Source organism: Gymnodraco acuticeps, unplaced genomic scaffold, assembly GCF_902827175.1.
Source record: "Gymnodraco acuticeps unplaced genomic scaffold, fGymAcu1.1, whole genome shotgun sequence".
Classification (NCBI taxonomy): domain Eukaryota; kingdom Metazoa; phylum Chordata; class Actinopteri; order Perciformes; family Bathydraconidae; genus Gymnodraco; species Gymnodraco acuticeps.
Window position 1 is genome coordinate 1,092,706 of NW_022990682.1, and position 140,302 is coordinate 1,233,007.

Sequence of the window (140,302 nt, forward strand, 5' to 3'; positions counted from 1 at the left end):
TAGTTTTTTTTAATATGATTTGTGTTAACTAAAGATGTTCTTTTTTTTAAGTTGTATGGCTTGTGAACTAATGTGTAATTACTTTATTAACTATAAGGAAGTCTCTTTTATGAAGAGGGTATTCATATTCATTAAAAAATATCTTATTTAGGTTTTAATATGATTGGTGATAACTAAGGATGTTCTCTTAAGTTGTATGGCTTGTGAACTAATGTGTAATTACTTTATTAACTATAAGGAAGTCTCTTTTATGAAGAGGGTATTCATATTAATTTAAAAAGATCTTATTTAGGTTTTAATATGATTGGTGATAACTAAGGATGTTCTCTTAAGTTGTATGGCTAGTGAACTAATGTGTAATTACTTTATTAACTATAAGGAAGTCTCTTTTATAAAGAGGGTATTCATATTAATTTAAAAATATCTTATTTAGGTTTTAATATGATTGGTGATAACTAAGGATGTTCTCTTAAGTTGTATGGCTTGTGAACTAATGTTTAATTACTTTATTAACTACATGGGAGTCTCTTTGAAGAGGGTAATACTAATTTAAAAGATCTTAATTCCCCCTTGATCATGTCTTTGTTATTGTTTAATTACGTTATTAACTATAAGGAAGATTATCTCACAAAGGAACTGTAAGATACACGTTTATGTATGCAAAAAGTTAAAACTAGAAAAAATGAAATACTTTGTCTAAATAGATGTTATTTAAGAATGTGACTCTAAAAGGCAAATTTGTGATTTTAACACTTTTTACTGACACTAGGCAGATTTAGCTTTTTTATCTCGTTGTCTTTCTCAGATTTTCTTTAAGACTGTGACTCTTAAAGGCACTTTGGGATTTTAAGACAATCCAGTTTTCTGGAAATAACTTAAATGATTTTAGTTTTTTCTCCTACAAAGATACTTATAGTTACACTTTATTGGATGCAAAACTTTATAACTTGGTAAAATATTCATTGATTTGTAATGAATTGAGTTTCTTAAAGAATCAAACACTAAATGGAGAGTTTTGTGATTTTAACACTGTTTCGATGAAACAATGTGTCATGTCTAGGAAACTAATAGTGAAAGTGTATTCTTTATGTTAGTTTTGTCATGTCCCTTTGCCCTGTGCTTTATGTTTATTCCCTTAATTAATCATCCCTCTCATTTCAGGCCTCCACGCTCCCCGCCCCCTTCTGTCTCCTGCGTCCTTGATTGTTTTCCCCGCCCTGATTGTTTCCACCTGTGTCCCCTTTACCTGTGTATATATTGTGGTAGCTTCCTCCTGTTCATTGTCTGTTCGTTGTCTTACTATGACCCACGTTTCTGATTACCTCACGGACTTCCCACGGATCTACCTCATTGATCACTTGCTAGTTTTCCTCGAAAGAGTATATTTGTTTTCCTTGTTTTGATTACTGTGCAAAATTCCAGTAAAGTCTTTATTTTTTGAGAACACTATCTGTGTCGTGCAATTTAGTTCATGCCTCAGAGTCTCTCCTTGACAGTACGAACTGACCAAAAAAATGAACTCAGCCGACTCAGACCAGCTAAAGAACGCCATCCGCTCTCAGGGCCAACGTCTTGGGCAACAAGAAGAGCAGATGGCCGCCATACAGCACGGAGTGCAGCACCTATCCAACAGCCACGGGGAACTACAATCATCGGTGACAACCCAGGTGAATCTGCTGGCAGCTGAGAGGTCCAGCGTGTGCTCACTCACCTGCAGGCTGCTTCTCCTCCCACGACTCCCCCGGTTCCGGCGGCGACCGGTTCCGATCCCAACCGGTCTACTGAGCCGCACAGTACTTCCATGCGTCTGGCTCCACCCGAAAAATACTCCGGAGACTCGGAGGGCTGCCGGATGTTCATTGTGCAGTGTGAGTTACACTATCACCACCAACCGGCTGCTTTTCCCACGGACAATTCCAAAGTGGCTTTCATGATCTCCCATCTCTCCGGCCGAGCAGCAGCGTGGGCTACGGCAGAGTGGTCCCGAGGCTCCCCCATCTGCGGGTCTCTGGAAAACTTCATAGACACTATGAGAAAGATCTTCAATCAAACCACGCCGGGCAGGGAAGCAGCTCGGGCTCTGATTAAGCTGAAACAACATCAGCGGAGTGTGGCTGACTACGCCATCGAGTTCCGGACTATGGCAGCCGATAGCGGCTGGAACTCCGCTGCATTGTTTGATGCTTTCGTCAGCGGTCTCTCGGATTCCCTACAAGACCAGCTGGCTCCTCTCGATCTGCCCGCTAACTTGGACTCTGTCATATCCATGGCAATACGGATAGACAATCGTTTGACGGAGAGGAGAAGGAATAAATCCAAGGATGCGGTTGATCCGCCTCCCCAGAGGAGACGCTCGCCGCTGGATACTACTTCTTCTTGGAGGCCCCGTCACCCCTCACCGGCGTTCCGGACAACAGCGCCTCCTGGCTCCGTGGAGGAGCCAATGCAGTTGGGCCGCGCCAAGCTTTCGATGGCAGAACGTCAGCGTCGATTAAGGGAGGGTCTGTGCTTCTACTGCGGGCAGCGCGGACATCCACAAGCGGCTTGTCCGGTAAAAGAGGAGGCTCACCAATAAAGAGGAGTACGTTGGTGAGCCGGATCTCTTCTTCTGACTTTCCTCCTCGCACCCTGACCCGCATCCAAGTAAAAATCAGAGACAATGTGGTTACTCATGGTGCACTCATTGACTCAGGGGCAGACGAAAGTCTGATGGATTGGGGTTTAGTTAAAAAATTGGACATAAAAACTAAACCTCTACCCCAGCCTCTTGAAGCGAGTGCTCTCGATGGGCGGCTGTTGTTTAAAGTGACTCACCAAACAGAGCCTTTAGAAATAAGATGTGATGATAACCATCACGAGACAATGTCATTTCACTTGTTTAATTCAGCCCAACATCCACTCATTTTGGGGTTTCCCTGGTTGAAACTTCATAACCCTCACATTGATTGGCAATCTGGGAGGGTGGAGGGGTGGGGAAAGAATTGCAGAGATCACTGTGTTAAGCAGGTAGCGGAGATTGACAGAAGAGGTAACACTGGGAGGGTTAGGCAGGGAACTATCCCAGAAATATATTTTCCTGATGTTCTTTCAGTCCCTTCCTGCTACCACGATTTAAGTGAAGTATTCAGTAAATCCAAGGCTCTGACTCTTCCGCCTCACCGCCCCTATGACTGTGCTATCGACCTGATTGCTGGGTCTACAATTCCTAAGGGTCGACTATATGCTATTTCAGGACCTGAGAAAGAGGCCATGAAGGACTATATTGATGCCTCCCTCAAAACAGGCCTTATTCGCCCTTCCTCATCACCAGCAGGAGCGGGGGTTTTTTTTGTTGGGAAAAAGGATGGGTCTCTTAGGCCCTGTATTGACTACTCGCATCTCAATGACATTACGGTTAAAAACCGGTACCCCCTTCCTCTCATCTCGTCAGCCTTCGAGCAGCTTCAGGGAGCCAAGGTTTTCACCAAGTTAGACCTGCATAATGCTTATCATTTAGTCAGGATCAGGGAGGGTGATGAATGGAAGACGGGTTTCAACACCCCTTCAGGCCACTATGAATACCGTGTAATGCCATTTGGATTATCAAACGCTCCTGCTGTGTTCCAGGCTATGATCAACGACGTGTTGAGGGAGTTTCTGAACCGTTTCGTTTTTGTATATCTGGACGACATTCTGATCTACTCCCCTGACCTTGACACCCATAAACAACATGTCCGCCAGGTTCTACAAGAGCTGCTCAAGAATAGGTTGTTTGTCAAAGCAGAAAAATGCGAATTCCATGCAGAGACAGTCACTTTCTTGGGCTTCATCATTTCGCCAGGTCAGGTTAGGATGGACCCAGAGAAGGTTAGCGCAGTAGCTTGTTGGCCTACCCCTGACTCTCGTAAGAAAGTGCAGCAGTTTTTAGGCTTTGCAAATTTTTACAGACGTTTTGTGCGGAGGTTCAGTGCTATTGCAGCCCCTCTTCATGTCCTCACGTCCCCTCAAGTGCCTTTTTTGTGGTCTCCTCAGGCTGAGGAGGCTTTTTCTCGGCTTAAAGGAATGTTCACCTCTGCTCCCATACTCACCTTGCCGGACACCACTCGTCAGTTTGTGGTAGAAGTGGATGCCTCCAACGAAGGGGTGGGAGCGGTCCTCTCCCAGCGACTACAGAAGGACAACAAACTTCACCCCTGCGCTTTCCTGTCCAGGAAGCTCTCCCCAGCAGAGATAAATTACGACGTGGGAAACCGTGAGTTGCTGGCCGTGAAGCTGGCACTGGAAGAGTGGAGGCATTGGTTGGAGGGAGCCGAGCATCCTTTCGTGGTTTGGACCGATCACAAAAACTTGGAATATATAAGAAAGGCCAAAAGACTGAACTCCCGCCAGGCTAGGTGGACCTTGTTTTTCAACCGTTTTGACTTTGTTCTTTCCTTCAGGCCGGGGTCTCAGAATGTCAAGCCTGACGCTCTGTCCCGTCTGTTTGACCCTGTGCCTGCAGTCAAGGAGCCGGAACCCATCATCCCATTAAACCGGGTGGTAAGAGCGCTGACTTGGTCAGTAGAGAAGGAGGTAATACGAGCCAATGCTGGAGCTCCTGCACCAAGGGGTTGCCCGCCTAACCGGTTTTTCGTTCAGGAGGCCGAGCGACCACAGGTGATCCACTGGGCTCACACTTCGCTGCTCACCTATCACCCTGGAGTCAAGAGAACTATGTTCATCATAAAACAACGTTTCTGGTGGACATCCATGGAGAAGGAGGTGAAGGAGTATGTGGAGGCGTGCCCTGTCTGCGCTCGAAACAAGACCTCTTCCAGGGCGCGAATAGGACTATTACAACCACTCCCTATTCCCAACAGACCCTGGTCAGAGATCTCCATGGACTTCGTCACTGGCCTGCCCCTCTCTAGAGGTAAAACCACAGTTCTTACGGTAGTGGACCGTTTTTCTAAAATGACACATTTCATTGCTTTGCCCAAGATGCCCTCAGCGAAGGAAACGGCTGAGGTCATGTGTGTTTCGGCTTCATGGTTTCCCAAAGGATATTGTCTCCGACCGGGGCCCCCAGTTTGTGTCACGCTTCTGGAAGGAGTTCTGCCGCCTCATCGGTGCCACGGTCAGTCTCTCGTCAGGATACCATCCGGAGTCTAACGGCCAGACAGAGCGCCTAAATCAAGAACTGGAGACCTGTTTGCGCTGCTTGGTGTCCCAGAATCCATCCTCCTGGAGCGAGCACCTCACCTGGGTTGAGTATGCGCACAACATCCTCCCTACTTCTGCCACGGGCCTGTCCCCATTTCACTGTGTTTATGGCTACCAGCCGCCACTGTTCCCAGCCACGGAGAGGGAGGTCACGGTCCCGTCTGCCCACGCGCTGATCAGGCGTTGTCGGCGCGTGTGGGCTGCGGCTAGGAAGATCCTCTGCAGGAATTCACAACTGGTGAAAAGAGCAGCAGACCGAAAACGCCGACCAGCTCCTGTATACCAGCCAGGCCAAAAAGTCTGGCTTTCTACACGAGACCTTCCCCTCCACGTACTCTCCCGTAAATTGGCTCCCCGGTTTGTGGGTCCTTTTCCCGTCACCAAGGTCATCAACCCGGTTTCAGTGAGACTACGGCTTCCCAGGTCCATGAAGGTACATCCCACCTTCCATGTAGGGAAACTAAACCCTTGAAGGAGAGCGCTATGGTTCCCACCGCCAAACCCCCCCCCCCCCCCCGGATGATTGATGGAGGTCCGGTTTACACCGTCAAGAAGATATTGGCTAGTCGGAAAAGGGGTAGAGGGCGACAGCTACTGGTTGACTGGAAGGGTTATGGTCCTGAGGAGCGGATATGGATTCCTTCCCGCTTCGTCATAGATAAAAGCCTCATTGAGGATTTTGACCGCCTCAACTCAGAGGAGCCTGGGCCGTCAGGAGCCGTCCCTAAAAGGGGGGGTACTGTCATGTCTAGGAAACTAATAGTGAAAGTGTATTCTTTATGTTAGTTTTGTCATGTCCCTTTGCCCTGTGCTTTATGTTTATTCCCTTAATTAATCATCCCTCTCATTTCAGGCCTCCACGCTCCCCGCCCCCTTCTGTCTCCTGCGTCCTTGATTGTTTTCCCCGCCCTGATTGTTTCCACCTGTGTCCCCTTTACCTGTGTATATATTGTGGTAGCTTCCTCCTGTTCATTGTCAGTTCGTTGTCTTACTATGACCCACGTTCCTGATTACCTCACGGACTTCCCACGGATCTACCTCATTGATCACTTGCTAGTTTTCCTCGAAAGAGTATATTTGTTTTCCTTGTTTTGATTACTGTGCAAAATTCCAGTAAAGTCTTTATTTTTTGAGAACACTATCTGTGTTGTGCAATTTAGTTCATGCCTCAGAGTCTCTCCTTGACACAATGCAGTTTTGATAACTTGACTTGACTAACATTACTTTTTTAAATATATGTTTTTTAGATGACTTTACTGATTTTTGTTTTTTCTGCAACCAAGATACTTTCAGATACAGTTTGTTGTCTGAAAACTTTACAACAGGTAGAATGTCAGTCACTGTGTAACACTTCTATTTTCTTAAAGACTGTGACTCTAAAAGGCAAGTTTGTGATTTCAACACTTTTTTTACTGACACTAGGCAGATTTAGGCTTTTTTCTCTTGCCAAGATACTTTTAGACACACTTTGAGGTATGCAAAACCTTAAAACTAGAAAATGAAGTACATTGTCTGATTAGATTTTTTCTTAAAGACTGTTTCTCTAAAAGGCAAGTTTGTGATTTTAACACTTTTTACGGACACTATGCAGATTTGTGTGTAATTCCTGTTACATATTCTTAAATTTGACCTCTTGCTGCTTGGTTGAAAATGATAGATGAAAAATACATTTTTAAAAAGAGTTAAACAGCGAGGGACATTATACTGGTGAAAAAAACTCTCAATTCTACAGATGACCCCCCACTCAACGCAATAAGTCCCACCCCACTCAGCAAATCATTTAAAACGAAGGACCCCACTAAGACGACCGTTGAAAACTAGCCATGGATCTGGGAAAAACCAAGTCTGATGTAGCCTATACTTATTATCACCAGGATAACGGATATGGGCTTAATGACTGGATGTTACAAAGTAGGGGAGAGGATGTTCCCGAAGAAGAGCTTTCCTCTATATCATATCCATGTAAGGTCTTTAGGACAAAAGAGGACTATGATAACATGACATATGAAGAATATCTTTCTTTAAAAGATGGTATTATAGATAACCTTTATACAATATATCTCATACCACTCGCCAAGATCGCAAACGACAATTAACAGAAAAGAAAAGCAAAAGTAAAGAAAACCGAAGAAAAAGCCAAATGAAAAGGAGAAGAAAAATGAAAAGCAAACGCAGAATGCGAATGAAAAGAAAAGGGACAATAGGACGGAAAACGAAAAAGACAAAAATAAGTTAGGTGAAAAGAAAAAGGAACAAAGTGAAGAAATTTCAACTAACTCTAGAGGGTGGTGTTGTAGAGCCATTACCGGATCATAATAATCTTATAGATCATCTACCGCTAACCGACTGCTGCGAATGTGTTGAGCAAATACCAAAAGCAATGGCAGAGCTTTGCTTCAATATAATGAGAAAAAGCACGATACTATGGAATTGCCCAAATTGGCGACAGTGCCAGAACATGTATTAAAAGACTGTTGGAGGATCTCTATTCTAGTATCGGTTGTCATTACATTATAGGATATGCCAAAACGTGTGATGAGATAGATAAAGCTTTTGAAAACAATTATATGGTACCTGTCCTTACAGCTAAACAAATCATATGCCAGGTATTCAACAGACCACAAGAAGCACAAGAAGCCCCAGAAAGGATTACATTCAGAGCTAATAATGGTGAAACCGAAGAAGAAGCAAAGCAGATTATAATCGTTGCGGGTGAAAGGATAGAGAATTTGCAAGTGATGTTAATGCACTTATCTGATATAAAAATGCATTTGTTTACTTCCAAGAGACCCCTAAACATCTACTTGGGCAGTGTGAATTGAACGATAAACCGATCACTGTAAATGAAACGCGGAGAGAAGCAGCAGTGCAAATCGTTAAGTCTATTATCTTGTATGCACTACGACATTAACTTGGTAAAATTATGTTTTTCTGAAAATGTGTTGAATGTTGTGTTTTCAATTAAACAACCATAACAAATGAAAAAGTGTTTATTTTTGCTTTCATATATACAGGAACAGCAGACTGTAAACAGTTAAGGTGGCACGACTGATTCCATTCTATGATTCTCCCTCCAGCCCAATCAATATGCGGATTGTGGGTGCGAAGCCATGGGTAACCAAGAACCAAAGGGGTTGCAGGGGCGGAAATAACCTTCAGTTGAATTTCTTCTCTGTGATTTCCAGAAATCAACAGGGTTACGGGTTGTGTCTGCTGTGTAACCCTAGAAATGCTTTTACCATTTAAGGCATAAGCAGCTGCTTGGCTAGTTCAAAGTCCACAAAACTATCCTCAGCACCAGAGTCAATGAGGGCAGAGAGGGGCAAGGTCTGAGAGTTAGCACAAAATCTGGCAGGAATCAGAAAACGGCTCAAAGTTGGGGCTACAATAAGTGTAGGTTGCGGAATCGTCAGGACCCCCAATTTCACTGACGAGCCCCTGCGTTTGGGCGGACAGGACAACCAGAAAGGATATGATAGCTTTACCACAATACAGGCACTCTCCAGACCTCAAACGTCGAAGGCGCTCCTCAGGGGATAATCTGGCGCGTCCCAACTGCATTGCTTCCTCCTTAGCAAAGGTGGGCACGCGAGGTGGTGAAGTGTAGCCAGATGGTCTGGACAGGGAGGGGGCAAACTTGGGTGAGATGTTTGGCTTACTTGGAAAAGCAAAGGGTGAACGCTGCGCTCGCTCCGCCGGCACTCCCACAGCCGGCTGTCAAGATGAGACACCAAGGAGATTAAGTATTGGAGATCAGCAGGCTCATCTCTTGCTGCCAGCTCATCCTTCAGTTTATCCTTCAATCCCCTAACAAACACAGCCCTTAAAGCCGCCTCGTCCCATCGGGCTTCTGCCGCCAGCGTGCGAAACTCGATAGAGTAATCTGCAACGGTTCGAGTCCCTTGTTGTAAATTTAGCAGACGACTATCAGCTGAGCCAGAGTGGTCGGGGTGATCAAAAACAGAGGAAAAATGATCAGAAAAAACTCCAAAGGAAAGAGTGTCGTAATCCACAGAAGAACTCAATGCTTCGGCCCAGGTTAAAGCTCTTCCATGAAGCAAACTCAACACATAGTTAATCTTAGTCACCTCAGAAGAAAAAGACAAGGGGCGCTGGCGAAATACCTTGCTGCATTGAAACAGAAATCCTCTGCATTTCTCCACCTCCCCATGGAGAGGCTCAGGGTCGGCAATGGGAAAATCCCGGCATGGAGTGGAATCCAGAGGTGGATTGGAGAGGGCAGGAAATGCAGCAGAAGACATCAGGGTTGAGATTTGAGCAGCAAGGTTCGAGACGTGTAGTGCCATGGACTGATTGCTGTCAACTAAGGCTCGGATCATCTGCTCATGTTGGCCCAGAAGATTTCCCTGATGAGAAAGGGCGTGCTGAACAGCGGCGGGATCTGATCCAGTGTCAGCGGAGTTCATTTGGACCAGTTCATACTGTTACGCTCTCCACAAACTTACAGGATTGAACTCACAATGCTGAACACCAGGAAGAGGAGACAGAGTTTATGAGGTAAAAAAGGTTTATTAACCAAAAAACCCTTCAGGAGACAAAAAGAGGGATTAGATGTCCACTTAATCCTGGGCCAGGGTTTATCACCAGTGGAGGTGCGGAGATCGGTTTGCATTTATAAAGAATGCACAAATGTGTTTAATCGTTAATGTCAGATATGTACTAAGTAAATACATTTGTTCCTGCTCAAGATTAGATTCAACTTTATTGTTATTGCACATATTACAGGTAGCCTACTGAGACAAAGAAATGCAGTTTAGCTTCTAATAGGGCTGCACGATATTGAAAAAAACTGACATTGCGGTTTTTTGTTCCCCTGCGATATATATTGCGTTTTTTTTAACCTGTTAAGCCCCAAGGTCCCGGCGGGTACTTTACTTATTTTTTTCACGACACTGTGTCTCAGGGGATCTTAATATTTAAGAACCTATTAATGTGTTATACCAGATTAACGGAAATAATCTCAGCTAATTGACGATACAAACCATTTTTACCAAAACAAAACACAAGTCTCATAAGAAGCATCTAAATGACCCCTGAGGGAAAAATGCTAACGGACTTTGGCACAGAACTCAAGATAAAAGTACCCTTATTACTTATCGTAGCTGCACATACAAGATATCCGATTAAAGCTGAGGTTCCACAGATTATTTAGGTATATAGTATCATCACTGAGTCATCCGAACTCGCGACAGGGGAAGCAAACACAGACATCACAACACGTACCTTTTACGGAGCTTCTAGGGAGATCGTCTCACCGTAGCTGTCAATCTGATCAAAAGACTTGTTCAATGCCATTAAAACGAGAAAAAACGCGGCTGAATCGGTTAATCCATAGGTTTTTAACGTCTCTGTATAAAAAATTTATTTCATTTATAATCCATAATTCCATTTTTATGTAAAAATCGCAGAGCAAAAGTTAGCTGCTAATGGTAGCCACCAGAGTGGCTGCTGCTTCCGGTCTTGGCTATGCAGCAGTCTAATCAACGCACTCTCACTCCCTAAGCGTCCAGGAGCGACGTTTGGTCAGTGTCCGTGGCGTCCAGTTGTGACGCTCCTAGGCTCCTTCAGCGTCATAAAGGGACGCAAATAGCTTTCAACTGATTGCAATGTATTCCCATCTGCGGCGGGATTTGACGCTCATGGAAGCACGGCATTCGTTTGTGTCGGCTGCCCTTAAAGGCAATGTGAGCGTCCATTCCCATTGGATAACGGAGAATTGTACACCCGGAAGTAAGTATTCCTCTTACTGTCGATTGATTTTACAGTGATATCTGCACTACTCATCGACTAAAAAACACCAGATTATCCTTGTTAATTATACAACATTGATTGGTTTAAATTGTGTGCAATGCTTTTGTATTTTTCCCCTTCGATTCGGAGAAACAAATGTTTTTTCTGAGTAAAGGATGGCAGAAGACAGACCCAGAATCCCCAGCTATCGTTTGGACTACACCATGTGCTCTGTTTGACAAACCCCGTGATAGTCCTCAAGCTCTGTGATTGGAGAGTGTGCTCCGAGGGTTACGCCGATTCTCGAACAGCACTTGAAATGGGATGGAACCATGCACGGCAGACTGTCCAAAACTGGATTTGAACGGGTCCACCGCGTCCCCCCCCCCCCCCCCACCCCATCCCCAGAACTACACATGCTGGCTATTCTGTTTCGCAACATGTTCTCTATCTATGGCACGTCTCTACTGGGAGTTGTAGTTTTAAAAGACGTTTTCGTATTTCCCATAATAAGAAGTTGCCAGTATTAAACTGTGTACATCCCTGGAGGTTTAGGGGATAGGAAACACTCAAATTTAAAACATATAATTAATAAATGGGTGAAAATTGCTTGTGCCCATAATGGGCAGCATTAATATATATACACACATGCCAGCTAAGGTCAGAAGAGCTTTATTTAACAGCTGGTCTTATGTTTGTGACCCCTGTTGTTAATTGATAACATTACATTACATTAATTGATAAGCCTGAAACATGCACTTGTCAAGGTTCAGAGGCAAATTTTGCAAATATGGCAGTAGCCATCGATCAGCTTAAAATAAGATATACTTTATTGATCCCAAGTTGGAACATTTGCGTTACATCAGCATGTGTAACAGTTGTAAATATGCAGTGGTGTTTATTTGTAAATAAATTTGTGTTTTATATTTAACAATTCTGTGTTCTTTATTTATTGATTGTTCAATACCTGACAAGGCCAGAGATGAAATATCTACATACATCTTATAAGAGTATAATACATTATGTATAATATCAGTTAAAATAAGTGCTTCAACATAGTTAACATTGCTGGAGGTATGCACAAATATTGATAGATGTCTTGTAATGCACTATTGAGGAACCTGCGACCCAAGTTTTTCATTCAATGCAGAACTACACCATAGTTGTGTAGACCTATATGATACGATGATATACAGTCTTTAATTAACTATTAGTAGAGAATAACGAGTAATGAATATACTTTATAGGGATCCTATTAATATCTAATAATAAAAATAATGAAATTCAATAACATGCTTTAACCACTAGGTGTCCCTTTATATCAGCTGTGCACCTTTATGGTGTAAATACAGCCTATCTACCAATTGGATCAAATATAAAAGTCAGCCGAATTAGTGTTGATACTGCAAGGAGACGTATTGTGTGAAAAGAAATGTAAGATGTTGTTTAATGGCTGATATATTTATGATCCACGTCACGTTTTCAGTTCCTCATGTTTGTCTATAAGTCTTCTCATCAGGGCTCTATAAATACAGAACTACGGCAGATATGTAATATTTAATGCAGCCGAACCGTGTATTACAATGCCGTTATGTGATGACTTTCAAAGAGAAAAGCAAGCACACTCGGAATAAAGTATTATTTTATTTTAAAAAAAGTTTTCGGTCTGTTTCCGGTATTTGTTAATGACGATGTGCTGTGAGATGTGAGACTGAAATTGCACAGGGGAAAATAACGTAGGCTATCTTTAGATGCGGATTTTGTTAAACTAATATGTTTGCGCTGTGGACCAACACTATACATTGACGGGGAAGGGGGTAGCAATAAAGATAACACCATTAAACAGTTACACAACATAACAGAAATAATATCGATAGCAGCGTCCCTAGCAACCACCTTGGTAACAATGAAAACGTCGCGATTTCCTGAAGTAATCTTCGTAATAACTAGCAAACTAAAGATCATGGACATCCACTGCACACATAATCTGAAATAACAACTCATATTTCTCGCATCAAATGACATCAAAACGCATTTTAATGGCCAAACTAAATTTAAAATTGGCATTTTCCACCGAGAATAAAACGAAGTTCGGCCATGTTTTCTTTTTCTGCAGGGAGAAATTTGAAGATCACGTGACATAGCCATTAGAATGAATAGTGAAAAAAACGGGGTTTGTCAAACAGAGCACATGGTGTAGTCCAAACGATAGCTGGGGATTCTGGGTAGTGTAGTGTCTTCTGCCATCCTTTACTCCGAAAAAATATTTGTTTCTCCGAATCGAAGGGGAAAAATACAAAAGCATTGCACACAATTTAAACCAATCAATGTTGTGTAATTATCAAGGATAATCTGGTGTTTTTTAGTCAATGAGTAGTGCAGATATCACTGTAAAATCAATCGACAGTAAGAGGAATACTTACTTCCGGGTGTACAATTCTCCGTTATCCAATGGGAATGGACGCTCACATTGCCTTTAAGGGCAGCCGACACAAACGAATGCCGTGCTTCCATGAGCGTCAAATCCCGCCGCACATACATTGCAATCAGTTGAAAGCTATTTGCGTCCCTTTATGACGCTGAAGGAGCCTAGGAGCGTCACAACTGGACGCCACGGACACTGACCAAACGTCGCTCCTGGACGCTTAGGGAGTGAGAGTGTGTTGGTCTAATACACACATTACCAAATAAGGAGTGAGAGTGACACGTAGCCAAAACCGGAAGCTGCATACACTCTGGTGGCTACCATTAGCAGCTAACTTTTGTGCTCCGATTTTTACATAAAAATGGAATTATGGATTATAAACAATTGCTTCAAAGCCACAGATACATTATTAACCTATGGATCAACCGATTCAGCCGCGTTTTTTCTCGTTTTAATGCCATTGAACATGTCTTTTGATCAGATTGACAGCTACGGTGAGACAATCTCCCGTAAAAGCTCCGTAAAAGGTACGTGTTGTGATGTCTGTGTTTGCTTCCCCTGTCGCGAGATCGGATTGCTTAGATACTATACTTAAATAATCTGTGGAGTCTCAGCTTTAATCGGATATATTGTATGTGCAGTTTCGATAAGTAATAAGGGTATCTTTTTCAACAAAAAAAAATGAATACAACCGCACGTCCCTGCGGTGTGAATATCGCGCATGCGCATATCGCGGTTATCGCCATGACCAGGGCCGTATCTACCATTGAGGTCACCGAGGTCCGGACCTCGGTTATATTTTCCGAACAGTGTATATAACAAAACTTGTGAAATAACGGCATTAAACGGGGTTCTTTGTAGTACTTCCATTTACTGACGAAGGGGGCGCTGTTGCGTAATTACGCAGCCCCGATCAAAGCAAACAGAAGAAGACCACATGTATCAACAAACCACAGCAGCCCGGGCTTGTATCGTTGCAGCGGAGGAGATGAGGTATCTGAGTTCAGCGAGCTGCTTGTGTTTCTGTTCCTCACAGGACATCATATGAACAGCAGATCCTGTGTGAACGCTCTACGTTAGTCAGTGGACGTCTGACAAGATGCACACTAACTTATATTGCTAGGCTATAGGTTAGGCTAGCTAGGCTAGGCTATAGCCTATAGGCTATAGGCTATACTTTGGTTTAAATTGCGTGAACAAAACAGACTTAAATTTAAAAAATAATGCAAACAAACAAGTTAAATGAACTAAATTGCTGAATCGCTTTTAATTCACTGGCAGGAGCGACAAGTGAGGAGGAGCAAACATTTAACAACGAGGGAGAGATTGAACAAAGAGAAAGAGTGGAGGACAGAGAGAGTAATGGAAGAGAGGGTGCAGGTTGTGGAAAGGAGAGAGACATGGACATGGAGACTGAGGGAAATAGCACAGGAGACACAAGGGGACAAGAGAGACCAAATACCAGTACTAGTATGGTAGACCAGGCCGGAAGAGAGGTGGCAAGAATAGATGAGAGAGAGATGAGGAGTGAGAGAGCTGATAACGGTCAAAGAGAGACAATTCTACATGAATTTGATCCAGCCAAGTATAAAAATAAAGCACTAACTGATGAAGAAAAGTACTGCCTTCTCAAAAATAAGTGGTTCAAACATGAACATAATTACCCCAAAACAAAGTTCGGTGAAAAGCAATTACGCTATTACATGAAGTGGGAGGAGAAATATCCTTGGCTAAGATATCCTGTTTCAGAAGATTCCACCTATTGTTCCATTTGTATGTCGTTTAGTAAAAAACAAACAAACACAATCTTCATAAATGACGGATTTCGAGACTGGAAAAATGCCATTGGAGAGAAGCGGGGCATCATTTCTAACCACAGTTGTAGTCCAGCACACCTACATGCCTCGGAGCTGGCTGAGAATTTTCTGTCAGTAGCCCAAGGGCAACAGAAAAGCATTAATTCTGTTCTGAGTGATGCATATGCAGAGAAGGTTGGAAGGAATCGCAAAGCTCTACTTTCCATTATTGATGTTGTCATTAATCTGTCAAAGAGGAACATAGCACTGCGTGGTAACTGGACAGGAGAAAGTGAAGATGGCAACTTTAATCATTTCCTCACCTGGAAGTCTGCATTTGATCCCACACTGAAACATCACCTTGAGACAGCAGCCAAAAATGCCAAATACATTTGTCCAGCGATTCAGAATGAATTAATTGCATGTTGTGAATCTGAGATTCGGGAGGACATTGTCAAAGAAATTAAAAAAGCCAGGTTTTTCACAGTCCTTGCAGATGAATCAATGGATGTGAGCGGGATAGAACAGCTGTCTATCTGCATTGGCTACATTAACCATGTTAATGGAGCCGAAATATGTGAGGAGTTCTTGGGTTTCTGTCCTCTTGCCAAACAAGATGCTGCTTCAATTACAGAAGCAATTCTCTCTCAGTTGGAGAAGTGGGGTCTCGAGATTGACTATCTCAGAGGACAGGGTTATGATGGCGCCAGCGCAATGAGTGGGCATGTGAGTGGAGTACAGCAACGCATGAAAGAGCTTCAACCCCGGGCCCTTTTCACACATTGTCGAAGCCATGCACTCAATCTTGTGGTAGTCCATGGATGTTCTGACAACCCCCTTGTTAGAAACACCATGGCTACCATTGAGAATATAGCAGTGTTTTTCTCAGCATCTGCTGTCAGAAAACACATGTTACAAGAAGAACCAACAGGAAGCATGGAAACACACGCAAGTGTCAAAAGGAAAACAGGAGGTATACCACTCATGTCGGACACACGCTGGGGCTCCAGAGGGAAGACGGTGGGTGCTTTCCTGGATCACTTCAAATCAGCCCACTCTGCACTCACAGATTTGGAATCAAGAACATCATCAAACGCAAACAAGGCTAACAACCTACGACACAGTATGGAGTCCTTTGACACAATTGTCACGGCTGTCACAACTCACAAAATTCTAGGCTACATCCAGCCGTTGACTAAAGGGTTACAGTTACCTAATATTGACCTTATAACCGCATACACAGAGGCCAGAGAGGTGGCTCAGGTAATTTCTACTCTAAGGAATGAGGAAGGATTCTGTGATATTTATGCACAGTCAATAGAACTGGCCAGCACCATAGATGTGGTTCCATCAAAAAAGCGAGTTACCAATAGGCAGCAAAACAGAGCGAACACACCCTCACAGTCAATCGAAGAACACTACAGACTCAATCTGTTCTATCCTTTTATTGACCATGTGACAAGCCAACTGAACACCAGGTTTGTGGAAAACTCTGAGCCAGCCATGCTTGCTACATACCTGATTCCTTCAGCTTTGTCCAGACTCACAAAAGACAAGCAAGAAATGATGGTGTCATGGTACAGAGAAGACCTACCTCAGCCAGACTCCATTGACCAGGAGATTCACAGATGGAAGGTAAAGAACCAACCTCCAACACTCCTGGTATTGACGGCAAAAGACACATTGAATATTATAAATGTTCAATACTACCCCAACATCCACTGTATCCTCTCCATCTACCTCACACTTCCAGTGACCACCTGTTCATGTGAGAGGTCATTCTCTGCCTTGAGGCGGCTGAAGACCTGGCTGCGATCCAGCATTGGTAATGACAGGCTATCAGGACTTGCAATGATGCATGTGCATAGGAACAGAGCACTGGATCCTGAAAAAGTCCTCAAACGCTGGGATGCCTCTGGACACAGGCGTATAGTTTTGGCATTTGATAGAAAATGAGATGACATGATAATGGTTAAAAATGTGGCACTTCAAGAAGACTTAATTAAACCCAAAACATTGTCCTCTCTTCAAATGATGCCACTGCCCTCACCATGAGAAAATGAACGCGCAAAACACAAAAACATAAAATATTGATGTAAATAGTTTCTTAAATAATTTTGTTTACTTGAACAATTGAATTAAACATTGGAAAATGAATGTTGACAATGTTTTGTGATCATTTTAGCCTCTTCTGCATGTCCAGATCATTAATAGTAACAATCAACTGATTCTTATGCATTACACTTTCAAAAATAATTTATATTGCAGCCCACTGACTTGGTTTGAAATCAATATATTATCCAATTTTGGACCCCCCACAGGACTTAAAAAGCACCTAACTAGATCATGAAAATCCCAAAAATCTCGGGGGAATAACCCCCCCGAACACCCCCAGAAGGTTTGGACCTCGGTATTTAGGAAATCCTGGATACGGGTGTGGCCATGACATGGTATATCGTTCAGCCCTAGCTTCTAACCAGGGGTGCAAAAAGCAGTAAAGTGAAGAGTAATGTACACAATCTACAGAATAAAATATAGAATGAATTGAATGATGAATAAACAGTGAGGAGGGGTATGAATCATGGTATGAATACACTAGATAATACACAGCAGCCTATGAGCAGTATGAACAGTGTGTATGAATATGCTAAGATATATAAAGTATGAAAACGGTAAGCAGTGCAAGTATAAAATATATTGTAGTGCCGAGAGATAGGGAGTCGGAGGCGGTGCAATGAAGGTGCAAAAGGGTACTTTATTTAAGAGCTGTTGTCCGGTTGCAGTCCGGGAAGAAGAGAGTGAAGAGAGGAGGGCACACAACATAGAAAACACATAACATGTCCGTGTGGGAACAATACCCCCAACTGTAGTTCCATGTATGAATTATGTACCCAGTGTATAAATAGGTGGTCACCACAATATAGATATTAATTTCATGATAAACATTGTGGAACAATGATGAAAAATGTGAATGGAAGTGGCGACGTAAAACTGACACAAAACAACAACAAACTTTTGCCGAGCCAATTGGAGAGTTTCATCAGCAGCACGGGGTAAAAACCACCAATGAGTGCTCAGCTCGAGATACCAGCGAGTCGTTTCCCATCAAGCATTTAGCTTCCGCAGCCCGTGGAGAGAAACTGCGCCGCCTCGCCGCGCCTCGCCTCGCTCTCAAGTCTGCGGGCATCTTTGTCCCGCGAGATTTCAACGTCTCACGTAGGCGAGCCTCCAGAGCAAGTCGGACAAAATGACTAACCATCATGCAACGCACTAGCAAGACGTTGATCGCAATTGCGCAGGTCTGCGCAGGTCTCCCTTGTCTCAAACAAGCCTAATAACAAACACAAAACAAAGGGGAGAAGAAGGAGGGAGAACTGCAAATCCTCACACTTTACTTACTAATTTACTCACGGTAAAAAAATGCACTACCTATTCCATTGGCATGAAGGTGGAATCTACACTGCACAAACATATAAATGCAACACTTTTGTTTTTGCTCCTATTTTTCATGAGATGAACTCAAAGATCTAAAACATTTTCTATATACACAAAATAACCATTTCTCTCAAATATTGTTCACAAATCTGAACAAATCTGTGATAGTGAGCACTTCTCCTTTGCCGAGATAATCCATCCCTCCTCACAGGTGTGGCATATCAAGATGCTGATTAGACAGCATGATTATTGCACAGGTGTGCCTTAGGCTGGCCACAATAAAAGGCCACTCTGAAACGTGCAGAGTGGATGGGCCCAGGCCCACCCACAGGCTGCTCCAGAGCCACTATTTCAAGCATGCTACGTCATCGAGTGCGGCCGAAGGACTGTTCCAATGTCCAGTATACTTGGAATTCTACCGAGCCTGGCATACTTCGTAGCGAGAAATGTTGAGGCTGCATATGTGTAGACTCCGCGGTCTTAAATCCCCACAATGCTTTGCGCACGGACCAATTTCCCCAAATCTGTGGCAGAAAATGTAAGGCGGGGCCTCTCATATGACGCACACTTGCTCGCCTGTTCCACTCTTCGTTTTCCGAATACCAGGAAGTATTCTTGCCTCGCTTCTGAAGCAAATGACTCGGAAGACATGTGCTACCAAGCAAGTGTACTCGACATTGAGAAACACCCACTGTCTGTGACCAATTCATGTTATGTCCCTGGTCTAGAGGAACCTAGACATACCATGAAATGCACACTCGATACTCAGTCAGTGACATCGAAAATCTAATGTTTTAATTTCATCCGATGTGAGATAAATGGCATCATAATAAACAAAAACTTCTGAACAAAAAGAACCCTAAACTAACCTAACCAAATCCAAACAAAAGACAAGCTTCTTAGCTATCACCTACCATCAAAACATGAGAAAGCGGGGACCCATATTAAAATAAAATGGGCTTTTCACTCCTACTACAGCTGGCTTCTTTTAGCTCAACAATTCAAAAATGTTCACAGATTACTTATTACAGTAATTTCCTTAAATCTAATTTAAACTAATGGTGCCAAATAGGCCTTTACCAAAACGTCCTCCCATCATTTCAGCGCATTTGTTTACATTGAATCCCATGGCAGTGAAAAGGCGAGTAAAGCGGGGGAATGTATTCCAGAGACCATTGATACCTATACATTGATACCTATACATTTACAAACCTATAACAGACTACAGAGCAACATTTTTACAGATAAAACTAACAATAAAATATGATAAAGATAGGTAATGACAATCATAATAATGATCTCTCAAACACTTGAAATATTGTAGAATTATTTATTTATTTTGATTAAATGTGGTCAGTTTAAACTACTTAGTGATAGTTAATACAATTCAAAGGAGGTATTACATGCAGAAAGTCTGACACAAACTTGACAAGTCACTCTTCAACAAAGCAACACTGGAACACATTTCTAGAATATGAAGACATTTTTGAATATAAAGAAAAATCATTAAAAGTTAAGAGATAATCAATCCAGAGAATATGCTGATCAAATTTGCTTGGAACTTGGGCTATGTTGTGATTTTTAAAAGGGTATTTGCAATTTGCAATGGTATTTTTTCAAAAAGATATAATTATATTCTGTCGACTTACTGGCATAAAGCAAACAGGCTCATAAAGGATCCCTCTGTATCTCGATTATTAAAGAGGCCCAATACGTTTTTATTCTGATTTAAAACTTAAAAAACACTTAACTTGAATATGCTATATAAATCACATGCATACAAATATAACAGGTAGTAGCTTCTTTCCAGTATATACTTAAAAACTGAATATTAATGTATTCCCTTTCTCTCCGCTAATATTAAGCAAAATGTAGCAGACAGCTAAGGGTCTCACATTATGATCATTATAAAGCCACACTATTTTCCATCAGCGCTGGATCCATGTATGTGTATGGGATATCCAGACCAATGTTTCTGTCTATGATGTCTGCACTTAACACTTCAAGCTCTTCTTGAAAATCCTTTATCAGCTGACAGGGAATCTCCTCACTGAAATGCTCCTCTGGGAACTGGCCGAGAGGGACCTGATGAGATCAATGATACATTCAAAAATAAAAGTTCAAAAGTATTTCAAAACAGATAATTGACAATATAGTGTGCAGTTGTTGTAATCACAAGTTTTTTCAGGGCTCAAAGAGGGTATTCAGAAAACCAAACAGATCATGAATTTTAGCCATGCCTCATACCCCTCTATTCCAGCCCTGTTACAAAAGTGCTGATTCTGGGTCTGTAGCTTCAAATGTAACCCGCTCCTTTGGAGCGTGGCCAGCAGTGAGCTGTGTGAAGAAAAGAGTGTCTACTCAGCAGAAACTCAGCTCAATGCTGCCGTGATTAAACGCCATTTAATGTTCCAAACCACATCAAGGATTATTTCTGAAACAGTATGGAGCTCAAATGCTTTTTCTCTTGCGGGTTTACCACAAGGTGAGTACCTTTTACATCCGGCTTCTTCACACATATTCTCTCCAGTACAGCGTTAGCTCTGAGTGTTAGCGATGCTTGCTAATGTAAACACTGACCATATTACTTCCAAAACACGTCGCTCATTGTTTCTGATACAGCAACATTTCTAATAGGGGACGATAGGGCCTTGGGCGGAACGTTGCCAGAAGTTCAATGTAAAGCCGGCCCACATTTTACTAATGTCGTCATGACCGAACCAAATCTGGATCAGCTCCGTTGTACCCCCGTTTTTAGAGATGTGGGTAAGGAGGAAAAGAGAGAGGGTTGTATTTTCGGACACTTCATGAGTCTCCTTACAAACAGGGGACACATTTGTTTATAAAAGTAATCAAAAAGTTCATTTTGCATAATAGGTGACCTTTAATGATGTTTTTATTATGTGTGTACTTGAATTTGAGTAACAACTTTTTTATTGAAATATTGGGTACTTACAAAGTCAAACGGAGGCTTGCTGAGTAGCCACAAGGCGGCCATTCCCTGAGCTGATGTACCGATGTCAGGCAGTGTGTTCAGCATCGTGGCCTCGCTTGTTGTCCCCTTTGTGGTTGGTGGGGCAAGTTGCAGGGAGAAGGGACTGTTGGGCATCCAGCCACCATAGTCAAACTGTGATGAAATGAATAATTGATTAATACTTTTTGAAGCCAGGCCATGTCATTATTTTGATAACAGTCCACTACTTTGACACACTAATGTTCAACAATTGAATGTATTGTCATAAATGTGGATACAAACAGAGAGATGAATGGACCCAAGATGATTCATACTAATGACATTGGAGATCATCTGACTTTTTCTTAAACACCACCATAAGGTTTAACGTTCTTAGTTTCAAGAGAAATACCTCAATAACTTTCTGCTACATTGCCAATACATTTTTCTTTAGACATTCAAGTTGAGCTCAGGATAAACAGTGATGAATGTGGTAGCGCAAACATCAGATTATCGTTTTTATTTCTCCAGTAGTTTAGTTTCAGGCTATATAACTGAAAAACTAAGCACTTCCTAAACCTCAGCTATACTTTGCAATAAACCAAAGTGTTCATGTTTTTATGTGATAAACACAAATTGTGATGTGTGTAAATATCATCCTTGTCTCAACCACACCAAGGTGGCGATTTTTTGGCATGCTAGCGATTTCTACAATAGCAACTTTAAATGAACATCCAAAGTATTAAAAGATCTCACCTGGCCATCGTTCACAGCTGAGTGCTGTGCTGAGCAAGTGAAGACCACCATCGTGACAAACTTCACCAACTCAGTCACAGAGCTTAAGCACTGTGGAATTCCTGAAAATTAAAGGCAATAGGCGTTACTGAAAGAAGTCAAAATGGGTACATGTTACTTTCCTAAATAATGGAAATGTATCCCTATTGAATGTTTCTGTAAAACCTACCTGTGATTTCTTGGGAAAGGAATCCATGTTCCAAAATGTCAGAAAACCACTTCTGTAGTTCTAAGTCGTGCTGGACCTGCTCATCACTCTTGTAGTAGAAGCTGAGCACTCCCTCCACAAACCTGTAATACAGAATCTTAAGTTTTTATAAACTACAACACTTATCTTAATAATGGTTACACCACTTTACAATGCAACCCTTTCTGAGGCATTTAGTTATTGCTCTTTCTACAAGTTTACATCAATACTTTGAAATCATTCTGGTTCATATCACAAAGCAAATGAAAAGGGCAAAACAGTTTCATCCCGGAGATGCTCCCTTCTGTGGAAACATAGGAAATAAGCATGAAATAAATTGACACATAAGAGAGAATATGCAATAAACTTTGTTAACAAGAGGTTTGGGGGTTTGTTGAGGTTTGATTATTGTTTTGCTTATTCAAATGTAAACAATTGTTTCTGCTAACTTTTTGAGTTATTTTCAATGTGTGAAAGAAGCTTGTTTATTGTGCTTATTGCCACATAGATCTTCCAAACATTATTTGGTAAACATTTGCCTAAACTTGGCTCAGTAACTTGTGTGTTTTCTTTAATATGTAAAACTCATCTCTGCTTGTTCACGTGGGAACTGGAATGACTTGCTGGCATTAGTTACTTGTGACAGGGGAATTAATTAAACTAAACCAGGAACCTCACATTCTATCTAGATGTAGATTTATGTTTTTCTCAAAAAATGTTGTTGCTCATCTAAAGTACAATCACTTGGCAAAACATTTTAAAAATAGTTAGATTGTTAAACAAATTACACTGTTTTGTATTATCACATTGCCAGTGCCAGAGGTACCTCTGAATGATATCCCAAAGCTTGAGTCCGTCATCCATGTAGTAGTAGTTTGGCACATCCTCCATCCCACGCTCAGCAATGTCGTCCGGCATGCAGAGAGACTTGTAGGTGATTGAGGACATGGATCTCTGCAGGATTGTGAACAGAGCCTCACCGCCAGAAGCGGCATACTATAGAGAACAGTCAAATATGTGATGAATAAAGTTAGAGGCAAACACTATACATGACATGAAAACAGAGTAGGTAATGGTTTTCTGATCATATTGGTCCTTTCGTACCTTGTTAAAAAATCCACTTTCAGATATTAGAAGATTTCGAGCCATTAAGTTGATCTGCAGAGTGTAGCGAGTGTGAGGTACGAGGAGCTGAGGTAAAGAGGGAACTCTGTAAGCAACATTATTTCATTCAAACCATGTGAGCCATGTTGATTACACTGTACATGTATCAGTGTTAAACAAAACTGGAAGAAGATACAAAAATCAGCAGATTAAAAAAGTGTATATATATATTAGTGCTGTCAAAATTATCGCGTTCACGGCGGTAATTAATTTTTTGAATTAATTGCGTTAAAATATTTAACGCATTTAACGCGTGCAGAATTGCCCGCCCCATACGTGCCACCAGTGGCAGCGCCAGGGTATGAATGGGGTAGGCTACACCCATACCAAGAAATGGCTTAGCCCCACCATGAAAAATGATGTTAAAGTAAGCAAAATAAAGTCTGCCAACTCGCGCGGAGTAAATTGCACAGACAGCAGTTAGTAAGATTGATTTCAGTAGCCACAGTTTTGAAAACTTTTGTCACGTAGTGATCGTCTTCTCAATAGAACATCTTTGATAACGGCGTGGTGTTGTTGCAGGAAGTCCCGACGGAGAATAATTTTGCTGTAGTACAGGGGTGCACATAACTGGTACGCAGGTTATGTGCGTAATCTGAAATGCGTACCGTCACTTGTGTCACAAAGCGCATTTGCGTACCGACGTACTTGTGAAGCTTTTCCAGAAGGTGGTTAGATCACCGGACGACATAGTCGGTCTCCGTGTGCACAGACAGGCTGATGTTAACGTCGGTCTGTACAACGGAATTGTGCCAAAACTACGCCAACCGGCTGCGGAGGGAGACTCCCCCCCCTTCACTGGAGAACTGCGCTAAAACAGCTGATCACAACGTTCACACTCTGTGGTCACGAAGTACTCCACTAGCCGCCGCCGCCCCCCCCCTCTGTCGACTTTCCTGAAGTACTCCCCCGTTGATAGAAATCAACACGTAATGAATTAAGACCCCACGGTTTGATGATTGATAGGTGTGTGGGTTGTCTTTCATTTTGACATGCAGAACAATGTTATAATAAACATAGATACTGTATGTTAAATGGATATATCCGCCTTCTTTCATTTATCTTTCCATTCCCACAACAATATACATAAATAAATGGCATATTTTGGACATAGTTCGAATGGTGATTAATCATGATTAATTAATTTTTAAGCTGTGATTAATCTGATTAAAAATGTGAATCGTTTGACAGCCCTAATATATATATATGTATTTTTTTTAAAAACTAAAGTAATTTCAGTATTCTCACTTACCTTGTAGAGTGGATGCACCATGGGCACGTTGAGCAGCAGTGACACAGCATAAACCTCAGCCAGCAGATGAGTGCGCAGCAGGTGAACATTTAGTTGATGCTCGCTGGAATCTGCACTTCTCACAAACATCTTGGCCATCAGCCAGTCGTACTCAGAGTCAGTAGGAAGGAAGATGGGGTTGTCCTCTGCTGGAGTCTGCTTCAGCTGTACGGGGAGAAATAGGGATGAAGTTCTTTCAATCGATTTGATCCAGTGACAGTTTTGGTCAATAATGCTTAACAATTTGCTTATTTACCATAGGTTTTATACACACAGTCAACTTCAGAACAGTGGCCGTACTTTCTTCAGCCTTACACCAATAGTTGAATGTGTAATTTATCATGTTTTCGACAAAGAAAATTGGAAGCAGGCAACAAATTATTGCAAAAAAGTCCTTTAAGATAGTTTTTTCTGTGATTTACAACTTTCCTCTATGTTTGCACACAGCGGTGTAATTTTACTTAAATGTCACCTATTATGCTATATTTGAACAATATATATTATATGGCAATATCTATACAAAACATGTATATGAAGTTTTTTGCTCAAAATACCAAACAGATCATCCATTGTAGCCATTTCTCATACCCCTCTATTTCAGCCATGTTACATAATTGATGATTCTGTGTCCAGCCCTTTAAATGTAAACAAGCTGCTGCTGGCCACGCCCCTTTGGAGCTGCTGGCCACACCCCTTTGGTGCTGTTGTCACGCCCCTTTGGAGCGTCCGTCCGCATGCAAGCAGTGAGCTCTGTGAAGAGAAGTCCGTCTACCAGCAGAAACTCAGCTAAACGCTGCCGTGATTAAACGTCACGTTCCAAATCAAGCAATATTTCTGAAACACTATGGAGCTGAAACACTCTCTCTTAAGGCCCTGACACACCAAACTGACCGTCTTCTGCGTCTTGGCCAAAAAGTCGCACTGGAACACACCGCAAAGACTTCAGCCGACGGCCAAGTAGCACGTACGAACTGCGCATGCGTGAGTGGCAATAACTCTCCTTACCAGCAGGCGGCGGTAGTGTGTATTCGTCATACAAAAGAGGCAACAACCTGAAGACAGACTGCGTGATAACCGAGAGAAGAAGAACAGACTGCGTGATATATACAAACAACAAATAGCGTGTGCGTTCCAGTTTCACTCTCGTCTCACACTCTTAATCATTTGTTTGCGTACCTCACTTCCGTTTCTCTTCTCATGCACTGATTCGCTAAGCTGAACAGCTAATCAGAGTGATTTATTTTGCAGACAGCCTCCGCTCCCGATTGAACATGTTGAATCGGGAGCGGAGGCTGTCGGCACAGCCGAAAAGACACGACGGTGTGGGACACACCAATCTGAGTAGCGCAACAGGACACACATCGACGGCCAGACATCTATCGATGGCCGTAATCGGCTTGGTGTGTCAGGGCCTTTAGGTTTACCACAAGGACAGTCCCTTTTATATCCGGCTTATTTAAACTTACTCTCTCCAGTACAGCGTTAGCTCTGAGTGTTAGCGATGTTTGCTAACGTAATGAAAGACCATATTACTTCCAAAACACAATGCACAATGTGTTTTGGAAGTAAGGTCCTGGCTAGCATTCTTTCTTTTTATTTATGCGTATTTTACTAATCACTCTCCTATTAAACTGTACTTTTAGTTTTTTACTGTCCTATAGTAGCTACACATTGGAATGATTTCTTACCTTATTTTGTACAATTATTTGAAATATATAAATGTGTGCCTTGAAAATATTTGTTTACATAGATGACTAAACCCTTTGAGACCCACTGAGATAACTTAGACTAAAGTTAACTATCTGAACAATCCTTTACCTCACTGAGCTACAAGGTGACACATATTTATGTATAAAAGACATAAAAAGTGCATTTTGCCTCATAGGTGACCGTTAAGCTATATAGCTTACTTCTCTGTACATATGACATCTATTGCATTGAATGTTAGTCCGTCCTTACATCTTAGATGTTAGCTTTATTTGAGCGTGTATCTTACCTGAATAGCAATCGGCATCAGCTTATCAGGTGTTTTCTGGAGCAGGACAAGGGGAGCCATCAGGTACTGCTGCTTCCCATGGACAATGTTTGCTTTCAGTCCATCAAAACGTTTGTAGTCTAACAGGAATATGTTGCCATTCTGTTTTGAGTGAAGATGAGATGTATGTACAGAGTGAAGAACTTCCAACACTACCAAATTTAAAACAAACATGGCTCTAAACTCAATTATGGTCAAAAGAATCACCTTCATTTCATCTGCCAAACTACTCTGACCATCAGGGAAGAGCATCTCATCAGTGACAGGAAAGTTTTCGGGCAGAGCTGTACAACGTCGGATCAAAATGGGGTTGATACCATTTAGGTACTGGTAGCCAAAAAAGGCATCCTCCTTCCAATGTTCCTCTACATATTCTGAAAAAAACAAATACATTTGAAGTTGATTGTTTTTCAGACTTTGGGCTAGAAACTGGGATATTGCGTGTTCAACTGTATATAAAGTTAGGGTTAGGGTTAAACAACAATTAAACATTTTGTGTTGTTTTAAAGTGAGTTATCAGTCTTACTGGTATGTATTTAAATACTGAATAAATAGTTTTCTTATAAGTAAAGATAAAACTCGTTTTTTTAGATTTAGTATTCAGTAGAATCGTATTATATATATATATATATATATATATAAAGGTATATCATTGTACTTGATATCTTAGTGTCCTTGTTGCTGAACACACGATTGACATCATTAATATCAGTCCAGTTGTCCTTGGAGTCAGCGATTCCCTTTAATTTCAACTCAGTCAGCCTAGAAAAAAAGCAACAAGTGACTTTATTATAATGCCCTAAAATGATTTGAGGCAAGTACATATTTTGTAGATTGTTGGATAACAGGACTTGAAGAACTCACGCAGCTTTTCCTGTGAAATCAAACAGTTTGGTCTTGGTGCAGGAGAAGCGGACCTCAGAAGGCAGAGAATCAACATCTTTTGCCTTCATGATGCTGGGTATTCCCTCTTTATACACATCCCAGCTGGGAGTAATAGAGAAGAGAGGTGAGGAGATGAGGACATTCTAGATACTAGTGTATCAGTTTTAGCTTGGAGTATGCAAACACATGACAAGTATTCAATATAGCAACATATTTAGGTCTACTGTATTACATTGTATAAAGCTTGGCAAGTGTCATATATTTGTAATATGTTTGGATGGATTTCAGTTTCGGGATGCATGAAGTTAAAATGTGCATAAGCTCAGAGCGCTCACCAATAGTCTTTCTCTCGCTGATTCAGCTCCTGCTCCCGACTGTCCCTGCCAATAGGAGTGCTGTCGTCAAAGGCTCTCAGAGCTTAAAGAAAGACAGGTTTAAAAAAAGTGATATTCACAGTTGGCATGGATTTACCCTGACTTCCTTATACAGTAGTCCAGCTTGCAGAACTTGTATTCTGTGGTCTGACATTTTTTTACAGGATGTCAGAAAAGCTAATTTCCAAATACCTGTTCCTTCTCTGAAGCTTTGCTCAACGCTGTCTGTGATCCAGCGGTAGATGGGAAAGTTGTACGTTTTGCCATCAGGAGATTCCACTTCAACCTTGGCAGGGAACCAATCGACTTCAGCGAACACTATGGGTTTCTTTTTGACGAGCTTTATCTGAATCAGCTTTCCAATAGAGACAGGCCAGGCCACCTGTAGAGAAGACAGACATTATTTGAAAGCAATTATACATTACATAATTTACATTACATTTAGGTAAATTACTATTCAATCTATTAATTTAATCTCTGAGTTACAATAGTTGTATTCAATCATGTGGTTACAAACACAAAATTGCAAGAGTCAAGCAATAAGTTAACCTAATCAAAGTACAAGATAATAATGTTTTGTGCTAGCTAAGTTCACTCAAGCTTAACCTACTGTAATTGTTATGTTATATCCCTATATCATTTAAAAAGTTGAGTAAGAGTGTTATATTTTTAGAGAGATATTTCTGACTTACTTGTGTACTGGTGAAAGAAATTGGCGCGTTGAGTTTATTGGGTTCACTTTCCCCATCTATGCCCACCAGCTTAATGAAGACGTCATTTGTAGTTACGGCATTGATAGGTGAACCATTGAATACAGTCACTTTATAATTCACCATTTTCCCTCTGGAAAAGAAGAAGAATCCTGTTGATGAGAGAATTATAATAATCATTCCCAGCAATGGTTGCGTTATCTATAAAAAGATTAACCTGAGTTATTTTGTTATCAGAAGGAGAAAGGCAGTGGCACATTTTATTAAAACAACAAATATGAAATGTGTGTCTTACATTACAGAAGCATTGTTCTTACCTGTTCTTGAGACCTGAGTTCCTTTGACGAACTGACCGTTGGATTTTTTCACCACTGTTCCTCCTCTTTTAATACATCCACATATGTGGGTGTGTCCATTAAGTTACATAATAAAACATTATTTCTCATGACTGGTTCACCCACATAACCAGCTTCTCCAGAATTAAAGAGCATTAGGTCAACTACACATACTAGAAATGAACAAATAAATAATTAGTTTTTCCATATTTATATGATAGTTTTATTACAAACAAATGTAATATTAAAGTAGCACATTTGTACAGAAAACTCAATGGCAGCGAAAAAGGTACCAATTACAAGATTGTATTGTTTCCAACAGAAACAGAATGCATTAGATACACGTATAAAATATGTGGTGGTTGTAACAGTTTTTGTTGACATTTTCAAAAATGTATTTAAATGATTATATCCATACTGTATTACTGAGGTTATAGTTAAGGGTGGTGTTTTAAAGTGCACCTATCATGCTATTTGTAGGCATATATTATGGGTCTCAGATATATAAAAATATTAGCGCGTTAATAACGCGTTAACGCCACTAATTATTTTAACGTTCGATTAACGCATGTGTATTTGTTCTCGGCCCGCCCCGTAGTTTCAGAGCCCAAAGGCTTTGATTGATTGATTGATTGATTGAAAAGTTTATTAACAGCTTGTATATTGGGTACAGTACAGTACAGCTCAAAACATACAATTGTTAAGGGGATGCAGACCAGAGAAAGACTTTCGTCTTGTTTACATCAGGGTCCCCCATTTCCAATTCATCATGTCATTTAAGACATATAAGACATATTTGACATACAGATGGCTTATTTACAATTTACATACAGGTGGGTTTTTTTTACATACAGATTGCTTGTTTACAATTTTCATTTTAGATTTCGTTCTAATACATCCTAACCGGACATTTAAGACATACCAGGTCTACAGATATACAGTTAGTAACAGAGTCTAAAATGCGAGTATATACATAGATGGGGGGGGGGGGAAGCTGTCCATTGAACGACAGGTTGAGATTTGTACCATTACCGGGGCCAGTTTTGCAATGCTTTCCCCCGAAGGTGCTCTTTAAGAGAGGTTTTGAAGGTAAGTATAGTTTTACTTTCCTTTACAGTTGTGGGAAGAGCGTTCCACCTTGATGTGGCATAATTGCGAAATGTGTATTCCCCCTTTTTTGTGCCAAATCTGGGTTTCACATGATTTGTGGAGCTCCCTCTGGTGTTATGATCATGGTATTCCTTGACCTTTGGGAAGAATTTTGACATGTACATGGGTACCATAGAGGTGTAGTGGATCTTGTAGACCAGGCCCATTGCAAGTAGCTGTACTCTGTCGTCTACTCTAAGCCATCCTAGGTTGTCAAAGTGGGCAGAGGTGAGGTGGGTTCTAGATGAAAGGTCAAGCAGTAGTCTGACCAGTTTATTTTGCGATGTTTGAAGTTGTATTTTTAGCGCCTTGGAGGTGCTATGGTACCATGATGTGCAAGCATAGTCATAGTACCCTTGAATGAGTGCTCCTGCCAGAGTTTTCAGGGTGTTTTTGTTTACCAGAGAGGAGATCCGGTATAGGAATCTAGTTCTTTAATTGACTTTTTTTATTACATTGGATGCCATTTTGTCACAGGAGAGGTTTGCCTCTAATAGATCCTAGGTATGTAATTTCCTTCTTACAGTACTTGTGACAATAATGTCGCCCACTGCAACTGAGAAGTCGTCAGATTTGCTGAGATTATGTTTCGAACCGAAGAGAATGGACTCTGTTTTACCCAGGTGTAATGATAATTTATTATCGGCGAGCCAGGTGCAGATTCTGCCGAGCTCGGAGCTGAGGGTTTTTTCAACCTGCAACCTGTTCCTGTCAGAGACCAGCAGGGCTGAGTCGTCCGCGAACAGGAACAAGTTGCAGTCACATGCTGATGACATGTCATTTACATAAATTAGGAACAGTAATGGACCTAATATGCTTCCTTGTGGAACACCACAGCTCACTGGGAGGGGGGGGGGACAGAGTACCGTTTACCTCCACCATCTGTTCTCTCCCCTCCAGGTAGGATTGCATCCAGCTCACCGATAGTTTATCAAAACCAATTGCTTTTAGCTGCTTTTAGCTTGTCAATCAGAATGGGGTGATTGACAGTGTCGAAAGCCTTTTGTAGGTCCAGCATCACCATGCCGCCGTACTTGCCCTCGTCCACCTCTTGTTTGATGTGGTCGCTCAAATAAAGAAGGCATGTGTCAGTGGAGTGGGATATTCTAAAGCCAGATTGAAATTCATAGATTAGTTTCTTTTCCGCTAGGTACTTTTCGACCTGTTCATATACTATTTTTTCCATGACTTTCGAGATGGAGGTAAGTATAGAAACAGGGCGGTAGTTGCCTGGGTCCAATTTGCTGCCCTTTTTGTGCAGGGGGGTTACTCTTGCAATTTTGAAGTCTTTGGGTACTTTTCCCTGTTTTATGGAGATGGCGGTTGCTGTGTCTCTGAGGAATTTGGAGGGGATATTGTCGTGGCCAGTGGCCTTGTTAGGTTGGAGGGCGCTCAGTTTAATGAGTACCTCTGCTGTTGTTACCCTTGCTAGACTGAAATCATCTTTGCGTACCCCTAGGTTTTTGTAGTAGGTCATGATGTGATCTACTCCAAAAAGCCCTGAGTGGGAGGGTAATTTATTTACAAGAGTTGTGGCTATGTTTGTGAAAAAAATGTTCAAGTACTTGGCCACATCCAGTTTGTCTGTGATGAGCCTGTTATCTGTCTTTATGTTTAAGTTAGAAAATCTCGTTTTGAGTTTTTTACTGCAGCCAAGCTGGTTATTGAGTAATTTCCAAAGTTCACAGGGTTTATTTTTGTTTTCCTCAGTTTTGACATTGATGAAATTCTTTTTGGCAGTTTTGATCATGGAGCTTACGTCATTTCTTAGTCTGTTTCTTTCAATTTTGAGTTCAGTCACGTGGGCCTGGAGTTCACTGCTCGTGCTTTTGGAAAGCATTGACTGACTTTTATGAAACTCAGAGCATTTTTTGTCTCTGGTTTTCATGGCGGTCAGTATGCCGGAGTGCATCCATGGCTCAGCGCGATTTTTTACCCTGGTTGTTCTTAGGGGGGCCAAATCATTGAGTATTGCAGAGAATTTGTTTTTGAAACCAAGCCATGTTTCTTCAACTTGTGTACCACTGAGCTCATCTGACCAGTCCAGGCTCTCCAGTTCTAGGTTAAAGGCCTCGCTAGAGTAGTTTTTGAGGTCTCTAGATATGACTGTTTTGTGACAGCCGGCCCTTTGTTTTATCTTTTTGCGGGTACAGAATATCATATAATGATCACTTAACCCGCATGCTATAACCCCTTTACTGGAGATCCTGGACTTGTCAGAGGTCAGAATGAGATCAATGGTAGTTTGTGTTGTTTCACATACCCGGGTGGGTTGGGTGATTAGCTGGCTGAAGCCGTGCAGAGGGGTGGTTGGGGTGGTGGTGGTGGGGGGAGGGAGGCTCCGTTGTAGCTTTAGCCGTTGATATGCTAGCAGGGTGGCTAACAACATGGCGGATATTTGTTCCCTCGGATCTCGGTTCTCTTCCTCTCGTCACTGCCTCATGCGTGTCTGTCTGCCGAGGCGTCCCCGGGGGAATCTCGAAGTCTCCGTTTATTCCTTGGTCTCCGCTGTCTCCACGGTCTCTGTTGTCGTCGCGTAGTTGTTGTTGCAGCGGAAGAGATGCTAGTTCTGATGCTAATTGAGATGCTAGCTGCTCGAGCCTGCAGGACTGGCTTCTTGTCTGCACCGGGCCCGGATTCAGATGGATGTCTCCCGCTAACAATAAGACCAAGACGATCATACTTCTTCGGTCTAGTTTGCCTGACGGGGGTAAGTACTTTCGCGTCGGGTTTGCAGTTAATAATGCATGAATGCTCGCACTTCCAAAAGCGAGGTGTTTCCTTTCCCAGCCGTTGAGAAGAAGCTTGACGTTGTTGTTGTTGCTGTTAGTTGGATGGTGGGAGATTCTAGCGAGAGATATGGATACAAAAAAGGTGTTTTAAACAGCAAGCACACAGCTGATGCTAACAGCCCCGCTCCTGCCGCTCGCTTGCGGCAGACCATGCTTGAAAGTTTGCCGGGGAGACGCCTGGACAACAACAGCGATAGCTAAATGGGTGGCTACAGCTTAACATTGTGGAGGACGAGGGGCTGCGTTAGATAATTCGGATCACATCCAACGTTTCGACTGCACATCACAGTGCATTATTTTGACCCACAGTGGGAACTTCAGCCTCATGCTTTGACTGAAGATGAAGACAGAGGAGCAGCATTTCGCCGACAACTGTAAACAGGCTTGTCTGTTTGAACAACTGGCTCAGTGCAAAGAAGTAGACAGGGTTGGGAGAGAGTGAAGAGAGAGAGAGGTTCCAGGTTGTGTTGAAAATATTCAGGAGAATATTTGTCATTGTTCCAATGATAATAAACAAACATTTGCATAAAGCATATTTGTCCATTCATATGTTGATAAGAGTATTAACAACTTGAAAAATATTCCTCTAAGCTACATTTAGAACAGATACAAAATGTGCGATTAATTGCGATTAACTATGGACATCATGCGATTAATCACGATTAAATATTTGAATCGACTGACAGCCCTAAAAAATTTATAAAAACATGTCTATGATGTGTTTTGCTCAAAATACAAACAGATCATGTATTTTAGACATCCCAGTCATATCCCTCTATTCCAGCCCGGTTAGAGTAAAGCGGATTTTGGGTCCTTAGCTTGAAAAAAAAGAAAAAAGAAGGCGGAGTTAATTCCTGATAAAAATTCTACCGGAGATAAAGTTAAATTGTGCTGTGATAAAACACCATCCTGTTCTAAACCACATCAAGGATTATTTCTGAAACAGTATGGAGCTCAAATGCTATTTCTCTTGCGGGTTTATCAAGGTGAGTTCCTTTTTTTATTTCCTGCTATTTAAACACATGCTCTCTCCAGTAGAGGTTAGCTCTGAGTGTTAGTGAGGCTTGCTAATACCATATTACGTCCAAAACACGTCAGGCATTGTTTCTTATAGCAACTTTCTGTGGGTCCACCATCCGAAATTACGTCACATCGGCAGCAAATCTGTATCCTCTTGTTGTACCCGCATTTTTAAAAGATTATGGGTATGGAGGAAAAGAGAAAGGGTTTTATTTTCGGATGCTGCGTGAGTTCCCCGACGCACCGGGGGACACATATTTATGTATAAAAGACACATATTTATGTATAAAAGACATACAAAAGTGCATTTTGCATGATAGGTCCCCTTTAAGGTTAAATTGGGACATGGCCCTTGAGGGCTGAGCCCTGGCACATAGACCACTACATGCTGTTCATCAAACTTGCACATCTTCAACAAATGATATATTCAAAAAAACGTGTTCAAAATGTGTCCTCCGCCCTTAATTAAAGGAGGCTGCTGCAAATCAAATCAAGCGGTTTCTAAACTAACAGCCAGCTAGTGTTAGAGATGTGTTGACACTTTGAGCCAACGGCATGTCTTATTAACCCATTTTAGTTGGTTATCTTGAATTGTTTTAAGAAAAAAGTGATAGTATTGTATTTTTAAAAAGTCAGAATGTAGAATGTCAAAAAACTAAAAAAGTCTTACACTGTGCTATGTAAAATAATATATTGTAGTGCCGTGAAAAGAGAGTCGGAGGCGGTGTATTAAGAATGGAGTTCCAATCTTTATTATCCATTACTTTCAGAGAGGTTAACACATGCACTGCTCTGCCTGATGAGCTAGCAGGAATGGCAGCTAAAGCTACAGGTGTTCCCCACTAAAGGGTCCGTGTGGCAACACAATAAGCAAGGTGAATTATGTCCAATAACGTGTCACCACACAAGCCCCCCCAGAATTCACACATAAACAAAATCAGCATGGCGGGGAGGAACGACACGCCGACCCCCACGACTCCTGAGCACGGGAGTCGGAAAAGTGACTCCCGCCTGTGCGGCCCCCGGAAGGGGAGGGACCGGAACAACAGGTCTTAAATCCGTGACAGGGGACGAGGCCGGGGGGTGGCCCCGTCGCGGAGGTCGAGCCAGCACCACAGGCTGGTCCAAGTCCAGGTGAGCAGCCTTCACCCGGTCCACCGAGACGTGCTCGGCCTTGCCACCCAGGTCGACCACCAGGTGCTTGTCCCCGTGCTCCAAGACCCGGAAAGGCCCATCATAAGGGGGCTGCAGGGGGCCTCTGTGCGCATCGTGCCGGATGAACACGTGCTCCGCCGAGCGGAGCTCTGCGGGAACCTGGGACACCTGAGTACCGTGCTGAGTAGTAGGGATCGGAACAAAGGCCTCAGCGGCGTCACGCAGGAAAGCCCGCTGGGCCGACGCCGACCAGGGAGCCGATGCATTTGGGAGGAAATCCCCCGGAACTCTCAGCGGCTGACCGTAGACCATCTCCGCTGTAGAACACTGCAGATCTTCCTTAGGTGCGGTCCTCAGGCCCAGCATCACCCAGGGCAGCTTGTCGACCCAGTTACCGTCCGTAAGGCCGGCCTTGAGGGCCGCCTTCATGGAGCGATGAAAGCGCTCGCAGAGACCGTTAGCCTGAGGGTGGTAAGCGGTAGTCCTGTGCAGCTTAACCCCCAAACCGCCTGCCACAGCGTTCCAGAGCTCGGACGTGAACTGAGAGCCCCTGTCTGAGGAAATGTCTGACGGGGTGCCAAAACGACACACCCACGTTGCACTGAAGGCCCGGGCAACGTCTGCGGCTGATGTCGAAACGAGCGGAACCGCCTCCGGCCAACGGGTCGTCCTGTCCACCATGGTGAGGAGGTAGGAAAACCCCTGAGAGGAAGGCAACGGACCAACCAGGTCAATGTTGACGTGATCAAACCTCCTCTCAGGCACCAGGAAACGCTCCAACGGGGCCTTCGTGTGGCGGTGCACCTTAGCGCGTTGACAAGCCACGCACTCCCTGGCCCAAGTCCTCACGTCCCTTTTCAGTCCTTGCCAAACGAACTTCGCCGCTACCAAACGGACCGAAGGTTTAACGCCGGGGTGTGACAGGCCGTGCACAGCCTCGAACACAGGACGCCTCCAGCTGGCAGGGACGACAGGCCGCGCCAGGCCCGTAGAGACGTCACACAGGAGAAAGTCACCATCCCCAGAAACTCACGGAGCGACCGGGCTGTGAGCGGGCGAGGAAACGCCGCAACAGCCTCCACCTTCGCTGGCAGAGGTGTCGCACCGCCCTTGGTGACGCGGTGCCCCAGGAAATCGATGTCCGACACCCCGAACTGGCACTTTGCAGGATTGATGATTAATCCGTGTTCGTTGAGCCGTGTGAAAAGGGCTCGGAGGTGGGACAGGTGCTCCTGCACTGAAGCGCTGGCGACGAGTATGTCGTCGAGGTAAACAAACACAAACGGCAGGTCCCGCAGCACCGAATCCATCAGGCGCTGGAACGTCTGAGCGGCATTCTTGAGTCCAAAAGGCATCCGCAGGAACTCAAAAAGTCCAAAAGGCGTTATCACTGCTGTCTTGGGAATGTCCAGGGGGTGCATGGGCACCTGGTGGTATCCACGCACCAGGTCCACCTTGGAAAACACCCCCGTACCGTCCAGATGCGCCGAAAAGTCCTGAATGTGCGGCACCGGATAGCGGTCAGGCGTAGTGGCGTCGTTGAGTCGGCGGTAATCCCCGCACGGGCGGAACCCGCCGTTCGATTTGGGAACGACGTGCAGGGGGGAAGCCCAAGGACTGTCGGAGCGGCGGACAATGCCCAGGCGCTCCATGGTTGCGAACTCCGCCCTCGCTACAGCCAGCTTAGAAGGGTTCAACCGCCGGGCCCTGGCGTAGACAGGAGGCCCTCCGGTAGTGACGTGGTGTTCCACGCCATGCTTAGTGGTAAGCGCAGAGAAGGTGGGTAGCGACAGGTCTGGAAACTCGGCCAACAGTCTGAGAAACGTGTCTGCACCTGACAGCGAGCCTGACAGCCCGTCGTACGCTGCGCTGCCAAGTGTGCACACGAGGGAAGAAAACGTTAAGGCATCAACCAAACGCCTATTCTTAACGTCCACTAAGAGTCCATGAGCACACAAAAAATCCGCTCCGAGGAGGGGAAAAGAAATGTCCGCTGTCACAAAATCCCAGCTGAAACGCTGTCCTCCGATGCACAAACACATAGGCCTCACGCCGTACGTGCGAATGGGACTGCCGTTAGCCATCGTCAATCGCGGTCCGTGCCCCCCACGGGCGACGTCTTCACTCGACGCTGGAACTACGCTCCGTTGAGCGCCCGTGTCACACAGAAACAGGCTCCCCGAAACGCTGTCGCTGACGAAGAGGAGCCTGCACGTGCCGCCGACGCTCAGAGCCACTACTGAGCGCCGGCCCCTCCGTTTCCCGGGGGTTTGTAGCTGCACGGAGCGATGCATCTCTTCGCCCTTGTCCCGAAACGTGCGTGGTAAAGGCACTCTCCGGCGTCTCCACGCCGGCTAGCCACAGCCGTGTCCGGCCTCCGCCACGCTTTCTTGACTGCCGGTGGGCCGCTGAGCGTCGCGGCTAACGTCTCTGCCCCGGGCTGTTGCGTAGCCAGGAAAAAACGATCCGCTTCCTCAGCCAAAGCACGGGGCTCCGTGACAGGCGTGTTGGCCAGCGCCGTCTGTACCCGGGGAGGCAAGTGACGCAGGAAAATCTCCGTGAATAAAATACGGGGATCTTCCCCCCCTAGCAGATTTAGCATTTTCTCCATTAGCTGGGATGGCTTGCTGTCTCCTAGGCCTTGAATGTCAAGTATCTGGCGGGCCCTCTCCTTAGCAGATAAGCTAAATGTCTTAAGGAGAAGGGCCTTAATCGCCTCATATTTGCCATGATGTGGGGGGGCTGCGATGAATCCCACCAACCTGGACGACGTGGAGCTCCCCAGCGCTGCTACCACATGGTAGTATTTTAGGTCCCCGTCACGGACCTGTCGGCAGGCGAAATGTGCCTCCACGTGTGCGAACCATGCCTCCGCGGTGTGCTCCCAGAATTCCGGCAGCTTTATGAAAACATCGCGCTCAGCCATGTTCGTTAATTTTCCGGAAACTTTCTCGGAAAAGTCAGGGTCACCAGTGTGGTGCCGTGAAAAGAGAGTCGGAGGCGGTGTATTAAGAATGGAGTTCCAATCTTTATTATCCATTACTTTCAGAGAGGTTAACACATGCACTGCTCTGCCTGATGAGCTAGCAGGAATGGCAGCTAAAGCTACAGGTGTTCCCCACTAAAGGGTCCGTGTGGCAACACAATAAGCAAGGTGAATTATGTCCAATAACGTGTCACCACAATATAGAGAAAAGTAATAGCACAGTATGCAGTATTAAGGAGGGTTTTGTCACTTGTACATTTAGAATTAAGGATCTTGTAGTTATTACATTCATATAACATTTCAAAAAAACGCAAACTGTACGTCATGACACTGTTTTAACAGGTGATATAGAAAAAGTCATGCATGTGTAACATATCAAAACTGGCCTGTCCAACATGACTGTACTAAATGTACTGTAATCCCCAAATGTCCTCAGCTGTCGGGTTTCACTCTGTTGCAATCTCTCGTATTAATTTTTCAGGGAGTCTACATGTAAATCACTTGCCTCTTTTTGTACCGTTACTGGATCATTTCCTATTTATTTACAAGTGCATTGTTTGTGCTGTTGCTTTAATTTCTCTGGAGGAAATTATACTTGATTTATTAATGTGAGAAAAATGCCAACATAATAAACAAAACTTCTAAACGAAAAGAACCCTAAAGTAACCATAGCCAAAAACCAAACAAAAGATAGCTCCTTAGCTAAGCTCCTGCTATCAAAACACGAGATAACAGGGGCTCATATTAAAACAAAATGGGCTTTTCACTCCTATTACTGCTGGCTTCTTTTAGCTTCACAATTCAAACATTTTCACATATTATTTATTACAGTCATTTCCTTAAATCTATTTTTGAACTAATGGTGCCAAATAGGCCTTCAGGGTATCACATCTTCTTGACAGGGATCTCTAAAACAGTGGGGAGTCTTGTTGGGAGTAGGAAAGATGTGAGAGGGGAGAGAGCATTTCACCCAAACATCCTCCCATAATTTCAGCACATATGTTTACAATGAATCCCCTGGCAGTGAAACGACGAGTAAAGCGGGGGAATGTATTGAACTGACTGCAGACCATGGGACATCAGTTAGAAGCCACAAAACACCTGATCCAAATTGTGACTGCATTCGTACAGTTTAGGGGTGGCTTCGTCTGTACTTTACATGTCGGAAAGTTGTCGGAGTTAATGCTTGTTATTAAGAATGTATGTTATAATCAAAACCCTAGGCAAAAATCAGCTTGTTCTGCATTTCTTTATTGCATTTCTTTACTAACTAGTCATTTAAACGTGTGATTAAAAGTGATTAAACATGATAAATCACAGATAATTATTGTGATAAATGCAATTCTTTTTTTATTTGATTGACAGCACACTATAGTTAAAACATTTAAAACTGAAAATGTGCCTCTTCCCTTTCTCTCTTTCGTTATTATTAAGCTCAATCTGGTCAGCAGATGATGAGTAGCTCACACCTTCTGACATTCAAATGGCCACGCTGTTTTCTATCACCGCTGGATCCATGTATGTGTATGGGATCTTCAGCTTCCTGTTTCTGACACTGATGCCTGTAGTCAACCCTTCAAGCTCTCCTTGAAAATCCTTTATCAGCTCCCTAGGATTCTCCTCACTGAAATGCTCCTCTGGGTACTGGCCGAGAGGGACCTGATGAGATCAATGATACAATCAAAAATAAAAGTTGAAATAGGTTTTAAAACAGACAATTGATAATAGAATGTAAATTAGAGATCAGGGTTTTAGTGGCCCAAATAAGATATTCTTGCTTGAATCAAACTACCATACACCACTTTAACTATTAATACATGTTTAAGGAAGTCTTGGGCACTTACGAAGTCAGATGAAGGCTTGCTGAGCAGCCATACGGTGGCCATTCCCTGAACGGTTGTGTTGATGTTAGGCAGTGTGTTCAGCATTGTGGCCTCGCTTGTTGTCCCCTTTGTGGTTGGTGGAGGAAGTTGCAGGGAGGTGGGAGTGTTGGGCATCCAGCCATCATAGTCATACTGTGATACAATAATGATTGTCAGACAACTGTTTTTTTCAAGCTACACCATGGGAGTCTTTTGATCAGTCAGTCAAATACTTTGGTCCCCACTGCCAAGCGTCTTTGAGTTTCATGAAAAGCGCTATAAATGTCCCATGTATTATTATTATTATTATTATTATTATTATTATTTTCCAACTATTGAAAGTATTACTATTAAATGTGGATACTACATTTGCACAGAGATTGATGATTCCCAGTGGAAGATAAATGTGTAAAAACATACTTTAGGGTAAACTGTGATACTGCTGGTAATCCTTTGACCTTTCATCCAGCACAAACATCAGAAACAAAGTTTTGATTTGTTCATAAGTTTAGCTTATAACTTATTATGTGGAACACTTATTACATACCCCTCAGCCTCAGCTGTACTTTGTGGTTGTTAACACATGTTTTCATGTTAACATGGTAAACATGCAAAATCCACTTGTTCATGTATTTTCTACATAAACATGTGGAAAGAGATTCTGAAAGTTTCAGGAAAAAAGATTTGCTCACTTTTTGTCCTGATCCATTTATATAAAAACCTGTCTGAAAATGAGCTGATCAGATTTTGGCCACTTTATGATGATTTTGGCTTGTGTAACCATTAGCCAATAACCAACCAAGGTAACCCCCCGCCCCCCCACCTTATCACCTGAATCTCCTCCTAGAGCACCATTGTGTTCTTTGTAACCAAATATCTCTCAGAGGGGCGTGGGGAGGGGCTCCTTATTTTCATCCAAAGTAACAGACAGAGAATCAGCACTTTTGAAACAGGGCTGAAACAGAGGGGATTATGGGATGCTACAATGATCTTTTTGGTATTTCAAGCCAAAAACTTCAGAGACATGTTTTGTATATCTAAGACCTATAATATATTAGTGAAAAACAGTGTAATAGGGGACCTTTAAAACCTGTTAAGCCCGAGAGACCCCGGTACCGGGGCACTGCCGCAACATCTTGCAGGAAACAGTATCTGAGGGCATGTTCATTTAATAAACTATGAATGTTTTATATCCATGTAACGGGAAGAAACTCATCTAACTGATCATTTACATTTTTTTTTCTAAAAAACCCCCACAATGCTTACGCTGAGCCTCTGAATTAGCAACGAGCGAAAAATGCTAACAGATGACTGCACCGACATTCACTCACAAAACCTTATTATTTATCTTTGCTGCACATCCAACCCCTCGTTTCGCATCGTGAGGTGACACAAAATCGAAGGGTACTCTCATTATCACTCAATTATACGAATTACGAACTCGGAGATAATAACAAAAACAGACATCAAAACATATGGCGCTAGGTAGCTAAAAACGCTAACATGGCTCACCTGTGTCATAGTCTGGTCAAAAGTGGTCTTCAATGGCATTAAAATGATAAAAACGCTGCTGAAGTTAATCCATAGGTTAATCCAATGTGTCTGTGTCCCTTTGAAATGATTTCTGATAATCCATAAACTAAGGTGACCAGATTTTCAAAATTAAAACCGGGGACATTTTGAGTTTTGCGGTCAATATATCATTAACATATCCAATTTTCTTCACTGTTAAAGAAAAAAGGGGGACAATTCTGGTTAAATGTAATTTGAACATTTGAACTGTTGGATACAAACAGAAGCACGATAGCTATGAAGGTAGATATGGTGCAAAATCTGAGAGCGTGTAAAACCTGATGTGAGCACTTGCAGAAAATAAATCTGAGTTTGTGCGCATACATTTACACTTGTAAAAAATATCCACGTAACTGTGAACCAAATGTGAAGTCACAGAAGGAAAAAAAAAGTTTTGTAGCTTGTAGAAAAAAATGAACTTAGTGATGAAATGTTCACTTGCAGAAAAATACATATTTTTAAAATATATTTTCCATTACAACTGCAACTTGGTTATTACAACCTCTCAAATCAGTCATTACAACTTGACGAATCTGCTCTGTGGCAGTATAAATCGACGAATCTGCGGTCTTGACTTTTGCTACACTTCTTGCGATAAATGTGTCGCCAAAGTAATTTTCACCTGTAGATGTGGGGGAGGGAGCGGGAGGGAGTGGGGTTGGAGGGGGGTTGGAGCGAAGGGGCGGAGCTATCAGAACGACGAGGCTCGGGTCAGTCACACAGTCACAGCCACAGTCAGGTCGAACCGGATGACTGCAGGGCTAACGGTTCGCTAACGGTCCGTGTCGCTACCAGTCCGCTGATATTTTGTAAAATATCCATAAAGAAATAGTAAATCTGTTTCCAGTTCTGTTTCAAATGGGTGTTGAGAGATGTATCCATAGATCTCTTCATTTTGGTCTCAAAGTGCACCAGATTGATGCTTTTAACTTCAATATTTAAAAATCTTCCCGGGGGAGCTTGCCCCCGGACCCCCCTATGTGAGGTCCACACACCACCTATAAAAATAGTACTTTACCCCTGCTTACACCTATACGTGAGCTCATTATCGAGCCTTCATTGTAACAGTCGCGGGTACATTGTGTATATGCGTGGGGAATGTTGCAATAGAAAATTCCACTGTAGCGACCGGTACATTAATGGGAAACCCTAAATGTTTGAGCACCCTCTATGAAACGTCAAGCTACCCCACAGCACCCCAAAATAAATCTCTGGCGCCGCCACTGAGCCTGACTATTTGTGTTGGGGGGGCCCGACTTTTTTTTTTCTCCAAAGGGGGGGGCCTGACAGAAAAAGTTTGAGAACCACTGGGTTAACTTAACAAAATATATTCTCCACCAACAATACAGCATCCAGTATCACAGGGACACACAAACAATTCAAACACCACATAAAGACAGCAACTCTTGGAAGGGTTGACAATCTTTACAATAGCAACTGTATAACGGATAATCCAAGTAAATTAAAAGGCTTCACCTGTCCAGTGTTCACAGCTGAGTGCTGTCCTGAGCCAGTGAAGATCACCATGGTGACAAACTTGACCAACTCAACCACAGAGGTAAAGCTCTGGGGAATTCCTGAAAATCAGTGGAAATAAACAGTGTTACCGGAATAAATTGAAATAGGTGAATTTGTTTTATTAGTGAAATGTGGGAGTGTATCAGCATTTCGTTTTTTCCAAAGCCTACCTGTGTTTTCTTGTGAAAGGAATCCATGTTCAAAAATGTCAGAAATCCACTTCTGTAGTTCAGAGTCTTTCTGGACCTCCTCATCACTCTTGTAGTAGAAGCTGAGCACTCCCCCCACAAACCTTGCAGAGCATTTATCATTTTTACAAACACTATTGTAGTTTAATTATACTCTTTATACACAATGCAGACACTATTATGGAAAACTAATTAGTGGCCAAATGTGGGTCAATTTTGGACACAGTGGATCATGCAACATTAAAGGGATAGTTTGACATTTTCGGATACATGCTCACTGGCGTAGGCCCCATTTACACGAGGACGAAACGGGTACGTTTGCGTTTACGCACCAAATTCGTTTTCAAAAAAGTATTCCGTTCACACGCATTCGGCTCAATTAACGTGTCCGTTCACAGGAGACCGCTCGTCCTGCTGGAAACGCTATAGTACATATGCCGGGCTTGTAAGTGGCGCTGCTGCCGCCACAAAATACACCAAAAGCAGCGAAGAAGACCCCGGAGCATGGTTGCCATGGTTGCCCTTCTGTTTATTGTCTGCGGTGGACAGCGTGTGCTCCTGCTGTAAATCTCTCCGGTAGTCCACCAGCAGATGAAAAACACCCACCTCTCCGCCTCTTACAAGGGACGAGGGAACCATGCGCAGAGTTTCCGTTAACATTGTTTTTCCGCCGGTCAACATGTCCGTTAAAGTTTAAATCTTCCGGACAAAATTAGAAAAGTGCCGGTCAGAGGTCTTCTTTGTTATTTATTGAGCTTTAAAACAAATTGATAACGACTATATAATAATATAAGAATAAAAAACGGAGCCTCTCTTTCCTCCCCCTCTTCTGACAGCCCAGCAGCTGAGACGCGGGGAGAGGGAGACGTGGGGAGAGGGAGGCAGGGGTATTTTTCGTTATCAGGAAATGATCGTATAGGGCGTACACACGGAGCAGTTTGCCCCCCCAGAGCGTTCCGTTTGTAGATCTATCCACCTTGGGACCCGTTATCGTTTGCGGGGTCCGTTTACGCGTTTACATGTCGGCCTCGCGTGAACGAACGGGCTATACGAAAGAGAAAAGTAGCGGATACAACCGTTTTGTCCTCGTGTAAACGGCACCTTAGTTGTTTAGAAGATAGACATAACAATATTTGCACCAACATCATAAAATTATAATCAAGCTGAAGAATGGAAATGCATACTGTAGCCTACCTCTTAATGATATCCCAAAGCTTCAGTCCGTCATCCCTGTAGTAGTAGTTCGGCACATCCTCCATCCCACGCTCAGCAATGTCTTCCGGCATGCAGAGGGAGCTGTAGGTCATTGAGGACAAGGATCTCTTCAGGATTGTGCCCATCCCCTCGCCACCAGATGCTGCAAACTAGAAAACAGTCAAATATAAAAGGAATACCCTTAGAAATATATAATGTACATGGTATAGAAGAAGGTAGTACTGTTATTGGTGTATTGAGCGTGTTGGTGTCTTGACGTACCTTTGTGAAAAATCCACTTGGAGATATTAGAGCAAATCGAGCTAAGAAGTTGATCTGCAGAGTGTAGCGAGTGTGAGGTATGAGGAGCTGAGGGAGACAGGGGACACTGTTTGTAATATGTATATATATATATATATATATATATATATAAAATAGTTTGAATATAGTTATATATATATATATATATATATATAACTATATTCAAACTATTTGAGACACATTGATGCTACTTTACAATTTTTTTTGCAAAAATAGAAGACTGAAATATTGGCAAAAAGTTGAAAAAACTATGACAAAAAAAACCCAACTACAGTAAGTTTAGTTTTCTCCCCTTCATTTACCTTGTAGAGTGGATGCACCATGGGCACGTTGCGCAGCAGTGACACAGCATAAACCTCAGCCAGCAGATGAGTGCGCAGCAGGTGAACATTTAGTTGATGCTCGCTGAAATCTGCACTTCTCACAAATATCTTGGCTGTTAACCAGTCGTACTCAGAGTCAGTAGGAAGGAAGATGGGGTTGTCATCTGCTGGAGTCTGCTTCAGCTGTACGGGGAGAAATAGCAGTGCAGTTCTTTCAATATGATCGAGTGCCAGTATTGGTCCATCATGTTTAAAAATGTTCAATGATTTTTGTATATTGGCCCCATTTAGTATAGGTTTTATTTACATGTGATTTTCAGTTTGATACCACTTCCATTGAACCCCAGATCAGACTTTGGGTATACTTCAGAACAAAAGCCCTAGTTTCCTCTTAAAGTCTTACACCAATGCTTGAATATCTAATGTATCCATTTTCTTACAAAGGAAAAGAGAATAGCTGGCTGGCAATTACAATTAAAATACTCAAAGTTACTAATGGTTTTCTACCTTCTCTCTACATATGACATTTATTGTATCGTATCGCTGCCCATCCAAGAAGATGAATCACAATTTAACATCAACTTATATGTTAGCTATATTTTAGTGCTAATCTCACCTGAATGGCAATCGGCATCAGCTTATCATCAGGTGTTTTCTGGAGCAGGACAAGGGGAGCCATCAAGTACTGCTGCTTCCCATTGATCATATTTCCTTTCAGTCCATCCAAACGTTTGTAGTCTAACAGGAATATGTTGCCATTCTGTTTTAAATTTGAGTGAGGATGAGATATGATGTGACCCACATGCACACAGTGTGGATATGACACACAACCAAACATGTGAAGAACAAAATGTCATTCGAAATTCAAAACATGGCTCTAAACTCAATTCTGGTAAAGATAATCACCTTCATTTCATCTGCCAAACTACTCTGACCATCAGGGAAGAGCATCTCATCAGTGACAGGAAAGTTTTCGGGCAGAGCTGTACAACGTCGGATCAAAATGGGGTTGATACCATTTAGGTATTGGTAGCCAAAGAAAGTGTCCTCCTTCCAATGTTCCTGTACATATTCTGAAAAAACAAACAGTTTTGATTTTATTGTGTTTCAGACTTTGGCCTAGAAACTGAGACTGCAGTAGCACTGTGTTCAGCTTAACTGTACTTTGCTTCTGAAATTGGTAAATGGGAAACATTGTGTTACACCTGAGTTATAATTGTTTTAAAATCAGTTATCAGTAAAAAGTCTTCATTGTATTAATTCAGTTGCAAAGTAAATTAAAGGTAAAGCAAACGTGTAGACGACATTATTAGATACGTTTTCAGGATTTCAGTAGAATCTAATGTATTATCTCAGGAATAATAACTGCAGTGATTTTTATTTAAGCATACAGTATGAGATTGTACCTGATATGTCAGTCCGCTTGTTGCAGAACACAAGGTTGAGATCATCCAAATTAGTCCAGTTCTTCTTGGAATCAGAGAGTCCCTTTAGTCCCAACTCAGCCAGCCTAGAAAATGAACGCAATTAGTAACTTTATCAGATACCCTACATTGATTTGAGGCAGCTACAAAGTTATATTGATACTTTGATATCCGACATAATTTCAGGACCTCACCCAGTTAATGCTGTGAATCCAAACTCTGTGGTCTTGGTGAAGGAGAAGCGGACCTCACAAGGCAGAGAAAGAGGACCTTCTACCTTCATGTTGTGGGGTATTCCCTCTGCATACACATCCCAGCTGGGAGTAATAGAGAGAAGCAGAGAGGTGAGGAACTGTTGACAGTCTAGATAGTAATTTAGAGCACACAGGCACTTGACAAGTATTCAATATCACAACATATTGAGGTTTATTACATTACATAAAGCTTTGCAAGTGTCACATTTTTAAAAAGATTTCGGGATGCATGAAGTTAAAATGTGTACAACCTCTGAGTGGCGCTCACCGATAGTCTTTCTCTCGCTGTTTCAGCGCCTGCTCCCGACTGTACCTGCCAAGATGATGGATGTCTTCAAACACTCTCAGAGCTTAAGGAAAGAATCACAGGTTCCAAACTGTTGATATGTACAGTATTTTGTCACAAATGAACTCCGACCTCCTTATAGTATGGCTTGCAGAACGTGTATTCATTGGTCTGTGAACATTGTACCAGATGTCAGACAAGCAAATGGCCAAATACCTGTTCCTTCTCTGAAGCGTTTGATCTCGCTGTCTGTGATCCAGCGGTAGATGGGAAAGTTGTAAGTGTCTCCCTCAGGAGATTCCACTTCAACTTTGGGAGGGAACCAACTGTCTTGAGGGATCAGTGGGAGACCCTGTTTGTCGAGCTCTATCAGAATCAGCTTTCCAATAGAGGCACGACAGCACACGTTAAAACAGGAAGCCTGGAGTAATGACAGAATTAACATGTTTTGAGTCAGTTAGCTTTGTTCACATCAGCTTAACCTGATTGATAGGTAATATCCCTATATAATCCCAAAACTATAAGCAAAGTTCAGTAACAGTGTTATATTTTTAGAGAGTATGTCTGACTTACTTGTCCAGCGGTGAAAGCTAATGGCCCGGTGAAGTTGCAGAGCCATGTGCGATCACTTTCTCCATCTGTGCCCACCAACTTAATAAAGATGCTGTTCATAGTTGTGCCATTGAGAAGTCCGGAAGGTAAAACAGTCACTTTATAATTCACCATTCTGACTGTGAAAAAGAAGAAGAATCCTGTTGAGGAGAGAGTTATAAAATACATCCTCAGCAATGATTGGGAAAGATTTTGAATGTGAATTTTCAATTTCATAAGCATCTCTCTTACCTGTTCTGATTTGCTTTGAACTGACATGAATGATGAAAGTAACAACCACTGATTCCTCTTTTATACATACACCTTTTGGGTGTATCCAATCGGTAAACACAATATCAGAAGATGGAATGCTAAACATGTATGAGCAGGTTTTACAGTTGGGTAAAAATGGGATGTGTCCCAGTACTTCATCATTACATATACACAAACCTTTTACTGTTAAATGTGAGAACATCCAGTCAATTACAAATACATGTACCATTCTATACCATTGCAAATGCATTCGGACAATTCAATGGCAAGGAAACAAGGCGAATGTAAAAGCCAATTGTATGATAACTAAATGCACAATTAAAAAAAGAATATATATATTATACATCTTTCAAACACAAACATGTAATGCAATATAGTGCATCAGCTCTTCCATACACTTTAACCTTTTCATAAATGTTATGATGTTTTTTGATATTGTCAGAAATGTGTTAATTTGATTATTTGTTTATTACTGAAGACCTAGTTAAAGGTTATATTGTACTGTACATTAGTAAGAAGTGTTTTTAATTCGAGCTAATTTCTGAATGCAGTGGGTACAACACAACACTAACTAGATCCTAGTAGATTCTAAAGCATATAACATATTGTGCTAGGGTTGGCCAGCACAATTTCCCATAGGCTGGAAGAATGGAGACCAGAAATGGTTCTGAAAACGATTGTCACGTCATGATCTTCTTCTCAATAATACATATTTGGTGATGCTACACCTCCACCACCGTCTCGTATGAAAGATGGAGGACCAACCTACACAATTTGCCGTGGCTTCGTTCAGGTAGCTGTAGGTGATTGAGGACAGGGATCTCTTCAGGATTGTGATCATAGCATCGCCACCAGAAGCGGCATGCTAGAGAACAGTCAAATATGTAAGAAATAAAGTTAGAGACAAACAGGGTAAAGTCTTTTGAGTAACGGTCTACTGAGTGTGTTGATCTTTTCTACCTGTGTGAAAACTCCACTCTTCGAAATTAGAAGAAGCCGAGCTAATTAATTGATCTGCAGAGTGTAGCGAGTGTGAGGTACGAGGAGCTGAAGGAGACACGGGACTGTTACGAATGTTGTGGAAATATTTTCCAAGGCCCATAACTTTGACCCAGTGTATCAGTTCAAACTGTCCTGACTGAGCACAGGCACCTGTAACCTTGGCTGCTGTGCTCTCAGTGTTTTGTCTCCCTGTTCCTGCCTGTTGGCGTCAGCTGATAGAGGTGTTATCATTCTATCTTGTTATGCAGCATGTTGATGATGCTCTCTGAACTAGCTAAATACATGGGTCTGGGGTAGAGTTCTTCAGAATTGACGTGGCAACTCTACCGTGAAGTCAGAACCTCTGACTCTTGGACTTGTGATGTGAATCCTCCGGCCGTTAACTCCAAATAAACCATCATATGTTTGACATCAAAGCTACTGCTCTTCCCGTGTCTCCTTCCTGAGTCGGTGACTCCCACTGCATAGCTACACAGAAGTTTCCTCTACAACGAACATTATTGAATTTAAACCATATAAGACACATTATACATACACATTAAAGGAAAGAATCACAGGTTAAAAATGGTTGATATTCACAGTATGTTGGCATGAATGTACTCTGACCTCCTTATAGTCCAGCTTGCAGAACTTGTATTCTTCTGTACTGGATGTCAGAAAAGCTAATTCTCAAATACCTGTTCCTTCTCTGAAGCTTTGCACCTCGCTGTCTGTGATCCAGCGGTAGATGGGAAAGTTGTATGTTTCTCCATCAGGAGACTCCACTTTAACCTTCGCAGGGAACCAATCGTCTTCAGGGAACAGTGGGAGACGCTTTTTGTCGAGCTCTATCAGAATCAGCTTTCCAACAGAGACAGGACTAAATAATTATTAAACAGTACATTAATTTAACTGATTTGAAGTGATTTCTAATAGTTGTATTCAATCATATGGATACAACTAAAATAGTAAGTACATCAATGCTATAAATAACAATAGGAAGATTCTGAATCAAGCAACGGTTAAAATCAGTTTACCTACATTTAAATTGAAAGTCCAATATAATAAACTATATGCAGTTTTAGATTTATAATTTTTGGAAATATTTATCCAAACGTTCTTGTCCAGCGATGAAAGCTGATAGCCAGGTGAAGTTATAGAGCCTGGAGCGATCACTTTCCCCATCTGTTTAATGAAGATATTGTTCAAAGTTGTGGCATGGAGACATTTGCCAGTGTACAGGGTCACTTTATAATCCACCATTCTCACTGAAAAACCAGAAGAGTCCTGGGGAAAGGGTGCATTCTCAGCAATGATTGGGTTAACTATAACCAGATTAACCCTTTTCACAATGAAAAATACATTTGCAAAATATATTATAACAGCTAATGTTAGAGTGTCTTTTAAATATCATAAGCATATCTCTTACCTGTTTGTGAGACCTGAGTTCCTACGATGAACTGCACATTTGATAAAGTAACCACCACTGATACTTTCATACATACAGACTTTTTCCAGTCAGTCATTAAAACCTATACATGAATCAGTGTTGGAAGAATCACAAATACTATGGTCTAAAAATACCCCACTACAAGCAAAGTCCTGATTTCAAAATGTAACTTGAGTAAACGTACGAGCATCAAAAAGGTACTTAAAGTACAAAAGTAAAAGTAGTCATTATGTAAAATGGTCCATTTCAGAGTATCATTATGCAGAATGGATCTTTTCACAACGTTATATTAATAGGGTTAAATCACTTTGTTTATATAAGAGCATTTTAGCCTTTGTCCATGTAAACCACATTTAGATACTATAAATACTTTGTAGCAGTACAGTACTGCATTATTCCATATCAGCATATCATGAAAACTCTTTGTGTGTCAGATAGTTTAATTATAGACAACTGTAACATGATAGTAACACATTTTCTATAAGATGACAAATACATACAGACAATTCAATGGCAAGGAAACAAAGTGAATGAAAACTGTAAGGTTGTCTTATTTTTCAAAGACAACCTTACAGTTAACTGGAAACACCTTTACAATATATTGCGACAGCTCACAAATAATAACCTTACAACGTTTGTAATATTTGACATGGTCAAAAATGTGTTTATTTGATTATTATTGAAGTTAAATGTCATGTTGTACTGTTTTTTCGTAAGATATTTAAATTTTAGCACATTTTTGAACACAAGCACCAATTAAAGCTTAGTGGTTGCTAAAACATTTAACATATCCGCCTCTCTCACAGTGTCAACAAATTCAAAATTATTATAAAAGCAGACTTAATGGCAGTTTCCTAGATCAACTGGCTCAGAAGAGACATCAAGATATGCATATTGGACACAGATGGCTCAATGTATGAGTCAAAAGCTATTGTACAAAGGAATTGTTTCAGAAATAAAAATGGATTGATCATTCTTGTTAGGAGACAGAAAAATAAAAACAACATTTGGTGATGACAGTGGATTAGGAGGGGGGATTCTTCAATGCAGTTTTTCAGTTAAACTTGAATGTGTGTTTTTGTTTGCTTCAATAACAGCTCACACACAATATACAGTCTTTCCACTCGTCCCGTTGTGAAGCTGAGGTTCGAGCTCAGATCATAGGGGAGGGGACCGTCAGCAGTCCAGTAGGCTTCAGCTTGTTGATCCCTCCATCTAGGAAACAAACTCGGGGGAAGTTGACCTTGACCAGGTGTGCTGCAAACTGCGAAGAAACGAAAAAGAGGGTTATGTGAGTTATTATTCCCGCCTCCCAGCATTACAAATTCCCGTAACCTAACATAATCTCAACATCACCGGTGGCTTCCTTGTCTTATCACTCAGCACTCACGCACTTGCCACGTACTGTATGAGGAATCAGATCTGAAGGACAGCCCTTCAAACAAAGTGTTTGGAGTAACACATTGTTCAAGATGTCAGGGATGTTGCAACAGATTTTAACTTTACAAGGAAAAAATAAGTTGTATGAACTGGCCCAGCCCTTAGAAGGAGAAATAAAGAAACATATATCTGATGAAGTCATACACACAACAAAATAACTAAGAAAAAAAAAATGTAATAAATGATTGAATCTCAGTTGTGAACTTTGCAACTATTTTGTATCTATTAAAGCTGGATTAATCAGTTAACATTGTTTTTCAGAGATTCAATAAAATACTTTTCACCATATTTAAATTCAAGTGGTCTGAGAGAAGACTGGCTCTGCTTCCAGGCTTTAGAAAATCCAGCCCTATTCAGTCCTATGAATGTTTGCGACTGCTGAGTATAATGATACCCGGCTAGAAAATTAGAGATGATCCGATCACGTGATCGGGGATCGGAGCCGATCACGTGATTTTCAAAAGATCGGAATCGGGAGAAAAAAATCGGGGATTAAAAAAAAAATTATTTTATTTAATGTTACAAAACAAAAATGACCATGTTCACGTCTTAAAGTCATCCTGAGGCCTTAGTTTTGGTTTAAAATGTGTTGCTTCTTTTGGGCTTGTTTTCAGACCTGGTTGCTTATTCCTCTCAAATCTGGCAACAGAGTGGGCGCAGTGTCTAATAGTAGCAGTAAGCTAACGAGAGGCTACGTTCAGCTGGTGACTCGGGAGTCGGGACAGAGAAAATGTCAGCAGTTTGGAAGTATTGTAAAATTGAAAGCGAAGGCAGTGTAACAGCCAGATGCAATGTTTGCAAGGCGGAGGTTCCGCGTGGTGGAAAGAACAGAGCTACGTTCAACACGACCAATCTAATACGCCACCTGAGAAACAAACACCAACAACAACACGACGAGTACACTGCGGCCACTCAGGTAACGGCACTGAAAAAACCGACACTTTCAGAGACTTTTAAAAGGAAAGAGAAACTGCCCCAGAACAGTGAAAAGGCCAAAAAATAACAGCCAAGATCGCTGAATTCATCGCGTTGGATGACCAGCCGTTATCTGTTACCTTTGTTTTCCTTAATGCATTGCATAAAGATCGGATCGGGAAAAATCGGTGTCGGCAGATTGTCAAAATCAAATGATTGGAATCGGATCGGTAGCAAAAAAAGTGATCGGGACATCCCTATAGAAAATAATTCAATCATGCGGCTCTTCAAAACTTTCTGATATCGATATCAGAGTTCTGATAGTGAATCAAGTCATTTTGCAGGAGCTGTGACGCAAAAAAATATACATGGATTAACTAACCGAAATAAAAAATGTTGGGCCCAATGGCATCACTTGACAGACCATGAAGTTGTAATTACACGCTTACATAGAGTTGTGTTATTTATTTCACATGAAAGGAGTGACTCCCGTGGAGATCAGAATATTCTTTCACACATTCCTGTGAGAATTAAACATGTTTTTCCCAAAAAAACATGACCTCATGCGACAACTGCTCTTGTGGAGATCACTTACAGACGATGAGATCAGGCTGATGAACAGAGCGGTGTTAAGGGAAGCATAATAATAAAATAATGAGGTCTGTTTTCACAACCCTGACCAACTAAAGGGATTTAACATTCCATTACAAATCTCTAAAAAAGAGGACTGAAAGCCAACTCCCTTTAAGTGGTTTCTACTGTTACTGTAAAACTATATTCCCCAGCTGTTAATATTGCCAGGTGTGCCCACATACTTTAAGCATACTGTCCGCTCTCAATTAAGTTTTAATTACACGGTTTGATCAAATAATTCAACCTTTTGAGCATTAACTCTTGGCTACCACTTGAATTACAATATACAGTAGAGTTATAATGTATTGCATTATCAAAAGATTTATGAGATGACCTCTCTGCAACACGTAAAAAAAAAAGAAGCACAATATGTAAGATTTTCCTTAAAGTCCCTGCCAAACCGTACAAGTATTTTCAGGGGTTTGAGCTGATTACATCTCTGTTCAGGTTGCAGGTGGTGTGAGAATTGCTGGGAATTACGCAAGGTCAATAAACTCATTTTTCCAAGAAAAGAAACGATGAGTAATGGAAATGTCAGTACATGTGAATACAGCACAGGAAAGAGATGTAATCTAAGCAAAGACGCAGCTTAACCCGGTGTACATTGATTAACATTGATTCAACATATAGCGCCCTAAAGGGACTTTATTAATGATTACAAATAATTAAGGTTTCAAGAAGTGAAAAAAAAACACAATTATTCAGTTCTACCTTTTGTTTATGTGACTTTTGACTGAGATCTGAAAATGTGAGTGGCAATAACACTCTGTCTGTGACTTGAGGTTGTTTTTGCTCTGAAAGCCATGCTGTCCAATAAAAAAAATCACAAAAGAAAATTGACTGAATGAAAAGTCATTCATGTGTCATCACGTCATTGACTGATTATGTGGCGGCTTTCACACTCAGCAGTTTTGCAATACAGTTTAAGATGCAATCACCTTAAATGTCCAAATAAAAACGTAGCATTAAGAACGAGGCTTATGTTTGAATGCCAATAGGCTTTAAATGTCAAAGGTGTACAGTAAAGCCTAAGCACACGAAGAGAGGACTCATTGCTTTGCCCCAGAGCTAATGATAATGCCACTGGTGCGGCACACAGAGATGTGGATGGCATTTAAGCACAATTGAGTCATTTTATTGACCTTTCATTTTGTACGACTGTAAGATCTGATGAAATACCGAGGACAAAACTCAGAGGTGGAAATTCAAGTGTGGGGTTGGTCAGGCCTGGACTTCTGTAAGAGGATGAATAGTCATCATACTCTCCTGTTTGATGATGAAGATAATGATTGATCAGTGGGAGACGCTGAAGCACTCCTTTGTGCACCAGTCAATCCTAACAGTAAATACAGAGCTAAATCCTACATCAAATGCACGATGAAGGGTCTTTGAGCATGTTTTCTCTCAGTGATTGTGATGTTAAATGTTTGGTCATGTATTGTGTCTTGATATGTGTCTATGTTGATGTTACACATGGAGCTACTGTGATGCAAGTCAAATTTCAGACTTGATTTGACCATTAAAGTATTATCGTATCGTATCGTAAAACAATATGATGCCGATAATGATGAACCACCATTAATAGGGCCTGTGTTACAACACTGAGTTCAATCCCTCTGCAGATGAGTTATTACATTACTTGGCTTGGCAACTGGAAGGTCACCAGTTCAAGTCCCGGAAAGACCAAGTGCTACTGAGGTGTCCCTGAGCAAGGCACCGTTCCCTACACTGCTCCCCGGGCGCCGTACATAATGGCAGCACACTGCTCTTAACACTAGGATGGGTCAAATGCAGAGAAACCGTTTTGTTACATAGTACCTGTACTACGTAATGACAATAAGTTGAATCTTCTTCTTCTTCTTGTTGGAACCAGGTTAGTAACATATCTCTCTGCTGCTCTCTTTGAAAAAGCATGACTGTCTCTTTAATTAAGCAGAACTACTTATTTTCCTCTCAAACTTTCTAACATATGGAAGGAGGACATCTTTTCTAAATTGGGATGTTGCCTGAAGCAATATTCATGCTGAGTTTTAAATTTAAGTTTGGCTAATTTATTCCAAAGAGAGCAGAAAAGAAGAATGAATAATGATCAATATAAAGCAGTTCTCTGTTTTGTTACGCTGAAATCATGTTATCTTTGAGCATTGAAATGTCAAAGACAACGATTTATGTCAAATACAGTTTTAGCCACGACTTAGGTCCTAGCGTCTTTTAGTAAAGAGGCATCAACACAGCAGGTTTACATGTATACTTTACATCAGACCTATAATATTGCTCGACTACAGTTTTATACCCAACCAGAACTCATTCAGAGAAGCTGTTTCCAGTCTTTCAAGATGAACAAAGATGTATCGCTACCTCAGGATTTAAAGATTTGTTTTCCATCTTGCTCTGGATTTGACAATACAGATGTCTGGACATGGGGATTTAGTGTCGTAGCAAAAAGGTTAACTGTATGTTTACAAGACTAGGGCCCCTATTTTCATGGTACAGCAATGACAGTGTTGTGTTTTCTTGACATTTACATGAACCTATCTTGTCTGTGGGGTATTTTGTTTCCTGCTTAGCCAACAAAAAAGGCCATACCGTTAAAAAATGTAAATACTCTCCATGTTTTCAAACCAGTAAATGGGTAAAAGCCGGCTGCCTTAAAGTGCAAGTGAAGCCGCTTTACTTCACTTCATTAAATCCCTGCAGAAGTCTTAAGGCAGCAGCACGGACATGTTGAACAAATCTGCAGCCTCTGATTGGAGAAGTTACACACCAGAACACAGTGCCATTATACATGTACACCCACTGTGTTTACCCACATTATATTACATTCAAATGACACCAGGATATTGCAAAATATCCCCAGCCTCTTTACACACACCACACGGTTAATTTTAACTTGGTATACTGCCCATACACGCAGAGAAGAAAGATTACTGCGCCTCTTTAATCTGATGCTTCTCAGCCATCTAAAAAAAATATGCATGTCACGTCTTGAAATTACTTGCATCAGAAACATAACATTTTAGGGTGTAACTATTTCCAAAGTGAAATACAGAATCATGAAGTCTGCCTGATGTGTTCACAATTTAAAGACACGACCAAATATAATTTACTCCGAAGAAGAGGATCAAACCGTGAACCTCATTCATCATGTAAATCATTACTATTCCTTTTGGCTTTAAACTTGACTCATACTGTATCATTGTTGCTTTCTGTCTGTGGCTGACAGCCCAATTACAGACTGTCCCCAATGAATGAACTTAACAGGCGATGTTTCAAGGTATTTAAGGAATAATCAACAATGTAATAGTAGCGTTGGATTACTATAAATATGTGATTGACGCGTCACTTCGTAAACTAAAGTCTCCTGTGTTCTGCAGTTCTCATTCGCCTTGTGACCAGAAATATGTATTGCCAAAAAAAAACGATTTACAAAACATTAGAATACAAATTATAAAAACCAAATAAAAACTTTGTTGAAAAAGTGTTATTTTAAAGGTGGGGTAGGTAAGTTTGAGAAACTGGCTCGAGATACACTTGTTGTTATATTCCATGGAATGCTCTTAACATCCCGATAGCAATGAATATCTTAAGTGCTTTGACAAAAAATCCATACAAAATATCATCTGTGGAAGCCGTGGCGCTGTAAAAAGCACGACCAATCATCTGAGCCGGCCCGGCTAAAGTAACTGGATGGCCTACCTGCCTGTCAGCCTTCCATCTGTGCACAAACTTATCTCGTGCCCTCATTGATCATGTGCTCGTTCGTGTGTGTTGGAGGAGGGGCTCTGTAAGGAAGTGGCAGATTTCTTCCGGCTGTGTATTTTCAAATTCTAGCGCACTCGAGCTGGTTTCTGCAAAATGACCTACCCCACCTTCAATGTTAACTTATGGCAGCTTTTTTGGTTGTGAAACACAAACATTTGTATTAATGGTGTTTAGTAATTTCACATGACATGTTTAACTCCCGTGGATCATCAGATTCTCTTCTTCACAAATGTGTGGGACAATGAAACATCTCTCCTATAAATATCATATATAGTGTCTTTATCCCCTAAGACATCAGTGAGATCCGGCTGATGATCAGAGCGTTTTTAAAGGAAGCTAAATGACCAGGAGGTCTGTTTTCATGACCCTGACACGACCCCCACCCACGACCCTAAAGGGATTTCACATTCCATGATAAATCTCTAAAAGGAGGACATAGACAATTTTCTTTTCTTTTTTAATTGGTTCCTACTGTTTAAAATATATTCCTGAGCTCTTAATTGTCAAGATGGCTGGGTGTGTATATTGCACATTTGGTACTCCATATCTCATGTATAAATCTTACATGTGTCCTTTCTTGCATATTGTTCCCTTTCCATACCTTACCTGTCTAATTTCTACTTCACGCAATAAACATAAAAAGCCCCAAAGATTATCTAAAAACAAATACCATACATGTCCAGTTCATGGCAACCCAAGGGGAAACATGGAGAGCTCACTTCAGTAGGATTGACATGAATCTCTATATATGATTTCATAATAATCCCTCTACATTTAAAAGGAACATTTGAGTCTGAACCAAAATGGCAGACCAACAATGTCATCTGTAAAGTTGTGTCACCTGCATGGCCAAAAAACAGTAAACTTGGAGAAAGATAGGGATTTAAAAGCACCCCAGGGCAACAACACCAATAACACCAATTGATAATACATCTGCATTAACTGTGGTTCACTTAATTATTTAATGCACTTGAATGCAGCTTTGGAGTCTTAATAGTGTATACAAATGTGTTGTGCACATGTGTGAGTGTGACTGCTTTCATACCATAATAGCATTTGTGATGGCGTGGCTGATGATCACAATGACCCGTCCTCTGTAGCTCTGGAGGACTCCGGTCGCTGGACACTGCACCAGCTCACTGTTCGGGCCGAAGGCTGTGCTGAAGGGAATGTTGATGCTGCCAGAAATATGGCCTCTGTTGAAGCTGGAGGCAGTGGAGGTGAAGGAGTAAAGCTTTGAAAGAGTAGCACACAATCATGGGACTAGGGACAGAGTGAGAGGTGAACTTTATAAAATATCCTCTAAAAAGGCACATTTTCAAGTTCGTATTACAATTTTGTGCCACTACTGTGACATGTTTACATGCTTTAAGGCTCTAAAAGCAGTTTATTTTTCTTATACACCAAAGTACTCTGTTTTCCCAAGGATGTGGTCTCTGACTTGGCTGAGAAGATCCTGCATATTGGGGCTGAACATCCGACTGTGAAGAATGTGGTACTGCACATTGGAACAAATGATGTTGTGAAACAACAGTCAGAAGTGCTGAGAGAAGACTTTAAATGTTTGTTGGAAACTGCCAGCTCTCTAAATGCAGAGGTGTTCATCAGTGGCCCTCTACCGCCAGTCAGAAGAGGAGTGGAGAGATTCAGCAGATTGTTTGCACTGAACACCTGGCTTTCAACTGCCTGTACTGACCATTCTGTTCATTTTATTGACAATTTTAACTTTTTATGGGATCGCAGACATCTTTTCAAGGCAAATGGAGTTTGCCTGAACAAGTCAGGAGTGAAATTGTTTATCTCTAACATATTCAACTGCCTGCGTCATCAATCTGTTCCCTCTGCCAAGGACAAGCGGCAAGAGGAATCAAAACAGGAGAAAGACACAACACATCACGCAGAAAACCCTGAGGAATTATCACTGCACCCACCTGAGGAATGTTCTGATTATGGGAGACCTCTGAGACACATGGAGGAGTCTCCACTGCCCGTCACCCCCCCCCCCCCCCTGTCAACACCTTTGAGGATACTCCGTTCACCCTTTCACCCTCGCCCACCCTCCTGGAGATCACTGAACACACAAAGGAGATACAGAGGGTTGGCACCGATTCCTTCCTAGAGTTCAAAGACCAAACGAAGGCGATACGCAGGATTGGCAGCATGTCCTTTACCCCCGCTCCTCAACGACGCCCACCAAAATCACTGCAGAGACGCGCACCATCTCCCCCGTCCTCATCACCGCGCCTACGTCAACCACCTCCCCCCCCTGGCAGCATGTCCTCTACCCCCGCACCATCTCGCCCGTCTCCATCACCGTGCCTACGTCAACCACCTCCCCTCCCTTCAAGAAAGCATCTGCAGTCTCCGAAGCCTGATAAGGATGTGTGTGTACAAAACACAACAAACTCTTACTGATATGTGATGGGTCCAGGCTCAAGGGCGTATGGCACTCTCAACTCTTTCCAGGACATGCCAGGGCCCTGCCTGCCAGTAGCTTTGCCGATATCTGTGTTGATAGGTAATAGATTAAGAGCGGTGAATTATAGAAACAGGAAGCGCTCAAACGTTTGTGTGAGTGTATCTAATTTAGCAGTGATTCCATGTCAGCCACAGCTTGTTACAAAAAACATGACTGATAGTGTGTTTAACAAACTTAAACTAGCTTTATTAAATGTCAGGTCTTTGGCAGGAAAAACATTTTTAATCAATGATTTTATCACTGAGCACAATCTCGATTTTATGTTTTTAACAGAAACTTGGATTGAACAAAATAACAGTGCAGCTGTTCTTATCGAATCAACCCCTCCCAACTTTAGTTTATGAGTCAGGAAAGAATGCATAAGAAAGGGGGTGGAGTTGCTATTCTGTTCAATGATTCCCTTCAATGCAGGAAGACATCGTATGGAAACTTTGATTCTTTGGAATATGTGGCCCTTCAGCTGAAATGCTCCTCTCGAGCTCTGTTCCTAAATATCTATAGACCACCCAAATACTGTGCAAGCTTTTTTGATGACTTTACTGAACTGCTGTCTATAGTGTGTATTGACTTTGACCGTCTAGTCATTGTTGGTGATTTTAACATCCATGTTGACAACTCCCAGGACAGAGGGGCTAAAGAACTGTTTTGTGTTCTTGATAGCTATGGACTGACTCAGCATGTGACGGAGCACACGCACAATAGCACACTCTGGACTTAATTATCTCAAAGGGTCTGAATATCTCTAAGGTTGTGGTGACTGATTTTGCACTCTCTGACCATTCCTGTGTTTTCTTTGAGAGCTCTATTTCTGTTCACAAAAATGTTCAAAAAGAGGTAACCACAAAGCGATATTTAACTGAAAATACTAGGGAAATGTTTACTCAGAATTTTTCTACCACACTTGCCCCTGCCAACATCTCAGTAAATGAGCTAGTAGATCATTTTAATTCAAAAATTTAAAATGTTATAGATGCCATTGCTCCAACTAAGGTAAAGGAAGTGACTGGGAAGAAAATATCTCCATGGAGAAAGGCCATTAGCGTGAAAACAGAAAAAAGAGAATGTCGAAAAGCTGAACGCAGGTGGCGAAAAACAAATCTCCAGGTTACATTACATTACATTACATTGCATTTAGCTGACGCTTTTGTCCAAAGCGACTTACAATAAGTACATTCGACCAGGAAGACACAACCTTGAAGAAAACAGAATCATATAAGTATATCAGGTTTCATAGAGCCAAACATTTCAAGTGCTACTCAACTGGCTTTAGGTAATCCAGTCCTTTATTGGTATAAAAGTGCTTCGTTAATCGTTCTAACGCTCAAAGTGGAGTCGAAAGAGATGAGTTTTCAGTTTGCGCCGGAAGATGTGCAAGCTATCTGCCGTCCTGATGTCAATGGGGAGCTCATTCCACCATCTTGGAGCCAGGATAGCAAACCCACGTGTTTTCGCCGATGGGAACTTGGGTCCCCCTCGCAGCGAGGGCGCAACGAGTCGTTTGGCTGATGCAGAGCGTAGTGCACGCGCTGGGGTGTACGGTTTAACCATGTCCTGGATGTAGGAAGGGCCAGATCCATTCGCAGCACGGTAAGCAAGTACCAGTGTCTTGAAGTGGATTCTAGCAGTTACCGGAAGCCAGTGAAGGGAGCGGAGGAGCGGAGTGGTGTGGGAGAATTTAGGAAGGTTGAAAACCAGACGAGCCGCTGCATTCTGGTTCACTTTGAAATCTATAAAGAGAGACTTGGCCTTTTATCATTTGGAATTGAAAAACGCACGACAATCGTTCTTCTCTGACATCATTACCAAAAACAAAAACAACGCACGTGCCTTGTTTGCTACCGTCGACAGATTAACTAACCCCCCAGTGTCAGTAGCCTCTGAATTTCTATCCACCAGGGCGTGCAATGATTTTGCCTCCTTTTTCACTGACAAAATTCAGAAAATCAGACAAGCAGTCAGTGCCTCTGCATCAGGAACAGCAAATGTGTTGTCCCTATCTCCACTTAACATCAATTCAAACACCATGACACAATTCCATCAGATTAATGATAAAAACCTAGAGGACATTATACAACTTCTGAAATCCTCCTCTTGCTGCCTTGATATTATTCCAACAGGATTTTTCAAAGATGTTTTGCCTTGCATGGCCTCAGATCTACTTCATATAGTAAACAAATCTCTTCACTCAGGTATTTTTCCACAGGCCCTGAAAACTGCAGTCATTAAACCGCTCTTAAAAAAGAATAATCTAGATGCTTCAGTAATGAACAATTACAGGCCCATATCAAACCTGCCATTTCTAGGTAAAATCATTGAAAAAGTTGTTTTTCAACAGTTGAGTAATTTCTTGCATCTAAATAACTGTTTTGATGTGTTCCAGTCAGGCTTTCGTCCAAACCACAGCACTGAGACTGCTCTTGAAAAGGTCTTTAATGACATCCACTTAAACACAGACAGTGGCAGAACTTCAGTGTTAGTATTATTAGATCTCAGTGCTGCGTTTGACACTGTGTTGACCACAGCATATTACTAGACCGACTGGAAAACTGGGTGGGACTTTCGGAAACAGTTCTAAATTGGCTTGAATCCTACTTAAAGGACAGAAACAACTTTGTTTCTATAGATAAATACACATCTGAGTTGACAAATATGACATGTGGGGTTCCTCAAGGCTCCATCTTGGGGCCTCTTCTCTTTAACATCTACATGCTACCACTGGCTCAGATAATGAAAAACAACAAAATAAGTTACCATAGCTATGCAGATGACACACAAATTTACGTAACAATTTCACCAGGAGACTATGCTCCAATTCAAACACTGAGTAAGTGCATTGAACAAATCAATGACTGGATGTGTCAGAACTTTCTCCAATTAAACCAAGATAAAACTGAGGTAATGGTTTTTGGAGCCAAGTCAGAACGTATAAAAGTTAGCGCTGAGCTTCAGTCTGCAATGTTCAAAACAACAGATAAAGCCAGAAATCTAGGTGTAGTCATGGACTCTGACCTGAGTTTCAACAGTCACATTAAAACAGTTACTAAATCAGCCTACTATCACCTAAAGAATATATCTAGGATTAAAAGACTAATGTCACAGCAGGATTTGGAAAAACTTGTCCATGCTTTTATCTTCAGTAGACTGGACTACTGCAATGGTGTCTTCACAGGTCTCACTAAAAAATCTATTAGGAAGCTGCAGCTGATTCAGAACGCCGCTGCTCGAGTCCTCACTAACACTAAGAAGGTGGATCACATCACTCCTGTTCTGAAGTCTTTACACTGGCTTCCTGTGTGTCAAAGAATAGATTTCAAAATACTGCTGCTGGTTTATAAAGCTTTGAATGGTTTAGGCCCAAAATACATTTCTGACCTCCTGCTAAATTATGAACCATCCAGATCTCTCAGGTCTTCGGGGACTGGTCAGCTTTCTGTCCCCAGAGTCAGAACTAAACATGGAAAAGCAGCGTTCAGTTATTATGCTCCAAATATCTGGAACAAACTCCCAGAAACCTGCAGGTCCGCTACAACTCTGACTACTTTTAAATCCAGGCTGAAGACTTTTCTTTTTGTCGCTGCTTTTAATTGAACTATTCATATCTTAGACTGCACTGTAACTTTGATCCATGTACTTTTTTCTTTTAATGTTTAATTGACTGCACTGTAACTTTTATCCATGTATTTTTTCTTTTAATGTTTATTTTATTAGCTTTTCTTTTTAATGACTGATTTTAAATGCCATTTTCTTAATCTCTTTCATTTTTTGTAAAGCACTTTGAATTGCCTTGTGTTGAAAAGTGCTATATAAATAAACTTGCCTTGCCTTGCCTTATATTGTCTGTGCTGCAACACCTCTTTTCCAATGGAGGCGTTTCAGGCAGGGGGGAGTGTGTGAGAGAGAAACTCTGGGTGTTTCTCAATGTCAAGGAAGCTTGCTTGGTAGCACATGTACCTCCGAGTGAGTTCCTTAAGAAGCTCCTAGCCTCGGAAAATGAAGAATGGAACAGGAACAGTGTGCGTCATATGAGAGGCCCCGCCGTACATTTTCCACCAAAGATTTTGGAAATTGGTCCGTGCGCAAAGCATTGTGGGGATTTTAAGACCGCAGAGTCTACACAAGTGCAGCCTCGAAATTTCCAGCAACGAAGTACGCCGGGCTTGATAGAATTCCAAGTATCCTGGACATTAGAACAGTCCTTCGGCGGGACTCGATGTATCCTTGAAATAGTGGCTCTGGAGCAGCTTTCCTCGACATTGAGAAACATTCTTTTTTTTTACATGCACAAAAACCTAGATAAAACTACAGGAAAGGGGAAATCCCAAAAAGCATGATATGGTCCCTTTATTCAAGTTTCAGTAAACCATTTCAGATATCACAAAACTATATATAATATCAGTTTGACATTCAATAAGGGATGGGCGTTATGTAGAAAATCATATACCACCAAATCCCTCTATATCCATGTTGAACAATAATGTAGGTTTTGCCATTGATATCAGAACAATATCTGCGATTCTTGATAAATACTAATCAGCAATGTGGAATTTATTACTAAGTGGTTAAAGGCAAACAATAGAACAGCTACAACAGTCTGATACGTTTCATCACCTTACTACTATGCAGCCTTTCAAAACAGGAAACACTTTCAACATGATAGCTATGTAACTAAGAACTATCTTTTCTAACTGAAGGAAAGGAACATACAGGAAGTGGGAGAAAATGAAAGGAGAAAGACTGGGGTTGCATTCCAATAGTCCATTTAGCTTAGGAACCTTCCTAACCAAGTGAAATGACCCGGAAGTACGTCAGTGGCAGCCATGTTAAGTGCCGTTCCAATTCTCCAAATGAAAGGAAAGGAGGTTTCAAACTTCCTTTATAACCTCCTTTAGCTTAGGAACCACTGGACCTCCCTAACCGAAAGGAGAGGAGAAAATGCTGCCCCACAATGCCTTGCAGCCGCAGCATTTGCCGTCACTCAACAGTCGGCCGTTCAGGAAAACAACCGATTATGACGGAGAAATTATATCATGAAAGTTACGGTGCTTATTAAGGTTTTTAAAACGTATGTGGTAAGTTGCCAAAGTGCTTTGTTTTGAACGTTCATCAGTATTATAATCAAAAAGAGAAATATGAACGTTAGTTTTTACTGAAATGATCAAATAAAGTCAACATCTCACAGTCTTTACTGAGCTGTGTGGGGTTTGTTCAACTTTTAAAAGATGTTTGAATGGTGATATACACAGTGATAGATGTTAAGGACTAACGTTTATAATAAAAACATTTGTATTGATTTTAAGATCTTTTCATAGTTCATACAATCATACGTATTAATGTGGACCGGAGGGAGAGGGTGACGAGCATAAGTTTCACTTTCCTTTTTTATTTCAATTCCAACTTTGGTCATGAAGAATATGTTTCTCTGTTGTCCACGTTCATAAAGCATAAAACAACAGCATCAGAGCACGGTGCCGAGTCTCTAGATGAGTTTACAGTAGTCCCTCGTTCTTATTAAACATCCATGTTGTAGTCCGCTGTATAGAAAACTGTAGTTTCCATAGTTTCCCCACAGCAGCAGACGCACATTCATGACGTCCGCTGGCGCATCATAAACACGTCGAATAGTGAAAGTGCATTCGGATTCTCTAAAGTACCGCGGTCTCTTCTCCTAAATCCTTTTGAATTCTCATATCCACTATCCCTTAACCCTGTGACGTTCACTCAGAGGTCAAGGAATAGGAGATAGGGTTAGAATTTAGGAGCTGATTTTTGGATTATCGGAACGCAACCCAGGTCTTAGTGAGGGAGTTTGTGGAAAAACAGTGAGTGAGTATCAGCAAATGGAGAGTGAACAACCCCAGAGTGGTGTGTAATAGAACAATAACTAAAGAAAAAAGGAGGCTGCCGTATATCTGAGAGTCTAGTCATTGACATTATTGCTACATATGTAAAGACAAGTGGTACAATCAGCTATTTCTCCTTCAAATGACTATGTTCAAATCCTACCAGCTACCACAAAACATATGGAGTCAGTATTTTACAGAACACAGCGTATAATCCTCAAGATGAAAAATCCCATTGTGGTACTTTGAGGTCTGAAAACACAAGAGCCCCATACAAGTTGTTTAACATCAGCGACCACAAAGTACATCTAGATTTTCCTGATTAACCCCACAGAGGTCTTCATTTAATCCACTTTTCGTGACCGCAGACACCCACAACACAGCTTTGCCTAAGATCACAATAAAGGTGAACAAGAGTTGCTAAATCCTGTGAAAGTGGTCAAATCCCTTTGTCCATGAGAGTGAGCCTGTGGAGCATGTCTATCAGGAGGCTCCAGTGAGGAATTTGGCTGGAAGAGCTGCCTTTCCCAATCCTTGCTCTATGCACTAATCCTTATTGATTAATGGCTTTTTAACCGCCTTTGACATTTACCATTCCACTGTTCCTCTGCATTTTGTGCAGGCAGGGTTTCTGGGCCACTTTTCCCAGAATAGTAAATACAACATCAGTTCTTTATGTAAATAATATAGTGATTTTGTGAAGAACTACGAGGAAGATGGATTGAGGGGCTTTTGATTGTGATTAATTTCATAAACTACATTTTACGTACAATTATTTGCAACACTCCAAAGGTTTTACTCACTGTCTCAAATTCGGGACAGTTATTGCATCTCCCTCTTGCTTGGTGTAGCTAAACAGAACAATTATAAATACTTTATTTTTCTAAATAGGTTGGACAACACGTCAAAATAACTACTTATTTTATATTATAACTTCTTTAAAGTAGTGACATCAGAAGTCATCAACGCTTTAAAGACACTCAGCTGAATCACATATCAATAAAGATGTAATGATTATAACCCCTCAAAATTAAGTTCATATTCTCTACATATCCACTACCCTGTTTTGTGTAAAGTGTAAAAAATAACATTTATGAAGCGGAAAGCATAAATGTGATTCAACAGAACCTTATCTGGAAATATCAATATTGCATAAGCTAGTTTTGCAATATGAAATGTCAGCAGAACATTTGTTATCTTTGCTATGTTGGACACAATCCAAGGGTTGTTCAAACAAGCTTGTTTATATGCCTCAGGGAAGAAAGATTGTGCAATGGATTTGAATGTTAAAACAACATTATAGAGGTAAGGGATAAGCATGTACATGTCCTGTCTTCACAGAAATGGTAAGGATACTCCTCTAAATTGCGGATGTCGACTGCAACGATTTTGGGTTTGCCGGCTCTGGTCCTTTTGCCGGGACCGGACAATGACAGCTCACACAGGTCGATCAAGTCCTCGGCCGAGATCCGCGGGGAAACTTCTGCTTTCAGGTCACACAACGCCAGAGGGTCCCGGGACTACAAGACAAGAAGTCACAGGAGATCAGATGAAAAGGAAAGTGTAATGCTGGCTTTCAATGAATTTCTGAATAGAATTTGAATATAGATAGAATAGGAGGGATGAAACCCTCTTTAAATGGTCACACATGCAGAGCACACAGCACACACAGTGACATTTGTTCTCTGCTTTTAACCCATCCTAGTACCAGGAGCAGTGGGCAGCTATTGTACAGTGCCCGGGGAGCAATGGGAGTGGGGGGTTCAATCAATCCACAACTTTATTAATCCCGCAAGGGGCAATTGGTTATGAGCAGCTTATGTCATGTACACAGGCAGGAACATACAGGAAGAAAACACACAGAAACACCCGGGAGCAGAGATGTTGATCATTCCAATGTACATGATAAATAGTTCATAGCATCACAATAATAAATAAATAAAGAATCAAGTTAAAAAGCCTATCAAGAATTGTAAAGTTTGAGTGCAGAGGGGATGAATGATTTTGAATAGCGATTTGTCTTAAGAGCAGGTAGAGCATATCTACGCCCTGATGGCAACAGATGACATTCATCTGCAAGAGCATGACCTGGAGAGGCCAGTATGCTCTCTGCTTTCCGCAGTTGTTGTCACAGTCTGCTTTCTCACTCACCTATTTTCTGCATTAACATTCCTTAGTCACCTGGTAGTCACACCCTGTCTCTCTCTCACTCTGTTACACCCATCAGCTCCATTAGTATTTAGGCCCACTTCACTTTCACCTCAGTGCCAGATCGTACTTTGCAGCATGCCAGTCTTTCCCGCATTACCCTCCAGATTGCTTTCCCGGTTTCGACCCTGCCTGTCCCTGACCATCAATCAATCAATCAATCAATGTATATTTATATAGTCCAATATCACAAATGTTACATTTGTCTCAGTGGACTTTACAGTTTGTACAAAATATCAGTATGACAATACGACACCCTCTGTCCTTAGACCCTCACATCGTACAAGGAAAAACTTCCGAAGAAAACCCACAGTTTAAAGGGAAAAAATGGGAGAAACCTCAGGGAGAGCAACAGAGGAGGGATCCCTCTCCCAGGACGGACAGACGTGCAATAGATGCCGTGTGTAAATTGAAAAGATAATACATTTGCAACATAGGTAGTCCAAATGTTTGGAAATGCATGTGTGTATAATAGGAAGATGAATCCACGAGGATATCCATCCAGGACCTATGATCCAGGACCACAGCCACGACTCAAGATCCTGGGCTCGCGATCCAGGACAGAGGAGCGCAGGATCATCCATGACTCCGGATCCCGGCGTATACAGACACCAAAAAGAAAGACATTTGGGGAAGCTGGGTTAATCGGAACATGAGAGTACACAGGTATAGACAGAGAGAAGGAAGAAGTAAGATGTCCCCCGACAAACTAAGCCTATATCAGCAAAACTAGGGGCTGAATCTAATCAGCCCTAACGATAAGCTTTATCAAAAAGGAAGGTCTTAAGCGCACTCTTAAAAACGGATAGGGTGTCTGCCGCCCGAACACAAACTGGAAGCTGATTCCACAAATGTGGAGCTTGATAAGAAAAGGCTCTGGCTCCCATTGTACTTTTAGAGACTCTAGGAACAACCAACAACCCTGCATTCTTGGAACGCAATGCCCTAGTAGGACAGTAGGGTATAATGAGTTCTTTAAGGTAAGATGGCGCCTGCCCATTAAGGGCTTTGTAGGCGAGAAGAAGAATTTTAAATTCTATCCTGTGTTCTATAGGGAGCCAGTGTAAGGCAGCCAGAACAGGAGTAATGTGGTCCCTTTTCCTAACTCTGGTTAGTACACGAGCTGCAGCATTTTGAATCAGCTGAAGCGACTTGACTGACTTCTTGGTACACCCTGATAATAAAGAGTTACAATAATCCAGCCTTGAAGTAACAAATGCATGGACTAGTTTCTCTGCATCGTTTTGAGGCAAGATATGCCTGATTTTTGCAATGTTACGTAGATGGAAGTAGGCGGTCCTTGAAATGTATTTTATGTGGGCGTTAAAGGATAAATCCTGATCAAATATAACACCAAGATTCCTTACAGTCTCACTGGAGGCCAAATTAATGCCATCCATAGTTAGTATATCCTTAGATCATTTGACCAGCCTGCCTCGCCTGCTCCCTGACCCGTTCTGTACCTGCGACTCCCGTCCTGCTTTCTCCTGGAACCCTCGCCTGTCCCCGACCAGCCCTTTGCCGACTATCTGCCGTTTTGTCTCCTACCAGCATATTGTCTTCAATAAAGCTGGTTACCGACTATCCCTGGTTTCCCGTGTTCTGCATTTTGATCCTCAGCTCGTTTGTGACAGTTGTTGTTGGTTGCAAAAGGAGTTTAAGTCTCTCTGCTTCACTCCGATGATTAGAGCAGGTTTTAACAATGTTGTTTAGGCTGTTCCTGTCTTTCAGTGTGAGGCTATGTAACCAGGTTTGTCTGGTGCCTTGCTCAAGGGCACCACGGCAGGGCCCAGGAGGTAAACTGGGACCTCTCCAAGTAGCAGTCCACACATTACATTACATGTCATCTGTTATAGGCTTTTATCCAAAGCGACTTACATAAATTCAGTACTGTGGGCAATTTGGGGTGAAGTGTCCCAGGGACACAACGACATGCTGACTGCAGTGGGACTCGAACTTGCTATCCCCTGATTTCAAGTCCAGCACACTATCCACTGAGCCACAGCCGCCCTTCAACACTCCATATATAGGTCTGTGCGGGGACTTGAACCGGCAACCCTACGGCTCACAGTCCAAGCCCCTACTGACTGAGCCACTCCCAGACAAAAAATTATAATACTTTTTATTTTTTTTATTATAATAATATAACAAATGTGATAAGAAATCAATGTCAAATTATGAAAGGTAGACAGAAACTAAGTGTCGGGTTGGATATTGTTGCTCCTTGAAACCAGGAGACCAGAGATTAGACTGGAATTATTTGTTTACTAAACTCTCTCCTTGAAATATTTCAGAATATTCTTGCAAACATGATTTTAATCACTTTATGAAACCAGAAAAACAGAACCACAGATGCCCAGCAGCAGTGACCAGAACATTGTCTTTCACTAGCTACCACGTTTGCTGCCAAATGGGTTCATTAAAGCACCGAGCCAGAAGCATCGCTGCAGGGGACTGAACCCTGGTCTCCGTGTAAAACCTCTATGATTCCCCACATGATCTGAGATATTTGGAAACATAACATTTTAAAGAACTGAGAATGCTGATGGGCTTTTTAGACCCTAAGGCACTTCAAAACAATAACAAACAAAGTTGTGATATGAGTGGTAATTAGGCTGTGGTGCACTTCATTTCATTGTTATGCGAGTTAAATAGTGCATAAATACTAACAACACCTATATATGAATTTCAGCACATTGTGTGGAAGCCATAATAAATCAGAGACAGACCACATGATGAGTTGGTTGAGCACCAAGCCTCTGCCTGCCAACTATTAAATACAATGATTGATAAAAGCAAAAACTCCATTGGCGTTTTGAACAATGTTTCCATCCAGCGGCGAAAAAGTCATTGACTTGTGAGTCCAGAAATGATTTTAAAGAACGTATCAATTATGTGAAAATGTAACTTGGTCTAAGACCTTGGAATTGCAGTTATTATTGTTTTCTTTAATCATCCTTTCAAGAGACATGTTCAACTGCCACCTGATGCCTCTTGCCTCAAATGTAGTTAATAGATGAGGCCAAAACAAAAGTCACACCCACTAAATACATGGCCAAAAAGTGAAATGTTTTAATTAGAAACATTCATTTTGAATTCAGGAACAGTAATCCAACTCCACAACATCACACAGCAGAAATGATGCAATCTGCTACACTATTAAAAAAAGTTGAGTCAACAACTCCGTGTCAAAATGACCACAATAACTGAAATTGTATTAAGACATGGTGATTTTTCGTCACAGTCAGGGAACTATGTCAAAAAGCAAACTTAAAGGTCAAAATGTTGCCATTTTTCCAGGTTTAGTGAAAAACTAACATTTGAACTAAGAAACTACCTAATAGAGTTCATTGTGAACATTTTAAACTGTTGAATGAACTGCAAATCAAATGATGTTAAAATTGGAAGGAATGTTTATTGCATCATAGATCTTAAACAATTGAGAGGTCAGGTGCCCTTTGTCAATAATAAAACCAAAATGTGTGCGAATTTGCAAAAAACATGACTGCACTAAAGACATTGACATATTTATATAGTATTTTGGCAAAGTCATCCCCCCTGTTTCCCCCTTTCAAGGCGAAATGTATAATAAAAGGCACTCCAGCCCAAAAAACATCTTAAAACAAGAATAACACGTTTTTTTAAAGTAGGGCGATTTAATAAACAACATGACTGCACAGCATTGAGTACGCTCTATTTGCAAAGAGGGCTGACGGAACATTGACATAATGTCACTGTAAACACATGTTAGCAGGTATTTGTCTTCATCAGCATGTCGATGCCCTCTCCCAAGTAGAACAAAGTGAAAAGCTGAACGAGAATTCTTAATAGCAGTTTCTACACCCAGGGCTCTGTTTTTGAGTTTATTTTTTCTAATATTCCCCATTGAGACTAAAATGTTACATATAGGTTTACACAGAAACAATACCAGCCTACATTTCTGCTGTTAATCTTTGTTTTACATTTTGATGAGCTTTCAAAAACACATGAGCTTCAAAGATAGTGCTAAAACCATACTGTAAATGTAGTTTATTAGTTTCAAATAGAACTTGTGCTCAGTTATTAGTACTATAAACAGGATTAAATAAAATACACTGGGAGCAGAGAGTTGCACCAATCTCTCTTTTGAACGTGAAATGACATGTTGCTTTTGGACCAGACTCAGCTTGTGTGTGTTCAGCTGGGACTTTTTGCTGCGATGAGCAATAATTACAGCAAGTCCTGTTGACAATCACAAACCTTTTAATCACCGAAGCAGCGGCGCATGTGGCTTTCGTTTACGTGTATGCATAAATCAGTAGAGTGTACAAGATGGCTGGTCAATATAAAATACAATTTCCTTCTTGTCTCATGGAAGGAGTTGCCAATACTAATGAGTAAATACAGGGTGAAAAGTGGACACGAGAAGAACAGGAAATCACTGATAAATAGATGCTAAATCCATACTTTTCTTAATGCATCCAAACAAACACAAAGAAATATGTTAAATTGAAGGGTGGGTCGACTTGTCTTCTTTTAGACAAGGAATGCTTTTAAAAGATTACTTCCTCAAATAAAAAAATTGTCCTTCAACAAAAAAAACACTTACCAGGGAACCACAGATAAGCAGTTGTTTTGACAACCCTCCAATGCTAATCTGTTCTGTACACATCATTAAAAGGAAACTGACAGATGGGTGTTCGGCAAACATTTTTAACATTTCCTCGCTAGGTCAGAATCTCTTGTCACAACATGTTGATTCTGACCTACAGTAATTATAAAACGCCCATGGTTTTCTTGTAAATCAGGTTGATTACAGTGAAATGCTGATCTATCGTGGCATTTGTATGACTTCCAATGTACTGTTGAAACAGCAATCAAGCCGGTTGACCCCTGATTGGGAGGTTTACTTTAAAAATGTAATCCGTTACAATTACTAGTTACGTAAGCCGAGTATCAAATATCAAAGTTATGTAACTTAATTAGTTCCTGTTACTTTTTGATTGCCACAATATGACATTTCAATGTAAATAAATAAAAGAGAACAAAAATATCAACTAGATGTTTTTTTACTTAAAGGTGGGGTAGGTAATTTTGGAGATCCAGCTCGAGTGCGCTAGAATTTGAAAATACACAACCGGAAAAAAATCTGCCTCTTCCTTCAGACTTCCTTTCAGAGCCCCTCCTCCAACACACACGAACGCGCACATGACCAATGAGGGCACGAGATAAGTTTGTGCACAGATGGAAGGCTGACAGGCAGGTAGACCATCCAGTTACTTTAGCCGGGCCGACTAAAATGATTGGTCGTGCTTTTTACAGCGCCACGGCTTCCAGAAATGAATTTTTTTAATGTATTTATTGTCAAAGCATTGAATGTATTCATTGCTATCGGGATGTTAAGAGCATTCCATGGAATATAACAAAAAGTGTTTCTGAAATAAATTACCTACCCCACCTTTAAGTGTATTATGAGACAACAGAACAATGTCACCTTAGAAAAGAGGACACTGAGATATTTACAATCCAAAATGTATCCTCGGCTCAGTAAAAGCCTGCATTTAAGCATATTCAGGCAGTAGCCTATTCACCACCAATGAAACACATGAGCACATACCACGGTTAAACTCACACACAGTATTTTATGAACATATAGGTTCACCTACTGAATTACAAAGTCCAAGTGAAAACCGTAAAGTAAATTCAGGTGTAGATTCACACTTAAAGTAATAGCCTACAGAAAAGTAAAGCTTACAGAGAAGAAATACAATCTGCTCCTTTTACAACAAACACAATATGGTCTTTCTATTTCTTTAGTACCAGTTTAATCATGCAGGTTATCCTTGATCCCTGAAGAATTCAACATCTTTTTTATGTAGCTCTAAAGAATATAATAACCTATTTTATGTATCCTGATTACGTAATCCCATTGTACACATATCATTTGTGACTCGACAAGCCTGGCCGTCACACATCTCTAGAGAGTTGAATGGGTTCAGTTGTTGCCTGATCACATCTATAAGCACATTTTCCGTGTGCTGATCAGTAAATATTATTCGGAACAAATCGATCTACGTAAGTAAATTCCAACAATATTTCTACACATGAATGTATCCATACACATCGAATACAAGAGACTGAAATAGGAACAAATGTGCAGCCTGTCATTGCCTGAGGCTGACGGAGCAGTTAAATGTCATGGCAAGCAGTGCGTGCCAACGGAGAAAGGTTTAATGACACTTTCGCATTTCATTGGCGTGACAGTGATGAGGCTAAATAGGAGCTGCTGATAAAAACAAAATCCTCTGCAGTGGTTTGTGCAACACTTTAATGCTCATAGCCCACAGTTGCCAAAGAAACCCCAATCACTTTCACATATGAACTGGGAACAACAGTGTCTTAGAGCTCGGATAAAGCTTGATGACAAGGTCAATGACTCATGTAAAGTGCCTTCACAAAGCGTGATTGTATCTGTGTTGAGGTTTATACACATCAAACAACACAGGCAACAGTGTTTGAGCATCATTTCTAAAAAAAAAAAAAAAAGGATTTGCCAAGTCTGCAGTCAGACCGAAGAGAAGAAGCAGAGCATAATGGAGGCCAGGTATCTGATAAAAAGTGCTGACAACAAATACCACACCACCACACAACACAGCACACACACACCACACACACACACAACACACACACACACACACACACACACACACACACACACACACACACACCACAACACACACACACACAACCCACACACACTACACACACACACACACACACACACACACACACACACACACACACACACACACACACACACACACACATCCTACACACACACACCACACACCAGACACACACACACACACACACACACACACACACACAATCTCTCTCTCTCACACACACACACACACCCCAATCTCCACAGGGCTTTAAAGCAAAGAATCCCCCCAGTTTTTTCATATACTTCGTGTTTGATTTTCTGACCATTCAGCAGTAACCAATATTGCAGGAATGATTTTCTTTTTTCTTTTAAAAAGAGCAGACGCCTCTAATGAAAGCTCTTCTCTATTTTTGCTGACAAAAAGAGTCCAGATGTGAACTTTGACAACTCACTTCCAGTCTCTGAAGTATAAGGCAGCATAAGATATTTGCTATGAACTTAAATGTGATGACTTCACAAGATCCTGAGACAGAATTGTGATAAAATATTCCTTACACATAGTACATGAAGTCTAAAATGTTCAAACTGTACTGAACTATTGGAGGTATGACTTTGCAACATTAACGGACACAGCAAGATTGAATCCAACATTTTTACAAAGCTTGTAAGGTTTAGTTTCTACTGACAATGTGTCAATGTGATATTCATTCAACTCTATGGACATTTGTATATTGTTAATAATATTGAGACATTTTAATAATAATCACATGATATGATTTATTGCTGATATGTTGTAATAAATTCAAGGTTCAAGGTTCTTTATTTGTCATACGAACATAGCTACAGAGTAGTTATGTCGATGAAAATCTTAGGTCACAGGCTTCTCCAACAGTGCAACACAATAATACAGAAAAACAGAAAAATATAGTGTAAAGTAAATATTAAAAAGTAAATACAAAAAGAAAAATAGTTTAAAAAAGGTGAAGTAGTGAAATAAGAGTCTATATGTAAGCTAATGGAATGATATATTAGATAAATAATGACTAAGTAGCAGATGAATGTTATGGATGTTGTTACAACAGTTCAGGTGTTTAACAGTTGTATTGCCTGCATCATATACTGTATATCATGGAGCTATTGATTGATATTGATTGTTGATTTGCCAGCCAGATGTATATAAATATTGTATACTGTACATTATCCTTCCTAATTGGAAATGCTCAATTTCACAGTTTTACAGGTTCAAGGGTACACGTGGCGTACAAGCACTGCCAAATGTACCCATGGACATCCATTCGCTCAATCACTGAAATACGAGCTCTGCCAGCTGTTAGATGACAGTGAGAAAACATCTGCTCATCCATAGAGAAAAGCACTAGCCTCCCTTGCAATTTAACACATTTGGCTTATTTGATTCGTCAAAATGAATAAGGACTTTCTAGCCTATACGAACATCATGTTCTTTATGTACAGCAAATACACACATCTATCGTGAGTTGAGTTGAGATGTACCACTTATACATTTAGGAACACATTGAGCTGTTTATAACGGTCTGTGCCCAAATGCTGCTCTGCTAGAGGCTGCCACAGAGGAGCGTCACTCTGCACAAATCTGCATGCAAACACTATTAACAACGAGAATGGCACTCGGACAGAGCAGACCTCGCTTTGGCAAACGGTTCATTCACATGCTCCTCGGATGGTCCCTTCACCCAGGTTGGAAAGTCATTCATTCAACTTCAGTGTCTTCATGAGTCCTAACTCGTTATGTGGAAACAACATGTTGCCTTTTTTTTGTTGCACTGAGCATTTATAGCTGTTTCCGATGTTTTCTGACGTAAGGGGGCATTTTCCCAGATAGAAACCCATTTTGCAACGTTGTTTGAATGCACCATGAATGCAGCACAAATGCCTCGGCCTATCTGACAATGTTAACAACTGTAAAACATTTCGGTTTCTATCGGCCCACACTGTTCCACAAGGTGTCATGAAATCAGACGGACAACCACCTAACTAGATGAACCAACTAGAAACTCAATTCATAACAAAGATTGATAAGACAAAGTCAATTAAATGAATTGTGTGAATTGTGTTTGTATTTGTTTTGCCAGGATTAGATTGTCTTATTGTCTTATTATTCTTAGTGGCTCAGAAAAAGGAGAAGGGGAGCCTGTTTTCACCAATTCACTCACTCGGACCAAGCTGAGCGGACAGCAGCTGTCCAGTGAGACGGATGTGTGTTTACAAGGGCTGAGAATCTGCTGACAGAGCCTCCTGTCCTCTCACCAGAGAGAGGGGTAGGGCACAATACTACACAAATAACTCTAAGCATCAGTACAGTATTATCCACACTACTTTTACAACATGTTTGAGAAGTCAAGACATTGTGGAGTATGAGAGAATAAGTAATAATGGCTGTGCGAATGTAGTTCTGCGGTATTAGTGAGTAATGCTTGTTGTTTTATTCAATCTATTCCATAAGAGTTAAGCATAAAGGACATTTACATTTGTCAAGTCTGTTTGCTAAAAAGGAAAATAAAAAAGGTTATTCCCTCAGGTACTTTTATCACCTCAGCAGTAATTAATTAAAGAGCTGACATTTCCAAAACAATAAGTCTTTCTGAAGAATGATCAAAAATTAAAGTGCGGTATCTTCCGACTCTCCATCCAGACCTGCCGGACCAAATGTCACAGAGAGAAGACATCCGCCTGAGGAGGAGAGGGAGGAGAGTGGAGATGGGAGCCAAATGAACCCAGCTAAGACCTTGGGCTATCGCACTACCAAACCTAATCATTGCTGACGTCCGGTCGCAGCAAAATAACCCTCAGTGAGAAGAGAGAAGGCAGACTGAGGTTGCATCAATGGTGCTCAAACGTCAAAGCTAAAGGACAATGTTTCCCTAATGTCCACTTTCTATTGTTAAGGATTCAAGCCGGATTATCTGCCAAGAGAATTCACCGTTGTTTCTGTTGCTTATGTTCGCATTCCTATTGACGCAAATTGAAAAAGAAGAACAACAGGAATGTAATTCTGTGTGTCATGTTTTCTTGTGTAGCAGAAATGGACTAGGCTACAATTGCTTTTGACAACAATGGTGCTTTAATCCCTGAATCCTTAAATAAGTGCTTTTTACAAGGCATATCATCTGGAGAAAAGATGGTTAAAGCCTTAAATAAGCCTTTACAGACAGAAAGAAAACACGCCATGTTATCCTGATTAAGGTGTTTACATCATTTTCTTCTGTTGATCTTGTGGGGGTGAACTGAAAAGGGATTTTGTCCAAAACCGCCAGTTATCAGATGCTACTTCCCATAAACCGTCATTTGCTGTTGCCAGTCTTCACGTTTACTCTTGCAGCACTTTACAAACGTTACCTAACTTTAACTGAAAAAGTGAAATGCCTGAAATGCCTCGGGCTATCGCACTACCAAACCTAATCATTGCTGACGTCCGGTCGCAGCAAAATAACCCTCAGTGAGAAGAGAGAAGGCAGACTGAGGTTGCATCAATGGTGCTCAAACGTCAAAGCTAAAGGACAATGTTTCCCTAATGTCCACTTTCTATTGTTAAGGATTCAAGCCGGATTATCTGCCAAGAGAATTCACCGTTGTTTCTGTTGCTTATGTTCGCATTTCTATTGACGCAATTTGAAAAAGAAGAACAACAGGAATATAAACCGTAATTTGCTGTTGCCACAGTCTTCACGTTGACTCTTGCAGCACTTTACAAACGTTACCCAACTTTAACTGAAAAAGTGAAATGCCTGAAGAAGATGTGTGTGTGTGTGTGTGTGTGTGTGTGTGTGTGTGTGTGTGTGTGTGTGTGTGTGTGTGTGTGTGTGTGTGTGTGTGTGTGTGTGTGTGGTGTGTGTGTGTGTGTGTGTGTGGTGTGACATTTCAACAAAGTGCAGTCCCTCCCTGAATGTTTTCTGAAGAAGAGGGTGGGATGCAGATTGATGCGGCCATGGATCGATGCCACCACCCACCCATTTGTCATTCAGCCGAAGCCCAAGATTACAGCAATCACTTGGGCACACAAGCGATAGGGCTGATAAAGTGTTTGTGAGCCTTCTGGACACGATGCACTCAGGTGTGAAAGGTAAACAAGGCTGTGCCGAGAAAACTAAACGGCCTGTGAGAAAGACGGCATCAACAAACACTTCTCAAAAATACGTTTTTTTTAAAAAAAACACTTTTTCTGCGTGTTTTTATATGAATGTGTATCTTTAATTCTGTTTTTAAGAAGTGGCCTTATCTCTCACTTCACGTATTTTAAAGACTTCAATACAAAAAGTAAAGTTTTACTTTAAAAATGATTTACTTTATTTTTGATGAGGCAATTTGACTGTTTATATTTGCAAAGAGAATTTTTTTTTTTTTTTTAAATCAATATGTGGCCACTTTGGGAAATAAAGGCTGAGGTCGACATGCGCTTTATCAACAAATAAACTGTAACTTATCATTCCTGAAGAAATCGTTCTAACATGAAAAATCAATATAGCTTAACAGGTTTACTGTGCTGCGATAACATCAGGTGTTGATGTGTGAAAGGAACAGGTGTTGGGTAACAGTGAGTCACTCTTTGTGCAAATAACAACTATTGTGTTTGTGGCGAAAGAAAATTCATGATAACAGTCTGAAACTATTCACGTTTGGGAAATATTTCACAAAGAAAAGTGTGACCGCTTACATGACATGTTACTTGTTAGACGCTTTTATCCAAAGCGACTTACATACTCAATACTGTGGACAATCCCCACAGGAGCCATTTGGGGTGAAGTGTCTTACAGGGACAAAACGACATGCTGACTGCAGTGGGGTTTGAACCCCTGATCCGAACACCAACGCAAAACCCACTGCGCCACACGCCTCCTTACAACGAAGCCTCACAAGACAACTCTAATTCATAACTTAAAATAAGCAGCTGATGATTCATACGTTATAAACCTTTTAATAGTCATGTCTGTAAAGAAGCAGTCTGCGTGGACGTCACTGAACAAGATGTAGAGATGGCTCATATACTGACTATATGAACACATGATACATACATGGACAGAAATCAAACAAAACATTATTAGATAAATTAGTTATAGCCTGATATTCATATTACGTATCACTGATCATTGCATTTGAAAATAGGTTTTGAAATGCAGTATTACATGAGATGTTTTCATTGTTCCATGAAAATACCTCATTATTTATATGTTATTACATGCTAAATATGTTAGGCATTAACAAAAAGGCCACATGTTTTTTAAGATATAAAAACACACATATGTTCCTGAATCATTCAGTATCATAAAACAGGGTATAGTATGGTGAAGAAAAAATGATTAAAAACCTGTATTGTGTCATGTTCAGGCCTTGAAAAAGCCTCACTGTGTTGAAAGAGACAGCTCATTACCTCAGATACAAGACACCTGGAACAAAGCCTTGTACTTTACTGAACAAAGGTTACAACATAGAAACAAATTGGAAATGATTAAAAGGAGACTTTCTTCTGTCTCACTGCGGCTTAGTCACTAACTCATAACAGGTGGATGTACTTTGTAGATAATAATGAGAATCAGTCCACCGCTTTGTAAATAAAAGGTGGCTTACTTTAGATATCCCTTTATTTAATTGGAATTTTAGTGTGCATGTGTGTGCATGCGTGTGTGTGTGTGTATGTGTGTGTGTGTGATGAGTTACACTTACCAAGTCTGTTTTGGGCATATCCTGGTAGTCAGACGTGTAATATGACGCTGCTTTCCCAAAGCCATTGTCTCCAGCAGCCTTAGGTGGCTGAGCATGCTGTCGATAGGTTGCGCTCTTTGGAGTCCAGCAGAACAGGTTGATGGATTCACGAACACAGCGCTCAATGTCGATTTCTGTGCAACAAAAACAACAGGAGAAAAATATAAATACATAAAGTTAAACCTAGTCACGAAATATATGTTAGAAAGTTAGCAGGGGGCCTTTTATATCCAAGAAGACTAGATAAAGTCTACAGCCATGCTAGCGGCTCACAGACACAGTAGTTTTTCAGCTAATTGCTAATGTTAGCATGCTTACATATTTAAAATGACAACACACTGAAGTTTAGCAGGTGTGATGTTTCCCCTGGTCATCACCTTATTTTAGACTGTAAGCATGTTAAGATTTGCAAATTAACACTTAACACAAGTTACAGCTGAACTAATAGTGTGATTGGTCTTGCAGATATTTGCTATTAAAACACACAAAAACATTTTCGAGTCCTTTCAATTTATTCTGAGGGAAGCCATGGAATAGTGGCCAAGACATATTTCACTTAAAAGCTAAATAAACTCAGAACAGAGGGTATTCATCTGCTAATCTCTGAATGTTCACTTACCACTGACAACATTTTTACTACAAGATGATTGAACTGCTGTCAGAGCATAAAATGAATGAATACAAATGTGAATCCCTCCCTTGAATTACACAATAAGCATAAAGGATTATGTAAATGATGTGTGGGAGGTTTAGTTGTAGACGTGAGCAACTTGACCTTAGCATTTTGCTGCCATTAATACTCATAAACAGTCATTCAGCAGAGCCTTTTTAAGATCCTATCCGCCCATTGTATTGCTGCTGTACCTCATGTGAGCACTAACCCAAAAAAGCTTTTTTACAGCAAAGCAAAATGTTCTTCTGTTCCCCTTAATGCCATCCTTCCCCTGCTTCTTACTTTGAGAATAGAGAGGATTAGGAAACAGGGACTCTGGATTAGCCGAGGATTTGTGTAAATTAGGAATTCTTTCCTTCACACTCTTAACACTGACAGGCTCTCTCTTTCACTCCCCTTTTTTCTGGTGGATAACAAGCAAGTTGGCCTAATGAGCACTCCTTGGTATGACCTGCACCTGGCCCAGGCTCAAGGGAAATGATTAAAAATATGTATATTTCCCCGACGATATGTCCCACAGCGGCGTCGAGGTTAGGGTGCTGTCACTGTCAGCTGTCATGGGACCTCACAGACTCAGTTACAAGGTTCATTCGAGTGAAAAACACACCGGTGGTCCGAGATTCCTCACCGAGAGGCTCGCATGCAGTTCAGGGAAAACACATGTTCCCCTAGGGCAGGGATGGGCAAATGGCGGCCCGGGGGCCACATGCGGCCCCCATCTACTCTTTTTGCGGCCCTCAGATTAATTTATAAACAACGTAATTCATTTAAAAAAAAAAAATATATATATATATATATATATATAATATATATTTGTAATGTTTTTACTTGTAGTACTGATACCGTCCACTAGACTCCTAGTAACGTCGCGAGCTGCGTACATGATTTCAAATACTGGCGCTGAGGAACAGCAGAGTGCGACTTTGTGTGTTTGTGTTGACATTCCCCTTATTGTGGAATAAGTGGAAAAGGGGAATGCAGAGACTGGCTACAAGTGTCTTAGGTTCAAGTTAGACAACTAATGTCTGGGTAGTGTTCATGACTTCATGTTTATGTCATCTTAATGGTTAATCTCAATGCACACACATTTGCTTTACAATAGTTTAAAATAGTCTTATTCCACTGTTAAATAACCTGTTCAATACAAACATGCCACTTGTAAACATTAAAGAAAATGTCTGTGAACTGATATTTGTTTAGTGAGCTTATTAGAGGATGTTCCCTGAAAGATTGTAAAATGTCAATGAAGATGTCAGACTTAGTATATTTGTTAATAATTACATACAACACATGGAATTTGTGTGTGTGTGTTCCAAGTGAATCTGCAGCCCCCTGGTGGCCAGTACATCAATTATGTGGCCCCCACCACCATCAAAGTTGCCCATCCCTGCTATTCTAGGGCCTAGGGCGACAAATGCTGCATGCAATCACTTCGCGGGCTAAAAAGAGGCAGGGATGAGCACGAGGAGATTGATAGCGATGTTAACAAGCCCTGGGCTCAGCTGGGCATTCCAAGGAAGCTAACTCTAAAACGTTTCTTTTTTAGTCAGATAAAATTACATTTCCGTAATTACACAGTAGCGTTGATTGTGGGTCTGAATTGTTGCCACTAATAGTAGAATAGCATGATTAGTTAAGAGCAGCTTGGGGGAATTTTGGAATTGGATTTTGGTGCAGAGGAAGCTAGAACTGACAATAATGGAGATAAAATACCCACAGAATATAATCCATTGATTGTGACATTTCCCCTCTCTTTTTGTGAATGTTTTTTTTATTTGTAAACCATAATAAAATGCCTTATATTGTTTAACATATTTTACATATACATTTGGGTTGCAATGTATTGTGTTCAGTTTAAATATTTAAAATCGTCAATGTTGACATTACAAGTGTAAATAAAACATTATTCAAATGCAAGGAGGACTGCAGTTTTTCCAACACCTAATCTGATGTGATTGCAGCCGAAATGTGTTCAGTAATGTGTTATTTTCTTGTATGAAATTGCCCACAGAGCAGCTTGTTAGTTTTCTGAACGTGTTGAATGCTCACTGGAGCCAACTCAGAAAAACTACTTGTCGAAATTTAATTTGCGGTTCTGAAAATAGGTTTCAGTTATTCTCAAATGAGAACTTCTCTTGGGTAAAGTGTAGTGAGCTCACAAATAACACCCAGCTTCTCTGAAGGTCTGAGTACTTGTTGACAAAGTTAAAAATTGTCAACAACCTATAGTGAGTTAGGAATGATTATTTATAAAATACCCCCCAGGTCAATATAACCAGAAGGCAAGGCAAGGAAAGGCAAGGCAAGTTTTTGTATATAGCACCTTTCAACACAAGGCAATTCAAGGTGCTTAACTATGTAGAAGACTATGTATAGTACACATGATGTCCTCTTTAAAAGGTCCCTATCTTGTTTTGGGGGTTTCCTCTTCCCTGTGTTTTTCATAGGTTTTTGTGCATGAAGTATTGTTTGTCTTTCGTCAGCTCAATCTAAAATACTCCCTATATATCAGTCAATACCAAAATCCCCAAATGTGAATGTGTCATGCCATAATTGTCATGCACTCCCAAAACAAAACCTTCAACATCAATGTTCGACCTCTCCTTCTGTTTTTAAAGGGTCCCTCTGTGTAATGTTGCCCGGAGGTCTTTTAGCTGCTTGTGGTTGTTTTTCTCGGAACTAAACGTCTATAAGAAGCGCTCATCGGTTCTGTGCCCAGCCCTGCTCATTGAGACAGATGTTAATGTCCCGTGAAGGCGAGTGCCGCTGCATCATCAGTAAATACACGGTTCCTGTCAGCCGGGGAGCCTCGCTGGTCCATTGTGAATCAATGAAGTCTCAAACAGGAGAAAGTTATAGATCACCCGAAGCTACAAGACTAAGCCAATTGGAATCACAAAATGAGATGAATTGCCAACAGGCTGAGATGTATCACTGGCTCCAAGGCAAAACGCTTACCTGTTTCCCATTGAATTTAATTTCCAACTCTAATATACCGAGTGTGATATCATTCATAAAACTTAATTTAAAATAATTCAACATTTTCTTTTCAATTAAGTAATAGCCCAGATAGTCAGGATGAATTAAAAAAAAACATAAAAACATATATTAAAGAGAAAGTTAAACGTAGGACGATGAGTATCCATAATAATTGACAGTTTGGTGAACCAGCAAAGGGACCTTATAGTCTGAATCACTTCTCCTACATTTGGACCGCTCCTCTTCATTGGAATATTGGCAACTATAGACTTCCCAGTGTTATGTGTAATAGGCTTGTCACTGAGAATTATTGTCACTGGCCTCATTTACTGCCTAGGAGGAGGCAAAGAGAAGAGTGTGTCTGAATCATTTAAGAGCCACTTGACTGTTAACTTTTATTCCGACAACTAAATGTCAAGCCTTCTAATGCATCTAGCAAAGTGCATCCTCTTCTCTTCACCTTAGATTATGTCAGAATGTATAATGCAACAACACAGTCATACTCAGTAAATGCAGGCTTTCATCATCCAAAGGCTGAAATTAAGAGAAATATTAAAGATGCCCTATTTAGATTGTTTGGGTTTTCCCTTTCCTGCAGTGTGTCATTTAGTTTCTTGTGCGTGCAGAGGGTAACATCCCAAAGTTCACACCAAGTTGAGTTTCTCACACTCCCCCCGTGTCTGAAACGCCTTGATTGTACTCCTTTGTTTAAGGCCGCTACACACCAACCTGAGACCAAAGAACGCGTACCGAAGGCGTCCCGACTTTTACGTCCGCTACGTCGCCTGCGTCGGCTACGCCGCCCGCCTACGCCACCCGCCTACGAACACACCGCAAAGACTTCAGTCGACGAGTGGCAATAACGGTCCTTACCAGCAGGCAGCGGTAGTGTGTATTCGTCATTCAAAAGAGGCAACAGCCAATCAGAGTGATTTCTTTGGCCGACTTTCTTTGGCCGATTCATTGAAATGCGGTGCTAACGCAGGACTACGCACAGCTTCTTCCCTTCAGCAGTCAGACTGCTGGCAATGAACCCCACGCTGTCCCATACTGCCTAGTTGTTGTCGTGTGCTGTGCTGAAGCGCAATTATACAGTACTGTATTCACTGTATTTATTATTATCTGTGTATTTATTTTTATTTATACATTTCCCATCTATATACCTTTATTTTCGTATCATTTATTTTGTACATACTACTGATAATTGTTTGTTTGTTTGTTTGTAGCCTTTATTTAACCAGGTGAAAGCCCCTTGAGATCAAAAGATCTCTTTTTCAAGGGTGACCTGCAGGACATTAGTTACACATGTAACATAAAAACAACAGAACAACAATAAGGATACATAAATATTGGCGCTGGCCAATAGAAGCGCAAATGTCACAATGTTGCAGAAGTAAACAAGGGAGTCCAATGGAGTAGTTCTGGAAGGGGGGGGGGGGGGGAGGCCTTTGCAGCAGACCATTTACATGCACAAAAACTTATAACACATACTACCGGAAAGGGAAACCTCAAAAACAATAATTGGGGCCTCTTTAAATGGTGAAAATCTGATCAGCCATAGCGGAGAGATAGAGATATCAAGAAAACTGTCTTGCCCACAAATTGAAAGCGTATTGAGGATTATAACATCCACTGAAGTAGGCTATAAACTGAGGGTTATTCCAACATTTTGACCCAGGGAGACATTAATTGAACATTCAACCTATAGGAAAAACATTGCCGGGATCATAAAATCATTTGAATGTGTGATACTAAGAGGATATTGAGCCGGGGAGCATTGAATATCGGGAACATAGATACGCTCCTGGGAATCACGAATGCCCGAACAACATTTTTATAGCAATCCATTTGCTAGTTGATAAATGACAGGGTAGCCATTGAGATGAAACAACCAATGCACAGACACAGACAAGGTGAAATAGAGCTGTCCTGCTAGCATGGCTAAAACCAAACCCTGCACTTTACAGGCCAATAAGCCCAGCGTAGTGAAACCTCTAGTGTCAGTTATAGCGCTTATAAATATATTGATGAACTGTTCCTGGTAGTGGATTTAGAAGTCTGTGTCTGTTACAAGTGATATATTACTCGCTACAGTCTGCACCAGAACATTCATAGACATTTAAGAAAACAAGTTCTGTTTTAAGTCAGTCCAAAGCACAGAATTCATTCCTAATATAGTTTAGAGAGTGGGCCAGATGCTACGCTGTAACTACCCAGGTATACACAAGCTGCGATAATGAGACTGGACGTGATATACACAAACAAGCTGGCAGCGGTAGCCACTCTCAGGAAATCTTGCCAAAGAAGCTGACTGCAGCTCTAGGCCAGCATATTTTACCTTTATAAGGACAACTTGCTCTCCTTCTGCCTCCCGCCTCAATCACATGAATCTGTTGGACAGTAAAACACCGTGAAGTATACGCTGAATTCAGGCAGAAGAGGAGGCGGCTGGTCTTGGTTTACAGAGCGCTGCAGCATGCCTTTTGGACAAAACATCTCAATCTCTGTTAGTTTTGAATAACCTCAATGTCTGCCTTTCAAATTGAAAAATAGGGATGAGCAGCATTTGGAAATAGAGTTTTAAATTAAATTGTTTGAGTCATCCCCAGGGCGAGAGGTCTATTCGGAAGACATTTGCATGAATGCTGCTCTCGGATTTTATGTCACTGATAATTTGCTGAAGTAGTCTTTTTGTGCAAGTAAACAAGGAGCAGTAAAGAGAGCACGGACGAAGAGAAACCAAGAGACTTCACTCAATGTGGTATAAAAAGAAATCCAAATCCTCACTTGTTCTAAAATGACTTAAAGAGGACATATTATGCTCATTTTCAGGTTCATATTTGTATTTTGTGCCTCTACTGGAGGGAACATTGGGATATAAGCCTTTGCAGACCACATCCACTTAACCTACTGTATATAATAACCTACAGCAAAGTGAAAACTCCCTCGAGCATAATAGGGCCGCTTTAACACATAAATGTTATCAACATATTAAACCTACATATTACTTTATTTGTCGTCCCTCCAACTGTGTCTCATTTGATATACGGATAGAGAACAACTCAGGGCAGCAAAGCACTGTAACCTGCTGGGGTTTTCAACCATACTGCTGTGTTAAAACCTATATATGAATATACACCAAACCAGGATTTGCAGTAAGTGTGCAAAAAGCAATAAAGTGAATGCAGGTGTATCGCATTTTTATGTTTTATATGCTGGATTGCTACTATTTTAAAGTGTTTTTTTTCCCCCCCTGTTCGTGTCATTTACCAACTCCATACCTTCTCCCTGTGTGAGTTTTATATTAAATATAAATCTCTTTATGAGCAAAGTGATAGTTGCTTCAGCTAACCCTTGGCTTTATTTATTTGTGCCTGTATCTGTTATTCTTCCATGACTAACCCTGCATTTGTTGTCCAGAGATACAAAAAAAGTGTCTCTTAGTCTCCCTGTTTCACGTCTGATAGCAGCCAAAGAACCCATAGCAACAATTGACTTTAGTTTTTACACAAACTAAAGGTGGATTTAAAGCTCTGAAAGGAGATAATGGAAATGCAAGAGAACCATAGAGTCTGGGTTTTCTGTGGCAGGCAATTCCCAGGGTGCAGCGGTTGACTGTTGGACAGATACAGAGAGCGTGGCACACCTACAGCACATCGAGGGAGGGAGTGTGTCTGCTTTGAGGATAACATTAACTCAAGACACATCAGTACACATTATACTCTGAGGAATGAGCCTCCTAAACATGCTAGTTTCTCACACAGATGGACAACCTTAGTTAGGTCAAAGGAAGGCAGGAAAAGTGTGTCTGCTATGGATGATACATGATATAACGGATGAAGAAAGTGTGCTGTTAGACACTATCTTAATCTTGATATTATCTGAACTCTTATCTGTACAGTCTGTGATTCACTCTTATAGTGTCTGCTTTCACGTCTGAATTACCCTGGGAATCAATAAATGTCCACCTTATCTGATCTTGTTAGGATGTTGTTATTTATAATATTTTGCCTAGCCTACGTTTGGATTACAGCTGGAAAAGGGGCAAAGGGAAGACTTAGTATTTAAAAAAATATGTAAATCAGAGCTTGTATTCTCACCTGGCAGGTCAGAGAAGAGTAGGATGCACTCATTGAAGCCATTGGCCAAGAGACGGTCCCTGAGCTGCTGCAGTATGGCCACGCCAATACAGAAGGGGAAAGAGGAGTTACCCAGCAGCAGTGTGTCCCACAGGTGGAAGATCTTGTGCAGCGGAAACACATCTGCATGGCGTGGGACAAAAATAAACACAACAAAAGGGAGATTTTACATAAAGACTGACAAAGAGAGTGCCTGAAAAGACATCTCCCCTGGAGGGACACTAGCGAGCGACACATACGTAGAGAGATAGAGAGAATCCGTTGTTACATAATGAGTGTGATTTGCATGTGCTCGAGCATTTACTTAACATGGCTCTTAAATGGGAAGCTCACCAAGCAGTATTGTGCATTGGCAAGATTGCTCGGAGGGAAATGTGATGTGGGGGAAGCAGCTGGGAAAATGTTTTTAGGTGGGTGTTGTTTTAAAATGACAGGAAGAACATCAGGGGGCTGAGGAGCTTTAGTGCGAGGAACCTACACAAGTTTTTTCAAGCCAACTAAAGCCACATCCTGATAATGTGTCCCACTGCAGCTCTAATTTCACTCATATTACTTATTAATGTAATGTTTCCACCCTGTTAAGATTAATGCACGGGAACCAGTGCCGTCCGCCTGTTTATATCATCCCGTGGTTTGTTATGGTGGATGCTGGGCAGCAGATTTTAGTGTTTGTGTGTGTGCATGTGTGTGTGCATGTGTGTGTGTGTGTGTGTGTGTGTGTGTGTGTGTGTGTGTGTGTGTGTGTGTGTGTGTGTGTGTGTGTGTGTGTGTGTGTGTGTGTGTGTGTGTGTGTGTGTGTGTGTGTGTGTGTGTGTGTGTGTGTGTGTGTGTGTGCATGTGTGTGTGGGAGGGTGTGCAGTGTGAATGTTGTAAGGCTGAGGGAGCTGGAGTGGTCAGAAAATGCCTCGGAGGTTGTACTCCACATTAGCATTCTGCTGGGCAGACTGGTGCATGTGAATGACAGGTAGTGTGTGTGTGTGTGTGTGTGTGTGTGTGTGTGTGTGTGTGTGTGTGTGTGTGTGTGTGCGTGTGTGTGTGTGTGAATTGAAGATGACCCTCCAACCTTGTCTCGTATTGGATTGGGGACATTAGCAGTCAGAGGGGCACACCTTCGGAATACTGGACTCACACACTGCCTCAGGGGAAGGATGAGGGGTAAAGGGGTCACACCACTTCAAACTCTACACCCAAGGATTGGTCTGAGTATGTGTGTGTGTGCGTGTGTGTGTCACAAAACACCTCACTGCAAATCACTGATCAATATCAATTTGGCTACAATTAATGTCAATTAAAGGTTGTGTTCTGTAAATCTGCCAACTTGCAAAGTTTAAAGCAACAATCTAAAATGACATTAAGAAGGTAAAACATTATTCAAGCAGTTTTACCGTATGATGGATCTGTACCTAGAATACACAGAGGTTAATGGCACATTATTCAATTTGTAACATTCATCTGTGACCCACCCTTACCTATTTGCTCATATTCCAGCGCTACAATTGTGGAAGATAAAAGCGTACGGCTGCTATGAAATGACAAACTGCATGTTCAGAACCAGCCAAAAAAGGATTAAACCCTGTCTCTGCTTCTAACAAAGATAAAAGGGCTCTAACATGATCACAGGTTTCCACAATAAATCACTGAAACCTCCAATTATTGCTGGGATCTGTAATATTTTATCATCTTCAAATATTTGGAAAGTTTCAATTGTAGACATCATCAACTTCCAAAAAGAATCACAGAACTGCGGGCACCTAAATCATTTGACCACCACAACCTAGGCTGATTGAAATTAATGACAACTAAGCTAATTCTAACTTCATTCAAATGAAATGTTTTATTCCCTGTACAAATTGTGAGGATGACATAACACAGTACAATATAAAGCAGTCCGAGTTAACATCTCAAACTACGCTCTCAGAAATGCCCTGAATAGAGCACTTATCAACACTCTCACAATACAAGCTTGTAAGTCTCACCAGAAGCCGAATGCTTTACAAATGTAGCACTCACTGCAGGCTATCGTAATGGATTCTATTAGAGAAGTGCTTTTTGCTTATTTTCTTATTTTTCCCCAGTGCTGCATGCATAAACAAATCTTGGTACAGTGAATAACTACCAAAAGTGCCTTTTTTTCTACTATAAAAACAACTTTTAAGTGTATATCCTGACCTCTACATCCACAGGTGCTCCTTTAAGTTATATTAGGGAGGGGAACGATTTATTAGCAGGAAGTGGTTCACAATTTAAGAGCATAAAAACTAAGGAGTCAGGGCATAATAAGTTATATAAATCACACCCTCCTCAAGGTTCTCCTGAGGAAGGAGAGCTTGCCAATAAGTGTTGATGTATTCTTCTAATGTACTAAATCCATATTTACTAAAGGCCGTTTATTCATACCATCCTGGGATAGAGCGCTTAAAATTGATTTTGTCTGGCACATCCAACCAATGGACCTAGATTATACTGGAATTGTCCTTTCTTAATGTTACCTCAAACATATTTCTCACAAACCGTAGGTTGTTAGGGAAATAATTGTCCTAGACTCCTAGATATGACGTACATGACCAACCCTGACGTCTGTTTATCTTCTTTAAGGACATAGGCTGCTTCAGCCATAATGTTATTGTTCCCATTCTGTGACCGGTCAACACTAGGTCACATATGGTCTGTTATTGTGGGTGCACTGGGACACTTCCTTCTTTGTTGTTTGTGGACTCCAAGGTATGACATCTTCGAGGCCATAAATGACGGACGCAAGTGACTCAGTGTGCCCAACTGGTTAAACTATCTTATCAAAATATGTTGATTACTCTCTGTGAAACCAGTTAAATGGGCTAACGAGAGAGAGGCGCTCCAGAATTGACGTGGCAACCCACCCGTGCAGTCAGACCGTGACTGCTGTGACTTGTGATGTGAATCTCTCCGGCCGTAACTCCAAATAAACCTCCAGTGTTTGACATCAAAGCTCCTGCTCTACCGTGTCTCCTTCCTGAGTCGGTGACTCCCACTGCATTGCTACACAGAAGTTTCCCTTACATAGGTTAGAATAAATAATCTGCGTATTCAGTTGATTTTAAAATCATTACAATGTGATCAATAATTTTGAAATAGCTGTGTGAGTACAGCTATCTCCATACTCACAATGGCTTATGCAATGTATCTCATAAAATATCTCAGGCACCACTGGCTGTTACTTTTCCAACTCAGTATTTTCATGAAGAAATGGTGCGAACTGACTCACAGGGAGCAACAATAATAAGCCTGTAAAGTCTACAACTCAGTTCTGCCACTCTGTGTAGTCGCAGAGACGTGACACTTGGTACAGAGATGTATCTGCATACAAAGGACCTTTGCTTTTTAAACACTACAGTATAATGTCAACCATCCATTTCTTGCTGGCATTTTGGGAAATAAATCTCTTTCAACAGTGTTACGCAACGTGTTAATTACATAACACAGCAATCACTTTACTTATATTTGATTTAATAGCAGTCGCCATTTTATTAGGTGGTCAGTTTAATTCTATTGTCTTCGTTTCCCCCCCTTACTTTGGTGGTCAAATTTGACCGGTCCTGTTTTAACTGCTATTACATTAACACAAAAACCATTAATCATCACCAAATGTCATTTAACACCCTTTCAAACTGTAAATATTGTATCAGACTACTGGTATACATGAAAAACTGCAGTACATATACAAAGAATAGACACTGAACATGTATTGCGTGTGCCAGGTGTGATCCATGTGGGGGGATGGGCACATAAGAGCGGGAAATGTGTCAAATTTTTCTGTGTGTGTGCAGGTGTGATTCACATGGGGGGATTGGGCACATAAGGGTGTGTGTGTGTGTGTGTGTTTTATCTGATCCGGATGGTTACTAATTCCTTTTCTTTATGGCGGTCATTAAAGCCTTAATGCAATCGGATGTAAAACAAAAAAGTTATGATTGATGAAAGTAGTAAATCGGTCAGATTTGACCCGAAGACAATAGGAGGGTTAAAATGATAGTGGACAACAAATTCAGATAATTAAGCTAGAAAATAAACTATAAATTAGACATAATATGATATGTAAATGTTATGTCATGATTATCGGGCATTAACATAAGAGAAAACGTAATTATAGAGTTGGTTGAGAGCTAGTTTAAATTGGTTTATATACAGTGCTATGTCCTATAACAATGTATCATACATTTTGCATTTACCATCTCTGGAAAGTAACCTGTACTAACTAGCTATATGGAAATGTAGTGGAGAAGAAGTAGGATGTAACAGCAAATGGATATAAATAAGTATAAGTACAAATATTACATGTAAATAGTTACTTTGCATCAATGGTTTAAAAGACTGAACCTGAAACATGAATTTGTAGATATGTGTGTCAGTTGTCATGTACCCTGTTCAGACCAATGACAACTGAGAAAACACTTTCCACTGATGTAGACTCTGAGATGTAGTTAAAAGCTCAGAAAAAGCTAGAAGCCTTGGATCTCGAGTTAAGATGCTTTGGTCAACATATTTATGATGTTTGCAGCTGGTACTCGTCTTACTGATCTTTTCCCACAAGGACGAGAACAATTGCTGCGAGCAGATGTCTTATTAGCTTTATGTTGGTGTTTTAAAATGTATTCATTTAGATACAGAATGGATAAATGAAAGATCTTCAAATCCGAGGTAATGTTGGACTGAGCAACAGAGCCCTTCAGAACTGGTATGGATGAGCAGCTGAAATAAAGGTCAAGAGAAAAAAAAACACAAAAACCTTCAGAACTGGTCCATACTGAGCCCACTGACCTTCAGAGTATTTTATTTACACTCTAAATGAAACAGACTCAAAATGCCCTCTGAAAGGTTTTGCTAAGTGCCACATCATGTTCACACCGTAGAAAGTAAAACGACTTACGTGTAAACATGGTCAGGAACCATGGAATGGCATAAAGCTGTGGGGAAAGGAAATAATACACACAAGCACATTAATGAGATAATGTAGCATTCATTTGTATAAAATATTCACTATGTCGGAACAAAGTGCAGAGAGCTGAAAGTGAAATTAACTGCTTTCTCACTGGAGAGCTTTCTTTATTAAATGCGGCACAAAGGCTGCACATCTCTCCGGTTTGAGAGAAACAGAAACAACGATAAAGAGCAAACTGCTGCGTTTGGTTATTAGTCGACGGGGAGAAAGCTAACAATGAATGTCATTATACAAGTCGTGTCATCCATCCTTCTTTCTCTCCAACTTCCACTTTCTCCATTACACACTTTCCCTGGAGGAAATGCATAAAATTGGAATTAAAGACCGCACACACACTGCACCATTAGCCACCTGCTACAACACCTGGCAAACGCTGGCAAACGTCACTCACGCTCTGTTATATTCCTACTAGGAAAAGGTCTGCAGCAGAGTGTGCAGGGATGCTGGAGCTTATCTCAGTTAATTGATAGCTAATTGCGTAGGAGCCGGTGACTGTCGAGAAGACCCCCCCTCTGCCCAGGAGTAATGACCAGGAGACACTGCACTGAGTCGCTGCCTCAATTTCAACAGCTCCACAGCACTGGGAATCCAGCCAGATTGGATTAGTGTAGGTGTAAATGGAAGACCCAAGAGAGCAGATGTGGCCAAATTGAGAATGGCCTGAATCAAACCGCTGGTCCGCGTCCAATCTGACTCTCTGCCGATGGCTGGAGGCATTTCTGGATCCAACCCCGCACCATGTCCTAAGATTACATGTGGTTACTGCATGCTTGCACAAGACAAACTGTATTGAGCTAGCCATGCTTCGATATGGGAAATCAAATCCATTTCTTACTGCAGTGACGTTCGTTTTTAGAGCAGACGGATGTTGGTAAAACAACAGATCTGAATGTGTTTATGAAGAGGAAAAAAAAGGAATTGATGGTCTGTAAAAAAGTCTAATTACTTGGATGGACATCAAGCATGAAAAGCTGTAACAACAAAGCCTGTTCCAATATCATCCTGTCCCAACAATGAAAGCAGGCGGATAAAAGCCCCCTTTGAAAGGCAAGTCAATGCTGGTAGTCGTGTACATGCAGTATGTGTGAGGTCAGCATCAAAAAGGCATGTTGTTCTTTGAAAGTCTGTAAAAACGGATGATATTGGAAGAACCCAATGGGACAATCTGTTCAAGGAAAGGCAATACAAGTTACATTTAGGCATTAAGCCAAAGTATCTTCTTGAATTGTGTTTTTCCTACACATTTTAAAGAATGACAGACAGGCTACAGTTGTTCGCCTCACTTGCTCCACTTTAAAAAAAGGAGCTGCAGTATTGTAAGGCAAGAGAAAGGAGGAAGAGGCTTTAAACCCTGACTCCTCCATGACAGAGACCCCACTTTTCATCAGATAATGTCCCAGTGGCCGGTCTACAGGTGACACACATTCATCAGCGCACTTATCAAACCCCAGAGAGGGGAGAGACTTTAACCTTGTCACTGTCTGAGCAGAGCCATAAGGAAGGAAGCGAAGGGCAGGAAGAAGTGGCACAGAGTAAGAGAAATAATGTAAGCCTGGCAGAGGACAATCGTTAAGTGTGCCTTGCAGACATTAGTCGCTGTATAAATCATCACCAGTGGACTATAGGGAGAGCATGACCCCAGCCACAAATTCTGGAAAGGATGATGGAAACAAAAAGTGTCAATGACAATGAAAGGATATACACGGTGATCTATGGATGGTCATTTTCTTTGGCCCTGGTGCAGAGAGGAAGAATCTTGAATACTTTCTTGACTTTCCATTAAAAGGTAAACCTGCAGTAGAAGACTTTACTGCTATCCTAGTGTGCCCTCCTCTGCAGTCTGCTGTCGTCAGTGTGTCAGGGCGCTTGCTCTCTTGGTAACTTACATCTGGGATGAAGCCAATCTCATTTAGATGGTTGCTTAGCTCAGGGTCGTGGAAGGCAATCATTTGGGAGAAGACGGTCAAGTACTCTGAAAAACAGATAAAAGGGCAAGAGGTCTATTCATTGTAAAGCTTGAGTGCTTAAAACTTTATATTGAGAGTCTTCTCAACCAAGCACTTTGCAGTCAATACTAAGAACCAGATGGAGAGGAACTAAATATACTCAAGAATTTAACTTGTACTTTACTCGAGAATTGTTCATGTTACTTTATACTTTTACTCTACTACATTCGTTTGACAACATACAGTAAGTGGCTGTTACTTTTGCAGGTTTATATTATTAATACAAACATTAAATCCAGATACCTGGCATTAAAACACAAATATGTGATTATTTACCAGCTGTAAAATGATCATGATAAGACATATGATTGAATCACTTATTATAAACCAGAGATATTTTATATATTATTAAGAGAATGGCCACTTTGGATAATGAGTACTTTAAGATTTGGTACGTAAATATATTTTTGATTGCAGGGCTTTTAATTGTAACAGAGTACTTCTACACTGCTGAATTATTACTTTCACTTAACTATACGACCCGAGTACGTCTTCCACCACTGCTAAGAATGCAATATATATTACATAACATGTAAACATACACACACTAACCTCATAAATGATTGAATTTAGCAAATTAATCATTAAGCAAAGACATCTCATAGTTTAGAAGTCATCACAAGAAGCTATTTGCTGCCTTATAACAGAGAGACTGAGGGGGGATTGAAATGATATGTTATATGTTTTTTCTTTTTCTGTTTTGAATAACCATAAGAGAGAAATCATCAGAAAGAGACAAAGCCAAAATGTTGCAGGTAGACGGCTAATCCACTGAAACCTTGGAAACTGACTTGTGCACATGCCCAGTGGAAACCCTGTAATGCTGGGCTCCCATTCTTCACACTGTAAATGAAAACAGGGGCTCGGTACAGATGGATAAACATTAGCCGGCTCTCCAGGGCATCATGCAGTGGATAGAAAGGATAATAGTCACATTCCCCCACTGAGTTCAAGAGGTATAGCTGTTGTCACATAAGAATTGCTTTTGACATTGCTCTGCAGGCTTTTGCAGTTTCATTTGTTTCCCTTTATCTAAATGATGTGGCTCGGCTGCAAACTCCATTAGGACGGACTGAAATTAGTTTTCACAGCTTAGAAACAACATGTAGCCAGAATTTAATCAACACCGAGCTGACGGCCTGATGCTCCGAGCCAGACGATGATAATTTGTTTTTGAACATAGCCGAGTACTCTGACCATATTAATACGTATTACTGTGCAAAACAAAGCAGGGCAGTATAACTGGTCGACTCAACAGGTGTTTGTTCTACTATATCTCACCTTGAATGACATGAGAGTTGTCCTTCAGGAAGAAGTTGTACAAGTACTTTGGGATGAAGGCGGACATGCAGGCATATGCCAGCGCTGTGAAAAGATAAGTATGAAAGGAAGTCAAAAACTAGAAAAGAGCACTTAGTAGTTAAAACAATAGGCTATTTAAATTGAAATCCCTACCTTCGTTATTGAAATTCAAGTAGAGGAACGGCGCACAAAGTGAATCCAAACCTGAAATAAAGCAAGGAAAATAAATAAAATATGTATAATACAATTGTTATGTATATGTTCACAAAACTGAGGGTAAAAAAACGAGTTTGCAGGATGTGACATGAGCACCATCTAGTGTCTAGTCCTGAATAGTACAATAAGGAATAATGTAAATGACGGAGAGGGAGGAGAAATACTGAAGGAAAAACAAAAAAGGAGACAAAAAACATTCAGTGAGACAGCAGATACTGACCCTGCCAGTAGACCAGGTCGGGGTGAGAGACCACCCAGGCTTTCAACACACGCCTGAACTTGATGTGACCCTGCGGAGACGACAGCAGCTCATCGTACTGGTGGCAGCGCGGGATATCCACCTCTATCTGTGGTATACAGTAGATAATAAATTCATTCCAAAAGTGTAAACAACGTTTTATATGTATGGTTACAAATAAATTACCTGTCTGTCAGTTGGGATCGGGGTATCCTTGTCAGTGCTCTCATATTTGGCTTGAATGTCACCCTGTTAAAATAAAAAAAATGGTTTAAAAGATTATCTTTCAGAGAAAATAATGCTGAAACTGCATCTTGTCTCAACACAAGACTACAATTTATCTTATACCTCAATGCCCAGCAGTGCTGCCCACACCAGACCCCGAACAAGAGGGGGGATATCCACTCTGGCCTCTTTCCACACCAAGTTCTTCTTGTAAGGATACGCCTGAGGGCAAAGTATAAAAAAGAAAAGTTTGGATGTTTTGAAGTGGGTTTGAGATACTTTTCATATACCAATGTGAACGGTTTGCAGCAGCAAAACACATTTTAGAATATATTTTTGTAACAATCACTTTTTTTCCTTACCATCAAATAAATTGCCACTTCTTGACAAAAAACAAAACGTTTTACCTCACAAAACAGGGGAGTTCATTGTATTTTCCTACCATGATGGTTTTTTAAGTTTGATATTGTGAAACTTTTGGAAGTCCAGACTAACCCTTTCACCAAAATCACACAATAACAAAGTAGCCAATGGAGCCAGTGGTAGACCAGCAACCAAAGTTGTAGTCTGGTGGATCTGGTGAGACCATAGAAACATTTTAAGTACCCTGCCCATAATAAGGGCTGTCTGAAAGTAATGGAAAGCAGTGAAAATATTCTAAATCTAGCATACTGATGTTTTTTGAGAAGGCCTTTCTTTTAGCAACCCCCGTCTACAGGAGTACTGCTTATCCTTCTGTCTGTCTCTCCAAACTGGAGGCGTGCACACCGCAATTTACTTCAGGACACATGCAATAAATATGGATAAGTATCTGATTCAACCCAACTTCGAAACAATCCAAAATTCCCCGTTTAACAGAGTATACATGACCCAGCTTTAATTTGAAAGTAACCTGGTTAAATGATAATTGTTACAAATCCAGAACTGGAGTTGAAACACTCACCAGCCTCTGACATATCTAGGATTTCGCTGTAATTGGAGAAAAAAATGCTAATGAGGGTAGCATCAATGTGTGTGTATGTGTGTGTGTGTGTGTGTGTGTGTGTGTGTAGGAATTAGAATGGAGCCCAGACCTTGAGCAGCCTGTCAAAGAGGATGATGCGGATGAGCTGGTACTCGGTGTCTCTCTCTCGGATGATAAGTGGGAGCTTGACGGTGGTCGACAGCTCATTGCTGCTGTTGGACTGGGGCAGACTTGACTGTCTGAAGTAGAGGAAATATGACATTACCCGAGCCAAAATAAATGATAGGGTGACATGAGAAGTTGTGACAGGGGAGGAGAGGGCGAAAGAGGCAATTTAAAAGATAAAAATGGCTTACTCGTCTTCCAGTAGAGGGTAATAGGCTTCTCCTGCTACATCCCTCAGTCTCTGGAAAAAGGGATAGAGAGGCTTAAGAAACATAAGATGGATCCACAATTACAGTTTAATTTAGTTCAAGGGGGCATTTTGAAACCTCTTATAGCATAAATAAAACACCCACTATAAACCAAGCATGCCACATTTGTGGATCAACCGCATTCAAAACCGTAGGCATATTGGACAGAAAATAAATCACTTTTTTTAGGAAGAGTTGTCAGCTGGAGTGATAAACAAACATTAATTTAACTTGAAATATTGCCAAGGCTAATGAGTTATGTTATTAAAAGGTGTTTCTTGCCTTTGTAACAAATGATGGTAAAAAAGATCAAAGAAAGTATTTACATTTGATAACACATTTGAAAAAGTACCCTTAAACCCTAACCATACAGTATGAACAATACATACATTCACACAATATTGTACATGTCAGTTGAAAGGTTTGTTTTCTTACGTTTCCTAGTTGGCACAGAGACAGTGTTACTGTTGTGTCATCAAGCAAGAAACTCCGATCCCTTCTCTGTCCAAACGACTCCCCGTCTTCCAGGACAAAACTTTAAGAAGAGAGAAACAGAGACAGAGAGCGTGTGAATATCAACTAAAGCTAGCAGATGGATTCATCACTGCATGTGTGTGTTTTATGTACTTTGCGAGAGTGCAGATTGGAGGTTTGGATTGTATGATCCCTTTGTTGGTCAGCTCCTTCTCCAGGTCCCCCCCCGCCAGACACCACAGATGGTACACCTCATTTATGGCGCGCTCCGACAGGTAGTCTTCATCATCGTCTAATAACAATCATACACACAGAACAGTAAACACATCCCCATAAACACAGCACACACAATCAAAAGATCACCTTCATATCAAGTTTATAATCCTCTCCTGACATTAACACACATGTTCACTCGTATGGTAACGGAATATTGTTTTAACAAAACATACATTTCAATGATGTGGTTTATTTTGTGAAATCTTGTTGAACTGAAACGTGTATAATAATAATAATAATAATATATCCCTATCCCAAAAACACTTCCCACAGGTGGTTTATACATGATCACTTTTGATATTTCAACCTGCCCATTTTTGCTGGGCTTTAAAAAAAAGTATGTGTTGTAGAATTTAAATGTTTAACAAATAAAGTAAGTGCAGTTTCTTGTAAAAGAACAAAGCTTATACAAACTAACTAAGCCCTCAATATAATTGGTGGAGGTTAAATATTATAGGCGATATCAAATGCAAGACTCCTTAACTATGCAAGACAATTCTCACGGGACACCACTTAAAACCTTTTACACTCATTACTTCTATCTTTCTGCTACTTTAATTGAGTTGCTTGCTAGAATTCTTAATGTAACCTACCTTACCACAATCAATTCAGCTTTTAGAAATGTCTTTTTTTTAGGTTTTTGTCAGAAAGAAGAGGGTTGACAGAAGGACTTTGTGTAAAGTGTGTAGGTGTAACTCTGCGATGTTGTGTGTATTTGGGGCAGACCTTTGCAAAGGTCGCTGATGTCCTCTGGAAGCTCCAGATGTGCACAGCGGAGGGAAGAAGAGAAGAGACTAACAGGCTTCTTGAAGGGCGTATAGAGGCAGGAGACGCCATTAAAAATAGGGTCTCCCAGCAGCTCTGCAGGGGTCGGCCTGAGGACACAGACATGGTCATGACAGCAAAATAGCCACAAACAGGGAGCGTGCATTAACGTTGTAATGTTGTATTAACTGAGGATTAATCGTACTTAACATGTAGTTATATAAAGTCAAACTGTTCATCTCAGTGTCAGCTTTTGCATGCTGGACTCCTTTGCAGGAAGTCTTTACTAATCGCATCAAAAGTGTTTTGGAAACTAAATGACAAGATCATTATATTAAAGGCTGTAATTACCTTTTGGATGGAAGAAATGTCAAGCACTTCCTTAATAACTCAAGAACATTCTCAGGCAGCTCCTGTAAAAAAAAGCCTTAATTAACTACAGTACACAAAGAACATACAGGTCGCATTTAAACTAACAAAAAATGTCAAAATGTCTGATTTTATTCATTTAAATGTAAAATACTATATGAAATCTGTTTTTATAATAATTTCCGGTGATTGGTTAGTAACATAGACCATGCTTACATACAAATGACCCATTAGCTTTTACAGAATGCTTAGAAACACCTATAACTTCTATCCATCAAGTTTTCAAATGCTGTTTCAGATTCTTTGGCTTAAAGTATTGTTTTGGTATTAGTACCTTAGCTAAGGTATTGTTTTACCCTGTATATACTGTAGCGATACTAAAACCTTTCAAAATGATCCCTAATGATGCCCATGTGGTTTTTAACTTCTGCCAAGGACGTTATGCTCAAGTTTAATGAACTTGGGGAAAGGGTGTAGCATGGGCCAAGGAAGAACCCATTACATGTTGGAACTGACTCACAGGGTGGATGCACACATTATTTTCTACTTATAACATCGGCCTCTGAGTGCCCTTCTCCTTTTATATATATATATATAATACTGCCATGCAAGTACTGCAACCTCATTTCCTGATAATGGCTAATACCAATCTCCTTAAAAGTACCATTAAAAATGTCTTTACATGAGGATTATCTAATTGACTTATATATCGAGGCAGCCAAGGGTTTTGACTTTACCTTAATGGCATCCAGACAGCCGTGTTCCTCAGCAAGGACGGTGACAATGTCGTCCATGCAACCTGAGAAAGACAAACGTATCACAGCGTGAGCTTAATTAGGCTTGAGAGTATATTGCAAAGTAATTACAATAATAATGTCCTTTTTACTCACCCAAGGTCAGAATGAATTTCAACCTCTCACTGATCTCAATATTCTGCAGCAGTCGCCGACCCTGTAATTAAGTCACAGCATCAGAATTAATAGGGAAAACTATCCATAAAGTGTGAGTTCAGGCAAACCCAAAATGATATATTGTATTGATGTCTTTGTCTTGTGTGAAGAGGGTTATGAAGGTTTCTTACTGCACATAATTCAAACAGCAAAACCCCAAGAGACCAGACATCAGTCTTGGGTCCTGAAGGCAGAGGAGCTTCATCATGGGAGGAGTCGCTGGGGTGGAAAGAGCCTTGAGCGATCACCTCTGGAGCGAGGTATGATGGGTACCTGAGGTCATGTTCACAGAGCAGATGAGAACACTGTGATATCTCAAAAAAAACATTTGCTCAGATACACAGTTTTCTGTCATATAAAAAAACTGTGCAGTGGTGAAACATCACACCATAGATGTTCATCCATTATGGTGAGCTTTGTTTGATTCACTTCAACATCCTTTCCATATTATGTCCAATAGTACAAATTAATATAGGATGTTCTCCCGACTATGATAAAACAAATAAATAATATAATAATAATAATAATAATGAAGAAAAAAAAACACATTAATAATAATAATACTAAACATAATTAAAAAAAATAAAAAAATTGTTTAAAAAAAATGGACTTCAATTCTAATAATTAATTCATTATTTTTGTCATTTTTCTTGACTAACACACAGAAAATGCATCAATATGGAAATAATTCTGAAAAATGGGTCGTCGCAGTACAAAATCTACCAGACAACATTCGTTACTTTAAATGTACGGGGATTTGAACCGGCGACCATCGGGTTCCTAAAGCCGTGTCCCTGTAGACTGAGCTACTGCCGCCCCATAGGCTGATGACATTGCACACCTTTCTATCATTATTCATCATTATATGTTTTTTGACACATTTATCACATGTTCCATCCAGATGTTTTACTGGAAGTCACGGGCATGTGCCATCATTCCTTTCCAACCTGCAAAAGGATATTACAAAGAGATACTTGACAGGGCAAAGGGGCTTTTGGATTAGGATAAAAGTCTAACAATCTGTTACAGTTTCAAAAGCAGGAAGCTCTTTTGATGCCCCATAAGCTGGTTTCTATGAAAAAAGCACGGTCGATTATGCATCAATGTTATGGTCAATGCCTTCTTCATGATTCAACTAACAGCAAACAGATACAAGTGATCCTTTGACCCTGAACAGACTGCTCACATAGCTCAGTCCCAGCAGTTGAGGAGTACCAGAGCACCATTGGACCTTTCCCTGTGATGAATGAGTAGACAAAGACGTACCCAATGGGAAAATCCACATCGGCTCCATGATCAGTCATGTGATAAAGGCCAAACTTTGCCAGCTTGACATTCCCCTACAAAGAAAAAACAATACTGTTACAGCCATTTTCTGTGTTGACAATGAGTGTATTATTTTCTTATTAATTTAGATCTTAATATATTCTTTCCATTTATGTATTAGTACCGAATTAAATATTTGGAGAAAAACTTAGATTTACTGCGAGCCACACCTGTGATATAAGGAAGGGGTGGGACTGAGCGTGAGGAGGAAATTGTCTCCAGCAATGAACGGGGAATCGGAACAGTCTTTGACCTCACGTTACACTGATCATTTTGTTTATTTAAATATATGGAAGCAAATAAATCGGCCAAGGAAGGCAAAGAAATCAGCGCCTACAGAGCTTTATTTGGATGGTTTTTAACGTGTGAGTCAAGAAGCGGATCCCTGTTGACGTGGCACAGTTTTAGATATCCCACAAGAATGGGCCACGACAAATACATTTGAATGACAGTGTTACTTGCAAGCACATATTGGAAAGACTTCAGTCAGTAAAAGCTAGAGGTACATTAAAAAGCTCAATTTTACCTTGCAGTCCATGAGGACATTGTGTGCGCTGAGGGCTCTGTGCACCATGCCATGTTTGTTCATAAAGTCCAGACCTTCAAGGAGCTCATAGGCTACCTGCAGCACCTTCTCTGAGCTATTACAGACACAAAGACAGCAGTATGTCATGATAAAGATTTCATTTACATTTTTTTTATTTTAGACGTTTACGTATTAGACGTTTGAGTAAACATATTATGCAAGCCTATCATCAGCCATTAGATGGCACGGTGAACGCATTGTATTACCGTGCACCATCATATATAACATATTGTATTAGCAGTACAAGGTTTTAACAATAGCTGCTCACCAGTGATAACAAAGGTAGAAAACAACATTGGTTCATCAGATACAGTGTAGTATAATTACTTTTAAATAGTTCATTTTGACATTTTTTTAAATGGCAATCCCACCTGGCTTTTATCCCCTGTTTTTGGAAATCACTTAAACTGCTTTCAAAGTGTTCAGCAACAACAATCAGTCTTTCTGTAAGGCAAGAAGAAGAAATACAAATAAAAACTGAGTTAGCAATGATGTATTGATATTCATTTATAATACGAGTATTTATTTTAAACCTCTACAATAAAATTTGAAGTGAAAATGCATCAGATTTGTATCTAAATCCGACAAAATTAAGAAAAGCTGCTATGTTTTATTATAAGTAATAATAATAATACATTACATTTATAAAGCGCTTTTCCTGGTGCTCAAAGCACTTACAAGCAAGTAAAACAAAATAACAATAATAGTAATCCTATTATACTGCATGAGGGCATTTCCACAGCAGAAACTATCCCAGGACCAAGATACTGCAAATAATGCAGTCCCTAAAACATTTTTTGTTCATTATCAATACAAAATATATTACTTAATCACAGCACACGTGATTTCCACACAGAATTCTAAGTATGTTTTGGATAAGCTCAATGACAGGACACAAGGGGCATAATATCACTCAAATAAAACAAATACAATTTAATAACCTTCAAGGACAGGCTCTGCAATTTAATTAGATCCCTGGCAAAGGACAAAACAGACTGTCATACCGTGTTTCCCTCTGGAGATGTCCACATATTGGCAGAGTCTGGGATGAGTGACGGTTTTGAGGATTTGGAAACGTCCCAGGATCTTGATGGAGTTTGGGGTGAGAGGGAGGCCATTGCTCCCACAGACATCATGAGGAAGAGCTGAGGCAAAGAAGGTGAAGGCTCCCAGCTGGGCGTCTTTCAGGGGCCTCATCTCGCCACTTGGTTTCAATGGGAAAGATCTGTTGAATTAATAAATGAATATTATGTGATGATAAGTGGCATCTGTATAATGTATTTGAATTCAACACAACAGCTCTGCTATTTATTCTATGGTTATACAAAGCCTAATTTTGTTGGGAGTGGCTATATACAGGACCGTCCTGTACACAACGCCAAATGACTATATACAGGACCGTCCTGTACACAACGCCAAATGACTATATACAGGACCGTCCTGTACACAACGCCAAATGACTATATACAGGACCGTCCTGTACACAACCCTCTGAAATGGCTATATACAGGACGGTCCTGTATATAAGGTCTCTGAAATGGCTATATACAGGACCGTCCTGTATACAAGCTCCAAAATGGCTATATACAGGACCGTCCTGTAAACAGCTCTCTGAAATGGCTATATACAGGACGGTCCTGTATATAGCCATTTCGGAGCTTGTATACAGGACGGTCCTGTATATAGCCATTTCAGAGACCTTATATACAGGACCGTCCTGTATATAGCCGTTTCAGGGCTTCTGTGCAGGACCGTCCTGTATATAGCTATTTCAGAGAGCTGTGTACAGGACCGTCCTGTATATAGCCATTTCAGAGAGCTGTGTACAGGACGGTCCTGTATATAGCCATTTGGCGTTGTGTACAGGACGGTCCTGTATATAGCCTCGGCCGTTTTTGTTAAGAGAAATTTAAATTGGTCTTTCATTTTTGTATCATCCTATCATTGCATTATTATCTTCAGCCGATTTATAATCTGTTTGTATACATTAAAAAGTGCAGGTTATTAGGAGTGCAGTGCAGTTCAGTACCACAACACAACTAAATAGCTATGACTTCAATGTTTAAAAATGTATCTAAATAACACCTTTATGACAGTGTAAAAAAAGGCCTAATGTTATAGGCATTACAAACGTAGAATGTATTGAAGAACAGTTTATTTGAGGATTGCATTCAATTGTACAGGTGAACGTAATAAAGTAGCCATTGAGTATAACTATGAATGAAGGGAACATTTTGATCATCAACACTACTATGGTGAATCATATATTCATTTAAACCTTGTACATGTTTCTATTAACGCTTGCTAATGAAAAACCCGTATTGGAACAAGTAAGACATATGTGACAGATGTGTATGTTTATATCAACTTCAATGTACACAGCGATGCTGCGGTTAACCCCACTGTGTAAATGTGACAGTTAGCTTAGTAAAATCATAACATCCCCCTTGGACCGAATAGTAAACAAACTATGCACTGTGGAAAACACCCCCGGAAAAAGTATAACGTTACTCACGTTTAATGCAAAATCTGCATTGCCATGTCAGCAGAATACACTTGGAAGTATTGATAAAACGATTTGAAATGTTTTAAATGAATTCGTTTCCTGCCTCTGCAATGTGATGTGAACAGCTGACTGAACGTGATCAGCGACGTCATATTTGTGCGACAAAGTTCGACAAAGCAGTGCACCAAAAAAAACATATTTACTCAAATAAAACACATTTAATTCAACACCTTAACAATGTAATTTTTCAATCCTGTTTTTTTGTATTTTTGGAAAAGTTATTTGATCATTGTAGTAATTACACACAGGCACTGCCCGTTGCCTCATTATATTCTGTGACAATATCCGATCTATAGAACAGGTGGATGGTAGTCAATCATATAAAAGCTACATCCGCATACCGTAGAGATCTACTCAAGGGGCTTGATTCAGCCTCTACGGGGCTAGCTGCCTGTCTGTTAGTTAGCTGATGTAACGTTAGCAGGACTAGCAACTGTCAAGCCCCCTCCTCCCCTGAAACGTGTTGAGGTAGCTGCTCAGAGTTAATGTAAGTTTCATACATCTCTGTGTTTTTATTTCATTGCATTTACTAACTGATCATAACCCGTCCATAACGTTTAACCTTACCAACCGTCGTGCTAGTTAGCTTATTGGGGCTAGCTACATGAGAGTTAGCATAAAGTCAACATGTTTCAATTTCACGTTTACTAATGTTAAATACAAATGATTGTTCCATTCCCTACAAATCACATTGAATCCAAGTGCTTCAATTTGTAAAAAGATTGTTGTAGGAGCCATTTATGTGTATGGTTGGCATGTCAATTTGTTTTATTACTGTGATTTGCAAATGACTGCATGTCCTAATCTCTATGTTATGTTCTAGATATAGGTCATGTTAACAGGAGCCAGTATTAATATAAGTCCTTATACAGATATTCAGTTGTACTATATGTGTACTATATATTGTTATGAATGAATTTACTGTTTGTGATCCAACATTTTGGCACCTTTCTAAATACAAACGTCTGTGCAATAACCATGCCTCTTATTGATTAACAAAAATAAGGTAGTAGAAAATATTGCAGAGGACAATGGTGATTATAATGACATGTTATACTATCAACAGATACATAACCAGATCATGAAGGCAGGTACCATGGACATAGTCTTGTTACTATTTCTCCTTTGTCATGTTTCCAGGTGTTTAACAGTTTATTATGCAGACAGACAGTAATTGCTGTTTTATTATTGTCAATAATAATGCTCAATGTATTGCTCAGTTGTTACTGTTCTTCACACATTGATAGATCTTTGCCCGTGCATTAAAAACATACTTAAATGTAGTATATCTGGTGCTAAAGACTACTCCTTGTATAGTTTCTGTAAAGTCTAAATGTGTAGGTCCCTCTAGTACCTTAAGGTGGTGCTGGCTTCCTGCTTTGTCTGCGTGTATAATGGTCTGGCTAGCAGACAGGTAGGGAAGTATCCTCCTACACGTATATGTTTACTATGGGAATAAAGCATGAAAAGAGGAAACACTTGTATCCTGGTGGGTCGTTCTCATACCAGCGGCATATAAGAGGAAGATGGTGGTAAAGTGTAACAGATTTGATTCAAACCACCTGTTAGTCTGCAGTATTAGCTTTGATATTGTGATTTGAAAGGGGATGTAGACATAAAATGTTTGTCTGGGCTAATAAAAGCGCTATAACTCAGCTATCCAGTCGTGACTATTTTTAGGAGACTGCAGATGCCTTCTCCAGTTGGATGACAGCTGTCCCCTGTACAGCGCAGTACACTTGTTTACAGTCGCATTTTTGTAGACGAATCGAAGACATTTTGATTTTCATTCAGCCTAGAAAGGTAATTTCATCCTGACGGCTGCTGAAAGTCTCTTTCACTTTAACATTGTAAACACATTTGCTTTTTTCCATCTGAAATCAAAAGCTGAAATGACCATGTCATGTTTATATGCTGCCGACCGAGCCTCGGCCTCAGAATCCCTTTCTGGGGTTATCCAGATGAGATCAGCCTTTTTGTGGCTCTTGTCATTACTCCAACACTGGGCCTGTTTAAATCAATTCAGTTTCTCCAAAAGCAATGCTTTGATCCTTGATTTGATCAACTCCAGCTCTTTTGTGTTTCTAATTTCCTCATCCCTTAACATTTTGTTTTCATCTCGAGCCAGCTGTTGTTTTGCAGCGCCTCCCTGTAATATGATTAAGACGTTTTCTTCTCCATGTCTCAGCCTCGTAAAAATCCTTCTTTTCCTCTTTCTGCAAGAAGTAATTTGCCCAGCTCAAAATGATAAAGGAACGTTACCCTGTTTGGGTCGAGTGGCCCAAGAGTGGATAATGCCTTTTGAATTTAAGATCCAAAACAAATTATGTTGATGTTTACTGTGGTTTAAAGGATAAACTATATGTCACTTTGGACTTCTTGTTATTATGAAAGAAATAGGAAGACGCAATACTTTGTTTTGTTTTTTTACGTTTTTCTTGTAACTTATCGAGCCACCAATCAGGTTTTCCTTCACTGAAATAATGCAGAAAATATTCAAATGGTATCATTTATGATTCAAATGTAGCTTATTTATTTTCTGATATCATGAAAGGAAACCATGAATATGTCTTAGCACGCAAGATCAGATTTTGTCACTTTTGGCAACGTCCCAAAACGACATTATATAATGAATAATATATATATAATGATATATTTCAGAAAATAGGAAACCCCTGTACAATATAATGCTGTCATATAGGGCAGCCTAGCAAAACAAACCAGCTCGATAATTAAGATGTTCAGGTTTTGTTGAGACTGTCTCAACAAAAGAGGTTGACTTTACTCAGTGGTCGTTTCAGAGCCTGTAGTTTGTGGTGGCGTTGTACTGGAATGCAAACCAAACCAAATGTAACTCCAAACATGTTAAGCATAGTACTTACTTACCATCTCTTTTTTTACATGTTCATTGTCACTTGAGAAAAACTTAAAATAACATTGAATAGATATACGGCTCTGGGGTAACTGTATAAGTCTTCGTTCTACTTGTGTGCGTAAAGCATCAACATGTACCTCCTTTTAAAAACAAAAGCAAAGACCCCAACGGATTGTATTTCATCAAGTTGAAATGTATTAAATTCAATATATTTTCCAGCTTTTGCATTTCGTTGTTTTGGAGTTTTGAGATTGCTGAATTGTGTTTTTTTTTTCGTTAGGTTTTTAGCTCGCTCGCTGTTCAAGATGTCAGGACACAATCCCTTGTTGAGGCTGGAGCAGCGAGCGTCTGAGGCGGACCAGATCATCGAGTACCTCAAACAACAAGTCCTGCTGCTGAAGGAGAAAGCCAGTAAGACACACACACTCACACACACACACTTTGTACAGGGCCCATTCATTAAGCCACAGTCTTACAACATATATATCTAGGTTTAAGATAGCACACATGTCTCTGCATACACTTTGTTCTGTTCAAAAAGTCCTTCTGCTGTGCTCAAGTGAGGAAGTGAGGTACCTGATAAATATCTGTATTGGCTGTATGAGGGATTCATTTCTGGCTGAAGAGCTGCTTTCCTTCATATTTGCGGTCTCATAATTTAAGTGTGAAATCCTTTTAGGAGTACTAGCCGTTTTGAGAAACCTGAAGCCCCAGTTTTTGGGAAACTGCCTCTTAAATTTACAAGGATTGTCATTCTGAAGGTAATTCCAAGGTATTTTTAGGTAGAACAAAAAAAAAAGGAGGTTGAATCAGCCTACTATAGGCACATTAGGCGCTTTCACACTGCGGTACTTTTCCCACAAAGGTTCATGTGAACTTAGTTCATGAGAACTCTTTAGTTCTCATGAACTAAGTACAGATCGCGTTCACACTGGAAAAAGTCCCTGGGGGTGCATTAGGCAAATGAAGCCGCTGACGTCACTTGTTCTTCTTCTGCTTTGGGTTTACTGGCAGGCCGCAAACCACTTCACGGCGTATACTGCCGCCCAAAGTCCCCGGCCGGAAGTCCCCGGAGTTGGGGACTGGCTTCAGTAGAAGCTGCTGGGACTCCCAGCAGCTTCTACTGAAGCCTTCCGAGTAAATCGCCAGAACGCCGACACCTCCTCATCTCCACTGCTCCCATGTTTTATTTTGTGTTGCCATAAGTTAGTCTCTCTGCGTTTCTGCGCTGGGCTAATGCTAATGCTAATAATGCTAATGCGAGGATTATAAAATGGCGGCTTCACAAAACTTTTTGGGAGTTTTACGGGGCGTGGTTTGCAATCCGCCCAGCCAATCAGAAATATAGCTCTTTTCTCACAAAAGAGCCGCTCGAAAGTCCCTGCTCTCTAGCAGGGACTTTCGAGCGGGTAAAAAGGTTCACATGAACTAATTTTAGTACCGGCTCTTTTTGGTGTGAACGCGATAAAAGAGTTCACATGAACTAAGTTCACATGAACCTTTGTGGGAAAAGTACCGCAGTGTGAAAGCGCCTTTTCACACTGCGGTACTTTTCCCACAAAGGTTCATGTGAACTCTTTTATCGCGTTCACACCAAAAAGAGCCGGTACTAAAATTAGTTCATGTGAACCTTTTTACCCTCTCGAAAGTCCCTGCTAGAGAGCAGGGACTTTCGAGCGGCTCTTTTGTGAGAAAAGCGCTATATTTCTGATTGGCTGGAAGGATTGCAAACCACGCCCCGCAAAACTCCCAAAAGGTTTTGTGAAGCCGCCATTTTATTATCCTCGCATTAGCATTATTAGCATTAGCATTAGCCCAGCGCAGAGAGACTAACACAAAATAAAACATGGGAGTGGTGGAGATGAGGAGGTGTCGGCGTTCTGGCGATTTACTCGGAAGGCTTCAGTAGAAGCTGCTGGGAGTCCCAGCAGCTTCTACTGAAGCCAGTCCCCAACTCCGGGGACTTCCGGCCGGGGACTTTGGGTGGCAGTATACGCCGTGAAGTGGTTTGCGGCCTGCCAGTAAACCCAAAGCAGAAGAAGAACAAGTGACGTCAGCGGCTTCATTTGCCTAATCCTCCCTCAGGGACTTATTCCGGTGTGAACGCGATCTGTACTTAGTTCATGCGAACTAAAGAGTTCACATGAACTAAGTTCACATGAACCTTTGTGGGAAAAGTACCGCAGTGTGAATGCGCCTATTATCTCATACTTTAGGCGTTAAATTCACGTTTTTATTGGCTTTAAATTCATTAACAAATAAGTAATTTTGTATATATGGTCTTTTTATATAAGGTGGAGTTATGTAACTTATTTTAAAAAGGTGTAATGAGCGAGTTTCTATTTCAGTCGTTTTGACCTGCACAGCGGGTGCAAGCAATATAATTCCAAAAAGGAAAATAATACACTTTTAAATATAATCTTAGACTCCATGGGACTATTTTTTTAATTCAATGTACAAATCCTGGCTTCTTTAAGTCCTAAAGAGACTCACTGTAGATTTATACGCCACTTAATTTTAGTCAATATTACATTTGTTCTAGTTCAGCAGTTCTTAAAAGGTCCTGTGGGATAGTGAAAACCCTTTCCAGTGCTGAGAGCTGACTTTAATGTTCCTTCCTGCAGTCGTCCAGGCCAGTGTCAGAGAAGAGAAGAAGCTGATGGTGGAGAATGCCAAACTGAAGAATGACATTGACGATCTAAAAAAACAGCTGCTGGAAAAAGAAAAGAAGAGAGGAGGTATTAATATTACCATGAATTCTGTTTTTCACATTTGTTATTTTTTAATCTGTTCGAAATAAAGACTGAAAGAAAGAAAGAAAGAAGAGAGGAGGTATGTAGGGTTCAATTCCCAGAAAAGAAAACTTGCATTGTAGTCCAAATGTTTGTTTACTTTTCAAAACATCTTGATGTCCAGTCATAGAAGCGGTTATGTGACATTAAAAACATGTGATGTTCATTATCGCATTGTTTGTTCTGCTATCAATGAAAACATCTTGTGCATTCTCGCCTCTGTCCATTATAACCAGATCTCTTTTTGTTTTTATTATAAGCAGCCATAGTGCTGAACGATTCCCCATGAGGGTGACGAGGACAACATGTCAGCTATTTCTGTGCCGGTTACATTGACACCAACCGCTCTGATCATTAACAAACATTTCATGTTTTCCAGGAAACACACTCCAGTGACATGGGGGCGGGGGGGGGGGGCTGGGAGAAATAAGCAAATCTTAAAGGACTCAACATGTTAGTGTTGGAACGTAGAAGGAATGTGTTTCAATTCACCCGAGACAAACACTGTAACTAATTGTGGGATGTTTATTTTTGGCGTTTCGTTCTAAGTTGCATTCATTAGCTTAATCACAACACGGATAAATATAAATCTTTCTCAAAGGAATGTCAGTCTGCATCGCTGATTCGTTTTTGAGTTGATTCAAATATAATAGGGACTCGGTACACTTCTGCCGCCAAGGGATAAAAACTGTGACGGCTCAAGTTCAGTATCAAATTTGCTTCAACACCATTTTAAAGTTGAACACAAGTCCGTTTGAAAACAAGCATTGTTCAAACCCACAGAAGTTTGAGGTGCACTCATTCTGTGGGCTTATATTGGTTGTCATATTATCACCTCATCAAGTTGTTACTGCAAACATGAGCGCAAATTGTCTAGCTAATTCATCTTAGCTACTAAATGTTTCATTGTTTCCTTCAGCAAGTCTGGTTCGAGGTCTGAAAGCAAAACTGAGAGCTGTAAGAGGATTACAAAGTGAAAGGATTTCATATGATATGACCATATGACCTCAGAATGTGATATACTGTAGTGTGTACAAAGTTGTTTTCAATGTCAAAAACATAACGTGAAAACGTAAGGAGAATGTCAGGCGTATAAGAGGTTGTTACCCATAATTCCAAGGTAAACCCAAAAGGTCCTGATCTCAGGTCTTAACATAGAATTAGGGTAATTAAAAGCATCTCGGGCGACGGTGGTGCGTCTGCAGACCGATGTTTTTCAGACTCAGGCACTAGATCCTGCAGGCACTCGAACATCAGGCGCCTGAAATGAGGGGTTATTTCTTTCTGGAGAGCTTTTGTGGGACATTGTTCCCTCCTTTAGGGCTCCGTGTCCTTGTGTCTATCAACTTGAACACTGTGTCATTTTCCCATCCAAACAGTTTGCAGAGAGCAGTCCTCCCACTAGGTGTGTAAATAAAGCTCAGTGTTGATGCAACCAGCTCTGTGCGTGAAAAGGGGCAACTAGGAAACAGTTCACCTTGCGTATTTGTTATGAAAAGGATCTCTTTCACAGCTATAATCATAACTTTTCATACTTTCACAACATTTTGAAAACTTTACGCAAGATAGTTTGGAAAAAGTCTCTACTTATTATTATTTATTATTTATTTCTACTGACTTTTATGACTTTTTTTTGTTCTCTCTTGTAGTGCTGGCAGTGCCCATGCCATCGGGCGACAACAGTGTTGAATGTTCGAAGCCCACCCCTCCCAAACCCTCTGTAGCACCTGCCTCCTCCCCTGCTGCTGCTGCTGTCCAGAGCCCCCCTCCCACAGACGAGGGTAAAAAGAAGAAGCCAGAGAAAAAAGGTAGCGGCTGCAATCGAGTTCATATTTGTATTTTATATCTCTACTGTGACATGTCTCCATGCTTTAGTGTTCAAAAAGCTCTTTATTTCTCTCATACTGCCTGTGCTGCAGCACCTCTTTTCACCCTCTGTCTGAAACCAGAGCCCAGTCTGCTCTGATTGGTTAGCTGGCCGGCTCCGTCAACCACTTCGAGATGTCCCGCCCCTTAGTCTATCACGTACAATGTGTTGTAACGCTAGCCAATAGAAGTGCAAGTGTTACATAGTGATGTCATTATGTTATGGAAGTAAACAAAGGAGTCCAATGGAGGCGATTCAGGCAGGGTGTGGGAGACTAACTCCCTCTGAGGGGATCTTTGGGATTTTAGTCTTTGCAGACCATTTACATGCACACAACAGGAAAGGGAAAACTCCCAAAAAGCATAGGGCCTCTTTAAACCCCTCTAGATATGTCATTTAACGTGGGTCTGTATTTCGTTATTAGTTTTTGCAAGACGGACAATATTAAAGCCATAATGTGACCTCTGAACCCTGTAGGATACATTCAGTCCTTTGATTTATTTTTCTTTGAACTGTTTTCAGTCCTACAGATGCTGTGCTCTGTCCTTACAAACTCAATTGAACTTCTCCAAACACGTTTTCCACTTGAATTCCCAATATCAGGTGATGATGGATGTAAGGCAGAAATATCGGTTTCCTAATGGATTCAAGATCTCCGGGCCTCAGTATGAAGACGTTGTGTGAAGTTTCATTTGTTATGAAGTTCCATGAATTACAAGCTACATTTGTGACAAGGCGTTCTTGTCTAATCCAGTAATTGAATCTAATTTGAGAATGATTTAATGTTTCGTTGACGCTTGTCACTCTAGGGCGCCATTATAAAACCAAAGTGTCCCTGTGTCAAATAAAGCATTTTACATTTATTATACAGTCAGAATACAAAACAAGAAAATCCATGCAACGGAATTTCAATTATTTTGCAGTAAATCACCCAAATGTTTTAGATTTATTTCAGCAATTACCTATCTGGAATACTGAGAAGAACTGTCAGGCATAGACAAGGAGGATTAGAACAAGATTTGAAACACTGACAAATTGCAGTTTCAGGAATTTATAACACCCAGATGTTAGCGAGGTATGGCAGTCACTTATTTCTCTTCATAAGGTGTTGTTCAGACATGTATGTGACGGTGTTCCCCCTCCTTACAGTCATCACTTGTTAGTCTGAGTGACTTAGTGTAATGTTTTACACCGCTGTGTTGTCACCGCGTCAGAGCATTGATCACACGGAGAATAAATGTCCAATATTAAAGACAGAGGTTGGAATTCAAATTTGTCAGAGCTGGTTTTGGCTCAGACCAATGATTTAAGACTGTGTGGTCACTTGATCAGTGCGACCCAGTGGAATGAATGTGAAAGCTAAGCAGGCGAGTGAAAGGTACCTCGTCTCTCGGGAGGAAGCATCTGCTATTCTGCTCTGTCATTGGATCACTTAGCACCCAGCCAAAAGTAGGTATCGTCATTTAGTCAAGGTATGAGCCCCACATTTCTTGGAAGAAGTGGAAAAGAAAGTCTATTCCTTTTCATATTTTTATTTACTGACGGCTGACTTGAAACGCATACAACCCCGAGGCCTGTCATTGGCTGCTTTGGTTTTTATTTATGGGAGGAAATTAAGTCAGATTCCAGACAGATGCCCGGTATTGTTACAGCTATGATTTTGTTTTTCAAATGTTCCCTTTGAGTGATACCAGTGGTCTGAAATATTCTCAGTGCTTTAAAACAAACATTTCCTCTAAAATCACGCACACTTAGAAGTAATAGCATGAAAACTCTCACAGATGCCTAACCTTACCAACACATGATGGATGGCTCGATGATGGTCGGACTTTCTGTGTGGAAACTTCCAAATCAAACAAACCGTTATACAAACATTGTTTTTAAACAGATGAAATGCAATCATTTGTTATTTAAAATGTCATATGTGAAGTGTGTAGTATAACCATATTTGCCTTTTGTGTATGCCAGGAGGGGAGAAAGCAGAGAAGAAGCAGGCTGCTCCTAGTCAAGAAGACGCCAAGGTGGACGTGTCTCGTCTGGACATGCGTGTTGGACGTATAATCACCGCTGAGAAGCACCCGGACGCAGACAGCCTGTATGTGGAGCAGGTGGACGTGGGAGAGGCTTCTCCGCGGATAGTGGTCAGCGGGCTGGTCAATCACATACCTCTGGAGCAGGTACAGTACAACTCGTGTATCTAAAACGATAGAACATCACTGTTAATGTATGGCTCGGACATCATATATCACAATATTTTAACCATATTCCTCTATATCGATATTGTAACCCTATTGGAGGTTTGACCATTGATGCTTTAAAGTGGACCTATGATGCTATTTTTAGGTCTCAGATATATAAAAATATATAAAAAAGTGTTTTGCTCAAAATACCAAACAGGTCACCCATTCTAGCCATGCCTCATATCCCTCTATTTCACTTCCTGTTTCAAAAGTGCTGATTTTGGGTATAAAGCTTTAAAAAAGAGCTCATGCGGGACCCGGCAGCTACTGTCTAAACTAAATACTGCCGTGATGAAACGCCATATCATGGATTATCAAGGATTACTTCTGAAACAGTATGGAGCTCAAAGGCTTTCTCTCTTGCCGGTTATACCACAAGGTGAGTTCCTTTTTATTTCCTGCTTCTTCACACACATGCTCTCCAGTACAGGTTAGCTCTGAGTGTTAGCCATGCTAATGTAAACACCGACCATATTACGTCCAAAACAGTCGGGCATTGTTTCTGATAGCAACTTTCTGATAGTGCCGTGGGTCCACATTTCCGATATTACGTCATATCGGACGCAAATCTGGATCAGCTCCGTTGTACCCCCGTTTTTAGAGATTTGGGTACGGAGGAAAAGAGAGAGGGTTTTATTTTCTGACGCTGCGTGAGTTCCCTGACACACCGGGGACACATATTTATGTATAAAAGACATCAAAAAGTGCATTTTGCATGATAGGTCCCCTTTAACCAAATATTTGACATAGAAATTACATCTCTATGATATCACTATATGGATATAATATCTATATATTGCCCAGCCCTAGTGTCAAGTGTCATTCGAGTGCAATTTGCAGGGTGGGATAATGACATTTTTGGAATATTCCATGTAATTAACAGATGTTGGTTTCCAAAACTTGGTCACATGATGCCGCAAGAATCCAGAATATGTGGAGAGATTAAAAAACATTCGTTGATTTAGATTGAATTTTGAGTTATTATAGATTCCAGCCCGTGAGCATGTAGATGTCAAAAAGAACATCTGCTGGCTTCCTACAGGGTCTGCTTGTGGTGAGGAAAATGTAGCCTTTAATACAAATTAGATTTTCATATTAGCTTTATGTCTCCCCGCAGAGACTCTGTTTTAGAGACTAGACATAGAGGCAGTGCTGTATACATACTGTACGTATTCATTTACGGCTCACCAGGGTCATCATAACGTTTTATTAGTCCATTTAAAGTTACTTCTTAGGTAAACTAGCTGACAGTGCTGCTTAGAAACTTCATGTAACTAATGGCCATTCATGATCTCCATCGTGTATTGGTGTTTATTTTGCTTTCACATTTATGATTTGCTCTTGGAGTACACTTATTTATACATGAGTTACTTTTATGGTCAACAGTATATTTATATTTGCCCCTTTTTTATATCTAGACCAGGGAGCCTTTGTGCTTTACACTTCTGCATTATACTGCATGTAGACAGTGTATATCATTTAAATGGCACCACATGCTAGCAGAAATCATGTGTAACAAACCTTGCCAAGAAAAGCTACCATACCTATGCAAAGATACTTGTTTTCATGCACAGACAAACATTAAACATTAAAGCACAGTCTTAAAGGTCCCATGTCATGGCCATTTCTACTGATCATAATTCCATTGTTGAGGTCGACTAGAATACATTTATATTGTGCAATGTTCCAAACTCACATTGGTTTCTCACAGCATCTCTGTATAGTTTGTGTATTCACTCTCTGTCCTACACGGCTTGTTGGAGCTCCTGCCCCCCCCCCCCTCCCCCCCCTCCCCCTCCCCCCTCCCCCTCCTCCCTCCCCCCTCCCTCCCTCCCCCCCTCCTCTCCCTCCTCCTCCCTCCTCCCTCCGCCCTCCCTCCTCCTTCCTCCCTCTCTCCCTTCTTTAAGAGAAAGAAAGGAGAAACTAATGCTGACTTTAGTTTGTCTGCATAGGTCCATTACTCACAGTCTCAAATCAAGTCATTACTTTCCTTCATTCTTAACTTTCTTATTTGTAGGATCCATTTTTTTTATTTCTGTCAGACGAGTGACGAGGATTTGTTTTTGGATTTAATGGCAGTACTCTTGAGTGTCTGTACTTCCCGGATAAAAATAGGTTGTTATAAAAGGAGACAGGATAATCATAAAATAAATGTTAAGCGTCCACAGTGCACATTAAGCATTGCTGAAGTCTAACAGTTTGTTTTATAAAGTCTGTTACAGAACATTCACATACTATCCTGACTTGAGATTAAATATAAAAAAACAACTACTAAAACCCCGTCCAAGCAACATGAGGGATTTTAGATTTCTTAGAGCAGTGGTTCCCAACCTGGGGGGCGCCACGCCTCAGATGATTTGAGGCCAAATCATATTAGACTTTTTTTTTTCTTTTTTTTACGTATAATTGTAAAGCAATACATGATTGTCACTAAAAGCCTTGTCTCTACATTACAATAAAATATAAAAAATAATTGATTAATTAATTTGAATAACAATTCAAGTTAATATATTAAAGGCATAAAAAGACAGAAATGTATAATTCTTTCTTTAATAGAAATGTTTCTTCTGCCCGTAAAGTGTCCAAACCAGGCTTTTCTGGATAAGCACATTTTTAAAAACATAGTCATTGTCCATGCCGGTTTCAGTTGAATTATTTGTCACAGTTGCTCCGATCAGATCGGTCTCCTCCATTTTGTAGATTATTTACGACTTTTGAATCCACATAAACACATCGGCAAAATCCGGCTTACTTTGAGCATGTGTTTTAAACAGTTTAATCCCTTTGTGAATTGTTTCCACTTCCGCGCCGTCCTTTAATTTCTTCATACAGCGGGAATCCAAATGAATTCATCCTGAGTCCAATAACCATCAAAGTCACTCCAATAGTGCTCCTTAATTATGCTTTCATCCTCCTTTAACAACATACTTCACATTCATCTAGTTTGTGACAGTAGTTGTAGCATTTTGAGACTTTTAAACTTTAATTACCGCTGTTGCGCCCCCCCCCTGTGTGTGTGTGTGTGTGTGTGTGTGTGTGTGTGTGTGTGTGTGTGTGTGTTGTGTGTGTGTGTGTGTGTGGTGTGTGTGTGTGTGGTGTGTGTGTGTGTGTGTGTGTGTGTGTGTGTGTGGTGTGTGTGTGTGTGGTGTGTGTGTGTGTGTGTGTGTGTGTCATGTGGGGGGGCTCTTGGGAAAAAAGGTTGGGAACCACTGTCTTAGAGGATGCCCCTCCAAAAAGGACTGGTATACATCATCTACAGGAATGCTGGATTTCTCTTTTCCTCAGCTTTGACAGAAACCACTTCTGGCCTTTTTTTAAATGTTGGTAAGCCGCAGAGGTCTCCAGGCTCGCGTTTAAAACGTTTCTTGCTTGCTTTGATTTGGTTAAACCTCTGACAACGCCATTTTAAGTCACGAGATTGGAATTATTGTTTGTATTGGATTATGAAGTTCTCTGTCAGACCACATCAGTTAAAGGTGTTTTTTTAGCTTTACTAAATTGGGTGTAATCTTCTGTATTGTCCAGGGCATATGGGCTGTAAAAGATGTATTTAATCCTCTGTTCCTCCGTGCAGATGCAAAACCGCATGGCAGTCCTGATGTGTAACCTGAAGCCAGCCAAGATGAGAGGAGTGGTGTCCCAGGCCATGGTGATGTGTGCCAGCTCCCCAGACAAGGTGGAAATCCTCGACCCCCCGAGTGGAGCAGTACCAGGGGACAGAGTCACCTTCCAGGGCTTCCCAGGTACCAAGATTACTCTACACTCAAAAACAGATTCATTATTTGCAAAAAGTTCCAATGTTAATTCAGCAGCTTAAACCAAAAACAAATACATCAAAAACCAGTTTCAAAATAAAACTGCTGCTGAGGCACCAGATGGAAAATCGAACTCAGGGAATATTCACATTTTCCAGACAAGAATTTCAATTGTGTAGTTTATTTTTCAGCGTGTTTCAACTACAGTACAAAGAGCAATGGTTTACATGACATGCCTGCTGCTTGGTTTGTGTCTTCAAATAAACATATGCGCTTGTCAGTTCCTAATCGCACAAATGACCCTGTCCAAAATCACCTGGTGTCTTCAAAATAAAAGCACAATGACACTAAATAATTAGCCCTTTATCTTTATCGAAAACAGCAAGAAAATAAATGTTTAAATATCCCGTGGGGCCATAATTACGGATATCAAATCATTGAATAGCTCCAACAGTTACAACCAATTCCCACCGTACAGACACCAGGGACTGAGTGACGATCAATGATTGTCATGGATGAATTCCACTGTAAAACGTTTCCAGGCTAGTTTCCACGAAAAACCTCCTATTTTGGGAAATGAAGGGTGTTGTTTAACCTTCTCGCTGCCAGAAACAACACCAATCATGATGCGTCCTCATCCCCACTGAAGCTCTCGTTAGAGGACCCCCTGGTTCTGTTTGGTGGTGGCTTAATGGCCTGTGACTGCTTAATCAACGCGTGTTGCTAGGAATGCAAGCTGCTCTTTTTTAATCGTCAGTCGGAAAGATAAGTGTCCTAATAGTCTGTTTAAATCCTACTAATGTAAATACGTTTGGAAAATCCCTATTTATTTACACATCAACTAACTAGACCATACAGAGGAGACAAGGTCCCTCCTTTGAAGCGTTAAAACTCAACCCATCAATGTGGTCCAAACTGTAAGACTGTCGCCAACGGGCTGGTATGGTTGGGATTTGAGTCTGAAGAGGAGGATGTGATGAAGTTGGATCTGTGGTCGAATGCCCAGAGCCCAGCTGAGGCTTTCATCCCTGCAGTACACATGTCCCGGCCACTTGAAAGCTACTTGATTTAATTAAGCGTCTCTAGGCTGCACTCATTTTTATGAATACTAGATTTAAACCATCCTCTGAAAACTTGATAGGTTTGTCGTGGTGTTGAGTTATTCTTTGTAACAGTACAAAATTAGACTGTTTTCTGAACCGATACAGGGTAAAATAATAGGTGCAATATGTTTTTTCCCCTTTTTTCTCCCACCAAAGCACCTTGGTTCAGATTAAATTACATCAAATCCACTACCAGTGTGAGAACATGATTGTAATTTGGCTACATTTCTCCAACTAATGGGGCGCAGTACCTCTTTTTGAACTTTCTCAGAGAGAGTTCTCAAGTTGCTCATCAAAACCTCCTTCACACTTCTGATCAAAACTGATCGTTACCACTCTTGGGTCGTACACCGGCAGAAATGGCAGTGTAAGGAAATGAAACATGTGTGTGTCCTCCTCATACCCTGAGGATGGTTATGTAGAGAGGAAGAAACAAATCTGACACCAGACAGAAGCCGCCCAGTACCGGCTGTCATTTATTACAATGTTGGGCAGCATCAAAAACAAAGGCATCGTGAAGTTAGAAACTCACTTAGTTGTTTTCTCTGGATGCATATTTCCACTCTGAGAAGGTTAGGAGTAGATGCTTGAATAAAGTTTAAAACCAAACGGCAGATTTATAAAAGCTAATAGAACATGATAGAAAGTGTGACTATTCATGATTCACATGGGAGGAATGAAATTGGAATTGGCCCCGATAAACCACGGTCATTTGCTCACAATTTGTATCAGCTGTAGTTTAGATTGTAGTCACTGTATGCTTGCTATGAAAGATCTATAAATCCTTCATGTGTGATGGATGAGCCGACAACAGAGGAGTTTTCTAATGCAATCAAACACACGTCTTGCCTGCAGGTGATCCAGACAAAGAGCTGAACCCCCAAAAAGAAGGTGTGGGAGCAGATTCAGCCCGACCTGCGCACGGAACGACCAGTGTGTTGCAACGTACAAGGGATCTGCCTTTGAAGTCGCCGGGCAAGGGAGTGTGCAAAGCCCAGACCATGAGCAGCAGTGGAATCAAATGAAATAACAGAGCTGCTTGAAATAACTCTGTGTTTACTTGGCAATCATCTGCAGGCATGACAATGATGGTGTTGAGAAACAGGATGGTGATAAATGAAAGTAATGCAGTAATAAAAGTTTTGAAATTAAACATACTTTCAAAGTGTCTGAACAATCTGTTATTTTGCTGGGATATCAAATTAAATCCAATTGTGTTTCTGCTTAAAATGTCCAGTTTCGTGTTCTCTCCAGAGGCACATCGGCTTGATTGTGCTTTGATTTTGAAATTATAGTTTGTAAAGGACATTAAGTACTGGACTTGAATGAACATGATTTGTTTGTACTTCATCTAGTCCCGGGCATTTTAATGAGCAGAAGATGAAACGGGATGTTTTACTACAAAGCCTAAAGAAAATGGATCGGGTTCTGGAGCTCTTTGCAGAAGTTATTTAGATGCTACTCATTCCGCAGCTCTCCGATCTGTCAGTGTGTGATGCCAGTGCAATGTACTTTGTTTTATTGTCCTCTTGAAAGGAGAAGTCCTGCCCACCTCCGGAAGTATCTGACTACACAGAGAAAGAGAACAGACAGAGAGCTGAGCAGCAGAGCCTATAATGTTACATCAACAGTAATTAAGGCCATTCACTTTACAAAAACATCTGTCATGGGTCAAATCCTATCATCGTGCAGAGCTTACTGAGTCCAGTGCTTAAGAAAGCCTTTAGTGTACTCTCTCTTCTTTGGAGAAAAGGTAAACATGCATGTGCTGAGAAACAACTACTGCCTTAAAACTGGCAGGTAGAGTCAATTAAAATGAGAGATAAATAACAGTGTTTATCTCTATTATTTTGCAGTTTATGCAGAATTAATTCAACCCATATTGCTAATAGTCTTTTGCCTTCTGCCCTTTTCATACTAATACAGGATTACTTTTAACAGTCTGTCAACATTTGAGTAAATAGGCTCTAGTTGAACAAAGAAATCTTGGCAAAACACAGAGAACGCAGCTGTTAATATCCAGCTTCAGTCTTTATAATCATTGTCTGCAGATGGCACATCTGTCAACAAAGCTATTTCTATGAATCGACCTGTAAACGGATCATTTTAACAAACCTAAATCTGCAATGATTTAATCCATCCCTCTCAGCACCCATATTTAACTACTTAGACCAGGGCTATTCAATTACACATTCAGTTGGGCCAGATTTTATAACTACAAAATTCAGCTGGGCCAGACATTCAGCGGCCTGTAAAAAGCAGGTAATGACACATTTTAAACCAACACATATTACTGCGATGAAAAACATGCCATTTGTATTCATTGTTCATCTAACAAAGGTACGTCAAAAAGTGCATAAAAACACAATAAATTTGCATTCATTTAACAGAATCTGAGGCATCTCAAAGTGCATTCGGAAAAAAAGTGCACAGTTGTAGCATTACATTTGTTTGCTTTAGAAGTCAAATATTCAGGTTATGTTTTTTTGAACCAGGCACATCACAAAGTGCATTTAACTGAATACAATAATAGAAGTCTTAATAAATGTCCTCACATACAAAATAAAATTGGATACATACATGCACATCAAAAGTGCATTAACAAACAGTTTAAAGAGCTCCAATGTAACAAAAAGAGGTAGTACTCTAGCAATAGGCCTACTATTTTTTCACTTTTCAAGTAATAACAAAAAAATCATACGTTTTGGTCACATTTGACCAGACACATTACAAAGTGCATTTAAATGAATACAAAAATAACTGTCAAACCTTTCAGTGCACAAACCCATAACAAGGGATAAGGGTAACTAACATATGAATGAATACTACACTACACGTCTACTATAGTAAACTAGGTGCTTACTATCACCTCATTTGTGATTTGTCATCGCTGACTTTCTCAATGGGAGAAGTGACATTTTTTGTTTTGAACAAGAGCAGTGATTTTTGGCTCATAGGATGTCAATGCAATCCAAGACTGCTGTCAGTCAGCGACTCACGAGTGGTACTTTTGATTGAGTTCATGTGTGAAAAGCTTGATTCACATTTGTATGTTGATCCAAACATACTGAGCACACAGATCGCTACTTTCTGAACGTTAGGGAACTGCTGTTTTTTGACATCACTCCAAAACTTCGCTGGCCCGTTAGTGCGCTGCTCTTGGTGCCATGGTTACGGATGAATGCATGTCAATAAGTTCCAGTGTAAATTTACCCTCGTCGATGGAGGGGACCACTTCCTTTGCTCTGGTTGATACGTCCCCCTCTATTGCAACAGTGAAGCGGTCTCATGGCAAAGCCCATCACCTCTGTGGGCAAGAGCAAGTCCATCCAATCGACCGGCAAAGTTATCTTTCAACCTCGCAATGAAATCTGTCATCACATCCGTTATTGTGCAGGGGATGTGATGTGTTTGTGGAGCGTCGGAAAAATGCAGGCATTCCGAACCCGTACTCAAGTCGGTCTCCAGCTTGACTTGGAATGCGCGCATCTGCTCCACAAGATCAATGACCGTTTTGTCTCTGTTACGCTTCAGAGTTGAGAGAGACATGTTTTAGAGTTGCTATCATAGGACCAACCGTTACTAGCAACCACTAGATGCACTTTCAGGGTTGCGTTGTGGTTTGGTGGTTTCTATGCAATGCGCAGTGTTGCGTTTCATGGTCTGTACTAGTGTAGGAATTTGGCCACGGGAGGCTGGGCCACTCGGGAGTTGTTCTGGGCCGCATCTGGCCCGCGGGCCGCCATTTGAATATGCCTGACTTAGACCATCAATTAGAAGAGCCTCTCATTTCTGGTGACAATATTTGATCTTCACTCAAATGTATTCTCACCTGAACCACAGACTTATTCCTTGTTATTTTGTGACCATACTAAGGGTTGAAATCTGAGAGAAAAACATACTCCAGGATATTTTTAGTCAGGTGTTTGCAGGGCAAACGTTTCCTAATTGAATCTTCATTTGTATCTGCTTTAAACTATGTGAAGCAGTGACCTATTTGTCCTAACATCTTCTACTTTTTCTGTCCATATTGGAGTTGTTCTGTTCACTACATCTACATTTCTCTATTGGGATCCAGCATTTAAAGTGATCTTTAGTCAGTAAGGTGAGTTTTATAACTGACAACCCACTTTCACCCACTCTGATTAGTAAAACATCAAAACTTTGCCAGACATTTTGATGTTTTTTTGTCAGTGCCAGAATAAATAAGACCTGTAGGTGTTGCTGCCTTTCTTTATCCTCCAGGTTATTGTGTCCTTATATGACCTAAGCAAAGAAAAACAACTCTTCCAGCAGGACTTAATAAAGGTGGACAGATACAAAAAACGACACCTTCAGGCATGATTGAATTTGAAAAATAGGAGAAGGCTGTTTAGGAAAAACCCAAACGACCTCTTTGATGTGAAACTGCAAACAGAACTATGTTAGTTCGTAACTATGACTAATAGGCAGACATAATATTATTTTTCTCTCAACGTTGGGTTCAAATGCCTCAAAGAGTGACCGAGCAGCCAGAACACCATGAAACAGCAGGGGCCATGAGGAATATATTTCTCATTTCTGAGGCCAAGTAGTCAGTTCTGTGGCAACTGGCGTCAAGTCAAATGACGACAGGTCTTTAAGAGGGAATGCAAACCTCTGGGATAAAAGTTGTGATTCATGTTGGACAGCATGAGTTTGGACAGCATGATTTGCATTTCAATATTGCAAGATCTGATTTGGTGTGTGAATTAAGACATTGTGGGTTTCTTGATTACTTCAAGACCTTTTGGACGAGGGTAGGGTTCCTGTCAACTTGATGAATGTGTTATTGTTTTTTAAAACCTTCCCCCCAGTTAGTTTTTTAATGATGTGTTTTCTGTGAGGCAATACATTCCCCAATGCATGTTGACTTGTGACAGCCAACAGTGTTTTTAGTATAATATAACTCTATAGCAAAGACACCGTGTTAGGATATTTGTTGGTGTTGGACAGTAGCTGTGTATTGCAAGCCTGTTCCTTTAAACACAGTTTTTTGTTATTTGAATGCATCGTGTTGCTTTTACCGACAAGCTATAATTGGGAATGTTCTTAATAGACACATTTTTAGCTCCAAAGTAACAAGACTCTTTATGTGAAATGTGACTTTTGCTTAGCCATCATTTGTCAATCCTAACTACTTAGCTTGTTTAGTGCCTAATAGAGCACCAAGCCACACTTTTCTGTTTTCACCAAGTACATTACTATTGTGTCTTCATCTACATCTAATAATTAAATGCTCACAAATATCTGCCAAGCCAAACTTATGGCTTTAGTAACATGTTTACCCTGGAATGACAATTATCTTTGAACATTTATAGAAGTATATTTCAGTGATTATGTGCAGAGGAACTCCACAAGAATGCCGACAGAAACACAGCCAAGTTGTTTCCGCTACCCATTGTCCATTTATTTGTCTCGTAAACATGTATTTTGAGTTGTGTGTCTGGTCATCTGATAAATGTAATATTCTTATATTGTCTCTCTTTGTGACTCTCTTCTGGGCGACTGTGGCTGTAAGGTGGTGAGGTCTATCAATCAGAAGGTTGTGGGTTCAATCCCATGCCTTGCTCTCAGCATGTATGTATCTTTGGGCAAGATACTTAGCCAACAGTTGCTCCCGATGGCATGAGAGGTGAGAAGGTGCATTTATGGCAGCCTCTGTATGAATGCTTGCAAATGTGATAAGGCAGACTTGTATGTAAAAGTGCTTTGAGGGGTCGTAAAGACTGGAAAAGTGCTATATAAAAGCAGTGCATTTACCATTTACAATGTTGTTTGGACCCCAACAGCTATATGTATCTGGGTCATACTCTTCCTCAAGGTGAGACTCAACTGTAAAGTAAAGTGGTCGGTAGTAAAAACCAAAACAATGAGCTAAAAGAGGTTAAACAGCCAGGTGTAGCTGCAGAGGTGAGTGATCATTTGCTGTGGTTTTCTTCAATGCGTGGGACCTCTTTAACATTACAAAGTTATTTCCTTTTTGCTTGTGCTCGTACTCTGTGCTTTATATGAGTATAATACAAGTGATGTAGCGTAAATGGCAGTGCTTGAGAGAATGTGTCACAACATCTTGTAAATATCTTCATCTTAAAAGCCACTCTCTTATTTAAAGAGCTTACAAAATGCTATTAGCACCTGTTAGTGGGCTTGGTATATGATAGAGGTTACATTTGTATTGTGAAATGTGCCATATGATTTTTTCATTATTGATGTATTTTTTAATAAATCACGATTATAACAGCATACAAATGTTGTCAGTTAGTAACAATCGTTCGTCGCTCTGGAAACAACAACTTCGGTCATTTCCGGCGGTGACGTCATGAGTAGAACACAGCTGAGCAGAACACAGCTGAGTCACCATTGTTTAAATGCCTTGAAGCAGCAAATATTAAAACAAAGGATGCACAACAACAAAACGCGAAGAATAATCGGAAAGCGATGTGTGGTATGGGGATGTGGGGCCGTCTCCAAATCTGGCTATGAGATGTTTTTGTGGCCAAAAAATTGTCAAATGTCGCGTATATGGACCAAACAAGTGCGTCGTACGAGGGCGGACTTTGCTGGACTTGATTGATTGATTGAAAAGTTTATTAACAGCTTGTATATTGGGTACAGTACAGTACAGCTCAAATGGGGGCAGTGGGGGAGAGGTGGGAGAGTTCAGCATCCTACAGGAAATGTCATTTGCATGTAATATTATTTATTCATATGGAATTATATAACTGGAGTTTGTTATCCTTTAATTTTGCTTGATTAATTAAAAAAACACAAACACAAACAAAAAAGGGGTCATTCAGGAATACAATTATTATATTAAATATATAATAAAATAATAAATATTATAATATTGAATTAAATATTTTTTGTATAGTATTATTTCATTTAGAAAGGCAATACAAATACAATAGAATACAAATACAATACAAAACTTGGGACAGAGCTAAGTAACTGATCAGTTAGTCACAACACAAAATAACAGGAGAATGAGAATTAATTACCTTTTACTGTAAAGTTCGATGACGCACGGCGCATTTGATCTCGCTCATTTTTAGAGAGGTCTGTGTGAAATTCACCTTCAGACATGTATTCTCTCAAATTGTTGTAAAACACTAAAGTCTTCATTCTGTCAGATGCAATGCAAATCACCGTTTGTCACATGTAAAAACTCTGCAAATCACCGTTTGTCACATGTAAAAACTCGCGAATGGTTCAGACGGTCTAGATGTCAATGTTGTCCTACTTGGGTTGCCGTCCGGCGTTGTCCAATATGGCGGACCATCTCGCACATGCGCACAGCAGATCGGGCAGAGCTTGCAGATCGGGTAGTGACACAGACCTCCACTCTCAGCACACCTCCACTGTCAGTACAGGAAGTGACGATTCTGACGCGTTTTTTTCCCGCCCACCGAAGGACTCGTTTGATGGAAGTTTTCAAATCACAATGGAGACTCATCACGGAGGTGATGAGTCTGCCCACCGTGCACTTTTGGTCGGCCTTGGTCAAGCCCTTTTGACCCCCCCAGCCTGGTTCTCATAAAAGTTTTTCGCTCAAATGACACCATGGAGGAATGTAACGGGGACTCTGCCCGCCTCACGAGTGCCTATTTTCGGACACTTTTTTTCACTTTACCCCGGTTTTATAATTTTTTTGGCTATTTCACCCGGTTTCTACCGGGGACATTGCCTGCCTAATTTAAGTGATATATGTGTACACATATAAATCATTAGTCAAAATAGGGCTACATTTGATTGAATTAAAAGGTATAATATGTGGTAAACTGAAGAGCCGTTTGGGAGCCGAAAGAGCCGGCTCTTCTTGGTGAGCCGAGCCAAATGATCCGGCTCACCAAGAAGAGCCGGAATTCCCATCACTATAATGCATCTAACTTTATGCTGTGGTGACACGTTATTGGACATAATTCACCTTGCTTATTGTGTTGCCACACGGACCCTTTAGTGGGGAACACCTGTAGCTTTAGCTGCCATTCCTGCTAGCTCATCAGGCAGAGCAGTGCATGTGTTAACCTCTCTGAAAGTAATGGATAATAAAGATTGGAACTCCATTCTTAATACACCGCCTCCGACTCTCTTTTCACGGCACTACACTGGTGACCCTGACTTTTCCGAGAAAGTTTCCGGAAAATTAACGAACATGGCTGAGCGCGATGTTTTCATAAAGCTGCCGGAATTCTGGGAGCACACCGCGGAGGCATGGTTCGCACACGTGGAGGCACATTTCGCCTGCCGACAGGTCCGTGACGGGGACCTAAAATACTACCATGTGGTAGCAGCGCTGGGGAGCTCCACGTCGTCCAGGTTGGTGGGATTCATCGCAGCCCCCCACATCATGGCAAATATGAGGCGATTAAGGCCCTTCTCCTTAAGACATTTAGCTTATCTGCTAAGGAGAGGGCCCGCCAGATACTTGACATTCAAGGCCTAGGAGACAGCAAGCCATCCCAGCTAATGGAGAAAATGCTAAATCTGCTAGGGGGGGAAGATCCCCGTATTTTATTCACGGAGATTTTCCTGCGTCACTTGCCTCCCCGGGTACAGACGGCGCTGGCCAACACGCCTGTCACGGAGCCCCGTGCTTTGGCTGAGGAAGCGGATCGTTTTTTCCTGGCTACGCAACAGCCCGGGGCAGAGACGTTAGCCGCGACGCTCAGCGGCCCACCGGCAGTCAAGAAAGCGTGGCGGAGGCCGGACACGGCTGTGGCTAGCCGGCGTGGAGACGCCGGAGAGTGCGTTTACCACGCACGTTTCGGGACAAGGGCGAAGAGATGCATCGCTCCGTGCAGCTACAAACCCCCGGGAAACGGAGGGGCCGGCGCTCAGTAGTGGCTCTGAGCGCCGGCGGCACGTGCAGGCTCCTCTTCGTCAGCGACAGCGTTTCGGGGAGCCTGTTTCTGTGTGACACGGGCGCTCAACGGAGCGTAGTTCCAGCGTCGAGTGAAGACGTCGCCCGTGAGGGGCACGGACCGCGATTGACGACGGCTAACGGCAGTCCCATTCGCACGTACGGCGTGAGGCCTATGTGTTTGTGCATCGGAGGACAGCGTTTCAGCTGGGATTTTGTGACAGCGGACATTTCTTTTCCCCTCCTCGGAGCGGATTTTTTGTGTGCTCATGGACTCTTAGTGGACGTTAAGAATAGGCGTTTGGTTGATGCCTTAACGTTTTCTTCCCTCGTGTGCACACTTGGCAGCGCAGCGTACGACGGGCTGTCAGGCTCGCTGTCAGGTGCAGACACGTTTCTCGATGAACACGTGCTCCGCTCGGCGGAGCACGTGTTCATCCGGCACGATGCGCACAGAGGCCCCCTGCAGCCCCCTTATGATGGGCCTTTCCGGGTCTTGGAGCACGGGGACAAGCACCTGGTGGTCGACCTGGGTGGCAAGGCCGAGCACGTCTCGGTGGACCGGGTGAAGGCTGCTCACCTGGACTTGGACCAGCCTGTGGTGCTGGCTCGACCTCCGCGACGGGGCCGCCCCCCGGCCTCGTCCCCTGTCACGGATTTAAGACCTGTTGTTCCGGTCCCTCCCCTTCCGGGGGCCGCACAGGCGGGAGTCACTTTTCCGACTCCCGTGCTCAGGAGTCGTGGGGGTCGGCGTGTCGTTCCTCCCCGCCATGCTGATTTTGTTTATGTGTGAATTCTGGGGGGGCTTGTGTGGTGACACGTTATTGGACATAATTCACCTTGCTTATTGTGTTGCCACACGGACCCTTTAGTGGGGAACACCTGCCATTCCTGCTAGCTCATCAGGCAGAGCAGTGCATGTGTTAACCTCTCTGAAAGTAATGGATAATAAAGATTGGAACTCCATTCTTAATACACCGCCTCCGACTCTCTTTTCACGGCACTACAATGCACAATATAATAGTCTGGCCAGCCCTGCAGCCCGTTCTAGGTTCTGATTGGCTCTCTAGGTTGGCATTCTGGCTTCTGACTGGCTGTCCAGGTTGTCAATCACAGCCGTGGGCATATTATATTTACGACTAGTAATTCTCTATGAATTAAAGTCAAATGTATATAGCCTACCAGTCTGTGTTCTGTTGCCGCACCGGATCTCCGCCAAATCCAGGATCATCGTCCCCATTTTCGCTCCCGTCTGTATCTCTACCGCTACTTGAATACTGTGGCTCAAACTGGTATGGTTCCACCACGTTAGACTCCACACCGGCATCCTCTTCAATAAAATCCTCCTCTTCTTGAAAGTGCACCGAGTCTATTGACGACTCACTGTCACTCGATTCTGTCGAAATATCCGAGCCAGAGTCCGACATCAGCCATATAGTAAGTGTATTATTCAAAAAGGGTTCTACTCGTGACGTGCGTGACGTAACTAACCGGCGAAAGCCGTTTGGTCCGGAGCGGTCGTGTAACATCGGAAGCGAGCATGGAAAGTTGTAATAAATCACGATTTATAAATACAGCGGGCATATTGTCATCAATGACAAATGATTTCCCATTAATAATAGTATTTATTATCCTAATAAGAATAGTGTTGTCCTTCATTTCGTAAACTCTTTAACTCTGCATTTAAGCTCCTCAGCAAAGGCCTGATTGATATCCTGGATTCCCTGAGGAACCACCACATATCATGGCATAATGTACCACTTTAAATTCTTTGATTTGATTTATTGTGAAAACAAACCATTGAATTGAGTCCAAGTCTAAACTGTTCATTTAGAAATATGGTGTTTACAAATCAAAATACTCACAAATAAACATTTTTGTGACAGACACTGCAACATAATACCCTCTAGATCCTTCCACACTCAATCATGGGTTAGGAGGTTATTACACAACTGAAATCGGAACCAGAATTTGATTAAGATTGTCAAACAAACCAGCCTACACATTAAAATAATCAACAGCTTTGATAATAGCTGTAGATGGGCAGAAATATATTTTGGGCGGAAAATACTGGAGCGAGTCCTGAGGGAAACACAAACCTCTGCGGACATGTGTTGGCTGGAGTTGAAAGAGTAGATCTAGCATGCTCCTCTGTGTGTGGTTTCATGCTTCACCAGCGTTCACAATGAACCAAATTAACTAAGCCTCCCTTTCAACTGGAGGACATTTATTATCCATATTATAGGCCCTTTTTATTATGTGTGTGAGAGCACTGCCTTCATACGAGCCAACATGTCTGTATCTCCTCTGAGTGAAGAGAATATTTTGATATAAATCTGAAGAGCAAATGAATTTTCACCCGGTAGCTTTAACAGCAGACTCCTGCACATTGTCTTCACTTGAAATTAATTGCTGTGACTTATTCTGTCACAGAACCTCAACTCCTGAGGCAACGAAAGACATCCACAGGAAAAACATAATATTTAAATTCTTAGGGAGCCGCTCACACTAACATAATACTTTATTATTAAGGAAACAGCTGTAAGCGCTCCTCAGTCTGTGCCATGTTGTCTGACGGGTCCAACTCTTAGCGAAATGTACATTTTTTCAATTCAAATAGCAATCCTACAATTCCATTTAGGGGGAAACATTAATGATTAAAGAGATTACTGCGAAAAAAACATTATGGCCTGAAAATCATGAGATATGACTCATTCAAAACGGTGATACAATAAGTGAAAAAAGGGATTTTAATCAAAAAAGAGATATAAAAAGACCTAAAACTGATATTTAAAAAGGTTTGTTTATGCTTTCAATCATGTCCCACTGCACTGACAATGTGATTATGAAATGTTGACGAAAATATGTATGTTAAAATGTTATGATTTGTATCAAAATGATCTCATTTGTACCTTATCTTATAGTCTTCATTGGCGGAATAAGCTGTTTGACACTAAGGTCACATGACTGCACCGCTAAATGAAGACCATGAGGTTTGGATGAAAGCTCAGAAAGCCAGTAAGGGAAGATATCAAACATAAATCTCCTTTTTGGACAATCAGTTTTATTTTGTCTCTGTGTTTGTCTCTGTATCTATTTCCATGGTCTCTCATTAATCTTCTAATAACCCCTTTTGGATCTATTTCCATGGTCTCTCATTAATCTTCTAATAACCCCTTTTGGATCTATTTCCATCCAGTAGATTTGGTTACTATATATATGTTTTTAAAGTTCAAATACATACTGGCTACGTGTTTATTCCACTGCAACACTGTAGGTCTTTTAGCAGACATGTTGACTTGTGGTTGTAGGAAAAGCACAGGTGTTTCTTATAACTTCAACACTGGCTCTATTATATTAAAGCACCTCATAAGCATGTGACGATACCAGGACGCTGAAACTGAAGCAGCTAAATGAAGTCAGCCATCATTAATTGTGTTATTGTTACCTGTGTTTTTCTTACTATGTCAAAATGTGCTGACGAGCTGAATGACTCAAAACAAATGGAAAAACCAAATGTAACCAAAGGGTCTTTGTCTCCAGAGATAATTGTGACAGTGTACATGAACAGAAACCACTGAACAGGAAGTGCATTGTACCTCTGAGACACCTTGAGAGTTGTTGTGCTGACCACAGGAGGGCAGAACCCCACCACTGAATCACCATCACAGCACACAGAGAATAGGCTTTGTGTTTCATTGAAGAGTTAAACGGGCCTGATTGAGCTGACCTTTGTGATGAATTGTCTTTTTTCCCTCTGTTGACATTCAAGCCAATGAAGTGGCAGAAGGAAAGTCCTACTCATGGGGAATCATTCATTGCTGCAGCGACGTGTAAGAGGATGCAGAGCAGGAGGAAGTATTAAATGACTGTATAATTATCCTTCTGAGGAAAACGCTTTGTTTGTGCTTATCTGATCCATTTGTGATACTGATCCATACCGGGCTGCTTCATCTCGCCTCCATTTCTTATCAATGTGCGAAGTGATGAAAGGCTATATTGGAAACAGAAATTTGAGTTTTGAAAAAATCTATCAGAACAGAGTAAATAAGGATGTGGTTAGCCTCCCTAATTACTAGACCTGTTGCCAAAGAATGAAAAAAGCAAAGGCTGCTAGGACATGTGTTTTCCGTTGCACCATTCGCTCTCATAACCTCATTTGTCTTATAGGAGATGGCTGAGAAACAGTACAGCTCAAAACGGCTATATTTGTCTACACAGATCATGGATCAGCTAGGTTACCTATTCATAACCACAAATAAAACAGCTCGCTCACACAAAAGTGACCTTAGACTCATGTCTGAGGCAGCAACTCTGAAACGCTGCTCAGGGTCGAACATCTTGATGAGCTCATTCATCTTTCAGCAGTAAACAGGCCTGCGGAGACACTTCCACATGCCAGAGAAGATAAGACAATTGACAGAGAGCGTCTCCAGTGAGACTCCAGCGTCCTCTCAGACAGTTCTGGTTTGTGTTAATTTTCCACGACACTAATGAGTCAGTCTGAGTGTGTCTTTAGGCCTCGTGGAGTGGGAGGAGGGGAGTTCCCGAGTGGGAACTTTTGAGGTGAGGACCATAATTAGAATTAAACAAGGACACCACTGTCCCCATCCACAGGTGAAACCTAAGATAACAAGGAAGGGAGATGTGAATGGGAGCCTTTTGGACAAATTAAAGCTTGAAGATGAGACCTTTACATTGTTTTGGTTTATAGCTTCTTGCCATTAAAAGGCCTACTTATAACATCATGACTGGTATGCCACCAGTTAGGACTGTGGGTTCTTGGGTATGATGGAGAGTGACAGTCAGAAGCGTAGGGTAAGGGTAATTCTATACCGAGTAAAATGGTTAACACAATTATTTGATTTACAGAGAGAGTCGGACTGGGAGCTCTTGTTTCGCTAATTTCATTTCATTTCATTTCAAACCTTTATTTAACCAGATTGGTCCCATTGAGATCATAGATCTCTTTTTCAAGGGAGACCTGCAAATGTGGTTGTTGTCTTATAATGCATTATTATTCAGGGACTGAGATCAGTTTACCTTTCTGAGCTCCGTCAGGGATTTAGTTTGAGTCCAACTCACATGAAAGCAGATGGAGTGAACATGCAGTCGATTACCATATGCGGTCAATTGATATTGTGATATTAGTGAAAAGCACCATGTAATGCCGCTTTGTCTTGAATAACATGTGGTGCACTCAGCGGAGCAGCTGTTTTAGGTAGAAATAACAAAGAGGTGCATTATTGGTGCCCACAGTTCCTAACTGTAGATGCCACATTGGATATAATGTTCCCGTTTTAATGACTGTTGATTTGGTTAATTTGCCCATAGCATTTTGGGGGGAAAACCCCTTGTTCATGGACAGGAGGAAAAGTGCTGATGTGGGGATTTGGCATCCTGGCTCTGAATCACTAAATAACAACATGTGCAAACTGTAAACTACACTGAGACCAGGCTAACCTTTTATATCCTACAGTACATGTATGTGAAATATGCTGACAAACGACAAACTGGATGTTTTTCACATTGGGAATAGCACATGGGTTTTCATTTTCATTTGAAAATTAGAGATTAAATTGGCAATATCGTGTTTCATTATTAATATTATTACACCATTAAGCGGTTCAGATGTGGAGCAGGTGATCCAGTATTATTGCTGCTTTTCAGCTGCTCACAGCTCAGCAGCTCTGAGATCTGCCAAAGTATTTAGTGGACGGCTCCAACACACTCTGCATCACTCCAGTAACACAACATCAGACAATGGAAATAGTGACTGTTATGACTTCAGTGTCTCCGAATAGTCAGACCAAAGGGCTAAACTCCAGACCCTCAAAAAACACACCTGAACCATGCTGCTGACTCACCACTGAGTGTGTGTGTGTCCTGGTTAAAAAATGTTTCTCAGAAGCCAAGAGGGGCATGGTGGGCTCTGATGACACCTCTGAGTGGAAAAACACATGAGCTATGACTCTGCCTGGCCTGATCAGTGTTAAGGCAACGCACACTTTTAGTGAAAAATCTCATCACTCGCTGCCCTGAAGCCGTTTCTTTAGACACATCTGCTGGATGTTCAGTGCTGTGAGTGTCTTGAGTTTGTTTGTGGTGGACTGTAATGTCGAACTTATGACGGTCGATTAACAAGTTTCATATCCAGCAGCTGTTTAATAGATTTCTAAAAAAAGAATGAAAACATTGAAAAGATGAATCCCAATGACAATGGTGTGTTTTGACCTTATTTTCTAGCGCGACTTGAGTTTAAAGTTTCCACTTATCCAGAAAAGTCATTTTAACCTCTTCAAGATGGATTGGCTCAAAGTTTCTAGCTGACTTTGATGACATTTATGGTTTTGGGTATAACTATTGGATGGATTTGGTCTGTAAAACTACAGGACGGACTGTCATGCAATTTAAAATACATATTCATATCTCCCCTTTAAAGGTGGGGTAGGTAAGTTTGAGAAAACGGCTCGAGATACACTTGTTGTTATGTTCCATGGAATGCTCTTAACATCCCGATAGCAATGAATATCTTAAGTGCTTTGACAAAAAATCCATTAAAAAATGTCATCTCTGGAAGCCGTAGTACTGTAAAAAGCACGACCAATCATCTGAGCCGGCCCGGCTAAAGTAACTGGATGGCCTACCCTGCCTGTCAGCCTTCCATCTGTGCACAAACTTATCTCGTGCCCTCATTGGTCATGTGCGCGTTCGTGTGTGTTGGAGGAGGGGCTCTGTGAGGAAGTGGCAGATTTTTTCCGGCTGTGTATTTTCAAATTCTAGCTACTCAAGCTGGTTTCTCCAAAATGACCTACCCCACCTTTAAGATGAATTGTTAAAACTTTAGTGATTCTGTACATTTTCACCTATAGCATACTACTCTGAGGTTGACGTTTTTTATCAGTCCATTATTTCGTTTTTACACACACCCTGCAAGATGAATTCCCATCATACTCAGGTGTAGCCTACTTGTGTGTTGTGTATGGTAGCATAAACAAAGTTTGTGACTGAGTAAACCTACTAGACATAAACATGTTAGCTTTGCACTCAGCATTTATCACAATGCACCACTGTGCTAAAGTTCAGCCTGACAGCGCTGCTAGCACGGCTGCAGACTCAATCTTATTTCGCCACAATGAAGCCCACAAGTGGCATGCCAAGCAACCACAGCTACTCAGTCAACCTCGCAGTCTGAAGTGCAACCACGCAATTTAGGGTTTACCATGATAAATCTCCGCCCCCGAATCCAGCATAGTGACCCTCAGTTTTAAACCCTGTCAGTCAGGTCTGCTATCATCCAGCAGTTGATTGAGAGATACGCTCAGTGTCACGTAGGAGTATAAAGCCGTCCCCTTCACTGATTTTATCTCACAGGAGGCCTCAGATTAGGTTACAGGAGTAAACAAAAAGTCACAGGGATAAATGGAGCTTCATACAGGCTCTTTCTTCCACATAATGACAAAGAAATACAAGTTATATTCCCTGATAAATAGACGATTACTGTCTGTCCATCGGATATAAATTAAAAATGCTTATATAATCACAGTGGCGAGCCGTGACTTTTATACCTAGGCCCTCTGACCCCCCCCCTTCCCTCGAAAGAAAAGAAGAGATATTACGTCACAGCGTATACTTCAGCGGAATATCAAAACAGCAGCCCGGGGTGCAAAACGCATCAATGACAGCGACCCTCTACCACTATGCTCTACCACACAAAACAACACCATTTATATAAACACCTATCATGACAGGGCACCCACAGCTAAGTAACAATTAAAAATGAATTATGTCGGCACGGTGGCCCACATTGAAAATGACTTAGGCCTACCTTTGATGATCAAATCACTTAAACACAAAGTCCATCCTCCTGTCCTTTTGGATGAAGCACTTGCGGGTCATTCAGCTGATCCTTTGCCACTCCAGTTTATCATTGTAACTCAATCTTTAAAATGACTCGGTCATCACTATCACTGACATGAGCCATCATGAACGAACTTATGCTAATCATAAATCTATCCATCATAAATCTATCGATTAGATTTATGATTCGAAAATAATAAAAGTAGGGTAGACATGTGGATATTATCCGGCTGACCAAAACGTGCATTTATCTAACAGGTTCGTTTTCCACAGACCTTATTTCGAGCTATTTTCCGAAATCCTATGGAGAAATCCCACTGCTTTCTGTCGAGGGAACCCGAGCGCAGCGTACTTCCGGGTTTAGGACGCGTCACTGCACCACTTGCATAGACCTCACAGCGGGCGGACTTGTCATAAAGTCCGCGAAAATAAAGCCCGCCCATTTAGAGTGAAGATATGATTGGTCAATTGTACTGTCATTTGACATTACTCTCTCGTTGAGTTACTATAGCGGGCCCTCTGTGAATCTACAGAGGGACCAATAAGCTCTCCCGTCTTCACATAATTCGCAGAGACGGCATTTAACCCTTCACATTCCAACAGAAACTGAACAGGCAGATTCGAAGGATTTATTTTCTTTGGAAATATTATTTTAAATACAATTAAATCAACAAGTTATTTTGGTAAAACTAATGAAAAATGTAACAACAAAAATTAAATATGTTTTAAAAAAAGATGTTTTTTTTTTAATGTTTTCAAATATTATTTTTTTAGAATATCTTAGGCCCTCACAGAGGGCCTAGAGGGCCCTGACGGCTCGCCACTGTAATAAATTCTGAACCAAAAGGAGAGTTGTAGCTATATTTGGCTGGAGGGAGAAGGAGGGGACGATTCCATGGTTGTTATCCTTCCTTTTTAAAGGACTCATACCCACTTGTGGGAAATGATTGACATATGATCTAAGGCCTCTGCATACGTGTGACCCAATGTTTAGGATTATGTCACTGAGGCAAAGCCAGGCACTTAAGAACTGAGCTGTCCAATGTGCTGAATTTCAAGAGAAAGATGACGCATGAGGCGAAAAACGTACAGAATGCCATTGCACAACTTTCAAAAAGATAAATAAAAGTTATCTGCATTTAGATACAATTTCCTGAACTGGTCTATTGTAGGTTAAGAGCAAAACGTTTTATCTTAAGTACTTGATACATTTATTGTATCATTTATTAATATGATCACCTGTTCTTTTAGTTCTTTATAACTACACATTTGATACACTTTATACATTGTCTATACATGTTGTGTGTGCTCTGTGTGTAATTGCCAGTTGTTGGGTGTGTGTGTGGAGAATGGATTGCATGGGAATCCTGTCTTTTTTTCTCATAGTGGAACTGAAAGGATGTCCACTAAAGAATCCCATCCGCCTGTCCCGTGGAGACGCTTAGATAAAACACACAGCTGAAATAGGTAGGGGAGTCAGGTTGCACCATGAGGTATTGGTAAGAGAAGGAGAAGCCAAAAGCATTGTGGAAGCATTGTGGTCGCTCTATTTTCTATCCCAGGTAAAGGAAATCCCTCTTTGCAGAACCGGACACCCATAATTTCTCAAACAAACACAAAAAAACATTATTCAAAGCCTCAAAACAAAGGGCTGGAGACCTGATATAATAATTGCAGTTGGGTGAGTATAGTGGGTTTGTCTCAGGAGTCACTCATGGCCTGAGGAGACAGCTGGACCGAAGAGGCTTCTGCATGGAGCCTCTGGCCAAGTGTATCAGTTGATGGTCAATGGGGTCGTGACATGAAAAAGAAACTATGAAAAGTTAGGGGTCAATTACAAGATCTATCATCACTCAGCGTTTGAGTTTCACCTGAGGACTCAGTGGATGGTGAGACGTCCACTGACTGATGGCTTGAATCACTGTTTGAATCATTAAGAAGCTCTGCTGTGTCAAGGTTTTACATCGGGGCTTGTTTTTTTTAGCCGTCTGCCAAGTAACTGCCACACACTTTGATTTACTCCGAATGCATCTATTGTGTTTTTCCAAGTTGTTAAAGAAGACAAAAGTGGGAAGGAAAAAGCTCAAATGTTTTTGATAGAGCTCCACCTTGTACATTACAATAAAAGCCTTCCAGTGAAATTCCCCCTCTGAATCACACGCTCGTCTTTGGAAACCAGACAACAACTACCAATAACTTTAGTGAAAGGGTTTTGGTGGGGCGGACATGCCTTTTAAACGTGAACACATTCATACAAGATTTATTTCCTTTGTATCCTCTTCCAGAGATGTTTGGAAAGTGAGTGAAATCGTATAGGAAACAAAAATACAGAGCCCAAATAGAATGAAGGCAGAGCAAATATACAGGCGTGGGTTTCAAGGTTTTTTTATGCTTACATTTCGGAACCCAATCAAGTCGACTATAACACAATGAATGTGCTGAAGGTTCAACTCTTTTGATATTCACCTTTTATGATGAGGATTGCCGAAAGATAATAAGCAAAGTATAGTATAACGTTTTTTGAAACGGCACACATTGTTTTTCTAAAACACTGACACCACATTGAATTCTGAAATCTATTATTCTTAAGGTGTACTCAAATTGAGAGGATTATACATTTCAAAAAATCATACATAATATATAACGATTACAAGTAATTAAGTAGTTAACTGTTGAATTAGTTAACAGTATTGGTCATTGGATCCGCAAACCTGTATTACACAATGAACTTTTGGTGATCCTGTTAAAAAACATTACCAAAGCAAATGAAAAGTAGAAAAACAAAACCCAAACCAAGATTGGTTACTGATGACTCCTGATGAAGAAACCCCAAATATGTCGGCAGTATGATTAGCGAGGGTTGATTTTCACCTCAGGCAACAAAAGCAGAACAAAAGCAAAACAAATCTGAGACAATTGTTGTTCACTGGAGTGCTGTGAACCAAACAGGAATTCATTAAGATGCTTGACTTTATATCCCCATCAGGCCTTTATGAGGTCGCTGTGAAACAGATATCTGAACACATGCACAGTATACGTTTGCATCATCTGACTTAACAATAATCACGTCTGCAGGTATGCTGTGCCAAAGGAATGGAAACCAATCACTCCGCATGGTTATGCATGGGTAGAATTACTAGAGGGAAACACCAAAGATCATTAATAATACGCA

The 140,302-nt window shown here is 41.1% G+C and overlaps 5 protein-coding genes across 8 annotated transcripts in view; 1 reads left to right on the forward strand and 4 right to left on the reverse strand.

Annotated features, from left to right (window-relative positions):
- LOC117555311 (arachidonate 15-lipoxygenase B-like) overlaps positions 1-1,852 on the reverse strand; it is a 6,576-nt gene extending 4,724 nt beyond the window's left edge. Inside the window, exon 1 of the transcript XR_004570384.1 lies at positions 1,712-1,852. The gene's annotated coding sequence lies outside the window, so the exon portion shown is untranslated. The remainder of the gene's footprint in view (positions 1-1,711) is intronic.
- Positions 1,853-19,904: 18,052 nt separating this feature from the next.
- On the reverse strand, positions 19,905-29,325 carry LOC117555310 (arachidonate 15-lipoxygenase B-like). Of its 3 annotated transcripts, none has more exons than XM_034230162.1 (15): positions 29,300-29,325; positions 28,965-29,115; positions 28,465-28,654; positions 28,234-28,315; positions 27,878-28,000; positions 27,672-27,775; positions 27,221-27,387; positions 26,975-27,115; positions 24,940-25,143; positions 23,628-23,714; positions 23,350-23,519; positions 22,506-22,627; positions 22,298-22,398; positions 21,545-21,715; positions 19,905-20,673 (listed from the first exon to the last, which is right to left on the reverse strand). In XM_034230162.1, the coding sequence occupies exons 2-15, from the start codon at positions 29,106-29,108 to the stop codon at positions 20,494-20,496; spliced, it is 1,986 nt and encodes a 661-aa protein (XP_034086053.1). In that variant the 5' UTR covers positions 29,109-29,115; positions 29,300-29,325; the 3' UTR covers positions 19,905-20,493. The 3 variants fall into 3 exon arrangements, with proteins under 3 accessions (XP_034086053.1, XP_034086052.1, XP_034086051.1); XM_034230161.1 differs by having other exon boundaries at positions 28,965-29,134; XM_034230160.1 differs by lacking the exon at positions 29,300-29,325 and having other exon boundaries at positions 28,965-29,183.
- A 10,324-nt stretch (positions 29,326-39,649) lies between these two features.
- Positions 39,650-48,290, reverse strand: LOC117555313 (arachidonate 15-lipoxygenase B-like). Of its 2 annotated transcripts, none has more exons than XM_034230166.1 (15): positions 48,205-48,290; positions 47,935-48,092; positions 47,578-47,782; positions 47,344-47,425; positions 47,016-47,138; positions 46,804-46,907; positions 46,304-46,470; positions 46,014-46,157; positions 45,377-45,580; positions 45,036-45,122; positions 44,754-44,923; positions 43,542-43,663; positions 43,330-43,430; positions 40,264-40,434; positions 39,650-40,078 (listed from the first exon to the last, which is right to left on the reverse strand). In XM_034230166.1, exons 2-15 carry the CDS (start codon positions 48,085-48,087, stop codon positions 39,899-39,901), a joined length of 2,013 nt encoding a protein of 670 aa, XP_034086057.1. In that variant the 5' UTR covers positions 48,088-48,092; positions 48,205-48,290; the 3' UTR covers positions 39,650-39,898. The 2 variants fall into 2 exon arrangements, with proteins under 2 accessions (XP_034086057.1, XP_034086056.1); XM_034230165.1 differs by having other exon boundaries at positions 47,935-48,113; positions 48,205-48,225.
- A 2,786-nt stretch (positions 48,291-51,076) lies between these two features.
- Positions 51,077-105,833, reverse strand: tbck (TBC1 domain containing kinase). The gene is made up of 26 exons (XM_034230168.1): positions 105,707-105,833; positions 104,196-104,416; positions 103,563-103,635; positions 103,132-103,246; positions 102,546-102,619; positions 101,411-101,552; positions 101,220-101,280; positions 101,067-101,128; positions 100,312-100,373; positions 99,922-100,070; positions 99,073-99,211; positions 98,881-98,980; positions 98,389-98,438; positions 98,142-98,271; positions 97,192-97,290; positions 97,030-97,092; positions 96,826-96,952; positions 96,543-96,593; positions 96,369-96,452; positions 94,968-95,053; positions 93,010-93,046; positions 88,068-88,229; positions 80,277-80,449; positions 67,082-67,245; positions 58,452-58,611; positions 51,077-51,920 (listed from the first exon to the last, which is right to left on the reverse strand). Exons 2-26 carry the CDS (start codon positions 104,386-104,388, stop codon positions 51,810-51,812), a joined length of 2,667 nt encoding a protein of 888 aa, XP_034086059.1. The 5' UTR covers positions 104,389-104,416; positions 105,707-105,833; the 3' UTR covers positions 51,077-51,809.
- Positions 105,834-106,089: 256 nt separating this feature from the next.
- aimp1a (aminoacyl tRNA synthetase complex interacting multifunctional protein 1a) lies at positions 106,090-121,557 on the forward strand. Its single transcript, XM_034230208.1, is given in 10 exon segments — positions 106,090-106,244; positions 108,913-109,043; positions 111,257-111,370; positions 113,074-113,232; positions 115,260-115,468; positions 119,106-119,274; positions 121,245-121,267; positions 121,269-121,316; positions 121,318-121,362; positions 121,364-121,557. Coding segments are annotated over 10 exon segments (951 nt in total). The 5' UTR covers positions 106,090-106,242; the 3' UTR covers positions 121,415-121,557.
- Positions 121,558-140,302: the final 18,745 nt, after the last annotated feature.

What these genes read in the sequence shown, in the direction of transcription:
- tbck (XM_034230168.1), bottom strand. Translation starts at nt 104,388, where the DNA reads ATGAGGCCCCTGAAAGACGCCCAGCTGGGAGCCTTCACCTTCTTTGCC. An exon ending in TGCTGTTTGAATTATGTGCA is followed by an intron (nt 101,281 to 101,410) that starts GTAAGAAACCTT and finishes ACTTAATTACAG; the next exon opens with GGTCGGCGACTGCTGCAGAA. An exon ending in CGATCCCAACTGACAGACAG is followed by an intron (nt 96,953 to 97,029) that starts GTAATTTATTTG and finishes TGTATACCACAG; the next exon opens with ATAGAGGTGGATATCCCGCG.
- LOC117555310 (XM_034230160.1), bottom strand. Translation starts at nt 29,162, where the DNA reads ATGATTATTATAATTCTCTCATCAACAGGATTCTTCTTCTTTTCCAGA. An exon ending in CTTTGGGATATCATTCAGAG is followed by an intron (nt 22,628 to 23,349) that starts GTACCTCTGGCA and finishes TCTGTATTACAG; the next exon opens with GTTTGTGGAGGGAGTGCTCA. An exon ending in GCAAGCCTCCGTTTGACTTT is followed by an intron (nt 20,674 to 21,544) that starts GTAAGTACCCAA and finishes TGATCTCATCAG; the next exon opens with GTCCCTCTCGGCCAGTTCCC.
- LOC117555313 (XM_034230166.1), bottom strand. Translation starts at nt 48,087, where the DNA reads ATGGTGAATTATAAAGTGACTGTTTTACCTTCCGGACTTCTCAATGGC. An exon ending in ACGCTTCAGAGAAGGAACAG is followed by an intron (nt 47,426 to 47,577) that starts GTATTTGGCCAT and finishes TCTTTCCTTAAG; the next exon opens with CTCTGAGAGTGTTTGAAGAC. An exon ending in TGGTGCATCCACTCTACAAG is followed by an intron (nt 45,123 to 45,376) that starts GTAAATGAAGGG and finishes TGTCTCCCTCAG; the next exon opens with CTCCTCATACCTCACACTCG.